The following is a 144,179-nucleotide window of genomic DNA, read 5'->3' as shown; positions in this document are numbered from 1 at the left end:
GCACACCTCAAAATCACTTGAAACCCAGACTTGGCAAACCCCAAGCAAAGACCCAGCACCCCAGGCAAGACCCAGGGGACACACACAGGCAGTGTCACGTCCCTGGTCAGGGACGCAGGCAGACAAGTTCACCTCAGCACAGGGTGGGGACGCTGCAGGCCTGCTCACAACCCCCCACTGCGGGCCTGTGTGTGCCCCCGCTGGTGGCCACTGCTGCTGGGGGCCGCTCCCAGGACAGGCAGCGTGACATGCTTGCCTGCGACCCCTGGCTGGGCAGTGCCATGGGCCACATGCACCCTGCTGGTGGCCATTTCCACCAGGGGGCGCTCTCAGGCCAGGTGGTGCAGCGTGCTTGCTCAGAACCACTGGCTGGGTGGCACCACAGGCCCATGCGCCGGTGGCCACTCCAGCCACAGGCCACTACTGGGCTATACCTGACTGGTCTTGACTATTAAGTGCCAGACTGGCCGTGACTAATTTAGCATATCTGGGCTAATTAGCATATTCCCTGTTTATATATATACTAGAGGCAGCAGTGCATGAAATTCGTGCACTGGGGGGAGGGGGTCCCTCAGCCTGGCCTGCACCCTTTCCAATCTGGGACTCCTTGGGGGATGTCAGACTGCCAGTTTAGGCCCAATCCTGCACCAGCAGTCGGATATCCCTCTTGCAATTTGGGACCGCTGGCTCCTAACTACTCACCTGCCTGCCTGATCGCCCCCAACTGCCCCCCTTGCCAGCCTGTTTGCCCCCAACTACCCCCTGTCACTGGTCTGATTGCTCCCAACTGCCCCCCCTTGCCAGCCTGATTGGGGTTGGGGGGCCAATTGGGAGTGGGGCTGGCCATGGGGAGGGGCTGTGGTTGGTGGGCTGGGCGGCCACCCCCCAAATGGGGTGAGGGGTGGTGATTGGGGCCAGTGGCCTGGGGGAGGAGCCATGGGTGGTTGGCCAGCCAGTCCTGCCCCTGATTGGGGTCGGGGGGGGGGGGGGCAATCTGGGGTGGAGCTGGGCAAGGGGAGGGGCTGCAGGATATTGGCTGGCCAGCGCTGCCCCCTATTGGGGTGGGGGTATCAGGGGTGGGGCCAGCCTGGGGAGGGGCTGCAGGAGGTTGGCCGCCCAGCCTTGCCCCCTCTTGGGGGGGGGGGTGTGCAATCAGGGGCAGACAGCCACGGGGAGGGGCTATGGGTCTATTGTGGTGGGGCAGGTTGAACAAGGGCAGGGCGGGGGGCGGGGGGGGGGGGGGCGGGGGGAGGGTGGTGGGAAGAGAGGGGGTGTTTGGCCGGCCAGCCTGCTCCTTTTATTTTTATTTATTTATTTTTTTTTGGCAACTTCACAACTTTTACTTGTGGTGCCTATGCTATGTCTGAAAAATACCTTCTCCCCCTGCCCGGGCCAGTGATGGGGAGGGGGGCAGCAAAAAATAGAAGACATCCCTCCCTATTGCACACGGACCCTATATACAGGCTCACCTGGCGCAGGCCAGCAGGATGCTTGGCACATTCTAGGATCCCTGTTAGAATGGGCTGGAGGGGTGACTGGTGGTAGCACACGTGAGAGGGGACCTCTAGGTGACCACTCTGGTCCTGGCTACTGGTCCTGGCACTTCCTGGTCCTCAGTTCCTTTCTGGTCCTGCCTGTAGCCCTGGTTCCCCTACCTGGCTCAGCCTCCTGTCTCCATCCTGGCCTCAGATGGCCCCCTTGGCTCCTGGGGGCTCTGTCCTCCCCTCCTAACCTGGAGATCTCAAGGGAGGTTATGGCTTCTCAGAGACTCCTCAACAGCCCTGTCACTCGTGTTCACACAGGAAAGGGGTGCATGTGGCAAAAGCAGCTGTATCAATGCGGGTACAGGGGCAAGTCCTCCGGGGTCACTTGGACAGTTTGCTGATGACACAGATCAGGGCCACATTCTCATCCTTGAGGCGCTGGTTGTCAGCTCGGAGGTTGGACAGGCCCTTCAGCTCCTCTTCCAGTTCAGCAGCCTTGCACTCCAGGGCCCTGCACTCAAATCTCGCCAGCTCCAGGATGGCGGCCTCTCTGCAAAGCGCTCTTGCCTCTGCATGGTGCACTCCAGCTCCACCTTGAGCTGCTTCAGCCGCAGCGTGGTCTGGGTCAGGGCCTCATGAAGTCTCTCGTTCTTAATGTGCAGCTTTGCGTAGAGCTTCCTGAAGCTCCCTCAGGCTCTTCCAATTTGGGCTTGGGTTCTGGCTTTAGGTCCTGCTGCCTCTGGAGGGGAAGGGCTGGATTCTGGGCTGATGTCCACTGGCTTCACCTTATCCCCCTTCACAAGCCTTTTCCTCTCATTGCCAACTCTGCAGTGCTCCCTGGAGGCCTGTGGTCTCGTCCCTGCCCCTCAAGCACCTCTACTCTCTGGGCAGGGCCATCAGAATTCTCAGCCCCAGGGACTCAGGGCTGCCAGGAAGGGTCTAGGCTCTGTGCGCCCTGCTCTTGATCTGGATGGGAGAGTCTGATCAGGGGAAGGCCTACAGTGGGGAGGGGCTGTGAGATTGGTTGCTGGCCCCAGCCCCTGATCAGGCGGTTTGCTGGCTACAGTGGGTGTCATAGTGACTGGCCCAATCAGGGCCATGTTCTGCCCTCTCGCTAGTCCCCAATCCCAACACCGCCTCCACTGCTGGGATATCAGGCTGTTGGGATCACCAGCTCACAGCACCTGCTTTACCCACAGGACCCCCAAGCAGCCAGGGGCTCAGGCCTGTGGGAAAGTAGGCGCCGGTGACTTCACCTGCATGCGTATGTGCCTGGTGGGCGGCTGATGGAACGCACTGCCTGCTTGGGGCTGCTCACACCTGAGTGGGTAGGTCACGGGCACTGCTGCCACCGCTACTGCCACTGCCGCTGCCACTGCTGCTGCTGCTGGGGCTTGAGGCACTGACAGAGGATGCCGGGCATGCCCGCGACCTACCCGCCCCAGGTCCGGTCGCACAGGGAATGCCAGGGCGGGCGGGCCGATCGCTGCTGTCCCGCCCAGTGGCCCTGGTCTGGTCACACAGGGGACACCAGGGCAGGCCGGCTGATTGCCAAAGTCCTGCCTGCTAGCCCCGGGCTGGGTTGCACACAGGACGCCCACTACCCCAGATCGCAGATAGCAGGGCCGGATGTCGGAGGTGTAGGCGGGATGCCGCTTGTCCCACCGTGCCTGCAGTATGCAAATTAGCTTCCATCTTTGTTGGCAGTTAATTTGCATATCATGCTGATTAGCCAATGGGAGGTGTAGTGAAGGTACAGTCAATTACCATGTTTGTCTAATATATATATATATATATATATATATATATATATATATATACACACACACACAGATATATATGGATGAGCACATTTTCCTTATAGAAAACATAAGCAAATATAAAGAAAAAAATAAGTTTTCCATAAAGTCTCCAGCCCAAGAAAACTGCTATTGCTATTTTGGCATAAATATATTTGGCATATATTTAATATAAATAAAACCATATGATACCATGGGGATCACATGAATATGTACATAAAATTAAGATAACACTATAGATTTCTCTACTAATTTCTCCATGTTAAATATTAAACATAATAATTTTAAAGGTTTATATGACATTACATTATAAGCATATAGCATGCTTTGTCCAGCCAACCTCTGAATATTACACATTTATATTTTTCTCAATTTTTGACATTAAAAATAACACAAAAATCTCCTTGTATATAAACTATTGCTCTTATTTCTGATGACTTCTTCAATTTAGAGTCCTATAAGTAAAGTTTACATCATAAGTACAAGTTATTTTAATCACATAGACATGTACCACTGAATTGCTCTCCAGCAGTATTTTATTAATGTACCTTTCCACTAGCAATGTATGAGAGGGGCCACATTACCTCCAGACTAGCAATGAGTGTCATCTTTAAAAAATTTTTTTCAAATTTGATAAATTAATAAGGCTTATTGTTTTATTTCAAAATTTATTTCTTTGATTACTAATAAAGTTGAATTTTTAAAATATATTTAATAAAGATAAGCACCAGAATTTTTTAATTATTTTAAGGTCCATCCAGTCACACATATCTCTATGACAATATGTGGAAGGTTGGTTTTTTGGTTTTTTTTTAATATTTTATTGATTTTTTACAGAGAGGAAGGGAGAGGGATAGAGAGTCAGAAACATCTATGAGAGAGAGAGAAACATCGATCAGCTGCCTCCTGCACACCCCCTACTGGGGATGTTGCCCGCAACCAAGGTACATGCCCTTGACCGGAATTGAACCCGGGACCCTTCAGTCTGCAGGCCGACGCTCTATCCACTGAGCCAAACCAGTTAGGGCGGAAGGTTGTTTTCATTTGGAACTTTATGAAAATAAAAATAACTTGTCAAGAACAAATTATTCCAAGCTATGTGATATGAATCACATTCATATTATTGTATAAGAATTAATGAAAACTACTAAAAAGAAAGCCTGAAATCTATGAAATGGGTGTGACTATAAAATTCCATTAAGGAAAAAGTTTGGCATGTTTGAGGAACTGAAATACTTACATCCAATAGGAAGTTTGGGCCCCACGTGTCTGTTCATCCCTTCCTTGCTCCACTACTTATCTGATGTTCTCATTCTTTCATTATGTACTAGGAGCCCGGTGCACGAAATTCGTGCACTGGGTGTGTGTGTGGGGGGGGGGGGAGTGTCCCTCAGCCCAGCCTGCCCCCTCTCACATACTGGGAGCCCTCAGGCGTTGACCCCCATCACCCTCCAATCGCAGGATCAGCCCCTTGCCCAGGCCTGACGCCTCTGACAGAGGCGTCAGGCCTGGGCAGGGGACCCTCATTTCCCCCCATCACTGGTTCTGCCCCCAGCCCAGGCCTGATGCCTCTGGCCCAGGCGTCAGGCCTGGGCAGGGGACCCCCAAACCCCTCCGATTGCTGGCTCTGACCCTTGCCCTGGCCTGATGCCTCGGCCAGAGGCGTAGACCCCCATCACCCTCCGATCGCCTGATCGGCCCCTTGCCCAGGCCTGACGCCTCCGCCAGAGGTGTCAGGCTTGGACAGGGGACCCCCATCTCCCCCCGATCACTGGCTCTGGCCCCCGCCCAGGCCTGAGGCCTCTGGCCCAGGAATCATGCCTGGGCAGGGGACCCCCATCTCCCTCTGACCGCTTGCTCCACCCCCCGCCCAAGCCTGACGCCTCTGACCCAGGCTTCAGGCCTGGGCAAGGGGACCATCATATCCCCCCAATCCCCGGCTCCGCCCCCCGCCCAGGCCTGAGGCCTCGGCCAGAGGAGTTGACCCTCATCACCCTCCGATCACCAATCACTGGATCGGCCCCTTGCCCAGGCCTGAGGCCTCCGGCAGAGGTGTCAGGCCTGGGCAGGGGACCCCCAGGTCCCCGCGGTTGCAGGCTCCGCCCCTGCCCAGGCCTAATGCCTCTGGCCTAGGCGTCCAGCCCGGGAAGCGGGGACCTGCAGTGACAGCGGCCCCGCGATCGTGGGCTTCTCTTTAGGCCCAGGCAAGGGACCCCTAGCTCCTGGGACTGCCAACTTTGACCGTGCCCATTCCCATTGCTGGCTCCACCCCTATTTCCTGCTATCACTGGCCAGGGCAACAAAGGCGCCTGATTCTCTGATCATGGCTCGGGGGCAGGGCCCCAGGGCCGCCTTTGCCCTGCCCCCCAGCTCTTAGCTACCCCCAGGGTTTCCGATCACTGTCAGTGGCAGGGGGCTTCTTCCTGCTTTCCGTTTCGCCTCCCTGCATTGTGCCTACATATGCAAATTAGCCGCCATCTTGTTGGCAGTTAACTGCCAATCTTAGTTGGCAGTTAATTTGCATATAGCCCTGATTAGCCAATGAAAAGGGTATCGCCGTATGCCAATTACCATTTTTCTCTTTTATTAGTGTAGATTACTTCATTTTTTCACCTAATTATGATGTTGAAAATTGGTTTCTGTAGAGTGTTACTCTTCCAACTTTGGCCCTCTGCTTTTTCTGGTAGTTTTAATGAACGTCCACTCTCTCTCTCTAACCTGACAAAGCTTTCTGATCTATACTCCTGAATCTTATAAAAGTTCTATAGTATTTGATGATGGGAGGGTAGTTTTAAGCTCCTGAATGCCACTTCTTGACCATACTGGAACCCTAAATGAAAATGCCTCTCATCTTGATCATTATACGCACCAGGATACTCTCATTATCACATTCTGAAAGTAATCACTCAAGAGTGTTCCTCCTTCTTGCCTCTATGCCTTGTGTGGCTGGCTACCTAGGTTCTGCTTGTGAAACATATATGAAATGTGTAGATGAAAATATTTTACATAGTCAAGGCCCAAAGTTGCAAATTTGAATACCACTAAGATAATACAGTGTGTGGCACAAGTAGGTTTACAGTTGTTCATATGGAAAATAATACAATAACTAATAAATATTAATACAAGAATAAACTCTGCATTTCATGTACTCACAGCTGTAAACATACTTTTGACCCATCCTGTACTTATGGATATTCCTAGAATTGACTACTCAAATATGACTGGACAAAGAGAAAAAGAGAAGAAGCAAAAGATATATATATATAGAGAGAGAGAGAGAGCTTACTTTACTTAGTTTTTTATAAAGTAAAACATAAATAAATGTAATAGGTTTGACGGGGAGAATGGAAGAGAAGTAAAATTTTTCAAGTACCTACTAAGTGCTAGGCACTGTATATTATCTATTGGACAATAAGCAAGTAAGGAAAATAGGTTTATTTTTTAAACCAGCATTGTGCTCAGTATTTTTAAAATGCTATCATGTTTTAATATCCACTTACAAGTGAGAAAACTTAGATTTATAAGTGTCTAAGATCAAATTGCTAAGTAAATGATAGACCTAAGATGGACACAGATATGTATATCTGACACTAATATACATATTCTTAATTACTATGCTTCACTATCTCTTTGTGAGGTATGTTTATTGCCAGTTATAGAGCTCAGAAACTGAGGGTCCAATTCATTAAGTAACATAAGGAACAACATTCAAACCCAGATCTGTTTTGTGCCAAAGCTCTAAATTACTCTATATCAAGGGAAATGAATAAACAAACATTCAGTTGTTAAGAACAAATCTATTGGGTCTGAAAATATGGATGGCTAAAAAAAGCTATTAAGCAATGTTAATTAATTGAATAGAAAAAGAGCCTCTGATTACTGCTCCAGGTAAGAAATGCAAAGGTTTTCACACATTTTAAATTGTAAAAATATTTTTTTCTGCATTCAAAAAGACCAGTTCTGAGAAAACACCTAATCTTTAGGTCAGGATGTTAAATGTAATTGATTATCTCTGCTTTGGTGTGAATAATTAGAATATACATTCATCAACAGAGCAAGCCACTTGAAACAAATCATTTGGAAATGCCAACAAAACATGAAGGAAGTTCTACTCAGAAATATCAATCCCTATAACAAGTGATGGCTCCACCATGAAAATTCTGATTTACGGACTTTAGGACAACTCAGTGTAAATATTTGCTAAACTCTCTCTTTCCAGTCAGGAAAAATACCCTGTCAAAAAAACTTTATAAAGATCTAAAATACTCACAGAGTCAGAGGTTTTGTCAAAGCATAGAATTTACAGGTTAAAACTATTTTTCTTTCTTTCTTTTTTTTTAATTTACAATAGTTCCCCTCATCCATGGGGATACATTCCAAGATGCCCTGTGGATGCCTGAAACCACGGATAGTACTGAACCCTATATGGACTATGCTTTTTGCTATGCATTCCTACCTTTTCACTTAAAGAAAGTACTTTACTCCTTCTCATTGGCCTATCTGAATCGCTAGTATCACTATTCTTGTGATGTGGGGCCATGATTAAGTCAAATAGGGTTACCTGAACGCAAGCACTGTGATGCCTCAGGTAGTCCAAGATGACTACTAAGTGACTAAGGGGCAGGCAGCATATATAGCATGGATAGGCTACACAAAAGGAACTGTTCATTTAATATTCTTGAAGTGTGGATAACTGAAACCACTGATAAGGGGGGCTCCTGCACTTCCCTCTTCTAGGGTTTATCAAGTCAAGTGGGTGAAACCAGCCTCACTCCAGAACTTGCTCCTCTGAATGTAAAAAGGCTGTCTTCTTTGGGAAACCCTACACTAAAAGTGAATGAAATCTAAGCAAAGGAGTATGTGGTTTTCCTCCAGAGTTAAAATATTATTAAAAATAGAGACATTATTAAGACTGAAATGGTTTGGGGGACACAGCTCACTCCCCACCTAGAGCAGACACATTACCAATCTTGATCCATAATTAATAAGAAGCATATAGAAATGGGTTTCATCTTAAGTGCAACTTACGTTGTTAATAGCTGGTCTCTAGTGTTTCCAGTAGAACTTTCTACAGTGATAAAAATGTTCTATATTTGTGCTGTCCCGTACAGCACCAGTTAGCCATATGTACTTATTAAGGATTTGTCCTTAATGTTCACTGTTGTGATTGATAAACTACATTTTAATTGTATTAAAGTTTAATTACTTTACAATAAATTGAATGAACAAGTTTACACCACCAAATTTAACAACTTAAATAAAATGGACTATTAAAATATCCAACCTATCAAAGCTGACTCAAAAAGAAATATATAACCAGAAAAGCTCTCTATATATATTAAAGAAATTGAATTTAGAGTTAAAACTCTCCCACAAAGGAAACTCCAAGCTCAGGTGGGTGCTTTGGTATCAAACACTTAAAAAAGAAACAATACAAAATCTTCCAGAAGATTATAAAGGAGGGAATACTTTCAACTCATTTTATGAAATCAGCATTGCCCTGATACCAAAACCAGACAAAAGTATTATAATAAAGCAAAACACCAACCAATATACCTCATGAGCACAGATACAAAAATTTATGACAAATTTTTAGCAAACTGAACAGTCTATAAAGTGGATGCTACATGATAACGAAGTGGGATTTATCCCAGGAATGTAAGGTTAGTTTAATATTTTTTTTAAATCAACCTATTTAATTCACCATATTAGCAAATGAATTCAATAAAAGGTACAATTCTATAAATAAGTACAGAAAAGTATTTATTGAAACTCAAAATCTAGTCCTGATAAACTCTCATCAAAATAAGAATCGAAAGGATCTTCCTCAATTTGATAAAGGGCATCTGTGAAAAACCTATAGCTAACTTCATTATTCATAGTGAAGTACAAAAGCTTTCCCACTAAGATCAGAAACAAAGAATATCTACTCTTAAAGTTTTTACTCTACATGTTATGACAAGATCTAGCCAGTGCAATACAGCAACAACAACAACAACAACAACAACAACAACAACAAAAAAAAAACTAAGGAAATAAAAGACAATTTGGAAAGGAAGAATTTAACTCATATCTATTTTAGACATCCCTAATGTAGACATTATAATTTTTTACATAGCAATAACTGTGCTGAGTGTAAAATAGTGCATGCTGTTTGGTTTAATTTATATAAAATTCTTTAAAATCAATTAATCTATGGAGCTATAAAGCAGATAAGTGGTTGCCTGGGGGATGGGAGTAGGGCAGGGAAGGGCAGGGGAGAGGGAGAAATGACAAAGGGGCACAAAGAAATATTTGGATGATGAATATGTTCTTGATTATGCTGATTTTTTATAGATGTATACACTACACATGTCAAAATTTATCAAGCTGTAAACTTTAAGTATGTTCAGTTTATTGACTGTCAATTAACCTTCAAAATACTTGCTAACATTTTAAATTTAAGTAGTGACATGTGAGCACAGAGCAGATCTAGACTATTAAATCATTCAAAGTTATTTACAAAGTTGATGAAGTGCCCTGATCAAATATGATATCTGTTCTAGATATGGCAGAGGAAACAGAAGTCCTGTGTTGTACTTGTCAGTATTCATCACTTTGTGACTTCTCCTAGGATGTCAACTCCCTAGTCATCAAGGATTGGTTAATGCATCTTATTGGGGTAAAAAAGGAACTATAGAGAAGTAAATAATTATCAAAAATATTGTTATCTAGCTTTGATGCCTTTCACAGAGTTTTTATGTAGTTATTTTGCAATGGATCTTTCTTAATTCATGATTGTCATAATGTTATTGAAATATAATTGGTGCTAACTTAATTTAAATGTTTTAATTTTTAAAGAATAATCTTACCCAGGAATAAGGTAATGGACCACATTTTTTTAAAAATGGACTTTATTCTTATTACTTAGAACAATAGCCCACTCAAAAAGAGAAGTGTTACGGCTATAAGATTGAGAAACACTAACATAAGGTTATCTAGCAGAATTTATATCTTGTTTTTCAGGATTCATAAGAACTAAAGTGTTCGTGCTTGGGGAAGGAAAGACAATCATGAAATATCCTCTTTAAATAAATTAAATGTAATATCGCTTTCTGAGAGTTACATCTATAAAATATATGGTCTCTCCCCCGCTTCTTTTCTTTATCTTACCCTTTTATCTCTATTTCCTTCCTTCCTTCTTTTTTCTTTCCTTCTTTCTTTCTTTTATTTGAATCAGGAAAATCATGAGTCTGAATAAAATAATTATAAGAATTAGCTTTGGTAAAGTTGAGATTATTACAATTCATGTATTAACTCAAAGAAGTTGGAGTGACAAGGCTACTTATCAACTGACTGTTGAATAGAATGACAATAAATGAATTACTGCACCTGCTCATCTTCCTCAGAAGTATTGCCAAGAATGAATCATGTATGCTGATTCTGAAACTCCTGGTGAGATATAATAAAATATTCTGCTCAGAAAATTACTGAGTCACTCCAACCAAAGCCAGAGTAGAGGCAACATACTAGAAGAAGAAATCACAGACAAGTGTCATTGCTCAGGGAGTCACCTAGGAGTGATTTTATTCTTCCTTACTCCCAGCTGATATGAGGTCACAGTCCTTTCATAATGTAGACAATGGCCTTTATTTTACTGTATGTTTGTGAAAAAAGAATATATGAAATTATGATGAGATTGAGCTTTACCTTGAAATGCATTAGCTTGAAGTGAGTTTAAAGATGTGTACTAAAATGTCTGTGTTACAGTGAGAGAAGTAACTTTCCCAAGAAGCCTTCTATGGTAGATATAGTGCAGATATTACCAGTAACTAGAGATTGTCAGGATCAAGCTTCACTTCAATTTAACATAATTAAAAGTGTTTCTACAAAATTCAGAGTTCTTTTTGCAGCAATAATAACTTAATATCTTCTTCCTGTAGTTATAAAATTATAAGACCAATGGAACATTTCTGAATTTAAATGCCATGTTTGTCAAAGATATATGAAAATTCAATGCCAAGACTTTCATTAGCTATGTTATGACAATTAAATAACAGCTCTGCAATTTAGGAGGCAAGTAAATACCCCATTTTGAATGAAATTTCTTAATAACTGAAATCTTAAAAGACATATGTAGCTTTTCATATACTGTGTATAATTATACCACCTGAAAGATTTTATCACCCAAAGAAATTTCAGTTCAACTCTACATCAGTTCCAGTAAGTGATTATGAAAGCAGGGTTCAAAAATTTATTGCAAAGTATTTCATTCCATTTCCTGAAAACGCTGATGTAATTTGTTCCTCCCTTTGCCTCCCCTTTCTTTCTTTTTTTCTTTCTTTCTTCCCACAATGCTTATTAAATGCTAACATGAGACAAGTTCTATGTTAGGTCTATGGATATAATAATGAAAAAGATATAGTCCTTAACTTCAAGTAGCTTATCCTGAAATACAAAGTAAGAGGATAATACAGTATAAAAGTGCCAAGACAGAGATAAACTCAGGTACATTGAGAGAAGAAATCAGCAAATCTTACTGTGCAACTAGTGTGTCCTATGTGCTGTACTTACAGCTACAGAGTTCACAAAATAATTGTTACTTATAGTAAAGCAAAACCTGCCTCTCTGTAACATTAACTCACTTGGTCTGGTTCTGCCCTCTAAACACATACATAGAAATGCTAATCCTTTGCCATGTTCAATAAATCGTCTTGTCAAAGAATAGTTTTTCTTCTCCTTCCCTTGGCAAACTCAGATTGTCTATGATTATTACCAAAACGAGTCTTCAAAACTTTCCTACTACGGAAAAATACAGAGGAAAGCTTGCTTGGAAATTTCCGCCTCTGTTCATTTCAGTTGTGAAAACAAAGCACTCAAGGCTGTGGTCCTTCCCAGGTTCACTTTCCCAAAATACGTTCTACAAACAGTGGCATTGATTAGCCATCCTCACCACTGACACAAAAGCAAGTGCTCAGATTAGTATTCCAGTCTGCACTTGCATTTCAGATGGTAAAAAATTCCCGGTCCTGGAGGACCAATGTTATTAAAGTTGCATTTTCTAGATGGTGTATAATAGACTTTAGTTTACCATCATTTCCTTTCCTTTGGTAAAACGTTCTTAAAACATGGCAGGGAATTTAGGGTTTGTTATATAAATTAATAAGAATTGTGAATTTTACTGAATAAGCCATGGCTTGTAAATCAGGAGCCGTGGATTCTATTCCCAGTTCTGCTACTAATTAGCCATCTGGCTGACTATAGATCAGATGATCCTAATACTCCCAAACACTGCTTTCTATGGTTTTGAACTTTTTAGATTCTGAAAGGACTTTATCAAGGAAGTCTGAGAATCAAATGAGAGATGATCTGGCATCTGTCATGTAAGAGTTGTGGATCTTAGTTTCTGAGAATCAATCTTCATATCTGAAATAATAATGATAGCTAACATTTACTGAATAGTTATATTTCAAGCACTCTTCTAAATACTTTACATTATTAACTCAATAATCATCACCATAACCTCAAGCTGGATATTCTTATCCCAACAGAAAACTGAGGAATGATGAATAAGATTAAGTAACTTTCCAAGATCACACTGCTATGGATTAGAGTCAGAATTTGAACCCAGGTAATTTTTGTCCAGAGTTCATACTCCCATAATTACAATGTTATGAGAATAATATAGTACCTATCACTGAGGGTTGGTACCAAGTGGTGGTGATAGTGGTTAGAGAAGTTGTATGTGTTTCCATTTTTGGAAAATAACTTGAGTTCTCTGATGTTCAATTTTCTTACCCTACCCATTTCATTGGAGCTACTGGGATATAAGTGAGATAATTCATAAAACGTTAAGTGCACTATATAAATTATTGTTGTTTTATTAATATAGATATACTATGAAAGACTTCTCAATCTCTCCAACCCTAATAAATCCTTGCATTGTCAATTTCTTCATGAATCATAGCAATCAATGCCAACAGTAACTGATCAGTGTTTTGAACCTGCCACAGATAACAGATATTGCAAATAACTCAGCAGATAGAATCCCAGGCCAAAATAATAATAATAAAGAAACTTAAGTTTGTTTAGTTTTTATTTTTACGTTACAGGGTATCATTATGAAAAAATGTGCAATTTCTACTAGGTTTTAAAAAATTTAAGGAGAGTAGACAAAACCCGCATTATTGCCTTATGGATCCCAAGTTGGGAAACATTATGTAGTTTGGTATAGAGGCTGAGTTGAGATGCACTTACCTCCCAGCCATCCTCCCCACAAACTTGAAGATATAATGGCCTTCAACTCACCCAGGAAAGGTTTTATTGACTGTGTTCTAATTTATCTCCAATTGATTCTTATATTTGTTTTCAATCACTCCTATGATAGCTGCTTTCTCCTTTGATACAGGAGTTATAAAATCTTGCTGTGGATTTGTTCTCACTGATGATTCAAGAAATGTGAGGGATACTCTTCAAGTGAAAAGGCCACTGGCATGAATAGTCCAAGGGAGATAATTAAATAGAGTAAGAGCTTTCTCATGGAATGAAAATATTGTTCTGATGTTGGTTTAGGGGCCACTGGGAGAGATTTTACTCAAATAAAATTTAAAATAGACTGAAGAAAAGTGCTCAGGAGTTTCTTTTTTACAACAATGAAGATGTATTAGCCTGGTAGCTATGAACTCTAGAGTCTTGGAGGTATTCTAAAGACTGGCAGCCACCATTGGCTTGAAAGAATATAGGAAATTTATATTGGTCTTATAGCATTCACTGCACTTTAGGTGTGAAGCAGTATTTTCTTGGATCCAGCCTAACTCAGACTGAATGCATTATTTAAAAATGTGATCATTTTAAAATTACAACAAATTTTCAAGTCTTTCTGGTTAATACAATCCCCTTCTCAACAGAAGAGCATAATCCCAGATGTAGTTGGGGAGGGGGAGTGAGAGCAAGAAGATAATGAAGAAAAACTAGTTACTATAACCTTGCCCTTGTCTTAAGAGGCTTTTTCTCACCCTTTTAAATTCCAACTAAGCTATTATCAAAACTCTTGGCAGCTTGTGCTAAACATCAAAAATCCAAAATTCTACATTTTTGTTTTCCAACTTGTAGGGGAGAGTTTTCACCTTTCTACCTCTCATTTTGTTTATTGAGGGTTGTTTCAAAGCATGAAAGCTTATTTATTTAATAGGTGTAATTTATCTTGATTAGATTGACAGAGAGGAACAAAGGAAAGCCACTATACAACAATGTGGTCACTCAGTACTGTGCAGCATGAAGATAAAAGTTTCAGATCACTAATAACTATCATTAGACTTCAATATGCTTGAATATAACAACATTATTCTATTCCAAAATAGTAGCAACCCATTTCCCTATAAACATAGAGGTTGATGGCTTTACATTAGACTTTCATTTAGAAATAATAATAACATCAACAATGGCTGTATTATCTCTCTCTTTTTTCCCCTGCTTGCTGACCTCTCTCTTCCTCCAAAACAGTAGTACAACAAAAAGTGAATGTGCCAAACAAAGCTAACCAGCTTTTGCAATAGGATAAATACATACTTGGAGAAAATGTCATCTTTTCTAGATATAAGATGCATCATTAGAACTTTGGAAAGGATAGAAAATTTATGAAAAAACTAAATCTTTAATTTTATCCTGTATTTTCAAAGTGAAGAAAATGACAAATGCCTATAACCAAACCAACATTAGGAAAAACTGAAAAGGGAAAGGGTATTCAGTCCTAAAGTTGCCTCTATTTTTAAAAAAATATTTTATTGATTTTAGAGAGGAAGGGAGAGGGAAAGAGAGATAGAACCATCAATGATGAGAGAGAATGACTGATCGGCTGACCTAAACTGGGGATTGGGCCCCACACTGAGAATGGAACCATGACCTACTGGCTCTTAGGTCGATGCTCAACCACTGAGCCACACTGGCTGGGCTAAAGTTGCCTCTATTTTCATCTCCCCTTTCTTTACATTCCAAAAGCGAAGCCTCCCAAACCAGTGTCCCATACATTCTGCAAAGCCACAGTGGGCTGAAGGTCTGCCCGGATACTGATCCTCACAGCCTTCTTCATGGCCATATAATACCTGGGCCAGTCAGAGCTATTCATCTTTTATACCATCATATTCATTGATTTTTCCCAATGTTCCTACAAACATCATTTTTTTTTACATATGTCATTGCAAAATAAAAATTTTACAGTACTTGCCTATGGGAATCTCCACAGGACAGACCATACTAATCTAGCTATTTCTCTCTCTCTCTCTCTCTCTCTCTCTCTCTCTCTCTCTCTCTCTCTCTCTCTTAGCTTTCAGAATTAGTCTAAATATTCCTAATATTTCTTAAGAAAGCAAATCAATATTATAAAATTTTGCAAGTTCATGGTACATAGTATTACATTGCCCCACTCATAGTAAGATTTAAATAATACAATTCTGATTGATGTAAGTCCATTTTGTGTCCATAGCAGGCCACATCACCCACTCACACTCAGACAAACCCAGATGAGGGAATGATTCTTACGTTCAGCATTTAAGCCATATTCTATATGCTGACCTAAATTCCAGAAAAGACTTTACACTCAACATTTCCAATTGTATAAATGATGATTGCCATAATATTTTATTAGACAAGTAAAAGCAAGGGTCGGTATTTAAGGTAAACTCAAATTGCTGGTCAGACAGCTGGGAGCTGGTTGCTGTTCCTCAAAACTGCTTTGAATTATTTTCCATGGATAGATTAAAAATCTAGTCCTTTAGTTTTAAGTCACACAGTCTGTGGGTTCCCCCTGCTGGCTATTGAACTGTAAGAATCAGAACATAAAAGCACCTATGATACCTGTACGCTGGAATCCACCTTCAGATAGAGGAAAAGTATCAGAATGATGCCTAACGCTGGAAGATTCTCCTTTAGAAAAACAGAGAGATATAAAGATAGGACTCAGTCTCTTTAAGCCAAGAGCCAGAGAGGCTCGGCCCATTCTGTCTGACATGTTCATTTCCTTAAGATTTTTATGAAGGGGTTGCCTATATTTAAAATCTAGATTTATAGTTTCCCTTGGAAGGATGACAACAGTGAGCCAGTATTGCCTCATGGGTGTGGTACACAGTGTTTGATCTTCTTAAATGGAGCATACCCACTAAGTTCTGCCATCGTTACTGGTATTCCCTCTGCTCTCATCCACACTGACCTAATATCAGTTGCCCGTTATCATCAGACATGAGCAGTTATTTTATTTTTTTGTGTACTTGGCACATGTCACCCATTATTATTTTGTGCCCTAATTCCATCAGGTTAATTGAGTCTTAGAATTCTGCTTTGACATATAATTCAAGAACCACTTTCTCTAAAATCTACTATTTAGTCCTGCACATCCTCAATCCCTTTCAGGCTCAGATTTCGTTGTTGTTAGTTTGACATAAAAAGGGCTAGTATACCTGGGGGAAAGTATTCTATGAAAACTGTAATTCAGGACTTAACTGCTAATGAGGTAGTTATCACTTGGAGTTTAAACATGAGAAAAGTACATATAGAGAATGCTCTTTAATGAAGAAAAACTATCAAAAGAATATAGTTTAGCCCAGCTTGTGTTGCTCAGTGGTTGAGCATCGACCTATGCACTGGAAAGTTGCTGGTTTGATTCCCAGTCAGGGCACATGCCTGCATTGCCAGCTAGATCTCTAGTGGGAGGCGTGTAGGAGGTAGCCAATCAATGTTGATGTTTCTTTCTCATCGATGTTTCCATCTCTCTTTCCCTCTCCTTTCCTCTCTCTCTCTCTAAAAATCAATAAAAACATATTTTTTTAAAAAGAATATAGTTTAGAATATAAGAATATAAGTTACTGCTTCATTTCTGAATTTGTTTCTACATTTATAGCAAGGGAAATAAGAGTGAGCAATATCCAGAAAGCTTTATCAGTTAAATAGCAGAAAAAAAGTACACTGTGACCAAGAAAGGGATGAAAGGAATGAGTACCAGGACTTTCAAGAAAAGACCACATGACTATATCAAGACCTGCCTAAGACAGGCTGGAATGTAATAAACCCAACCTCCTTTTACACTGCATTTGGATAAAAAGCAAAGCCTTATTTGGTCTGTTATTATGTGCCCCCAAGAAACTTGAACCTGCCATCTAGGCTCACTGCTCCTTGGTTCTGGTTCACCAGAGCAGTTGCTAAGTTTACTCGGCTTATATATTTGGCATGAAATAGTTTTGTGGGGCTTTTTTGGTGGGGGGAGGCACTGGAACAGTTAATAATGGTTTTCTGGGACTTTCTGTTATGAGGCCCTTCCATCAAGTTCCGTCTCTTTCTTTAATCTACTTCTCACTGCAAAGACCTCATTTCCCACATCTCAGTTCTTTTGTTAAGAATAACAAAATGTAGCAATATAAAGAGTCCTGCCTGGGCCCAGAATATCTGGGCCCAAATTACATCTCTGTCACTCACCAGCTTCTGGGCAGGTCTCTCCCATTGGCCAAAGACAGAAGTTAGAAAAGAAGAAAATGCATTTGTTTTTCTTGGTGACTACTATACAAATAGATAGTTATGCACATGTGCTTACCTAGTTTAAGATTTTTAATTGAGAAGAGAGGTAGGTCGAAGGGTCCACAGTTAGTGTACAAGAACTATACATGACCCAAACACGAGTAAAATGCATATGAAAGCCTTACGTCTATTTTCCTTTTGGCAGGAATCTTTCATAAGGATCCCCTGTTGCTTTATGATGAGATGTTAGTAAAATGAAAACTGAACAGCTCAAACTGTATAATGAATTACTATCAGCATCAAATAAAATGATGCCCTTATCCAAGCTACTTAGCCTGATACCCGGCGGTCAGACTCACAGAGAAACAGATGGTTAGTTCCAATGGCTCCAAAGATCATGAGTGGTGATCATATTTAAAACAAAAATTCTAAAAATTCCCAGAGCCAACGAGGCCATATCTGGTCTGGGCGTGAATAGTGGGTTTCAGGTATAGGATGATCATTAGTATCTCTTCATATGCTAATATTCCCTTCCTGGTCCTTTCTGCTAAAGCAATATTTTTCAAAAGGTATCCCACAGGGATTTCACTTGGTGTTCTAAGGAAAACAAGCTGGGCAGGGGGAGACTGGGGGGGCGGGGGGGGGGGGGCGCAAGAGTGGGGAGAATGAGGAGGTTCTATATCTATTTAAGATATGCTGGATAGAATAAAAATATTTTGAAAAGAATTCTTCTCAGTCTTTACCAATATACCAATATATAATATGCATTTCCATTTAAAGCCCAGGTATCATGAATGCTGAACATCCTGCAATATTTGGGATAACCCACACAAAATGAAGAATTTAGGCCTAAAAGCTAGTAACCTCTCATTGACATTGGCAGAGAATTCCCCAAAGGAATTTGACTACAGAGCCTTTAATTTAGAGAGCAATTTGTGAGACTAGTATTTTCTGGGACCTATTTTGGGAAAGTTAGCCTAAGTGTATACTTAGATTTAGATTATAGCATTAACCAGACCTCCCATTCCCTCACTCCACCTATGAATTCTGCCGCTTTTTTAAAAAATTGAGATATAATTAACATCTAACATTACATTTCAGGCATACAACATAATGATAGGATATTTGTATATATTGCAAAATCATCACCACAGTAAGTCTAATTAACATCTGTCATCACACATAGTTATAATATTTTTTCTTGTGATGAGAACTTTTTAAGAATTACTCCCTTAGAAACTTTCAAATATGCAATTCTGAATTTCTAACTGGGACTTGGTGAACTGTAAAATTATTTCAACCCCTTTTAACAAGGGGAAATGGAGACAGTGGATGGGAGATAGATATTTGTGGGTAAAAATCCTACCTTGAATCCACTGAGTCAGAAAGCCAACAATACTCCTTAGAGTATTTATGGCCCATTCTTCTTTTCTCAACTATTAGCATGACCTCATAATCAAAGCTTTCCACACTGTAGGACAGATTACTGAAGTGGCTGAAAACCTTCTTCCACACACTGGGGCTGAGGTCAGGACTTTGACCAAGGAAGAGAAGATACAAGATTAACATATATTTAGAAAAACAAAACAAAATAATCAATCAAAAACAAGTCTTATATGCTCAAAAAAACAAAAACAAAAAAACAAACAAACACACAAACAACAACAACAAAATGAATCTTATATGCTTCTAAACAATCAGCTGTGGCATTTCCCTATCCCCTACCCCTACGATAAGAAATCTTTTCACACAAACCTTCTCAAATTTGTACCCTTTGGAGACTTTGCCCCCACCTTAATTGCTGCCTGGAAACAGTTTTTCATTTAATTTCCTTTTAAATTGAAAGGATTTTCAGGAGAGTAAAAGTGGGGATAAACTAGAGATGTGATACCCATTTTCTTTATACTCTCTTCCAAAATAATGGCCATGAACTTCTTCACCCATTACAAAAGCACTTAGCTGGAATCATCTTGGGCAAATCATTAATACTTTCGGAGTCTCGGTTGCCCTGTTTCTAAAATAGAGTGACTAAAAATACCCACTTCGCAGGGTTGCCATACAAATGAACTGAGCTCATGTAGCAAAAGTTCTTGGCCCTGGCATTTAGTTAAGTGTTCAATAGATGGTAAAACTGTTACTTTCATTATTCATAGTAACTAAGCAGGTCTCCGGACTCTTGGTCCACAGGTACTGGTACTGTACTGCCCATGAGAACCCTTCTGCTTCTAGGTAGAGCTGAAAAGGCAGCTTCATAGAGCTGGTACCATCCTGGTGTAGGCAGACAGCAGGTGTAACCACTAGACCAGCGGTGGCCAAACTACGCCTGCGGGCCATGTCAGGCCCATTTGAAATGAATAAAACTAAAAAAAAAAAAAAAGACCGTACCCTTTTGTGTAATGATGTTTACTTTGAATTTATATTAGTTCACACAAACACTCCATCCATACTTTTGTTCCGGCCCTCCAGTCCAGTTTAAGAACCCATTGTGGCCCTTGAGTCAAAAAGTTTGCCCACCCCTGCACTAGCCTGATTCCTCACTCACCTCCCCAGGCTTCCTTTTCTCATTCCCTTCCCATCCTTTAAAAATTCAGCCAGGAAGGCACAGAAGCAGAAGTCCCCTAATTAACAACTTCAATATTCAGTTCTGTGGGATAGACTACTCCCTTTCAATCTGAACTGACCCCCAGGGCAATCTCTAAATGTCACTTTATTTTTAAATCTTGGTTAACTGCCCCATTTGGCAGCTTGTGGTTAATATTTACATAACGTGACTATGGGAGAACAAAGGGCTCCACAATCATCAGAATTGACCGGCACAGCATCACCCTCCACATTTTCACAAAGGGAAATCCAAGGCCAGGAGGAAGCAGTTGCTTGTACCCACTCCTCACGGTGGGTACACTGAAGAACACCAACTGGAAGTTGGTTCTCTTGGTTCCATTAATTTCAGGTATACAACATAATGATAGGATATTTGAATATATTGCAAAGTCATCACTACAATAAGTCTACTTAACAACTGTCATCACACACAGTTATAATATTTTTTTCTTGTGATGAGAACTTTTGCTGAGTGCTTTAGCTCAGTGCTTCCCACAGCCATAAACCAAAGGAGAAGAACACTTCCGTTGTAAGGCTCTGAATAAACAACAATGTACTTAGCTTAAATTATGAATGTAGGTGTGTCATGTCAGGGATCCTCAGAGGACTGCGCTAAATAACATTACCGCCACAGAACAAAATTTAGGCCCACCAATAGCGGTCATCAGAAGGAACATCTGCAAGAGGAATTTGCCCAAGAGGTCCTGAGCTTCATCTTCCCCTTGAGGTGGGGTGGGGAGAATGGTTCTTAATCAGGTCCTCACAGGGATCCTGCCCTCAGGCTCTGCCTCCTACATCACCTCCTGTTAAACACTTTGGCTTGAAAAAGACAAAAACTATCTCTTGCTCTACTTAACACAAGGGAGACATGGGGAGGGATTTTTACAGTCCTTACCTACATAGTTAGAGGGAGGGAAAGAACAGTGAATCTCCTCTCACTGACTGGTCACCCAGCCCTTCTCCTTAGGAATTTGTGGCTTCCTGGGAACTTCCTGGACAGATCACCACAGCCCCAGGACCCATACTCCTCCCTGTTTTGTTTTGTTTTTGCTTTAGGTGGCAAAATTAAGCACAGAGACTGTTTTTATCTTTCCCAGCCACTTATTTAACACAGGTTCGCTAAGAGAATTGTAATAATTTTATAAGCCAATTGCATATAGGATGATATCTCTTAATAAGCCAATTAAAGAAAAAGCATACTCCAACCAGGGGTTCTCAAACTACGGCCCGCAGGCCACATGCAAATACAAATATTGTAGTTGTTCCCGTTTTGTTTTTTTACTTCACAATAAAATATGTGCAGTGTGCATAAGAATTTGTTCATAGTTTTTTTTAAAACTATTGTTCGGCCCTCCAACGGTCTGAGGGACAGTGAACTGGCCCCCTGTTTAAAAAGTTTGAGGACCCCTGCTCCAAACAAATGACAGATCAATCACATTATTATTCCAGGCAAGGGGAAATGAGAGAAATAAAGTCTAAATTTAACAGAGGTGTAACTTTTTATATTAATTTGATTTCTCAGGGGAGAGAAGGCTTGACCTACTGCAAGTGAACTTCCAGCTGCCATCGCAAACACACACACACACACATCCCTTGTTGCTAGAGCAGGTTGCTAAGGAATGAAGGAGCAGTGTTGACAGACAGACCAAGGCTGCTCTGATGGTCATCATTCCAAAGACTGTTGCAAGGTTTAGCATCACTACCAACCAAAGAATCATCTTGGCCACCGTGAGAGCAAATATCTCAAGATCTTGGGAGAGCTGTTTAGGTCAATGTTATGCCCAGATTTCAAGATCCCCCAAAGGACATCACTAGGGAGCACCGAGTCCGAAGCAAAAGCATAGAGTCTTTATTCAAGCCCGGGGCTTGGTCCCTCTGTCTCCCCTACCGAGGCAGAGATAGGGTGTGAGAGGGAGAGCCCGGAGTTCCAAGAGAACAAAGAATTTATAGGGCTTGGGGGGGGGGGGGGGAAACCACTGATTTGGCCGATTCCAGTTGGTTGAGTGAGGGCCGGGGGCTAGTGACGCAAGGGCAGGGTGCAACTAGGGTCCGGTTACACAAAGACAGGGGGGTGGCTAGCATACTTTTGGCCTTGGGCTAGTTTCCCCCACTTTCCCATTGGCTGAGATAAGGGCAGGCTGAGTAACTGATACATTCTGTGGCTTTTTCTTGGAAGAGGGGTTAAGGACACAGCTATCAGTCCTGTTCTGTCCTTTCACTCAGCAAAGTGCGCCTTGCCCAGAGCAAAACTCTTCAGTAGTTCTCACAAACTCTCGGTATTTATAGTCTAAATGTCCTCTGGCCATAATTGCTTCTCCCCAGATTCTTATAGAAAAGCCCACAGCAGGGCCTCTCAGCAGCTAAGCTACTGTTTATCAATGAGGACAGATGAGATGGTGACATCCTGACACAACTTACTGCAATCTTATATCAAAACAACTTTGCTTCTAAAAGCACCTTTTTTCTTTGTTATATAAAATGGATTAAAACAATGTCACTTAAGTCATAAACAAATGAATTTTTTAAATCATATTACTTCAATATAAAGCACTCTTTCTTTTAGCCCTGGACTGAAGAACTCCCATGTCTGCCTTCCATTTTTCCTGTTCTCTTAGCCTCTTTCATTAAAACCCTAGCCTTTCTATTAATTTTCCTCAATTGACTTTGGTGGCTCATTAAAGTGAGATCCTGATTTATTCCCCTTTCTTTGTGAAAAAAGATGATTTAATCTTCAAACTATCCAGGGGGTAAAAAGAGAAATTTACGTTCAATTCTTGGAGGTGAAAAAAGAAAGGAAAGAAAAGCAAACCAATTAAATTTCTATTTTAAGATTATCTGAATATTTATAGTCTGTTCTTGTGTTAGGAGAGGGAGGTAGGGGGACACAAAATCCTAATTCAAATTTCTCACCCTACCAAAGCTAACTAGCTCTCTGCTCTCAATTTCTGGCATCTTTGATAGGGTTTCGAACAGGTAAAACTTTTCACACTGTTTAATATTTAGTCTCTTCTTTCTTGTATTCCTTCTTAGACTTATCAATTCCAACTCTTTGGAAATTCCAATGGGAAAAAATGGGGAAAATGATTCCTGATATAATCAGGGATGAGATAATAACCAGAGAATTCTCTTCTGTAATAATAGGTTAAATGTATAGTTCAGTTCATGAAGATTAAAAGGAGACACTTCATATGAAGTATTTAGCACAGCCCTTGGCACATAAAAGTGTCCAATAAATGTTTACTATATTTTTTATAACAAACTTCCCCAGAAAGTAACTGAATGGTTCCTCCCAGTGAAAAACTGAACCTCCATAGTACCCTCCCCTCTTGGTGACACTATGTATTTGGCACCATTAGAAGAAAAATGTATCAATGAATCCCACCAACTATGAATTTAAAATGAAATTAAAACAGAGACTCTCTTCCACTCACTTAATAAGAACCTATTGTTAACCAAGCTTTGCTCTATGGTGGAGACACGAAAGGAAAAGGTAAGCAAAATTCTTGAGATCAAGAATTTACAATGTCACTAGAAAATTAATAACACTTAAGCTGGGTTTTGTTTTTGGGAGTTTTTTTTTGGGGGGGGGGAGTTAATGGAAGTTTACTTTTCCCTTTTATTTATATTTGCATTCAGTAAAATTCCAGAAAAAGTATTATTTATAAACTTTATTTTCCCTAGTGTCTTTTGCCAAGAATGTGGCTTCCTGTCACTTCACTAATTCAGGAAGTAATCACCAAATAGTGATTCATATTATTCCTGTTTCTCAAATGCTCTTATCTGAATGGAATGACCCTAAAGGTTCCTGAGCCATTAGACACTCCCAAAATAGTTTTTACTAAAATTTGAATCAGACAACTGTGCCCCTTCCCCCCAATATCAATATACTAAGCAGGGCATTCAGACAAAACCTTTTGAATTTCATTGAGCACATGTGTGCTTTTCAGGAGAATTATATATAAAAGCATTATATAAAGTACCATGTAAAAGAGCTATGTAAAATTGAAATAAGGTAAATAATAATGTAAATCATTATTTGTAAATAATGATGATGGAATATATCTCCAAACACTCAGCTATAGCTATGGTGATCTGGCAGGAAACTCCAAAAGTAAAGAAAAATTAAATTCAAAGAGAACTTTCTAGAAAGAAAATCCTAAATATATATCATTCCATATTATGAGGAAGAAGCAAGGGAGGTGTCCAGAAAACCCAATTGGGGTCTGTCTACACAGAGCATTCCAATGAGTTCTGATTTTGAAAACAAATATAGAAAAAGGGAATCTTAAAGAAAAAAATCACAGCGGACAAGATGAGCAGAGAGAAGTTGATATTACTCCAATACCACTATCAGCAATAGGAGAGACACCACAGACCAAATCTGGATGTCAATGTCTATTAAAAAAAAAAAAAAAAAAAGCTGGAGAGTTTTTAAGAGCTGGGGTGGGGAATAGGCCATCTGTCTTTGTTAACTGGCCTTACTCAAAGGAAAAGTAAACTGTCCTGTACCTTCATGGCAGAAGACAGTTTTACAATTTGGAGCAAGAGGCCAGCTGAAGTTAGGCTCCAATCCTCTTAGAGAATCAGAGACAGTCATGTCTTCCTTTGGAAGAGAGGATTCTCAAGTCCTTGAGAAAATCATTGTTGGGTTGTAAAACTGGCAATAAGCTTTTAAAGATTTACATCCCAAAGGTGCCAGGAGGTGGGATTACAAATTTTCTAAAGTAAATATGCCAAGAAAATGGAGGTCAGGGACCTAGAGTCAGGAAGAAGCCCTTGTCAAGCTGAGGAATTAAGGTTCCCTTGGTCAGGGGCCATTCTTTCGCGTTCAGGCAAGCACGTGTGAGAAAACTGAGAAGAGTGCCAAAAAAGGCCAAATCCCAGGCAGAAAAGCATATGTCCACTGCAGAAAGATCGAAAATGGAAATGCTTTTGACAGGTTGCAATAGGAACAAGGAGTTAAACTTGCCTCCTAAAAGAACTAAATCCTCACTAGGCAAATGGAGGTATAAAGTGAAAACTACTCAGAACTGCAGAGGAATTATGTGGCCACACCTAAAGTGGCAACAAATCATAGGGAAGCAGGATTGCTGAAATTCCATCAAGTGGAATGAGCAGAAACACACAAAGTAAAGACTATGTTTGGGATTCCAAAAATAACATTTTAGGTAATTAGTGCTTATATCTGACTCCTCTGTTTCTCCCACAGTCCAACTTGTAGCATTCATCCAATAAGTGATCTTAGCAGCTAGAATGTCCAGACTCTCTTCTTGCTTATCTAATTTTATTGTCTCAAAGTGCTTATAGTTAGTGGGTGGGTACAAACAAAAAAAAAAACCACATGTATATGAATATATATGAAATGGTTATAAGTGCTAAATTAAGAACGGTTGTGGTGGAGGACAGAAGGAGAAATGATGGGGCAGGGGTAGAACTCCACTAGGCCCTTTTCCACAGTTCCCCCAAGCTGGACTTCCCATGCCCCCTTCATCACAATAAACATGTCCCATATTCTGTTTACTCTCTCTGAAAGATGAAATTTTGCCATAATAATAGACATTGTACTAAGTCTAACAGATTAATTGAGAAGATAATTTAAAATGATCATTGATCTGCCCTTTAGCAATAAAAGTAACAAAGCCTCAGGCAAATTTCAAAACAGACGGTGACTTTTCACACCTGCAATGCTATTCCTATCAATTTTTATCATATACTTTGTGGATTTGCCTTAAATGCTGCCTGTTTTCTTTAGAAGTCAGGTCTTTATTTAAAAAACTGAGTTGCTCTGCTTGAAAATAGATGCTCTACTCAGTGCTTAGAATTATCTGGGTTTTCCTTTGAAATAATATAAACAACAATACTCATATTTATTTTATAGGTTAGTATATACTATACTCATTTTATTTAGATAAATATGTAGTATTCCATATTTTGAAACTACTTTTCTAGCTATTAATTCATTTCATTCTTACAAAAATCCTATAAAGAATTATTACCCTAATTTTACAAAGGAGATAAATAAAAGTCACTGAAGATCATGCCTGAAGTCCTATACCTAGCAACTGGCAGAGCTACAAACAGAAAAACAGGAGAAATCATTTCAGGTCTTGCCTTGGAGAGGCCTCCATCTTAATAGTACCCTCTTTCCCAATTTAGAAATGAGGAGTGAAGTGAAATTTAGGTCTAAATTTGTAGTTTTGCTTTAGTGTTTTTGTAATTACAAATTCAACTCTGTGTCCATACCATACATTATGTTGTGGTATATTTGCCCGATTAAAAGGCCTTCTAAAGGCAAAGTTGTCTATCAGAGGAAAAACTCAATTCTGACATTCCCCTTTTGTGAAATTAAGACGCTGAATGAGAATATATCTACTAGTAAGATATTTTCCAATTATATTATTCTACGAAGTGTTTTGTAGAACTGTAGTTTTTGTAGTTTTTATTGTATAGTGTTTTTGTTTCATCTCTTTCTACTCTAAGTATGCTTACTAATAATATTTGTGCTTTTTTTCTGTAAATTCACAAGAAAATCTATTTGCATCCCCTGAGTACCCATGCACAGATCAGTTCAAAGGCTCAGAAACACCTAATCTGAGTCCATTAACTGACAATGAACTGCAGGTCTACCTTTACTGGACAGGCTGATTTAAATATAGCTGATTCAAGAAAATTAAAGTGCTGTTTTCCCAACCTCAAGTGACATTTCATTCATCTCACTGAAAAGTCATTTTCTGACCAAGAACACAAATAAAACCACATTTAGTTGTTGTGTTCTATGATGAGGGTTGTACCTCTACTCTATGTACCCCGAGGAGCTTGGCAACATTTCCAGACCCTTCACCACTGATAATGCGATTTGTGGTGGCATTATAACACCAGAGTAATTGCTCAAAATACACACCCTACCTTTACTTGAATGATATGAACCACTTCCTAATATAAAATTCATAATACACAGCTAAAGAAGCAAGGCAAAAGGAGAGAAGAAACTTTATAACTCCGCTGAATTTATATCCTGTGAGGCCCGGAAGCAGAGGAGAAGAATGCATTTAACACAGTCCCTCCATGGTGTGGGGCAAACCACAACTGCTCTCTGGGACCTCAGTTCCTTGTATGTAAAATTAGGGGGCTGTTCTAGCTCAGTGGTTACAAAACCAGCTGGGAAGGGTGAGATCAACACACACAGACACACACACTCACATATTCCCACACCTTACCACAACTCATGGGAAAAGACCCACGTGAAGGGAGCAAGCAGGAAGCTGTATTTTTAACCAGCTGTGGAAGAGGCATTAGTCATCTGCAAAGGCCACCTGCTTCCTGCAGTCCTACCCTGATCCCAGCTGCCCAGTGCCCTTCAGCTTCTGCCCAGCTGCCAAGCGGTGTTCTCTCAACTGACACTGGTCTACAACCCCCCATCACTCACACCCATAGGCAAGTAAGCACCCCACCCAGACTGGTGTACTTTCTTGGCTCTAATTCATAAGGCATTTGATTCAACTAGCATAATGGTTTAAGAGCCAGGTTTTAGAATCAGAGAAACTACTCTGCCACTTACTGTCTGGCATTAAGTAAATCTCTTAATCTCCACAAGTCTTACTTTCTTCAACTATAAAATGAGAATAATATTTCATTTTTCTCTGGGTTGTTGTAAGGATATAGCTTCTACCCTGTAAATATCACCACTGTTTTTCTTGCTAGAACTTCAAAGAGAGAAAATTCTCCCAGAAGAAAATAATTTGGAGGGGAAAAATACCCAACAATTTTCAGTTGGATAAACTCATGGTAAAAATATGAGTTCATCCAACTGCAAATCTATATATATAAAAGGCTAAGCTGCCAGTAGGTATGATGAGGTATGATGCGCACTGACCACCAGGGGGCAGATGCTCAACACAGGAGCTGCTGAGTGACAACAACTTTGCAGAGTGCCTTCTTGTACACTAAAACCCTTGGGGGATGTCGGACTGCTGGTTTCGGCCCTATCCCCGCAGGCCAGGCTGAGGGATCCCACCTGCTGGAGGGACCCTGCTCACTGTGCAGATGCCCTTCAAGCCCTGGCGCTGCCCCAGGTGCCGCCGGCCAGCTGGGGAGGGACCATAGGGGGTTGGCTCCAGGGCATGTCCAGCCCATCTTGCCCAGTCCCGCCCTGCCAGCCACCTTCTAATTAATTTCCTTTCAATGTGCACAAATTCATAAATTCATGCACCGGGCCACTAGTGTGTGTGTATATGTATATATATATATATATGTATATATATATATACACACACACACACACACACACACACACATACATATACTGGATCGAGTATTGAAAGACCTGGCACCTGGTCTCATATCATTGTGTAACCTTGGGCAACTCCCTCAACCTTCCAGAGAGTAAAATAACCTATCATATAGTTTTAAGCTTTTGCTAGTTATCAACCTATTTCTTCTCAAATCTAAATGCATAATTTATTGCTTGCTATGGGAAAATGGAACTGGGCTCTTTAAACATCTCTTCTTTGCCAGCTGGCACAATATTAAGATATATCAGTAGAGGGTGCTAGAGAAATACTGCTGAGAGAAAAGATTTCCCCTCCTGGTCACGCTCTGCTTTCTTAGCAGAATTCTGCAGCACCGCGGCCTTCACTGGCACCCAGCTCCTGCAGGAAGCGTGGCTTCCCCAGATCCTGGCTCCTGCAGTGACCAGTGAGTAGTAGCACCCCATGGACAGCAGCTTCCACCAGAATCCTCTCACCCAGGCAGCTTTGCACTTTAGTGCCTCAGGTAAAATACTTCCTGTGAATAACATTCCCCAGCCACTAGAGGGTGAATTTCCAGCAAGTTCCACTAGTGAGACACCACAGCCACTTCTCTACCATCCAGTGAGCCATAGCAGGGCCTTCAACAAGGTCTGGATCTCAGCCCCAGGCTTGAAGGGACGGTCAACCTTAGTGCTCTGTTTTAGCTCTAGGAGTGCTGCCTACTCCTTTAATCTGCTTTTCCTGTCCTCTTAGACCCCTCTTTACTCTCCAAACATTGTTATAGCTGATCATTCTTTAAATCAAATGTTTCCTATTTAATACTGTGTAGTTTTTATCTTCTGTTTGGGCATTGACTGATACACAGCTTAAGATTCTGACACCCGGAATTACTGATTTCAGAGGTGATGTTATTTGGAATGGGATCAACTAGACTCACTGCTAAGCCTCCCAGAGGGGTATTGTTTCTGAAGTGGGATGTTGTAGAGAGAAACACGGTTTTTAATAAGAGGATAACTATATTTGAAGGTCAGATAAGCCTTCATTTAGGATGCAAAGGAAATGTGCCTTTTAGAGTCCAAAAGCATCTGAATAACCAAGAGGGGGCATTCAAAAGCTTTGATTTGATTCTGCACAGCCAGGAGTTAGCCAAACTGGGAGGTTACGGGCACAGTCCTCCAGATTGCCAAGTCTGACCAAGACTTCTCACCAACTGAAAGTTTGGGTGTTCCCCAAACCATCATGGGATTTGATAATTCTCTAGAAATACTCACAGAACTCACTATTATTCTTAAGGTCATATTTATTATAGAGAAAAGATAGAAAGTAGAACCAGTCAAAGGAATGAAAGCATAGGGTAAAGTCTAGGAGCATCAAATATAGCTTCCAGCCATTCTCTCCCAATCAACTTATGGACAGCCAGTGTTACCTCTCCTGGCCATGATGTATGATGATACGCGTAAGTATTGCCAACCAGGGCAGTTTACATCAGCTTTGGCATCCAGAGATTTTATTAGGATTCATTACATAAGCCTGATTGATTGAACCATTCCATTGCTCATGTGGTTGAACTCAATTCCAATACCCACTTCCTCCTTGGAGATTGGGCTAACATTACATGGGACAGAGGGGCCCACCCTGAGCCACCTGGATAGCAGGTATCATAAAACTACCAGGTGAAGGCCAAGGAGCCCATCATGAATAACAAAGATACTCTTGTCACTCAGGAAATTACAAGGGTTTAGAGGTTACCTCCAGGGAATCTGGAACAAAGACCAGACCTCTCTTCGGGAAGGTTAAATTCCTTACTGCACATGCACCAAATCCACTGGAGAGTTGAAATTAAAAAAAGCTATAGTAATTATTATACTAAAACCATATTTTATGCTTACATAAGGTCAGTCTCATTAAAAGGATAATCGCTTGCATATTAAAAAAAAAAAGACAGGTGTGGCTCAGTTGGTTGAGAATCATCCCATGCACCAGGCCTTGGTGGTGGGCTCCATCCCCTTCTTTTGGAAATCAAACTCTATCATAAAAACTCCGTGGTCATGACACCATCACAGCCTAACAACCAAAGACTGGTCACCAGGAGGCTGCGTGCCTGGCGAGGCACACGTGGGTGGGCGGGGACTTGACTCTGAGTCTCACTGCATGGCGGGAGTCAGTCTGGGTCCCACCAGCGTGGCAGGTCTGGGTCTTGTGTGATATCACACGCTGGGCCTCTAGTAAAAACATATTTTTTTAAAAAGAAGAGGCAGCAGAAAAATGCTATAAGATTTGTTGCCTCATCATGTTTTACCTGTTCTTTTAGCTTTAGGACCCAAGGTTTCATGCAATGGCATAAAAAATTGATTGAAAAGTGAAATTAGTCACATTAAATCCCCATTTCCTCCCTTTTATATAACAACATTTTCATTTATATACACTAGCATGCTTCATCTCGTAGGTTTGTTTCTGAAAGCATGAAGAAACCATTCTACGCCTCTTTCATCCCTCCCTAATGCCAGGAAAGGTTAGCATGCATATCAAAATGTCCCTGCCGCATTAGATTCTGTGGTGCTGTGGTCTCCGCAGACCTCTTTTTTCTGTTCTAAGTGATTTTATATTTTAAATGATTTAGTTCACTGTTTTACAATTGTACTTATTCAATTACATCAGGGGTGGCTCCAGGGAATTTCAAAAAGGTTATTATTATAGTGAATGGGAAGAGCACCATGCAGGCTGTTTGAAATAGACATAAAATTTTATTTCCACGGTTGCCTTCTTATTTTATTTCTTCCAGCTAAACTGTGCATGGCAAAGGGCAAAACAAAATATAAGTGTAAAGGTGAATCAGTCAAGGAAAGCAGAATGGCACCCATAAATTCATGGTAACCAATCTTGGCATAGACTCAACACTCTCAGGCCAACCTTCTAGATTTGTCTGGTCAACTCATTCTTCTATTATTTTGACCTACTAATCTAATCTCAAAACTTAACTGACCCCTTCTCATCTAAAAAATTAAGCAGAAAATATCACCACTTATTTTACAAAGTATAAGAATGATCTATATACATGCACATACACACACAAATGCCTTCTCCACTTGCCACCAAATATTCAAATTTGCTCTATATAACGAAATAAACTAACAATGCTTCTCCTTGGTTAAAATGGACATAAAGCCCATTTGCCTATTAGGGGAAGTACCTTCCAAAATTAAAAATCTTTCCCTCAATGCTATATCCTACACCAATTAGCAGCCAGTCTCTCTCCTCTATTTTAATGACAAACTTATATAAAAAAAATGAGTCAACTCACCTTGAATTCACTCCTCTAACTACATTAATCTAGAGTGTGTCCTCTATCATTTTACTAAAATAGGGCTCTCAAAACCTATGGTTGCTAAATCCAGTGGCTATTTATAGGCCTTATCTGACTTAACTTCTCAGCATTGAGTCTGCTGACTGCTTCCTTTTTGAAATACTTCTTTCCCCATCATCCTAGGACATAGTCATAATACTCTCTTGATTTGGTCACAACTATGGTTGCTCACTTTAAACTCTTTTGCGTTCTTTACTTAGCCATTTAATGTTGAAGCTCCTAAATGTTCTATCAAAGCCCTATTATATTGTCACTTTTCCCTCTCTTTCTTAGAACCATTATTTATGCTCATGTCTCCATTGCCCCTAAACGTAGATGACTCGCAAATATATACCCCATGCTTAGATAGCTCCTTTGTACTTCAACTAAGAATTTGTAATAGGCAACTGGACAAATTGTCTCAGAAACGCTTCAGATAGAACACATCCAAATCACACTCATGATTCCCCTTCTTTCACCCAAAATTTTATCCTGTGATGGACCGTGTCTCATCTACTCAAATAAGACAGACATCTGGGGGTTATTCCTGATACCATCCTCCCATATACCTTTTATCCAATTGATCACCAAGTTGAGTCAATTTTATCCCATAAGAATTTCTTAAATATACCCCCCTTTTTAAATCTCCATTGACACATCCAAGTTCATGGCATTATAATCTCTCTACCAGACATTAACAAATCTCACATGTATCCTTGCCCAAGTTTGTACTTCTCACCATCTACCCCAATACATTCACCATGCTATCCACAGGGTGATCTGATGATATCATCTCTCCTTAAAACACTTTAATAGCTTTCTATTTCTCTTAAGATATAGATCAACATTTTGGAGTAGTTCACAGGCTCTTTGTCCTGACCCCTACTAATTCCATTCCTCCCCTGCCCCTTGCTTCCTTTGTTTTACAATATTGACCATTTCAATGAATTGAACTGCCATGCTGCTTCTCACCCTGTGTTCTGCATGAAATGCTTCTTAGCGTTGCCCAGGTAACTCCCAACTTATCTTTAGATCTGGTTTCTCCCATCACTTTCCTTAGAAAGCCTTCTTGATAATACCATCTGGATCAAATCTTCCTATCACATGATCTCATGCTAACATCTGCATCTCCCTCATTAAATGTATCACCACCACAATGTTATATTTACATATGCAATCTTTTCCTTTTTCTCCCTTATAGGATTTACTAGAGGCCCAGTGCACGAATTGGTGTATGGGTGGGGTCCCTCGGGGTAGCCTGTGGAGATTGAGCCCCAACTCACACCCCCAGGCTTGCAGCCCCACAGCCCTGCCTGGCACCCTGCTGTGGCCTGGTGCCACCCCCTCATTTGCTCCACCATCCTGCCTGTGGGGCAATAAATAGGGGCCAGGCCCTCTGCCAGGCTCCCTCAGTGCCTGGGAGCCGGGTGGCGGTCCCACCCCCTGCCGCTACCACTGGTCACTGTCTACTGGACGATCAGAGGGGTGATTGGGCCCCAGCTCGCATCAACCTTGGCCTGACGCCGCCCGCTCACCTGCTCCACCATCCCACCATGGTCACTGATGCTGGCCAATGTTCCACACCAGCCCCTGGTGGTCAGCACATGTCATAGCGAGAGGTCAAACTCCCTGTCTCCTGGTCAAACGACCACCCAAGGGGACAATTTGCATATTAGCCTTTTATTATATAGGATGGAGGACCGGGCATGTATCAATGTTTTGTACCCCCAGAACCTAGCATACTATCTAGTTAACATGTATTTGTTAAGAACATTAATACATGAAAGAGATTTTACTAGTTTTTGAAATACAAAAAGACAGAGAGCAGATTTTCTGCATTTCAGGGTAACATTTAACCAGTTAAGAGGAGGAGGCAATTTGTAAATTTTGTTTTTGCTGCCCTATTCATCAAAATATCTTCTTCAAGAACTGGGAAAGCCTCAGAGGTGACCCAGATGTGAACTGGGAGGTCAACAAAAAGAAGGTTAAATAGCAGGTACCTAACCCCTCCCCAGCTCTGCGCTCCATTCAAGCCAGATTAACTTTGCTTTTCGCTGTGCTTACATTAGACTTCAATACATTAGACTTCCATGGAATATTTTCTTTGAATAAGTGCCTACTCTACCTCTTCCCTCACAACGATTTGAAAATTACTGAACTAGGTAAATATCAATGCACAGTTAAGAAAATTGAAGCCCACATTAAATGACTGAAATAACTTCAAGCTGCAGACATGTCTAAGGCACTATCTCTATATTATAATAAAAAAAATTAAAAATTCCCAAGAGGAGGAAAATCCCCTGGAAAAAAATATAGTAGTCATCTAATAACAAAAAGGAATTGCTCCTTTCTTTCTCCTCTTTTCTCCTCCTTGGAGAATTGTTCCCTTTCCCTCTGACTGCTGCTGTTATTCTTATAGTATTTGCTACATCATCAAGAAATGAACTTCGTAGTTTGAATGTGAACATTTCTTTTTGTGACTTTGTAAAGGAGAGCCACTGGTAACTACATTTCTCAGGCAATTTTAAAAATATATTTTTTTTGATTGATTTCAGGGAAGAAAGGAGAGGGAGAGAGAGATAAAAACATCAGTGATGAGAGAAAATCATTGATCAGCTGGCTGCCCCCTGCACACCCCACACTGGGGATAGAGCCCACAACCCGGGCATGTGCCCTGACAAGGAATCAAACCATGACCTCCTGGTTCATAGATCAAATTCAACCACTGAGCCACTGAAACTTTTATTCTAATTTGCCAAATGGAAATACTAGATATTTTTAAATGCCAGGAATCTTCCAAAACAACTATTGACTGTCATTTATTTTTTATTTCTGAAGTCAATTTGAATATATTCAATTATTATCTCAATCTGTATAGATATAACTCATCAGTGCCAAGGAATTCTGATAAACAGAAAACAAATTGAAGGCAAAATATACTGCTATTCCTTCTTTGCAACACCAGAGGGAACTACCTACTGAAAAAGAAGTCAAATTTACAATGTGTACATAAATAGATTTCTCACTAGGGGGAGCAAAGAAAAAATCAAATTCAAATAATATACTCTATACATTCTTGAAAGAGTCTCTTTAAATAGAATATATACGCTTCTTTAAGAGAGGAGGACATAATTATTTTAACCTAAAGAAGCATATTACTATCAGGATAATTATAATAAAAAGCAACCAGTAAAGATCATCTCTTCCTCGGTAATCTTAAAGTGATAGAAAAACCTACATTTTATCACATATATCACTCCTATCCTCTCTCCCTCTCTGTCTCTATCCTCACTTCTTTCTTTTCTCCCTTTATACTTATCCCTCTATTTTTATCTCCGTCTCCAGCTTTATACCTTTAACCCTAGTTTTATACATATATCAATCTAAATATAGATATATATTACACAAAGCAAAAAATAAAAGCTTTAACATTTAAATAGAAAAGTCAGCAAAGTATAAAAACAGAATTTACAGAAGTAGCATGGCAAAATATTACAAGGAAAAAATGTTCATCTATAATAATAATTCAGCAATGCAAAATGAAACAAAAACAGCCCATCTGGTGTGGCTTGGTGGTTGAGCATAGATCTATGAACCAGGGGGTCTGGTTGGATTCCTGGTAGGGGCATGTGCTGGTTTGCAGGGCTCCATCCCCAGTGAGGGGCATGCAGGAGGCAGCCAAATGATGGTTCTCTCTCCTCATTGATGTTTCTATCTCTCCCTCTCTCTTCCTCTCTGAGATCAATAAAAATATATATATTTTTAATTATAATGTTAAATGCTAGTGAGCATGTAGCAAATAGACATTCTCATACACCACTGCGGGAGTAATAATTGGTTTTAAAAAAATCTTCCAGAAAGCAATGTGGAAATGCATGTTTGTAGGTTTTAAACCTGAAAAAGTTCACCTCTTTTAATTTAGCTTAAGAAAATCATAAGAGATATGTAAAATATAAATGTATAAAGACATTTTCCAGAGCAATATGATAGTAAAAAGTGTAAGTAAACTTAATATAATGGGAATAGTAAAGTATAACTTTCATTTCAAAAATATCATACTCTCATTGAAATTTCAGTCTTCAAAAAGTATTAAATAACATTTAATTACATTATGCTATCTTAGTAAATTAAAAAGAACAGAAAATAAAATTATATAAACAGTATAAATTTTCTTTTTAAATTTTTGATACTTTCTAAATTTTCTACAATGGGCAACATACCAACCTTATGGTTACAGGGGGGGAAACATTTTTACCTTTTTTTAAAAAAAAAAAAAAAACCAACAACGTTTCCAAAAAGATTCAAGAATAGTAAAACAACAACAAAAACCAACATCTCTTATTAGAGTAAGTTCAAAGAGCTGACATCTTCCAGGTTAAAATATATATTGCGCCCTAACCTGTTTGGCTCAGTGGATAGAGCATCGAGCATCAGCCTGCGGACTCAAGGGTCCCAAGTTCGATTCTGGTCAAGGGCATGAACCTTGGTTGCAGGCACATCCCCAGTGGGGAGAGTGAAGGAGGTAGCTGATCGATGTTTCTCTGTCATCGATGTTTCTAACTCTCTATCCCTCTCCCTTCCTCTCTGTAAAAAATCAAAATATATTTTAAAAAAAATAGTTTTATATATAACTATTGATTATCTGTCTATCCATCAAGACACACACATATGAATGAGGTATGAGAGTACCTATTTACTAACTATAGACCAGCATTTTATTTTTAAGATTATATGCCAGTTATTTTGTAGAATGTCTCTCAACAATTTGTGGGTTTTTTCCTCATAATATAATCCTGGTTATATATTTTTGCTTGGGATATTAATTAAGTAGTATGTTTTGCCTCAGTAAATCACATCATTTGTCCCATTTGTGATGATTAATAAGTTATTTCTGGGAAGATGCTTTGAGATAATGTACATGCCCTGAATCTCATAAAAATGTATACTAGAGTGCTTTCATCCTTTTATTATTTATGCCTGAGTCACAAGATGATGGCTTTCTGACCATCATTTCTTTTACTTTTAATAGTTGCCTTTTCTTTTGTAAAGTTTTCTTTTCTCTCCCATTTATTTAGCAGTATAGGCACATGGACTTTTCTTTTAATCAATGGGTTATAATCCATTACTGTTATTTTTTATTTTGATATTCCAATGCTTCCAGATTTGGTCATGGTAAGCCACTAGAGGCTAGCCCCTTTGTCCCTTTTATTTTTTTAATCCTCACTTGAGGATATATTTTTATTGGTTTTAAGAGAGGAAGGAGAGAGAGAGAGAGAGAGAGAGAGAGAGAGAGAGAGAGAGAGAGAGAGAGAGAGAGAGATTGGTGGGAGAGAGAAACATCCATTGGTTGCCTCCCTATTGCTCCCCAACCAGGGATTCAATCTTGCAACCTTTTGGTTTAGGGACAACACTTTAACCAACTGAGCCACCCTGCCAGGGCCCTTTGTCCTTTGACATGCCCCCATCATTTTTCCTTTATTAATTGTTTTTGAGCACTTACTTGGTGGCATCACAAAATATTCTAAGATTATTTGTACTTTTCCTTCCTGCCTCAGCTCTAGAAAATTCCAGTCTAACACTACAGAGTTCTTTCTAGCCTCCCTCTATTCCATATTTGCATCTCCCTTCTCTCAAAGTAAAAACCCTGGCTCTGAACATGATCACTGTCTTTCCTCGTTCACTCCAGCCTCTGCAATACACAGAAAGTAGTTTCAGAATTGTTAAATTCATGCTACTGTGAAATGCAAACCTACAAGAAGAGTTTAGGATTAGTTCATAGTTCATTTTGTCTTTAGAGTAAAGGTGTAGTTCAAATTATTTGGTTTAAAAATATTTTAAAAAGATATTTGGTTAGATCTTTTAACCCCTTTACTGTGGTTATGTTACTTAAAATTAATTTCAGAAAGATAATTATATTTTATTAAATTTAACTTATGTGAATAAGCTATTTGAAGGTTCTTCTGGTCTTATTAATGTGTTTTTCAATTCAATGCCAAGTAAAAGTATTTTCATTTACTTAATGTTTTTACAATGTTTCTTTTTTTCTGAAGATGAAAAGTATCATATAACCAAAAGTAGGAAATAAATATCACTGATACAAGTAAATGAGTGAGTAAATAAATGTGGACAAGAGACCAATCTCACGTGCAGAAGAATTTCAAATACTGTAATTTATATAGTTTATATCCTCAAGATGGTGGAACATAACTCCTTTCTCCTTAAGTGTGGGCTGTGCATTGTGACTTCCTTCCAAATAGTACAGCATGAAAAGGAGGCAAAAAGAGTAACTTTACAGTAAAGCAACCTACCAGACACTGTCATCCAGGTTATCAAGGTTAACATCAACAGTGATATCATATTAATAGTACCTACTCTTGAAATGATTAAATGGCATTTTACCTCTGTGGTCATCCCACCCTCCACCCCCCAATTACATTACCCCAGTCTAATCATAAGAAAAACATCAGAAAAATCCCAATTGACTGACATTCTAATAAATGCTAGACCAGTACGCCTCAAAACTTTTGAGGTCATTCATCAGAAGTAAGGAAAGAATAAGAAACTACCACAGCCCAAAGGAGGGGGGTTAGGGCTGATACAGCCTGAGGGTGGACATCCCCCACCTCTGCTTAGCTAGAGAAACAAAGATATGTTTTTCCTTTTTTTTTTTTTTTTTTTTTTTTTAGAAAGAGGCATCAAGACAATGTCAGGGATGGAAGAATAGAGGCAATGGAATGAGGTTTGCTTTCCAATAGACCCCTTAGGTCATAAGAGAGCTTCTAGGCAAGAGAGGAGTGAAGACCTGAGCCAGAGGAAGCCCAGTCATGAGGGACCTAGGAACTGGCAGTGCCACTAGAAGTCTCTTCCTAAAAATACCTTGCTTTGACCTCCTGAAACACCAGCTGCTTCATCTCCACTGGGCATGTGTATTGCCACAGGCATGCAGAAGTTCCTTCAAGCAGCTGTGGAATAATGGATTTTGACAAAACAGCAGAGCAAGATGCCAACTACAGAAATCAACAGTAGAGATCACAGTCCTTTGTACATCTCAATCAACAAAGTTTTTTTCAAATAAAGCACAATATAGGAGAAAACAAGTTGACATGAATTCATAATAAAATAATAGAAATAAAAAGTCTAGGAGCAGGGCAACCTTATAAAATTAGAAAGAGGATTATATTTCTCCATCCTCCTATTTCCCCTTTCAGGACCCTGGATACACATTTCCCCCCTTTTTCTCCCCTTCCCTAAAAGATACCCAGGTTAATAGAGGAAATAGCACTTAAATTTGGGGTCATTTAGACACAATTTTGAATCCATGCTCTGCTGCTTACCAGCTATGTGACCAAGGGCAAGTCCTTAACCTCTGAGGTTCAGTTTCCTCGTGGGACTCATGGTAACAAGCTCACTGTTAAGACCTTTTTACCAAACAGGGCAGCTCCTTTCTTTCCCCTCCACCTTCCTCTTACTGAGGCACCAAATCCTGGCCTGGCCTCCCAGCAGTTCTCCAAGGCTCCAGGATTCATTTCTTTCCTTTCCCCCCGTCCATGCCCAGCTTCAGGTTCTCACCCGCCATAAGCATCTTAAAGAAGGTAAATTGTGACGCAAGTAAATGAAACTTTAATGGTGCAATTGGAGACAGTTAAAGAGTTATAGATGTCAGGACATCCCTCAGGGACATCCCCTAACAATCAGTGGTCATCGCTTTTGCCTACAATACATCTGCTAGGCAGTAGGTTTTCAGCTCTAATGTATAAAATTAATAAACCGTTAGGATTTAGAGTAGTACAGAGAGGAAGAGCATGATCTTGGGAATTTATTTGTCTCCTTAAAAATCCTGGCTCTGCCACTGACCTGCTGTGTGGCCTTGGGAAAGTTACGAAAACCCGGCTGCACTCTGCACTCAGTTTCCTTATCTGGAAAAAAAGGGGGGAGCATAGTGTATATTGTATGAGGTTGCTATAAAAATTAAGTGAACTGATACATGTAAAGTCCTTAGAACAGTGCCAATGTTGAAATTGAAATCAGTTTATTAAAATGATTAAAAGGAAGATCCTAAATATGAAGAAAATGATGCATATTCTTGTACCATAAATGTTCTTTTATTTAAACAGCAGACTTGCAAACTCTGACTCAGAGATAAATACCTCATGCTTCTACCAAATGAAGGTTAGGCACACAGAGATTTATGAAGTGTGACGCTTACTAGTCACTCATTCATGCATTAAGAGGAAAAATAGATAAGCCAAGCCAGACACAGACATTAGCCACCCCCATTACACACACACACACACACACACACACACACACACACAATGCATGTGTGCACACACACATGCACACAGACATTCTTTTTTCATGTTTCCTACACTAACTCCATAGCTTGGTGCATGAAGGACTATTTTTTATGCAGTTTGAATTTGAAGCCTAAATTTTAAAAACAAACAAACAGTATAGTGTAGTAGTAATGAGCATGGGCTCTGAGCCACATTTAATTTATCTGTTTTGCAGATAAGGATATCGAGACAAGGAGATGTTAATATACTTGCACAAGATGAGTGGGAGCTGCTTTTATTGAGCGTCTGTAATGGACTGGAGACTTAAATTCTCAGCTCGCCTAATTACTCCACAACAACCCTCCATAAAGGGCATGATGCCCATGTCACAATTGAGAAAGCAGAGATCCAACAATAATTGGAAGCTTGCTGGTTTGGCTCAGTGGGTAGGGCATTGGCCTGTGGACTGCAAGGTCTCGGGTTCGATTTCGGTCAAGGGCATATGCCCGGGTTGTGGACTTGATCCCCAGTGGGGGGCATGCAGGAGGCAGCTGATCAATGATTCTCATCATTAATGTTTCCATCTCTCTCTCCCTCTTCCTTCCTCTCTGAAATCAATAAAAATATTTTTACAAAAAAGAATTGGGAGCTTGCGCAAGATTACTAAATTAATAGAGAGCTCTGATTTAAATTTGTTTCTCCACCCAAAATGTCATGGATTTTTCTTGATTTCTCAACTTTTATTACTCTCCAATAGTTAGATGGAACTGTATAAAATTAATATGAAATTTATCAGTCAAATATGGTCAAATTTGGAAATGTCATATAATTCAATGTGTACTTAGAGATGCGCTGTGCAGAAATCATCACAACGCCTTACTAACACTGTTGCTCCCCTGTATTTTCCTCACTTTCTCAAATTCATACCTTACTATCCTATAGCTATTGATACTGATTCGAATGGAACATCACTGGGAAGGATTTTGGAGGAATATTAGACATGGTCTCTGCTATCAAATGACTACAGTCTAGTTGGCAAGATAAGACAATCTCAGTAGAAGCTATCAGAGAGCAAAACAATAAAAACGAGATTAAACTGGCCATCAATGAATGAATATTCATATGTCAGGCTCCATGCTTGCTGATACAGTGATGAGTAAAAGAAACATGATCAAGACATGGTTCATGTCCTCATGGAGCAACAGAGGGGAGAATACTGAACAAATAATTAAATAATCATAGATGTAAAATATTCTCAGAGTGGCCATCAGTTATTTTCTCTTCTGACTAAACACCCCTACTTAGATTAAGTCCTGGTTCGCAGACCCTGCCCTGGCTCTACCTGCAGGGCCTTCTCTGACCTCAGTGGAGTGGATGTAGATCAGCTCATTTTGAAGCAGCCTCTTTTTATTTTACAGACTCCCACGTCTTTGTCTTTGAAGACAACTTTTCTGGCGATTCAAGAATGGATCCACCCCTGAATGTAAAATAACTATGTAATTAAACAGGGTGGATTCTTTTTCTCTGTGAGTGACTGCTTGCAACTACAAATAAGTTTCTGGTTTAGGGGATCTAAATAAAGAACGTGATCAACAATTTTCTCCTTAAAACATACAATTACAAACCACAGCAGGCTCAGATGCAAGTATGCCCATGATTTTGGGGGAGTCAAATATATTCTTGGTGCTTCTTATGCTACTGGTGAAAACCATGGAGCCACTGGGTGGAGCACAGGAAAGAGGATTAATTAAGAGGATAAAACCCTGGATGTAACTACTAGGGCACTGGAACTCTTTAACTGCATTTTGTACTCATGGTTGAAATTATAAGCAAATTGAATACTTTGAAAATAGACTACATTTTCATAAACATGTTTTATTAAAGGCCTGACCAATTTTAGTGTACATAATTGTGTGCTTTCACTAACTTGAAGCTTCTGTAATTCAATCATTTGGTTTTGTATTGAACTCAATTTTGAAGGTCTCCTTTAGAATTTCAGTAGTGGGTATATTCTAGAGGACACAAATTGGCTGACAGCATATTTGAATACAAACATTAAATCATCTTTTAAGAGGAACCTGCTATTTCTCAGAAGCTTGTATGGCATCGCCACAGACCTAAAGATCATCTGAATGCTACATAATGGAGCACTTCAATCATATGTGAGCCCATTGGGCCTTAAGAGTCCTTCCCATTGATTTAAGCAATATTTGTATTGACATTTTTATGCATCATGCACTTGATTTCAAAGCCAGAAAACAGTGGGATTGCTTCATAGGTTACTAGAAGGGTTAGAGACTAATAAAAATAAATTCTGTCATGAAAATGAAAAGAATGAATATATATTTTACAATTAAAGGCTCCAGCTTCTCCAAAACTCTATCACTTAATATCAACTCAACAATAATAACAAATGCGATAAAATTAAAATGGCATCTCGTGGTTTAATATTTAAACAAGTGAAAACATAGGAGTTCTTACATTTATTGTACTAAATAACCCTGTGAGGTAAGAATTATTTTCTTTGTTTTATAAGTAAGAAAACTGGGGCTCAGAAAGGGGTAAGAGTCTTATCAAATACCACATGGATTAAGAAGAGAGCTTAAACTTGAAATCAGTTCCATCAAACCCCAAACCAACATATTTATCCATAAACAATATTGCCTGATGGGAAGGAAGAAAACAAACTACCAGGCTATCATAGGAAACAAAGAGGAAGGTGATGAAGTGCAACTGTAGGAAATTATGCATTGTGGCTTCCAGCTATATGAAATCATTTTCAATAACTGAGTGAGACATTTCCAAAGAAGAACTGACAGAAAACTGGAAATTTAGAGCAATTACTAAAAATATTGAGCAAAATCAAAGCTGATTTTAGTTTGCATTTTGCAAAGCTCTATGGTGATTAAGAACATGAATGAACCAAGGAGTCAGGCTCTTCTGGCTCCAAGCTCTTGCTCTGTCTTTTCATAGCTATGCAGTTCTGGGCAGTTAACCAGTTTAGCCTCAGTTTCCTAAATGATTTAACATACACAACTATGATAAAGTTTAATGTATTAATTAGTTACAGTAAGAGATTAATAGCCCTAGCTGGTTTGGCTCAGTGGGTAGAGCCTCGGCCTGCAGACTGAAGGGTCCTGGGTTGGACTCCAGTCAAGGGCACATGTCCAGGTTGCAGGCTCGATCCCCAGTAGTGGGTGTGCAGGAGGCGGCCAATGAATGATTCTCTCTAATTACTGATGTTTCTATCTCTCTCTCCCTCTCTCTTCCTTTCTGAAATCAATATATATATATATATATATATATATATATATATAGAGAGAGAGAGAGAGAGAGAGAGAGAGATGAACAACTAATAATAAAATTGAATAATTTTAATAATATACTATAATAAAGTTGTGTGGTCTCCTGTCTCAAAATATCTTACTTTAACCATCCTTTACATGTCACTTGCTGAAGTCTTTATAGCAGGGGGTGGGAACTACTGGCCCACAGGCTGTAGAAGGCCCGAGAAATCATTTGGTCGAGGCATTAGGGGTGAGTGACTTAAATGTTCGACCGAATATAGCAGGCTATTTTTCGAGTTGATCATTTTGTATGGCCCTCGAATGATGTTACAAATATCCCAATGGCCCTTGGCAGAGAAAACGGTGTCCTACCTCTCCCTTGTAGGCTCACTGCTTTCTGCCACAACACATACCATCAATCAGAACACGCTTTCTGTTCATGTCTTCCCCTCACACATGCAATGCCTTTTCCATTTGAACTAAGGCACTTACCACGCACTGTGGCCATAGCTTTTGCAGACTGAGGTGCGACAGTAAAGCTAGCATTAATGCATTAATTTCTTTTTCCTTCTCCACAATTTCATGGATAGATTTTTTTTTCTTACCACCCATAGTAACCTCAGCATACATTTTTCCTTTCTTTCATTGTTATGTCCAGAACTTATACCTTTTCACTTAAAGGAACCACTTTCAGGCTTCTCTTTAGCATAATCAATTGCCAGCATCACTCATCTTGAGCTTTGAGGACATTATTAAGTAAAATAAGGTGGCTAACGTAAGCACTGCCATACCATGAGCGTCCACCTGATAACTAAGAGAGCTGCTGAGTGACAGGCAGGCTCCCGTGGGGTAATTCACGTGGCCACAATTTATGTGGCTGCAATTCACGTGGCTGCAATTCACACTGAGTGAGAGTGAGTGCAGAGGGTGCGAGATTTCATCATGCTACTCAGAACAGCCTGCAATTTAAAACTTAGTAACTGTTTATTTCTGAAAATTTCCATTTCATATTTTTGGACCTTGGTTGACAGAGGATAATTGAAACTGGGGGAAGCAAAACTGCAGACAAACAGGGGCCTGCTGTACTTAACCCTGTGTTCAATTACATTAAGAGAACATGTATTCATTATTTAGAGCACATTCTCAAAATGTATAGCTGAAGATTGGGTCTAAAGAGGTGGGGTATAGAGTGCCCTCGGCGGCGGTCCCAGATCTGTCTCTTGCTTCAACAATGTTTGGACGGAACAGACCCAGGGACACCCCTTCTTCCAGCCTCCGACCACCCTCCTGTGTCTTATCCAGTCACCACCTTCAGAACCACCTCCGGGACCAGCCAATACACTGGTGTGTGTTTTGTTTTGTTTGTTGTTTTCCTACCTTAACTCCTTATTGGTGAACAACCATGAGCTCCCAAATTCGTTAGAGTTACTCCACTGAGGTGGAAGCTGTGGTCAACCACCTGGCCAACTTGCATCTGCGGGCCTCCTACGCCTACCTCTCTCTGGGCTTCTATTTCGACCATGATGATGTGGCTCCCGAGGGCGAGGGCCACTTCTTCTGCGAGTTGGCAGAGAAGAAGCTTGAGGGCATGAGCATCCCTTAAAGTTGCAAAACACGTGAGGTGGCCTCCTTCTCTTCCAGGACTTGCTGAGCCTTCCCAAGATGAGTGCGCAAAACTCAGGCCGCCACAGAAGCCACCCTGGCCTTGGCGAGGAACCTGAACCAGGCCCTTTTGGAGCTGCAGGCCCTGGGTTCTACCCCCGCAGACCCTCAGCCCTGTGACTTCCTGGAGAACCACTTCCTGGATGAGGAGGTGAAACTCATCAAGAAGATGGGCAACTACCTGACTAACCAACCACAGGCTGGCTGGGCCGGGCTGGGCGAGTATCTCTTCCAAAGGCTCACTCTCAAGCACAACAGGGAGCCCTTGGAGCCCAGAGGTCTTTGAAGGCCCCTCTGTACTCCCCTGGTGTCTGGCTTTTACCTGAGCCTCTCCCCAAAACTACTATCCATTCTTTTAACCACCCTGAAGCCCTCTCCCATGCAATGGACCAAATGAAACAATAAAGCTTTTTGCAGGAAAAAAAAAAAAAAGAGGCAGGGGTGTAGTGATGGGGCACATAAAAATATCCTAAAATTATAAATGGATGAGCAATATAAAATATTACAGTGATAAGGCTATAGAGAAAATTTATCAACTAAGATACAGAGCTTTATCTGAAGAACACAGGAAGCCTTCAATATTTTGTTAACAATGTTTACAGAAAGTTGATAAAATTTCAGCCAATTCAGCATCAAAATATTCCATTTAATTTTGTGCAAAACCAAGAGCATTAAATGTCTTCTCATATGTCACTTCAAATATGGTGCAGAATCAAGAAATATAAAACTTATAATTATAAAACAATAGAAAAACAATTAAATAAATATTTTTATTTAATCTATATAAAGCAAAGATTGCACTCATTTGTTGAATCACAATATGCACAGTGCCTAGTGGAAGAACATGAAACATACAGGAAGAACATAAAACAAATACAGGAAGACCGTGAAACAAATCATGTTGTAAACGTGTTATTAGAATTAAACAATGATTAGTAATCAAGAGGTAAAACCAAACACTTCGCATCCTAACTAGGAATTTATTGTAATTACATGTAAGTCTATTGGCTGACTCACATTTCAAACACAATTCCAGAATGTATCAAGTAAGGAATTGCTTGTCTCAAATTACGTGACTGATATATTCCTAGAGGTTTAAGAGTATAGATAGAAAGATATAGAAAAAAAAACAAAAGATGATTTCCAGTTCTACAGTTAACCATGACCTTCACCAAAACACTTTTCTCTAGGCTTTTTTCCTCATCTGTAAATGGTAATTCTTAGTTCTAAAAAGTCATAGAAAGGGGAGGGAGGAATAGAATAGCATAAAAGGAAGGAAGGAAGGAAGGAAGGAAGGAAGGAAGGAAGGAAGGAAGGAAGGGAGGGAAGGAAGGAGGGAGGGAGGGAGGGAGGGAGGGATGAAGGGCGGGCAAGTCTTCTTTGGTTATCTCCTTGTTCTTAAATCATTCCATCCCTGCCCCAAACTCAAAGTCAAGCAATCCTGCATACTCTCAAAGCCCGCCATCTCATATCTCCACTTCATCCTGAGTTCATCATCGCTCATGCATTTTTCACCCAGTAGAGTCTAAGTAGAGTCTGAGTAGACAGTCATTCTTCATATCTCCTAATTATTGGGGAGCTGGCAGCTGTTATGATCTCAACAACATAGAAGGAATTCAGAGGAGCCTGTGCAGAGTGGGAAGCTGAAGTGCTCAAGGCACTGAGACCCTTTGAGGCGGGGCAGGGCTCAAAGTGATATGGCCTAGTTTTGATAGCGGCTAAACTTTTAACACATGATGCCCGTGCACTCCACACTGTACTCACAACATCCCTAGGAAGTGGGTACTGCTACCCATCTCCTTTTAAGATAGGGAAGCTTATAGAAACTTGGCCAATGCCACCCAATTTTTAGGAGCAGAGGTTGAATTCGAACTCAGGACCAAAAAAAAATGTATGACATGCCCCCAACCTTATTGGACAAGAGAGTTGGTTGCAGGTGCAGGAAACTGGCCCTGCTGAGAAGCAAAGTTCATACCCGAGCGCGGGGCAGGCTGGAGGGGGCTGCTAGAATCCTGGCCTTAAGGGGAGGGTCCCCTTAAGAAAGGGGGGCTTTTTCTCACCCGACAAAAAATAAGTCCCCAACTGGGAGGGGGCTCCCCGCGAGTGCCGCCGCTGAGGGCGAGGGCTGGGCAGATGGCAGAGGAGAAGGACAAAAGGCAGAGGGAGCAGCCGGCGGGCCGGTCGGGAACCGAGCAGGAGGGTTGGGAGCGAGTGCTGTTTGCGACGCCCGGGGAGTCCTGGTCGTGGACCCGCCCGTCGGAATGGGACGAGCCGAGCCTGTCGAGCGCGGAGCTGTGGGCCCAGGGAAGCCAAGAGGCGGCGGGCCCCGGGGAGGGAGGGGCAGAGACTGACCCCGGGGAGGCGGCGGGGCAGACGCGGAGAGCCTCGGACGGTCGGGGCGGAGAGGAGGGGGCGGGCGCCCCGCCTGCGCGGCCGGGGGGCGGGGAGATGGCGGAGGCTGGGCTGGAGGCCGCGGGAAGCAGCGAGGGTTCCGCACCGCAGCGGGGGAGCGGGAGTGGGGAGGACCCGGGGGAGCCCGAGAGCGAGGCGGCGGAGCAGGGCGGCCGGGAGGACGGCTCGTTCTGGGAGCAGTACTGGGAGGGGGCCCGGCAGCGCTACCGGGAGCGGGCGGCGAGGCACAAGTCCGGCAGCGTCCGGGAGGGCGAGTGGCGGCACCCCGTGGAGAAGAAGGCCAAGCTCTCGGAGATCGTGGGGCCTGAGGAGTCCCTGGCGGGGTCGCTCTGGGACAGCCAGACCCTCCGCGAGCGGAAGAGGGAGACCGTGGCGGGTGAGTCCGCGGAGCAGCAGTTCCGGCGGCCCAAGTTCAAATTCAGTATCCATTCCTCGAAGGCCGGCCATCTCCCTTCGGACACCTCGTTCAGCATCATTAACGAGCTGGCGAAGATGGGCGACCCCGAGGTCCTGGAAATGGTAAAGGAGGAAGGTAGGAGCCGGCCGAGGGGCGCGGGAGGAGGGTTGGGGGGCTGCAAAGACCCTGCCCTGGGTGGGTGGGCGCCCCATGATTTTCTCCGGCTCCTACAAGCCTAGACCTAGTTCCCGTGACCCCCTGTGGTTCCAAGATCACCTTCCCTTTGCACCTCTGTGCGCCCAGGAGCCCGGGGGAAATGCTGGGAGGCGAGGTGAGCGCGCCAGGCGTGTGAGCTTAGGTGCCCAGGCACCCAGAACAGAGCCATTGCTTAGGGTGCATGACCTCGGATGCTTCTATGGGTGCTTTTTTAAAAAATATATCTTTATTGATTTCAGAGAGGAAGGGAGAGGAAAGAGGGATAGAAACAGCAGTGGTGAGAGAGAATCATTGATTGGCTGCCTCCTGCACATTCCCCCACCGGGGATAAAGTCTGCGTGATGTGCCCTTGGTTGGAATCGAACCTGAGACCCTTCAGTCCGCAGGCTGACGCTCTATCCACTGAGCCAAACCAGCCAGGGCTGTGTGGGTGCTTTTGTCTCTATTCACCGATGGCTGCTGGAGCTGTGAGATCCTGGTTAATTGTGGGAGAGGCAGGCCCTGAGGGTGGAGATTCTTAAGCATGCACTTAGAGCACCGCTGTACCACCAGCTCTCATTGAATCTTCAGTGGAGAAATTATTTGCTCATTGTTTGCTAAGGCCTTTGCGCAGACCCATACTCTGTGGGTCTGTTTTACCTTGGTACACACCTTTTTCTAAAAAGTCACCTATTTTCTGGGACTATCTCCAATGATGCTAAGTTCCCTTGATAACAGTCTGTTTTCTTGTCTTGTTTAGTGTTAGATCTAGACATGGACACAATCCTTTTAAGTAATAAGAGATCTATGTGGTCTTACTAGGTAGTCTTCAAAGGCACCAAGAAATGGAACATGTTATTGCATCTTCCTCCTCCACTTTCTTAACAGTTTTATTGGTACAATGTATACACTATAAAAGTCATCCATTTAAAGTATGCAATTCAATGGTGTTTGGCATATTTACAGAGTTGTGCAATCATCACCATAATCTAAGTTTAGAACATTTTCATCACCTCAAATAGAATCCTCTTAGTAGTCACTCCCCATCACTCGCCTTCCTCTTATTCTGTACTCCCAGCCTATCGGCAGCCACACATTTATTTACTATAAATGTATATAGCAAACATAATCTATAATAACAAAAGTGTAAAGTGCTAATTAGACAGGATGTCCTTTCGGACGAACCTTCTAGATGAAGAGGGGGCTGCGAGGGAAGCTGGGGTCCCGGGTGCCAGAAGGAAGCCGGTGCTGGCAGCCAGGGGAAGGAAGACCTACTCTTGCATGAATTGCAACTGTGATCATGTAAACAGACTCATATGATATGTGGTTGTTTATAACTGGCTTCTTTTTCTTATCTTAATGATGTTGAAGTTCACCCATGTTGTAACCTATATCAGTGCATTATTCCTTTTTATTACCCAAATAATATTCCACATTTTATTCATTCATCAGTTGGTGAACATTTAAGTGGTTTTCACTTTTTTTTTTTTTTTGCTATCATGAATAATGCTCTTATGAATGTTTATGTACAATGTTTTGTGTGACATTCTTTTTATTTTTTCGGTTATATACCTAGGAGTGGAATTGCTGGGTCATGTAGTAGCTCTATAGTGTAAATTTTGAGAAACTACCCAACTATTCCAAGTGTCTGCATCATTTTATAATCCCACTAGCAATCTAATTGTTCCACACACTGGTACTCACTAACATTTTTGTTATCTGTCTTAGCTATCACCAGTCTAGTGTGTGTCGAGTGGTATCTTAATGTGGTTTTGATTTGCATTATTTTCAGTGATTAATGTGTCAAATATCTTTTCCAGTGCTTACTAGCCACTCATATATCTTCTTTGGAGAAATGTCTATTCAAATTCTTTGCCATTTAAACATTTAGTTATTTGTCATTTTATTATTGCATTGTAAAAGTTCTTTACATATTCTGTATATATGATTTTCAAATATTTTCTCTAATTCTGTGTGAAGCAACTACTCCCTTTTTAAGTCAAAAATAATTTAAGGATAGAGGGAAATAAAACAATTGAAAACTTTTAGCTTTGACTAATGGCTTTGCTAAATGATGCAATATATTTATTTGTTAGGGAAAATGATTGGTGTTTAGCAATGCAAAAGAAATCAAATGACTTTCGAATGTATAAAATTGGGGGTTCCTACCTACCAGTATATTTATTTTTTAAATGTATAAAATAATAAATAAATTAGAGATCCCTATATTTATTGAATGATTTTCTCCTTTGCAGAGAATTACTTTTTGTTGTAATTCCAGTAATTCGAAGGTCTTAATAGATATTTTTTAGCTTGAAGCATTCAGTAATTCCTTATAATCAGTCCTTCTGAAGTAAAGCTATGAGAAAGTACAACAATATGTCCTTCATTGAAGGAGTGGAGGAAAAATGTGAAGTATATAACTATATGTAATTTAAAAAATCAATATGGCATTGCAGAGATTGACCATTATTATCTTTCCGATATTAGAAGTGTGATCTACTTTAGCCTCAGGATAACTTTGCTACTAGAATGTCATGGTGCAGCTTGACTCTGCCCCAGGAAGGTTTTAGAACTTTTCCAAAAAGAATTTCAGTTTTCCTTTTCTTTCTTTTTTTTTTGGGGGGGGGGGGCAAAGGCCGTTGTAATATATTTATATTTCCTCTCATTGTGATTGAAGCTTTGCCTCCAATTTGGGTGGAGATAGAAGAGGATATTGATATGAAATACCATATACAGTTGATGGTTGATTCTGATGACTGCGCCTGCCCAAATTCCTGTTGGCTGTTTTGTTTATAAATCCAGAATCCAAGTACAGGAGTGTAGTGTGAATTGGTGAGGTCCAGGCCACTCGAATGACACTTATTTTTCTAAATGTTTTTCAATATGCCAATTATCTTGCTGCGTTGACTTTACTTCCCATTCTTAAAGACCGCTGTTATTACTAGGGTTGTATGAAAAGTGCATTTCAGTGAGGATGTATTTTAAAATTTTTAAATTACAGTTTACATTCAATATTATTTTGTATTAGTTTTAGGTTTACAGCATAGTGGTTAGACAGTCATATATTTTACAAAGTGTTCCCCCTGATATTTCCAATACTTGGCACCATACATAGTTATTACAATATTATTGACTATATTTTCTTTATATCCCCATGACCATTTTGTAACCACCAATCTATATTTCTCAATCCCTTCACCTTTTTCACTCAGTCCCCTAACCTCCCTTGCTTCTGGCAACCATAAGTTTGTCCTCTGTAGCGATGAGTCTTCTGTTTGGTTTGTTCATTTAGTTTGTTCTTTAGATTCCACATATAAGTGAATCATACGATAGTTGTCTTTGTCTGATTTATTCACTTAGCAAAATACCCTCTAAGTCCATCCATGTTTTCGCAAATGGCAAGATGTCATTCTTTATTGTGGCTCAGTAATATTCCATTGTATATATGTACCCACATTTTTATCTACTCGTCTCTTGATGGGCACTTTGGTTGCTTCTGTAATGTGGCTATCATAGATAGTGCTACAATGAACATAAGGGTGCATGCGTTCTTTCAAATCAGTGTGTGTTTTTTTGATATATACCCAGAAGGGGAAACCTGGGTCATAAGGCAGTTCCATTTTTAAATGTTTGAGGAACCTCCATATTGTTTTCCATAGTGGCTGCACCAATCTACATTTCTTCCAACAATGCATGAGGATTCCCTTTTTTTCCACATCCTTGCCAACACTTGTTGGTTTATTTTTTAAAATATATTTGTATTGCTTTCAGAGAAGAGGGAAGTGGGGGAGAGAGAGTGATATCAATGATGGGAGTGAATCATAGATTGGCTGTCTCCTGCACACCCCATACTGGGGATCAAGCCTGTAAACTGGGCATGTGCCTGACCTGGAATGGAACCATGACTTCCTGGTTCAGAGGTGAATGCTCAACCACTGAGCCACACGGACGGGGTGGAAAAGACAGTTTTAAAGTTGAATGTATAGTTGCTTGCATCTTTACAACCATATTAAACATTGTATTTAACCAAACCATCTATCATTTGATAATATGAATATTTGATTGCATATACAGTTGATCCTTGAACAACATGGGTTTGAACTGTGTAGGTTCACTTATGAGTGAATATATTTCAATAAATATTGCCAATGTATTTTCCTTATGATTTTCCTAATATTTTCTTTTTGTTATCTTAATCCTCCTATATACTAAAAGGCTAATATGCAAATTGACCGACGGCAGAATGACTGGTTGCTATGACACACACTGACCACTAGGGGGCAGATGATCAATGGAGGAGCTGTTCCCTGGTGGTCAGTGTGCTTCCACAGGGGGAGTGGAGCGCAGCTCAGCCAGAAGCCAGGCTGACGCTGGCAAGTGCAGTGGCGGTGGTGAGAGCCTCTCCCGCCTCCACGGCAGCACTAAGGATGTCCAACTGACGGCTTAGGCCCGATCCCCTCAGGAATCGGGCCTAAGCCGTCAGTTGGACATCCATTGAGGGCTCCCAGACTGCAAGAGGACGCAGGCCTGGCTGAGGAACACCCCCCCTCATGCACCGGGCCTCTAGTACAAAATATGTGTTAATCAACTGTGACAGGCTTTCTGTCAGCAGTAGGTTATTAGTAGTTAAATTTTTGAAGAGTCAAAAGTTATACAAAGACTTTTGGCTATGGGGGGTGGGTGTCAGTGCCTTTAATCCCTGCGTGGATCAAGTGTATTTTTATTTAACGCAGCTGGAAGGAGTGTAAACTGAGAAGATCATTTGGTAAATGCAGGTGCTATTTTTGGACTCTGGGTTTGGTGGAGTGTGTATTCTTAGTAATGTGCTTTCAGCAAAAACTTAGAGCTCAGTCTTTGGACTGACTTTACTTTTAACTCATATTTTATGATGCTTCACAATGATATAAGCCCTTTATGTCTCTGGTTTCTAGCACATTAGAAAGAACATAGTCATTTCCATTCATTTTAGAGGCAGTTGGAAGAATAACAAAAAGCTGATTGAGAGTTGTTGGGTTCAAATCCTGACTCTTCAGATAGGCCTCCGTTTTGTCAGGGGTTTGGTGATCATGCATAGTTATTACATTCTATACTTTGTGAGTTGGTGTGGAAGTGTGTCTGGGTCTATGGCATGTGCGAATACCTGACTGTGTGTGTGTGTGTGAGCACTATGTGTAAGAAGGAGCATATAGGCTGAGGTAATACACCTTTCCTCTTTAATCTTTGTGTTCCATCTGGCTCTCAGGTAGCTTTCAGTCAGTGGAGGGAAGAGTAATTGGGATAGGTGCCAGAGAGGACTACATTCAGGTGCTATGGGAGAGGTAGGAGGCTAATCCAGGGGACAGATGAGGAAGTTTCTGGCAAGGCCTGAAAGGAACATATCAAAACTGTTATAATGTGGAAAATTAGCAAGAGTTAGCCTAGTCCAGTGGTCGGCAAACTGCAGCTCTCAAGCCACATGTGGCTCTTTGGCCCCTTGAGTGTGGCTCTTCCATAAATACCACGTGCGGGCGTGCATGTACAGTGCGATTGACACATCGTGGCCCATGTGTAGAAGTTGGTATTTTGTGGAAGAGCCACACTCAAGGGGCCAAAGAGCCGCATGTGGCTCGCGAGTCGCAGTTTGCTGACCACTGGCCTAGTTGAAAGTAGTTGTTAGTTCTAGGGAAAGAAAGCAGCAAGCTAAAAGGTGAAAGCAAAGCATAAGGTAGAACTACTAGGGATAGGAGATAGCCTGGAGGAAAAATATCATCTCTTTTCTACATTCTCAACTAAACAAATTGCATCAAGTTCCAATAGCAGTTTGAAAATATTTTTATTTATTTTAAATACAGCAAAAATAACTAGAGAAAGGAGGTGCTTGAAAAACTTTCTCTTTTAAAAAATAGAATTTTAAAATACTTTGTGTCAACTGATGGTCTTTAGTACCATCAACAGGAATCCTCAGTTTGGGTGCAGTGAAGAAGGAAACTTTATTCAGTGTAAACAGTTTGTGATACACCAGTGATAACAGAGAATCCTTGACCGGCTGTCTACTGAACCCCCCACACTGGGGTCCAAGCCTGCAACCCAGGCATGTGCCCTGACCATGAACTGAAACATGACCTCTTTCATAGGTCAATGCTCAACCAGTGAGCCACACTGGCCGGGCTTATGTTGTATTCTTAAGTTGCTTATTTGCAACCAACTTGGGTCCACTCCAGGAAAATATGCTGATAGAATATTAAATCTCACATAGTGAGAACTAAGAGATAGCAATGGACATCCCTATAGGATATTTTCCTCTCAGCAGTTTTGTGCCTATGTATTTAATAACTGCATTTGTCAGAGTTAAGTTTATTTCTTGGTAGGTGCCATTATATCCTACATATCAGTATTTGGTGTTTTTCTCCTAGATTATACACAGTTTGGGGCACTGATTTGTTTTGGAGGCTGTTTTGAACAACTTAGCTCCAGGAATATTTGGGGCATTTTTCTTTCAGTATTTTTTTCTTTGAACTTTTTGTTTGATTTTTGAATTCTTGTTTTCTCTATATGCAAACTCTTAACATATTCTGATCAATTGGCCATTTCACATGTGTTTTTTTTTCCCCTTTCTTATTTAATTTAGGAAGAAGACTCAATAGGCAAGCAGACTTTGATTTAGGAATGAGTGAGGTAAGTTAAATATATACTAGCTGCCTATAAGTCAGAATGAAAAACTAAGACTAGGTTAGAAACGTACTTTATATGAATACCTTGGGTCTTTGTCCTTCAGCTCTTTACTCATACTACATTCTTTCTATTTTGTCCTCTAACCTAGTCATTTTTTTTATTAAGTAAAGCAAATACCATGTTTCATGAAGATTTATTATTGGGTCTTTCTAGATGTTGTAAGGGAGTAAACACAAGCTTGGATGTGTTTTCAGGATCCCTATGAAATAAACTCAGAATGCTAAGACTTGCTATGCTATATAATAGTACTTGGCTTAACACTTTGATAGAGTATAATGCAGTTATAATATGTGACAGCTTTTTGTGTTACAATTATTAGTATGTGAATAGTGCTTATTGATGACTATGCCAAGGTTCCAGTAATTCAACCTGAGTTAAGTAATCATATTAAATAAAATAATAAATAATAAAATTGAGAACCAAGATGGCGACATAGGTTAACGCCGGAGTTTGCTGCTTTGAACAACTACTTCAAAAGTGAAACTAAAAGACGGAACGGACATCACCCAAAACCACTGGAAAGCTGGCTGAGTGGAAGTCCTACAACTAGGAGGAAAGAGAAACTCATACGGACACTCAGAGGAGGCGCAGTGCTGAAGTCAAATTCTGAGGTGCGGAGTGCGCGGAGCGGGCTGGCGGCGGAGGGCGCGGTTGGCGTTTTCAATCGGGAGGGAGTCGCAGACTCTGAGCTCCAGATCCGGGCGAGTCTTTAGGGACCCAGACTCAAACGGGAGAAGCGCGACTGTCTGGTTTCAGTCAGAGCGAGTGCAGCTTTCTCTCCGAGCTTTGCAGTGGGTGCTGGGACTCAGAGAGGCAGAGCCCCTGGGGACAGGACTGAGAGCCACCATAACTGCTCTCTCAGGACCACCCTGTTGATCCTGTGTGACCCGCCCCGCCCAAGCCCTGCACACAGGCATTTGCCGGATAGCCTCAGGCAAACGCCAGATTAGCACCTCCCTAGAGGACAGAAGTTCTCTCACTGCTGACACAGCTGATTCTCATAGCCACTTGGCCTGGAGGTCAAACCCTCCCTGGAATTAGCTACAACAATCAAGATTTATAAGACTGCGAACAAAGACCACTAGGGGGTGCACCAAGGAAGAATAACAAAATGCGGAGACAAAGAAACAGGACAAAATTGTCAATGGAAGATCTAGAGTTCAGAACCACACTTTTAAGGTCTCTCAAGAACTGTTTAGAAGCCGCCGATAAACTTAATGAGATCTACAAGAAAACTAATGAGACCCTCGATGTTATATTGGGGAACCAACTAGAAATTAAGCATACACTGACTGAAATAAAGAATATTATACAGACTCCTGACAGCAGAACAGAGGAGCGCAAGAATCAAGTCAATGATTTGAAATGCGAGGAAGCAAAAAACACCCAACCGGAAAAGCAAAATGAAAAAAGAATCCAAATATGCGAGGATAGTGTAAGGAGCCTCTGGGACAGCTTCAGGCGTACCAACATCAGAATTATAGGGGTGCCAGAAGATGAGAGAGAGCAAGATATTGAAAACCTATTTGAAGAAATAATGACAGAAAACTTCCCTCACCTGGTGAAAGAAATGGACTTACAGGTCCAAGAAGCGCGGAGAACCCCAAACAAAAGGAATCCAAAGAGGACCACACCAAGACACATCATAATTAAAATGCCAAGAGCAAAAGATAAAGAGAGAATCTTAAAAACAGCAAGAGAAAGAAACTCAGTTACCTACAAGGGAATACCCATACGACTGTCAGCTGATTTCTCAACAGAAACTTTGCAGGCCAGAAGGGAGTGGCAAGAAATATTCAAAGTGATGAATACCAAGAACCTACAACCAAGATTACTTTATCCAGCAAAGCTATCATTCAGAATTGAAGGTCAGATAAAGAGCTTCACAGATAAGGAAAAGCTAAAGGAGTTCATCACCACCAAACCAGGATTATATGAAATGCTGAAAGGTATCCTTTAAGAAGAGGAAGAGGAAGAAAAAGGTAAAGATACAAATTATGAACAACAAATATGCATCTATCAACAAGTGAATCTAAGAATCAAGTGAATAAATAATCCGATGAACAGAATGAACTGTTGATTATAATAGAATCAGGGACATAGAAAGGGAATGGACTGACTATTCTTGGGGGGGAAAGGGGTGTGGGAGATGCGGGAAGAGACTGGACAAAAATCGTGCACCTATGGATGAGGACAGTGGGTGGGGAGTGAGGGCGGATGGTGGGGCGGGAACTGGGAGGAGGGGAGTTATGGGGGGGGGGAAGAGGAACAAATGTAATAATCTGAACAATAAAGATTTAATTTAAAAAAAAAATAAAATAAATAATAAAATTAAATGCTACTTGTAAAAATACAGAATTTTCTCAAACAAAAGCCTTATTTTATTTATATAAACTGATCATTAGGATTTCTCATATACAGAATATAAGATACTAACAATTAGGATTTCTCATATACAGAATGTAAGCATTCTGAAGTTACTTCAGACAAAGTAATCTTTCTGGTACATGTCCTTGAATTGAATTAAGGGTGACCAACAAGATAACCAAAAATATATTTCTTTAAAAATAGCTATTTAGGAATGACTGAAATTCTCACCCTGGGAAAGAACGTCTATCAGAGTAGGTTGGCTGTGTGCTAGTTATTAGCAGGATAAACTGGTTGACTAAAGATTCCCAGAAGTTCTGCAATTCCTTTAAAAGTTCAATGACCAAAATGCTGACAGAAACAGAATATGAAAAGTGAAGAGACTATGGAAATCATATAGCCCAGTAATTTTTACAGTGTAATTTGTAGACCACCTGAATAAGAATTATATGAAAAACTCCCTCAAAATGAAAACATTTGGGCCCAACCTCAGATTACTAATCAGGACTCTTCAGGGTCAGGTAAAGAAATCATGATTTTTAAAAAGCACCCAAGTGATTCTTATTGCCATTAAAGTTTGAAAACCACTATCATGAAATAGTCTCCACAACTAAAGGCATATAATGTGACACTAGGACATACTTATTAAGTGAATCAAGACAAGTATCTAGAAAATAAAGGACATGAAAAAATCAGGTCTTCATTTCTTTAGAGCATTCTGAGGAAAGATTTATTTTATAAGATTGAACCAGTTTACGTGATAACAAATATATTGTCATTTTGTTCATATTGGCATAATAACATACTCACAGATTTTTATGTATTTCTCAAGTTAACTGCAGTTACAGTTTACATTCTTGGCTTCTGTGTTTATCTTTCATATTCATATATACTCTAGACTTAAATTTCTATAACAGAAAAATAATTTCTTGTCATATTTATGCTGTTCCTTATCCCTTTGCAAATTTCAAGAGCAATGGATATAGCTTCCTTGCCTTTAATCTCAGATAGGACTTTATTTCAAAAAATTTTGCTCACATTTTTAAGGCTCTACAATTGTTTTGTCAAACTCAGAAAAATTCAACTATAGCATTTTAGTAATATCATATGCCATAGTTGATGGGGTTTTTGTTTTTAGTGTCGCTGAAATTGAACTATTGACTTGTTGACATAGTAAGGATAGTCTGATTTGAAACATTCATACGTTAGCTGATTTACAATATATCCAGCATCACAAAAGACTGTTTTAGGGTTTAACAGTGAAAGGCAGGTACTCTAAAAATGTGTCCCTCCCGCATACTCATCTGCATAGAATCAGTGGAGAACATGTGGGCAGCCTGGACTTTCACTCTTATCCGTAGTAACAAGATGCACAATTCATTTGTGCTGGGTTGTTGTCAGAGATAGCCTGGTGGAAAGCCATGAGTTTCACACAGCGGTTCTCAACCTGTGGGTCGCGAACAATGAAAATACATCCTGCATACCAGATATTTATGTTACGATTCATAACAGTAGCAAAATTATAGTTATGAAGTAGCAACAAAAATAATTTTATGGTTGGGGGTCACCACACATGAGGAACTGTATTAAAGGGTCGTGGCATTAGGAAGGTTGAGAGCCACTGGAGAAGCCATCCCTATACTACTCCCTGCCATGGTGACAGTGGAAGCCATGTAGGGAGCAGTAAGGAGGCATCTTTCCAGACAGGTTGGCATCAGTGAAGGCCTAATGGTAAGACTGAACTTCCACCCTACCCAGTAGTAATGAGAAACCCTTCCACCATTCCACCAGCCCTTCATATCCACAGAGGCTGAGAAAGAAACCTGGAATTCTACCCCCACCAGGTTGTAAGGCATCACTCCACTTACCCCATCCGAGTGGTGTCAGAGAAGACTTAGTAGTAAGTCTTCAGCTTTAGTAAAACAGGAGATTTAAATAAAATCTATAATCTTATAACAACATACCCTAAAAGTTTAGATTTCTATAGAAAAATCCCATAGGATACCAAGAACCAGAAGGACATCAACTTGAATGAGATGAGACAAGCAATAGCTGCCAATGTTGAGGTGACACAGATGTTAGAATTTATCTGATTAATATTTTAAAGCAACTATCATCCAAGTGCTTCAGTGAGCAATTGTGTACATACTTCATACATAAAAAAGTAGAAAGTCTCAGCAAAAATATAACAGAAGTTTTGAAGAAAAACCTATGGTAAATTTGAGAATTGAAAAATAGATAACTGGAATTAGAAAAAGCTCAACAGAAGGTGGAATGGATAGAAGACAGAATCACTGAATTTGGAGATAGAATAGAAATTACCTACTCTAAACAGAAGAGAGGAAAAAATTAAATAAAATGAACAGAGCCTCAGGCACCTATGGGACTATAACAAAAGATCTTGTATTTGTGTTACTGAAAACCCAGGACAGCTGGAAATATCTCAGTTTGTCAAAATACATAAACCTACAGATTCAAGAAGCTGAAGGAACTATAAACAGGATAAACTAAAAGAAATTCACATCAATTGAACTAAAACTGGTTTGGAAAACTAAATATAAAAAAAAATTCTTCAAAGTAAGAAAAAAACACCTTAACTGTAGGGGGAAAGTAATTAAAACTATAGTAGCTTTCTCATCAGAAACCCAAGGAAGTGCTACAATTGTTTTAAGTGGTCAAAAAAGTGCCAATCCAGAATTATATAGCCAATGAATGTACCCTTTGGTATCAACAGAAAATCAAGACATTCTCAAATGAAGGAAGACTAATGAAAACTTTTACCAGCACATCTACCCTAAAAGATTGGCCAAAATAAGTTCTTTAACAGGAATAAATGATAAAATGAATATTGAGACATGGGAAAGGAGGGAAAAAAGCAGGAAGAGTAAAAATATGACTAAATGCAATAGACTTTCTACTCTGAGTTTTCAAAATTATGCTGGACAATTGAAGTAAAAATTTTTAACAATTTCTGATGTTCTCAATGTATACAGAGAAATATCTACACTCTATTGACCGTACCTTCGCTATGCCCAAGCCATGCCCACCAGCCTATCAGAGCGACTATATGTAAATTAACCCAACCAAGATGGCAGCTGGCAGCCACGGAGCTGGAGCAAGCCGGAGGCTTGGTTGCCCCGGCGATGGAGGAAGCCAAGCTTCCCGCCTGGCCTGGCCAGCTGTAGCCTCCACAAAAGGCAACAAAGTTTCAATTATAGAAGCTAAATAAATCCCAGATACCTGCTTCCAGCCAGCCTTCTCTGGGAGCTTGGGTAGCTGGGGGCTGTGGCCAGCCTGCAAACAGGCATCAGCCCCTCACCCAGGATGGCCACACCATCATGGGTGAGGGTCCCTGCTGGGGGGGGGGGGTTGGCCAGCCTGCAAACAGCCATCAACCCTTCACCCAAGCTGGCCAGGCACCCCAGCAGGACCCTCCACCCTGAAGGGGGTGTGGCCAACCTGAAAATGGCCCTCAGCTCCTCACCCAGGCTGGCCAGGCACCCCAGGGGGGACCCCTACCCTGAAGGGGCTGTGGCCAGCCTGCAACCAGCCATCAGCCCCTCACCCAGGCTGGCCAGGCACCCAGCAGGACCCCCACCATGATCCAGGACACCCTTCAAGGCAAACCAGCCGGCCCCCACCCATGCACCAGGCCTCTTTCCTATATAATCCTATATAATAAAAGTGTAATATGCAAATTGACCCTAACAGCAGAGCAACTGGGAATCACTGGTTACTATGACACACACTGACCACCAGGATGCAGATGCTCAATGCTGGAGCTGCCCCCTAATTGTCAGTGTGCTCCAACAGGGGGAGCTCTGCTCAGCCACAAGCCAGGCTGACGGCTGCCAATACAGCGGTGGTGGTGGGAGCCTCTCCTGCCTCCTCAGCAGCGCTAAGGATATCTGACTGCAGCCAGGCCTGCTCCCTGCTGGCAAGTGGATATCCCCCGAGGGCTCCCAGGCTGCCAGAGTGATGTCTGACTGCCAGCTTTAGGCCCAATCCCCCGGAGAACAGGCCTAAGCCAACAGGTGGTCATCCCCCGAGGGGTCCCAGACTGCGAAAGGGCACAGGCCGGACTGAGGGACCCTCTCAAGTGCACAAATTTTTGTGCATCGGGCCTCTAGTTTAAGATAATAAATAAAGAGGTTCAGGGAAATAAATGGACATGAGGGTTATATACTTCACTTGATAGATAAAACATACACATTGCGGGTTGTGATAAGTAATGTGTATGTAATGTAATGTGAAAACCCACCACTTAAAAAACTATACATAAAGTGATACACTCAAAAACTGCTTAAATCAAAATGGAACTATTAAGAAAGTTCCAATAACTGATATTAAGTCATGCAAAATAAAATAAAGATATATAACACAGAGAACAAACAGGAAACAAAACAAAAAATAAAATGGCAGATTAATTGATTAATTCCTAATCAATTATATTAAATGTAAATAGTCTAAACACACTAATTGAAAAACAGATTTGCAAAGTGGATTAAAAACATGAAAGTTTTAGGATTAAAAACATATTATGACTGAAAATATATACAAACATTAATAGAAAGTAGGAGTGCTAAATTAATATATAAAGTACACTTTGTAGCAAAGAAAATCATCATGGATAGAGCAGTACATTAATAGGATCATTAGAAGTGTCCATCCAACATTAAGATATAGGTAAGATATATGTGTCAAGAAATAGCATCATAATATGTGAAGCAAAATAATAGAATGGAAAGCAGTAGTACACAAGTCTGTTATTACAACTGGAGACTTCACTCCTTTCTCAACAATAGATGACACAGCTAAAGAGGAAACCAGCAAAGATGTAGATTAACTTAATACATCAACCAACAGGATATTACTGCCATTTATAGACTATTCCATTTGACAGCAAGAGAATACACATTCATTTCAAGTACTTATGGAACATATGCCCAGATAAAACAAACCTCAACAAATTTAAAATATTTTAAATCATAGAGTGTGTTTTTCGACCACAATAGAATCAAATTAATCAGAATGATAACAGGAACATCTCCAACAATTAGAAACTAGACAACATACTTCTAAAGAATTCATGGGTCAAAGAAAAGTCTCAAGGAAAACACAAAACAAAACATTGAACCGAATAAAAGTGAAAATGCAACATAGTAACATTTGAGGGTTGTAGCCAAAGCAATGCTGCTATCTGAGTTAATGGAATCATTCAAGGTCCACAGGCAGATAGATCGAATATCAGTGGAATAGGATTTTGAGTATTTATTTACTTAGGCTCAGTCTTCCCACTGTTTCAGTAATGTCATCAAATGTTTGAAAGGCCTAAAATAATCCATTGATTCTGCCCTTTGTCTTGGTCCTGTTGAGAATTCTGCATCATTAAAAGAATGGAGATCCTTGCTATTTCTCTGTACTATAGTGGTTCTTAACCATTTCTTGTGTCTCAGGTGGTGGTGGTGTTTTTATTATTTGATGAAGGTACCTCCGACATTCTCATTCCCTCTCAAGCTCTCTCTCATCACACACACATACACATATATACACCCACACTTGCATGAATACACATGCATATGTATACACATTTATAAACACAGTTTTGCATTTAGTTTCAGGTGTTTCAGAGCTCCCCTGAATTGCAGGGTTAGTATTTCTGCAGAAAGGAGCTAGAGCTTTTGTTGTTAAACATAATATGCTCCCCACTTGTATCATTATTAACAGCATTGTATCTTCCTTATGGTGCTAATTGCAGAGCCTGAGCAGCAGAGAGACCAGCTATCTCCTCAATGAAGCAGGATTGGTAAGCAATGATCAGTACTATACTTTATCTTTTTAAATTAAATTTATTGGGGTGACATTGGTTATAAGATTATATAGGTTTCAAGTGTTGATTTATTTTTCTTAATAAAGGAATTTTTTAATTGGTTTTAGAAAGAGGGAAGGAGGGAAGGAGGGAGGGAGGGAGGGAGGGAGGGAGAGAGAGAGAGAGAGAGAGAGAGAGAGAGAGAGAGAACGCGCGAGAGAGCCCTCCTAGCCTCTTCCCCTCTGACAGCTAGCTGTCAGTCTGGTCTCTGTATCTATTAGTCTGTTTCAATTTTGTTTGTTTATTTTGTTCATTAGATTCCATATATAAGTGAAATCATGTGGTACTTGGCTTTCTCTGACTAGCTTATTTCACTTAACCTAATACTCTCCAGGTCCCTCCATGATATTTGAAATCTTTTCTTTAATCCTGTGCAGGATTTGTTAACTCTCTGTCGATTGCTTCACAGCCTGCAAAGAGATACAATTTGTTCCTGAGGCGACGTCTTATGGTAAAAGCTGTGCTGAATGCTGCTGCTTATGCTTGGATAGCTGCAGTGATAGTCTAATTCATTTTTATCCCAAAGAATAGTATTGATTTTGGAGTGGCGGGGGGGGGGGGGGGGGGGGGGGTCTTTGTTACTGATTCCTCTTCCCCGGGCAATTGAAGTTTTAAAATAGTGACTATTAATTTTTTTTATCTGATTAAAGCCATGGGACCTCTTCCTAAAAATGTGTATGTGTAATATGTATATATAACATACATATAATTTACATACTATTTCAGAATCCCCGTCAGGAATCCAAGCCTCTGAAGTTCAGAATAATTACCTAATTCAAAGAAAAGGCCCTAGATTTATAAAAGCCTCATTATATATAGGCATTTCTAAGAGCAAATCAAATATAAACACAAACTTGTACACACACTGCAAAATATCTTAATGTCATGTCTTGGGCAAAACAAAACAATGATGGGTTTTAATAGTATCTGGTTATATATTAAAATTATCAGGTTTTTCTGCCCCAGTGGCTTCAACTAGTTTTTGTTAACAGTGCTGACACATACCTCATGGTGATTTATAAGGTTACAAGTGATTTTTCCTTAATTTAAAAATGTTTACAGTTTAGTAAGGGCACAACATAATGACAGAAGTTTGGGTTTTCCCATGTAGCCTTTGGCTTTCAGAGAAGGGAAGTGTATATACCCATTTTGCCTGAACCCTCAGGAAAATAATTGGAGTCACTATTCTTGTAGCTACTTGTTTATTTCTTAATAGTCAAATACTCTGTGATTTTTATTGATTTCTATGTGCACATTTTCTGTTACCAGAACTGTCCATGGACCTAAATTTAGCTTGTCCAAACAGAAAGAGCACTTTTAAATATATGTTGTTTCCTTTTATAAAATACCATGCAAAATAGCTGTCACAGATTTATAGCAAAAGGATTATTGTTTTTCCCCTCTATTTTCTGTTTTGATTATATTTATCCTAATCAATTATTTTGGCCCCAGTTAGCTTTCATGAGTTCCAGTGAATTTCATGTTAATACTATAATGATTTACAAAAGAGCTCAAATGGTTTATTTTGTTTACTTTTACTGTTTTAGTGATTTATTATCAGTATATAAGATAACAGTTTGAGTTTTCTCAGGTTTTTTTATTTTCTTTTAGGAAAAGGGAGATGATTATGTAATTCTTTTGGAGCATAGAGAACTCAGACATAACATTTGAGTTACTATATTTTGATATTTAATCTTTAGACTCCCTAAATATTTTTGTTTCTTAATCTATTTTTCCACTCATTTCCTTCTCTACATTGGAAACTACTTATTTTGCAGATGCATCAACTATGTGTTCATATAGATAAAATGCAATTACTCTGTTCGTGAAACACAGATCATACATGAGATGTTTGTCTTATTTATACATGACTGATCTACACTCATTCTTTTATATGGGAGGATTGCCTGGCCTGACTTGACTGAAAAACAGCATAGTGTACCATAAAAGAAACTCACAAACTGATATAAACACCAATTATGAAAATTTTAAAAATCTAGTTCTTCATTCACAGGTTAGATACAACAAAGTTGTCTATATTATAACTTTTCATCACAGAGTTAGAGAGATCACTGACATCCACTGCCTATCTGGTTGTATCATTCTAAGTATTATATGGGACTATTCCAAGAAATACATATAAACCAAGAAGAGAATCAGTCAGATATGAAGTTCCTTCTTTCTAAATCTCTCTAGTGTCCTTGTGGTTTTGAAAGGTAAGGCACTAATGAACTATACAACATATGAAAGTTGAACTTGAAAGTTTGATTATTATACCGTGAGAATCAATAACACAAATTTAAACAAAGGATTGATTTTGGCTCATCTAAGAAATTGATGTTGAAAGATTTGCATGAGACTTTACTTGTAGTGAAGCCAGATGCAAGCTACCAGCTTCCTAATTATTTACTGCACTTTGATTTTATTTGAACCCTTTTATGAAATCATAGGATAGGCAATTTTATGAAATCATAATATAGTGAGATTCATTAACTAACCCTAAAGTAGTGTGTGACCATTCATTATTTGTTGAACTAATTGGCATGTTGTTTAATGAAGATAGCAAGTCTCTCTCTGAATATGCATTTTGGGATCAGTGTATACATATATTCGTTCTATTTTGGATATAATTTCATCATTTTTGTTGTGTATGCTTGTTAATATACTCAGTTTCATCTGGAATCCTATTGTTTAATAAACATCTCCTTTATGAAACTTCATTTTCTAAAATAAGCATAATTTTATGTTGATGAAAACTGGCTACTTGTCTTCAACTGTCATTTTAGGACTGAAAAAAATTAGATGGTGACCCAATTTTAGCTGATTAAGGATATCATGTTTTTGCCATTTGAAAATAAAACTGTTCTGTCATTCATGTCTCTTCCAGTTTGATAAAGATAAACAAAGCAAAGACTCCATCTTCTTCCGAGATGGGATTAGGCGAATCGATTTTGTGCTTTCCTATGTTGATGAAGTAAAGAAAGAAGCCGAAATAAAGATGGTAAGTACTTATGTGAAAGAAATGGTAATAAGAGAAAGAAGCACATTCTGTAATTGCACAGGTATGTTCCCAATGAATTATATTGCAAAACTCAGAGGCCTCTGAAGTGTTACCGAAAGCTGAACCTGGTTTAGAGGACTACAAAATAGGCAGCCTAAGAATGAATGAATGTGTAAGATCAGTTCAATTTTGTGGACATTTTATAGACTAACTTCTTTTTGCTCTTCAAAGTTACTTCTATTTTTATATAGTTTAGCTTAAATGTTAATTGTTACCTCTAAAATTTGAGTTATATGTCTAAACATAATGTATATTTTTGTATGCAACTTTTGTTTCAATTTTCATTAATCCACTCTATCTGAAATCTCCTTTAGATTATGCTCTGTTCCTTATCTTATTTTTCTTTCCATTATAACATGTCCCTTTCTGAACTTACTTATTTTTTTTTTACTTAATTGCTGTGTCAAACACCATAAATTAAGTTCATAAGACCAAGGACTTTGTCTTGTTCGTTGCTATATGCCCAAATGCCTAGGACAGTGGTTGGAGCATAATGGATGCTCAATAAATATTAGGTCCTTAATACTGTCTGGCAGTCATACTTTACTTGTTTATTCTATTTTTCTCTCTACTTTCCTTGATGACTGTTTTTCAACTTTTTCTCTCTCCTCTCACCTCCAATTCCTCATCCCCATTTTCAAGCTTAGCTGACCATACTTTTCTATTTCACTGGAAAAACTAAAGTAAGTAGAAGAGAAATTCTAAATTTCCGTTCACATCTGTCCATTCACCAGCATCTTCGCCTGCATAATCTACTATTCTTCCTGTTATCATAGAAAAATTATTATTCTGCCTACAGCCAACACCTCCACTTGCACCCTGGATCCCATTTCTTTTGGCCTACTATTCCGGAGTCACCAATACCACCCCCCAGGTTTGGTCATTCATTAGAAGGATACTAACGCACTGTATATAGTCATATGCAATGGCCATGTTTTATTGCACTGAAATAATAGAAATAATGCATGAGGCAAAGTCCAGAGGAAAACAGGTGCAAGCTCACAAGATTTTTCTTTCATTGGAGTGGTACAGAATGCACTTAATTCCTCTGGTAACAGGTGAATTGTTGTCTACTAGGGATTTTCATTAAAAACTAAGTGCCCTAGGATATTATTGGGGGCTGGTCACCTTCTCACCTTCTGCCTAGCACACACTAATATGTCATAGTCCCAGATGGAAAGCAAATGATTAGCATAAATGGTATTGTTTATATAAACAGTTAAGGTAAATTGAGCAACTTTTATCACTTCTGGGAGTTGTGGGAATCCTCAAGTTCCCAGACCTGAGCGCCACTCTTGCAGGCAGGCCTTTCTAAGAATAGCACTTTCAAGCCTGTAATACTAACTTCTCCATATGCCTGCTTAGAGATATTGCTCTTACAAGTCTTTCTTCTCTCTTTTAAATTTTATTTTGTGTTGTTCTTTACTGGGCTATTTTTTTTTTTTGAACAAACAAATGTGCTGTTAATTATTCCATATTAAAAAAAAGCAAGAACAAATACTATCACTTGATCTCAATAAAAATAAATAAATAAAATATCACCACTTGGTCTAAATAAAAAAAAAAATGTTATTTTAAAAAAGTAAACTCATGATAAATGCATCAGTTAAGAAGATGGGCATCAGGGCTTTAAAAAATATTTTCTTGTTCATAGATGAATGAGAATTATTCCTAGAATGAGATGGTTCAGCTTTGAATATAGTCCTCTTTTGTTTTTATATATTTTTAGTGTAAATTAAGCTTGTCTAGATAAATAAATAGATGGGAATAAAAGATGATTGCTCTAGCAACTTTAATCTTTTTTGAAATCCTGAATTATACATACAAATTACAAAGTGATTCATCATAAAAGTAGGGTTTAATGGTGTATGAACTAACAATCCTGTTTCCTCGAACTCAGAGAAGCGGTGGCTATATCACTTACAAAAGCAATTGTTATTACAATGAGAAGGATTATTCACTTTTTCAATACTGATACAATATTTTTAAGACTTTTTAAAAATATTTTTCTATTTATTTAGAGAGGAAACGAACGGGGAGGGAGAGAGAGAGAGAGAGAGAGAGAGAGAGAGAGAGAGAGAGATGATGAATCAGCTGCTTCCCACAAACACGCTGACCAGGACTCGAGCCCACAACCTGGGCATGTGCCTTGACCAGGAATCCAACTGGCAACATTTCAGTGTGGGACATTGCTCAGGCAATTGAGCCACACTGTCCATGGCATGATACAATACATTTAATGTCTCTCTCCTTTTTTTGTTTCCTGTTTGTCTTTTTCTGATAACATAGGAGAAGGGCAACCATGAAAGGGTAGCTGAGAAAGGAACCTTGCATCATTACCACAGGCCTGTTCTGAGATGTAGTGAACATATAGTAAACATTGGAAGAGAAGGGAAAGGACATATTAAAATAACTTTTCCTGGTCCAGTATGGCTCAGTAATTGAGTGTTGACCTAGGAACCAAAAGGTCAGGGATCAATTCCCGGTCAGGGCTCATGCCCAGGTTGTGGGCTTGATCCCCAATGTGGGGCCTGAAGGAGGAAGGTGATCAATGATTCTCCCTCATCATTGATGTTTTTATCTCTCTCTTCCTCTTCCTTCCTCTCTCTGAAATCAATAAAAATACTTTTTAAAAATCCTATATAATAAAGAGGTAATGTGCAAATTGACCCTCATGCCATAACGCCATCACAAGATGGGTGCCCTGCCCAGCCCCTCCCCAGGTCCCACCCCTGATCAGCCTCTCCCACCCCAATTGAGGGTGGGGTGGCTAGCCAACCCCCTCACCCCCCATGGCCCCTCACCCAGGCCAGCCACGCCACCACGCTTTCCCAGGGCTTGGGGTACCCCAGGCAGGCTGCAGGCACAGCGTTGGTCAGAGGCAAAGGTCCTGGCTGTCCCTGGCCTAGAGAGTTCAGAAAACCTCAGCAGTGACCAAAGACCAAGACCGAGTGGAAAGGTCCCTGCTGGCGCTTATGGCTCAAAGTGCCAGGAGGAGGCAGAGCATCTTGAACCTGCAACCCTGGCATCTGCACACCAAGCCTTGGGGCACGCCATGCTGGTGAAGCCTGTGGGTGAAAGGGGGAGAGCAGGGAGCTGGGATGTGGAGCTGGGAGAGGCCTAGAGTCTTCAGGAGCAACCCACCTGCCAAGGTTGCTGTGACCTGCTCTTGGGCTTGGTCAAAGTCCCTGGTCAGCTCTGTCACTTGCCTTCCAGGTGTGGCTAGCCCTGAGCCAGCTGGCTGGCATTGCACTCAGAGAAGCAGCTTTCACTGGGCTCCATTAAATAAGAGAAATCAAAGAGCTGGGAGTAAATATCTTCCCAGCCCCTTCCTATGCCTCTGGGCGAGGAGAGCTGGGGATGGGGGTAATGGAAAATGGCTGCTGCTTTGCATTTTATAATGAAAAGACTCCTGCTATGTAGAGAGGTGAGCTCATTCATTTCCAGCAACACCGGGCATGTTCCCTGCCCCAGCCCTGAAGTCTGACAGCACCTAGCAAAGGTGTGTCCACATAGCCATGTTGGCCTGCCTCCTGGGACGTTGGGAGCAAGTTTGAACTGCATTGATTAAAAAAAAAAATGCAAAGATTGAAAAACACCTCTTTGTACTCAAATGGCACTATGAAATGCAGATTAGAGCATCTGATTTTGTCTTCTGTGTTGATTTTGAGGCAGAGCACAAACAGGTTCATTGGAAAAGCAGAAAAAAATCAAAGGGAAAGGGAGAGGATTCTGATTCTGCCGTCCACAGCACTGAACTTTGTTTTATGTGTTTTTTTGTTATTTTTCCTTCTGTTCTTCAAGTCAGTATATGCCATTTAAACCACTTTATGGCATTAGGTAATGAGCTAATGCTTCCTCTATTAAGAGCAAGCAGCAGTGCCTTTCATATGAGTCACATACATTTAATCCATTCAAATAGAGCATACTGAGTGGAGAGAATGGTATGTGTCATTATATAAAGAACTTGGCAGTAGGATGCTATCTGGCTGAAGATCTTACTTATTTTGCAATTTGGAGAATGCAGACAAATCAGGCATTGAAAATGAATGTGCATGCTTAAATTCATGACTTCATTTTCATCTGTAATGACCACGACTGGTCACCAGAAGGTGCATTGATGGGTCTTGCAGCGCAGCGGGTCTGGATGAGGCTGCATGGCGTGGGTCAGGGCCAGGGGACCTGAGACTGCAACCCCCGCCCAGCAGGGCTTGACAGGGGTGGGGCTGGCCAGGTCTTGATGTTGCCCAATGGGGGTGGGGCCAGCTGGACACTTCTATTGTAGAGAAAGGGCAAATAGCAATATGAAAATATTTCCTCTAATTAATTCCCTTTTAATGTGTATGAATTTTGTGCACCAGGGCACTAGTAAAGATATAAAAGAATCTTTTATTCCTTGTAAAAGATTACATCTCAAGGTATCCATTTGAAGATGAGTGTCCTCTAACATCCTAGCAAAGCCTTTTAAAATTTCCATTATTATGAAATTTTTCACAATGAAATCATAATTAAAACCAAAAGTTTTTTCAGCAATTAGTGCGTAGTTTTGAAGCCCACAAGTAGTGATTATTTGCATTTAATTTAATTTTACTTTTTCTAAGTGAACCTGTTCTATTCTTTAAGATTAAAACATCGTGATGATATTTTGGTTTAAAATTGTCTTATGTATCTCATTTATTTGAAGGGTACTGATAGCTTTGTAATACTGTGTCTTCCTAACTAGGAGCATGATCTGTTTCTCTATTTTTTGTTCTTATTTAGTAAAGTTTTGCGCATTTTTTTTTTTCAGATAGAGATCCTGCACACTTCCTGGAGATTATCCTTAGATATATTGGAATTTTCTAGTTATTTATGAGTTAAAGTCCTGGTGAAAATCAGCACATGACATTGAGATGGGGATTCTACATAGAGTACTTTTAAATGAAACCATAGGAAGGGCAATGGACCCTCAGAGGCATCTTCATTATGTAATAAGTCTATCATGGTGTAATTTGAAATGTTCTGCATAATTCTGTTGATTCATTTTTCCATAGGAAAGAAGAAAAACGTTTGAAGAAAACCTCAGAAAAACAGGTCTTGAGTTGGAAATTGAAGACAAAAGGGTAAAGTAGTTAATTTATACCAGAACCTTGGTGTTAAAATGTTCTTTTCTTCTACTCTGGCCTTTGACTAGATAAACCTTGTCTTGGGAGCAATACATTAGTTTTTCTTTTTTGGCTACAAATGTGTACACTGGGAATGGTAATACCTGTGGTTGTTCAGGTAAGTTGGTGTTTGCTCTGTGAGATGATGAGTGGAACACTTGACAAATAGATGTAAATAATTCTGTTCAGGATATGAAGAAAGTGAAGACATGGTTTTTGTTTTATATCTTTCTCATTTTGAAAGCTGCCTATAATCTGGCATCCGATCTAGTTAGCCTGGCTAATTTTTAGCTGATATTTAAGACAAGGAACGTTTCTGCTCATGAATATGACACAATTTTTTTCTAACCCACTACTATTTTTCTAGAATTTCCTTCAAAATTATTTTTAAGCCATATTTAAGTTTCTATTCTGTCTATGAAACTCTAATACTCTTTAGTTCTAAGTTAGCACTCGTTAGTTCTTATCTATCCCTGTTTTTACTGAACTAATAAGTATGTATTAAACCACACACTCTATAACTAAAACATAACCATTCTTCTGTTTAATGAACCCTTATTTTCTAAAGTACTTCCTCTAGGTCAGGGTTTGGGATTTGGTTGGCCCTGCCAAGGCATTAGGGGTGAGTTAATTAAATGTTTGATCAAATATAGCAGGTTAATTTTAAGTTGATTATTTTGTATGGCCCTTGAGTAATGTTATAAATATCCAAGTGTACTTTTGCAGGAAAAAATAGTGTAGGCTATACATGCTCTAAGTTTGGGCTATACATAGAAGTTAGGGAAAAAGAGTGACTGCATCTTATACTTCCTAAGTGTTCCACATATACCCTAAGCACATAGCTAGTTGCTAAATCAATACTTAAGAGATTGCCCAGAACACAGATGTATCTGTGGATTTCAGGCCAGTATACATTGACACTGAAATATGTATTTTAAAATATTCTTTCTTTATATATATATCTCTCTCTTTCTCTTTCTCTCTCTCTCTCTACATACACACACACACACACACACACAGTCCCCAAAAAATGTATACATATTTTACAGCTGGTAACACAATTGATGTTTCTTTTCAGATTTAACCCATTGGAATTAATTACTCAAAATGTGTATACATTTTTGGGACACCCTGTATGTAAAACCTATATATACAGTATACAACTATCTTGAGCATTTGCTCTTCTAAAAGTTTGGCTGAATTTCAGTAGATTGAAAAATGCTGTGATATCTTTAATTTGTGTTTTTATATAATTCCATTTATTTTCCTTAATTAGCTCAGTAATAAACATATTAGTCAGCTTTCTTTTATTTTGCCTCTTTTTGTATAGAACTCTGAAGATGGAAGAACTTACTTTGTCAAGATCCATGCCCCTTGGGAGGTATTAGTTACTTATGCTGAAGTGTTGGGCGTCAAAAGGCCAATTAAGGAGAGCGATATTCTGCGACCGGAGAAAAGCTCCTTAGTTCTTGGGCCTCTGAAGCTCCCAAAGAATGTGAAGCATCCTGATCCGGATTATTTCACTGTCCAATTTACCAGACATCGCCAGGAACTCTTCCTCATTGAAGACAAGTCAAGCTTCTTTCCATCCTCATCAAGAAACAGAATTGTAGGTAGAGAAGCCATCTGGGCATATCCCTTCCAGTAAGGGATGAGTACCTTTGTTTTCCTTTATATGTGCGCATGGGCAATACGGTGTCAGCAGGTGTTTCTGTGGGAATTTTGATAATTTATTTAGTGGTATTGGGCATGTTTGAAATTTCACTTGGCCCACTTAAGTGTGTTAACCTCCCTACTTCTCAAACTATTGTTTAAAATTGAATGGTGGCCATTGTGGACATAGTAAAGAAGGAGACATCATGCAATGCTGGGAAAGGCATTTAATTGAGAATAGGACTTATTTAAGATATTTTCAAAATGGTTTTATGATCTTAGAGTTTGGTTTTGTAAAATTAGTGCATAGTTGGAGGAATACTGGTTGTTCCAAATGGAAATGGAATGCTTTATATATAGACTAGAGGCCCAGTGCACAAAAATTTGTGCACTCGGGTCGGGGGGGTATCTCAGCCCGGCCTGTGCCCTCTTGCAGTCTGGGACCCCTCAGGGGATGACCACCTGCTGACTTAGGCCTGCTCCCCAGGGGATTGGGCCTAAGCTGGAAATCAGACATCCCTCTGGCAGCCCGGCAACCCTCGGGGGATGTCCGCTTGCCAGCGGGGAGAAGACCTAAGCTGCAGTCGGACATTCTTAGGGCTGCTGAGGAGGCAGGAGAGGCTCCCACCACCACCGCTATACTGGCAGCCATCAGCCTGGCTTGTGGCTGAGCAGAGCTCCCCCATGTGGGAGCACACTGACCACCAGAGAGCAGCTCCTGCATTGAGCATCTGGCCCCTCGTGGTCAGTGTGTGTCATAGTGACCAGTCATTCTCAGTCTTTCTTTTGTTAGGGTCAGTTTGCATATTACCCTTTTACTATATAGGATAGAGGCCTGGTGCATTGGTGGGGGCCGGCTGCTTTGCCCTGAAGGGTGTCCCGGATCAGGGTGGGGGGTCCCACTGGGGTGCTTGGCCAGTCTGGGTGAGGGGCTGAGGACCGTTTTCAGGCTGGACTGTGACTGAAGCTCCCAGCCTCACCTTTCTTTCTTTTATTTTTATTCTGGGATTTATTTACCTTCTATAATTGAAACTCTGTTGCAGTCCTGCTCGCTCCAGCTCTGAGGCCACAGCTGGCTGAAAGCAGGTATCTGGGGTTTGTTTAGCTTCTATAATTGAAACTATGTTGCTGACACTGGAGCTAAGAGCCTGCTCCAGCTCCATGGCCACAGCCAGCTGAAAGCAGCTATCTGGGGTTTGTTTAGCTTCTATAATTGAAACTTAGTTGCTTTCAGAGATCAGAGCCAGGCCGCGGCAGGCGGGGAACCTTCGCTTCCTCCATCACTGGAGCAAGCAAACCTCCTGCTCGCTTCAGCTGTGTGGCTGCCGGCTGCCATCTTGGTTGGCAGTTAATTTGCATATCTCACTGATTAGCCTATGGGAAGCGTAGCGGAGGTACGGTTAATTACCTTTTTTGTCTTTTATTAGATAGGATAGCATTTGAGAAACCACAGAACTTTTTCTTTTCATTAAGACTATTTTAGTCTTTTCAATAATAATATTTCCTCTCCATTTGTAGTTCTAGGATCTTTAAGTTCACCATTCAAAACCTCTCTTCTAAAGAATCACATTTCTGTGCCATAGTTTCTTTGTGTTAAGATAGGAATAATATCTACCTCTCATTACCCTGAGAATTGAGTTTAGGTATGAAAGGCTTTAACAGTTTCTGGAACATAGTAAGTGCTTAGTAAGTGTTAGATATTATTTTTACTGGTGTGATTTTAGAGGGGAAAAATGCAGGTTCTTTGTTGCTCTTACACCTTCTCTCTATTGCATATTAATGTAGTCACCAAGGTTCTAACAATCAAAAGACCCTTCCCTTGATTTTACTTTCTCTGTTTCCCTGAGCAATTGAAGACTTCATTCCCTTTAGGTTCAGTACTTTTAAGTGTCTTAGAAGGATTTTAAAATAACAATTTTTCTAGTTCCTACCTCTATTTTTTAATAATTCGTGGAAAAAAATATTAAATAAAATGTAATGCCTAGAATTAATGTATAATGGTATGAATCTACAAACTAAAAATTGTGTCCCCTTTTCTAACAGGATTAAATAACAACAACAAACCTAGGAGGCAGCCTATAGGTAAATAAATAAAGAGCACATGGCATGGAATCAGAAAATCTGGTTTCAGGTCATGTGTCTGCTTCTTTCTAAATATATAACCTCTTTTAAAATAGAGAGAATGATAATACTGGAAATATTGGGAAAATGAAGTAAAAGAATGTCTGTGAGACACTTCGTAAACTGTGAAGTACTTCAGATATCCCTGTGACACTGAAAAGTTGCTAACAAAAGACCAGTGACTCTGTAGGGACAAATTAGGAACTTGATCAGGAACAGAAATGTCAGTATTCATTCATCTGTAGTTGTTGTTTGTAAAGAGTGTCAGTACCTTAGGTTAATTTAGTTTTAAAATTCAATAATTTCCTCTCATAAAGCAATACTATTCTTGCTCTGTTGAGGAAGTTATTTGGGAGGGTAATGTAGAAAAGTCCTTTCCTTACTAACTTCATCCCAACCACTATAGTGTATGTATGTACAGATTGAACAGTACTGCAAGAGCATTTACATTGGTATGGAATTTCATACTTTTTAAAATATATTCACAACCATGTGACATATGCCCCTCACAATCTGCATTTTGTAACATCTTATATAAATGTAACATAATTCTATTAAACATTTACACTTCTGACAGACATTGAGTTTGTTTCCAACTCTTCTGATATTACAAACAATTCTGCCCTTTATAGCGTAGTATTTACATATTTCAACATATATGTAAATTTTTCTGCAAAATGGATACCACATTAAATTTCTGAATCTAAATGCACACACATTTAAAATTTATACAGACTGCACTTTCCTGCTTTATAAAAAGATGTACTAATTTAGAATCCTAGTAACATAAATAGAGAAGGACCCACAAGTCATAAATGTACATCTCACTGAGTTATCACAAAATGCACAGCCATGTAATCCCCACCCACATCAAAAGAGAAAATATTTCTAACACCCCGGAAACCCTAGTGCCTTCTCCCAATCACTATTCCATTCTCCGGAGCAGAGATCAACTGTAATTTCTCACAGCAGGGATCAGTTTAAATTAAAACAAATAAGCAAAAAAAAAAAAAAAAAAAGAATCATACAGCATTTGGCTCAGCATTTATTTGGATGGTTAACTTAGCTTTGTATAAGCTTCTTCCCATTTATTTGTGTTGTTTTGTATGGAAATTGTGTATGTGTTTTATTATGGTTTTAATTTGCATTTCTCTGATAGAAAGGAGATTGATCTGCATGTATATGTTTATTGGTCATTTAGATAAAGCATTTCTATGAAATCCCTGCTAAAGTCTCTTGTCTGTTTTTAAATTAAGTCTTCACTTGTTGATTTGTAACAACTGTTTTTATTTCCATTTATTATATATTTTATTGATCTTTTCCTAGTTTGTGCTTCTCTCTCTCTTTTTTTAATTAATTTATTTTTTAAATGTATTTTATTGATTTTTTACAGAGAAGAAGGGAGAGGGATAGAGAGTTAGAAACATTGATGAGGGAGAAACATCGATCAGCTGCCTCCTGCACACTCCCCACTGGGGATGTGACCGCAGCCAAGGTACATGCCCTTGACTAGAATCGAATCCGGGACCCTGGAGTCCACAGGCCGATGCTCTATCCACTGAGCCAAACCGGTTAGGGCCTCTCTTTTTTTTTTTAATGGTTGCTTTTGATGAACAGGTGTTTTCTTTGTTTTGGTTTTTTTAATATATTTTTATTGATTTCAAAGAGGAAGGGAGAGGGAGAGATAGAAACATCAATGATGAGAGAGAATCATTGATCAGTTGCCTCCTGCTTGCCCCCTACTGGGGATCAAGCCTACAACTTCGGGCATGAGCCCTTGACTGAAATTGAACCAGGGACCCTTCAGTCCGCAGGCTGATGCTCTATCCATTGAGCCAAACCAGCTAGGGCTGAACAGATGTTTTTAATTTCAATGTAGTCCACTGTCTCAAGCCTTTGCTTTATAAATAATGCTCTTAAACTTTACCAACAAGATCATGCAGTTAATTTCCGACATTATCTTCTATGAGTTATATTATTTTGATTTTCACAATGAGAACCACTATCCACCTGGAAAAAATTGTTGTGTGTGGTGTGAGATGGAGTCCATTTCCCCTGTATATTTAGTCATTTAACTTGCTCCAATTACTGAAAACACTCAGACTTTTTTAATACTATCTTACAATTCTACTTTTATTATAACCCACATATCTATAGTATAGGCATGGGTCTTCTGAGGGGCTTGATTCTATGCCTTTGACCTCTTTGTCTATTTTTGTATCAATGCTGACAATGTTGAACTTTACCTGTGTTCTGTAGTCTTAGAAAACAGGGACAGTTAAAGAAAACCCCCACTGTTCTCATTCTGGGAAACTGCTCACATAGAGAACCACCCTTCCTCATATGACTTAAAGAATATTCATAACCCCCACCTCCTACTCTGATTTGACAGAACCATTTGCCACGTTGTTCATCACAAATTCAACTGGTAATTGAAGTGTTTATCTGGGTTAGTTGTCTTTATCCAAAAATATAAAACTTCTTTTATTTTTATTTTTATTGATTTCAGAGAAGAAGGGACAGGGAGAGAGATAGAAACATCAAGGATGAGAGAGAATCATTGATTGGCTGCCTCCTGCATGCCCCATGCTGGGGATTGAGCCCACAACCTGGGCATGTGCCCTGACCAGGAATCAAACCATGAGCTCCTGGTTCATAGGTTGATGGTCAACCACTGAGGCACACTAAGTGGGCTCATTGTATTAGTTTTTGGTGTACTAGATTAACTTTAAATATCTGAAGTCCCACCGGATTTTTAAATTTTGTATTTGGCTGGCTTTTTTCCTATTTGTCCTAAATACAACCTATTTTAATTGAACTCACCCCTACTAAATACTCAGTTTAAGAACCTGATATAAATAATAATGATGTAAATACAATCAGAAAGGCAGAAATTCTGAAAAGTTGCTGGAACACAAAAAGCAGGTAAGATTGAATTGATAGACATATAAGAGCAGAAGACACCGACGTCTACAGTATATAGAGGAGAAAACTGATTAAAGATATGAGTGATTACACATTAACTATAGAGAAAGGATAATCTGAGTTAATAAATTCAGATAACAGGGAAAATAGATCATCAGTGTAATTAAATGAAGTATTTGAGACAGCTTGTCCAAATATCATTTCTACTCTATATTCCCCTCATTGAATTGGTGGTGGTGACCTTAGACTCCAACTTGGAGCCCTAAGTATGGCAGGAATTCTGGCACAATAGACTTCCAGAGGATTGTGGGAAATAAGAAGCAAAATAAGGTATGATTCACTCTCCACTCTCCCTAAGGCAGTGGTTCTCAACCTTCTGGCCCTTTAAATACAGTTCCTCAAGTTGTGACCCAACCATAAAATTATTTTCACTGCTACTTCATAACTGTGATGTTGCTACTGTTATGAATCGTAATGTAAATATCTGATATGCAGGATGGTCTTAGGCGACCCCTGTGAAAGGGTCGTTCAACCGCCAAAGGGGTCACAACCCACAGGTTGAGAACCGCTGCCTATGGGAATAGGCTCTCATACCCAGGAGCTGAAATATCTGCAAACTCCACATAGTCCCACCCTCCACCTCTTCCCCCAAACAACAAAGGGAAGGTTCTTTCTGTAATCAGAGCCCCTATCTACATTCAAAGTAGACATTTTTAAATTGTGCTTGACAAAAATGTGGAAAGCATAGTTATGAAATGTGTGCCTCTTTATGCTTATCTTACAGGTTTATTATATTCTTACCCGATGTCCTTTTGGCATTGAAGATGGGAAGAAAAAGTTTGGGATTGAAAGACTGCTGACTTCTAACACTTATTCAGCTGCCTATCCACTCCATGATGTAAGTCTTAGTTTGGTTTTGAAATACTGAGCCCATTTTCCCTCTCACACATTCAGAGGTTGCCCTATTGGGAGAGAGAATCTTCCCTTTGCTTTCTCTTTTTTGACAGGTTGCTTAATTCTCTCATGTGTTGGGAAAATCCCCCAAAAGTACCCTAGTTCCAAGCTGAGAGGAGGCAGAGAGAGAATGTATAATTGCAAGTACTCTGAAATAGAGTTAACATTTCTTCACACTGAAGTTTTAATGGAAATAAATTCATTTGGGGAAAATTATTACATTGGCACATGACTTTTTTAGGACCCATATTGAAAATGCAGTTATAGTAAAACATTTTAGAGCATAATATTTGGAATTTCTATCTGAATTTATCAGATCTTCTATCATAAAGTTTTAAAGCTGTAAAGAAGTTAAATTACATGAATGCACTTAATGCATGCACATATTTAGTCATCAAAGGAGTAATTTGTTTTAATTGTATATAAAGCATTCTGTTAGGTATCATTGGAAGACATCAATGAGTCACTCGTAGACTAGGAATTTCTGGGAAATAAAGCATGTACACAACTTCAAAACAAGCTAAAGACATCTACACTAATAAAAGACAAACATGCAAATTGACCGTACCTTCGCTATGCCTTAAGCCATGCCCATCAGCCAATCAGAGCGACTATATGCAAGGTAAATAAACCCCAGATACCTGCTTAGAGCCGGCCGTGGCCACGGATCTGGAGCGAGCAGGAGGCGTGGGTTGCCCCTGGCGATGGAGGAAGCCAAGCGTCCCTCCTGCCCACCCTGGCCAACTCTGAGCTCCTCTCAAGGCTACAAAGTTTCAATTATAGAAGATAAATAAATCCCAGAATAAAAAAAGAAAAAAAGAAAAAATGGAGAGGCTGGGAGCTTCTGTTGCTGGGCGAACTTGGCCAGCCTGAAAACGGCCCTCAGCCCCTCACCCAGACTGGCCAGGCACCCAGTGGGGACTTCCAACCCTAAATGGGGTGTGGCCAGCCTGAAAACAGCCATCAGCCCCTCACCCAGGTTGGCCAAACCTCCACTCCATGGGGTGAGGGTCCCCACTAGGGGTGGGGGGGCTTGACCATCCTGCAAACAGCAATCAGCCCCTCACCTAGGCTGGCCAGGAACCCCAGTGGGAACCACCACCCTGAAGGGGCTGTGGGCATCCTGCAAACAGCCATCAGCCCCTCACCCAGGCTGGCCAGGCACCCCAGTGGGGACCCCCACCCTGAAGGGGGTGTGACCAGCTGCAAACAGCCATCAGCTCCTCACCCAGGCTGGCCAGGCACCCCAGTGGGGACCCCCACCCTGAAGGGGGTGTGACCAGCCTGCAAACACCCATCAGCCCCTCAACCTGGCTGGCCAGGCACCCCAGCGGGACCCCCACCCTGGTCCGGGACACCCTTCAGGGCAAACCAGCTGGCTCCAACCTGTGCAGCAGGCCTCTATCCTATATAATAAAAGGGTAATATGCAAATTGACCCTAACAGCAGAATGACTGGGAATGACTGGTCACTATGACACACACTGACCACGAGGGGCCAGACGCTCAATGCAGGAGCTGCCCCCTGGTGGTCAGTGCGCTCCCACATGGGGGAGCTCTGCTCAGTCACAAGCCAGGTTGACGGCTCCCAGTACAGTGGTGGTGGTGGGAGCCTCTCCCACCTCCTCAGCAGCGCTAAGGATATACGACTGCAGCTAGGCCTGCTCCCCGCTTGCAAGTGGACATCCTTCAAGGACTCCCAGACTGCCAGATGGATGTCTGACTGCCAGCTTAGGCCCAATCCCCTGGGGAGCGGGCCTAAGCCAGCAGGTGGTCATCCCCTGAGGGGTCCCAGACTGCGAGAGGGTACAGGCCGGGCTGAAGGACGCCCCCCCCCACACACAAGTGCCCAAATTTTTGTACACCAGGCCTCTAGTCAGTCCATAAGAAAGATTCAGACAAATAACTGAAATTCACAAGAATGATTCTTTGAGGCCGTCAGATCATTGTACAAAATTATTGAGCTTTATAAGATCAACGAGGAAGTGACATTTTTTATGATGCCCCGTTCAACCAAACCTGAAATCTTGACAGCCTAGTTTCTGGGGGCTTCTGAGGGAAAACTTTCCTGTTAGATATTACATGTCTAAATATCACCACCCATTGGAAGTAGAAATCACATGGCTAAACATATGTAAACTATTTTGACATCATCTCTTGGAACTTTTATTTATTTTATTCCTGTTTTATTCTTCCATACTTATAGATGATTTTTAATGACATGCTCTCTGTTGGAGAAACACATTCCTTAGGAATATAGAAGAACCAAGTGTTTCCATTTAAACAGGTGGCATCTGGACTTGTATGCATGCATATAAGCATAACCAATGGACATAAGACACTGGGGGGTAGGGGAGGCCAGGGGATTGTCAAGGGCGAGGGAAAAAAAAGGACACATATGTAATACTCTTTGTAATACTTTAAGCAATAAAATAAATAAATAAATAAATAAATAAATAAATAAATAAATTGAAAAAAATGAAAAAAATAAAATAAAATAAACAGGTGGCACCTAAGTCATTGCTCATGTTTTTGAAGGCAGTGTTGTTGTTGTAGTTTTGAAAAACCCAAAGTCAAGCTCTCTCTGTTCTGGGACTTACACTGTTGTGCCAACTGTCATCTGTCAGTATTCATTCAGCAACATGCTAATTGACTCTCGTCAGTTCAATGCTGGTTAGTCGATTATCTGTGGTACGGTTCTATAAGGGTGCAGCGGAATTTTCCCTGAATGAATACTCTTTTCAACAGGAGTATTAATCAGGCGAAACCATCTTCCCCACCCTTCCAAGCCTTCCCCCTTCCCTTCTCCCATATTTTTTCCCTGGAGCAAAATAAATTCTAGAAGATTATGGATTCTAAAAAATGCCATGGACATAAATAGAGAGATCTATAATAGGTTAATGAACATTGGCAATGCATTTTTTTTTTTTTTTGTCAATCTTTTTCACACAAGGGCTCATTCAGTTCTTTGAAGATTTTGAGGATTGTTTGTTTTTAGAGCATTAATTTTCTTCCTAATCCCAGTTCATAAAGCCAAACTAAAATGATCAAATATCCTCAATCACCAAAAAATGTTAATCCATACATCTAGCCTTCCAGTATGCTTATTAGAAAACCAGTATTACTGCAGCATTGTTAGTGAGAGCTTTAATTTACTGTTAATCTCTTTTTTTAAAAAGAAAATATGTTTTATTGATTTTTTTTTTTTTACACAGAGGAAGGGAGAGGGATAGAGAGTTAGAAACATCAATGAGAGAGAAACATCAATCAGCTGCCTCCTGCACAGATCATACTGGGGATGTGCCCACAACCACGGTACATGCCCTTGATGGAATCGGACCTGGGACCCTCAGTCCACAGGTTAATGCTCTATCCACTGAGCCAAACTGGTTAGGGCTAATTTTACTTTTTATTTCTTGCCTTTCCCCTGAATTCCCTTCCCCCTGAAAGTTTATATGCTGGATTTTCCTTTCTGTACTTTAGAGAATCATTTTTCCAGATACACAGGTAAATAGGCTGCTTCTTTTTCTATTTCAGTCCTCAAGATTCAGTAGGATTAACTACAGAAGAAGAAAACTGTTGGAATCTGGATAATATAAAATGTTACACATTATCACATAGAGATATTCACATGTGCTTAATTGGGTATTTATTTATTGCTGTCTTGAGCAGTTCACTTGTCTAGGCGAGCAGTTACAAAGAACATATTGAATAGCTGGGTAGGCCGTGTTCTGCTGAGGGGTGTTAATAACCCTGCACAATACCTAACAGTGGAGAGAGAACTTAGGCATGAAGCAGTACTGAGGCTCTTAAGTGCTAAAGTTTGTTGTATAGATTTTAAGTTCTTTGGGAAATGGATATCAGTGCAGATAAGACAGGTTCCCTAGAGGGGATTCCTGTCATAGCAGTATGACTTTGGATCACCCAATTAACTGCTCTTGTGGTTTATCTTTCAATACTATCTACAATGAAAGTATTAGCTTATTTCTAAAGTCCCAGCCAGGTATATAATTCATATGCATCCTGAGCTGTGCATATTATGTTGAATTTGAGTAGAGCAGAAAGGTACTCCTGGTGAAAAGAATAGCTTGAGTAAAGCCAGAGCCTTGAAACTTGCATTTTTAAATAATTGGGTGTGAGAATTTAATAAATAAATCACTATTATTAGAGTTTACTAGAGGCCTGGTGCATGACATTCATGCACTCAAGGGTGGAGAGTAGGGGTCTCTCAGCCTGACCTGCACTCTTTAGCAGTCTGGGAGCCCTTGGGGGATGTCCGAGGGGGTGGGGCTAAGCCGCAGTTGGACATCCTTAGCATTGCCACAGAGGCATGAGAGACTCCCGCCACTGCCACTGCACTCTCCAGCCGTCAGCTCAGCTTGTGGCTGAGCGGTGCTCCCCCTGTGGGAGCACACTGACCACCAGGGGGCAGTTCCTGCATTGAGCATCTGGCCCTGGTGGTCAGTGCACATCATAGCGACCAGTCGTTCTGCTGTTTGGTCAATTTGCATATTACCCTTTTATTATATAGGATTATAGATTTTAGTAAATAATTTCGCATTCATTCACTTTACATGAAAATCCCAGTCTAAAAACAAGGTCAAAAACACTTTTATATTTCACTAACCTCATAAAAGCTGTGTTGGTTTACTTTTCACCCTCATTTTTTGCTTGGTCGTTAATGTACTTTCTTCTTGAATATTTGTAGGGTCAATATTGGAAGCCATCAGAACCTCCTAATCCTACCAACCAAAGGTACATACTTTTCCAGAATTGGGCTCGGTTTTCCTATTTTTACAAGGAGCAGCCTTTCGACTTGATTAGGTAAGTTTCTTACATAAGATCACACTGATGATTAAAACTTGATCATGTGATTTTTATTTACAGTGGCATCATATTCCATTCTTTTTACTACTATTACCCACTATATTTTACACCTTCCCAATTTTGTATCTACACAATCATTTAGTCATTCCTTTGTGAACACAGTGCTGTTACCAGAATGCTATTAACCACCCTGCAGAGATAGCTCAGTGGCTCAGAGGCTGGGCCTTGGTATTTAGGTAGGCTGGGTTCAAGTCTAAGTTCTCCCTCCTAGAAGCTATCTAAACTTGTTCAAGTTCTTAACATCTATGATGCTCATTTGTAAAATGGGAATGACTAGTACTTTCCTTTTGGAGTTATTTCATTCTTAAATGAGATATACGTTTTTAGCACAGGAGCTAGCACTTACTGCTTAATACATAATATTTTTGTTTTGTTTTCCTCTCATTCCAGGAATTTAGATGATAGCAGAAAGGTTGTGTATAGCTGTGTGTGTGTGTGTGTGTGTGTGTGTGTGTGTGTGTGTGTGAAGACAATTGCTCTATAACCTCTTTTTGTTTTGTTTTGTTTTTCTTCTTTCATTTTTGGGTTTAGGCAATTGACAAGCTTAGTGTCTGAGCCTGTCTGAGTTCCATGCTCTCAGGCAATTTCTCAGGCAGTTTTATTAGTTAAGTAAGAAGACTATGGCTGCAGGCTGCTGCTTCAAACCATTACAATACTACATACATACAGGATATTAGGGGCCTCTTGCTATGATTTCAGTAAAGGAATAATCAGATTAGAACAATTCTTTTGGTGATTAATGTTTCTACTGCAGTGCTTGTATGGCATCCTTTTTAGGAGACTGATTTTGATGCAAGCATCCAAATCAATTGAAATGTTATCACAACAGTTTTCTCTAAGCTAAATAAGGGGAAACTTTTAAGGATAAAAGATAGCTGGAGCATATAAACTAATGTTTCTGTAAATCATTATATGAACTTTATTTGTTGAGGACTTTTTTATTTTCAAGGAATAAGATTCTGCTATTTGAAAGGGAGGAAAATGTAATTCTTTAAAAATAAGTTATTTAAATACTCAGCTTTCTCTATGAGTTCTTGAAGAATTTTTACAGTAATAGTTATGTCTTCAAAAATGATTGATTCTGTGTTTTTTAAAACATCAAATGGAAATAGACATGATAAATAGTAAATACCACACAAAATCAATTTTTTTCTCTTTTTAAAAATGTTTGATGGTATGCAGTATTACAATAATTGCTTTTTTTAGCAAAAAGAAAACAGGAGAAAAAAGCAAGTTTTTATTCATCCTAAGTGTGAGTGGAACCTCAGGAAATTAGGGTGGCAAATTAATAAGAGAATATGATATAATTACACTTTTAAGTTTATAGTCATTTGAAGAGCAGAAAAAGAAAAAAACAACATTGCAAAAATATCACTGAAAAGAGTGAAAGATGGTGCAAGCAGTAAGATGCCTGTTTAATTTGAAATGATTAGACATTTTGAAAACTGAAGAATGGGAAGTTAAATAAAATTAATATTGACTATGAGAAAATTTTTTAATCTTCTCATTGTGAAATTAAGGTTATGCCTTTATGTTCAGATCTGCCTTCTTTTTGAAATTACTACAATTTTATATTATGTGCTGTAATAGGTTTATAAATAGCATGCTATTAGGAAACTGGAAAGAATTTATGGATTTGGTGAGCTGATCTATGTTCTCAGGTTTCTTGAAGGATTCTTTAAGGGGTACTGGGTTTTAAAAAAACAACCACAACAAAAAGCTTGGTGTAAGACTTTAACATTTATGCCAAGTAATGCTGTCACTCTTCACCTCTTTGTAAGCAAGAGCTGAACTGTATATTTTATGGAACTTTTACTGAGCACTTTTAATCCTGTGGTGTGCTGCCTGCCTCACAATTCTATAGTACTGTATCCATCAGAGATCCAAACCTGGGGGAAATGGAGCTTTGTAAATACAACCACTCTTCCTTAATAGATGGTCAGAGTAACTTCCTCAATTTCAGAAAGAGAGATAAAGCACAAATCTGTGCAGATTGTGCATGTCATTTTGAGTTGTTAAATTAAGTGCTAGAAATTACATTGCAGAATATTCTCCGTTTCATTTCAAACATGCAAAGTTCCTTAAATTTAAAAACTTTTCAAATTCCTGTATTATTTCAAAATTAAAACTTAACTTTCAGTTGGCTTTCTACTTAGATATGTTATCTCTTTTAATCCTTAAACCAATTCTTCGGATAAACATCCTCCTGCATTTTATGGCGTGGAAGCTAAAGTTCAGAGAGTTTAGTAACTTTTCCAAAATTATACGTCCAGAAAATTGTGGAGCCAAAATTAGAATAAAGGTTTGTCTGAATGCAAAGCAAAGGCTGTCTGGTCTATGTAATTCTTTCAACCTCTGATTCTATTTTTATCCTCTTTTACAGGAATTATTTTGGAGAAAAAATTGGCATGTATTTTGTCTTTCTCGGATTTTACACAGAAATGCTGGTCCTTGCAGCTGTAGTTGGTTTAGCTTGTTTTATTTATGGCTTATTTTCCATTCATTCTAGCACAACGAGGTAAGTGCAGCTGAGTTGCCAAAGTAGAGAGAATGTCTTGATCTTATGCTAATTGAAACATGTTATTATTTTTCCTGGCATTTGTTTTGAAATGTTTCTTTATGGCAGCAGATCAGGGATGTTTCTGAAAAAGACCCAAGCAGTCCCCCTCACTAGATATTTTATGAAGAATCTGTTTTTAAGGACTAGTTCTAAACATTTTGCTCTTCAAAGCATAACTTGAAGAAATTGCTGCTTCACTCCCCCTTCTGCCATATGAGAAGCTCTATGAAAAGTTGTTCTGATCAGAATAGCTTTGGACTCTCACCCAAACACACATTACTTTTAAGATAACTTTGCTGTTCCCTCTGCAGCATTGAAGTCTGTGACCCTGAGATTGGAGGTCAGATTATCATGTGCCCACTCTGTGACCTATTGTGTGATTTTTGGAGACTAAATACTACATGTTTGTCTTCAAAGGTATGTATGTATTTTGGTAAAATGTAATTTTCCTCCTTTTGCATTGTAAACTAAATTGTCTTTGTGATGTTATTTTTGTTTTTACAGGTCTCTCATTTATTTGATAATGAGTCCACAGTGTTCTTTGCAATATTCATGGGAATTTGGGGTGAGTATACAGTCACATAAAAAATAGCTTTCTCCATGTTTTGTGGTATATGGCCCATATGTATAACATACCAAAGGTGATTTTAGATGCAGGTATTTGTATCTAGCATCAATACACTAATGGCTTCCAAACAGTGGTCTTTAATCCTTGGTCCTTGGTCAAAAAAGAAGAAAAAAGCCTCTATAATCACCTGCTCCTTTCTCTGAGAGACATTATTTTTTTAATATATTTTTATTGATTTCAGAGGGGAAGGGAAAATGAGAGAGAGATAGAAACATCAATAAATGAGAGAGAATTATTGATCAGCTGCCTCCTGCCCACCTCACAGTGGGGATTGAGCCTGCAACCCAGGCATGTTCACTGACAGGGAATCCAACCTGGTCCATAGGTTGACGCTCAAGCACTGAGTCATGCTGGTCAGGCAGAGACAACATAATTTTTTAAACTTCATATGTATTCAGCTTACAGTGTTTCCCAGAACTATGATAAAAATCAGGGTCAATAAGTAGTTAATTCAGGAGAGAATAAACAAATATTTGGTAGCTAGAGGATATTGAATCATGGAAACAAACTAGAATAAGAATTTTTAAAAGGTATAGAGGGTTAATAGGTTGGTGTTTGAATCTAAGTTCCCTGTGGCAAATTCTAGGGCCAGCTTTCAGATCTATTTGATAAAATCTTTCAAATAGATCTGGAAGTACATCTAAAGTGAAATAGCCCTTAATTTTAGAAATATTCCAGGATATCACATGGGAAGTAGAAGTGTGAAGTTGTTTCTACCATCAGATAGGAAATCCTGCAGACTTCTAACACATGCCTCAAAATTCAGAGGACTTGGAAAAAATATACTTTTTTCCTGAATAATAAAGAAAACATTTAGCAAACACAAATATGTGCACTTAAAAACTGGGCAAAGGACAAGGGTAGCTTGATCCAGGCAAAAAGACAACAAAATATGTTGATGTGTTTGAGAAGCAGAGGGATTGAAGTTTTTCTGTCACTTCCGCCTGGCTGCTGTGGTCTAGAGAGACCACCCAGGTTCAACAAGCAGAGAGGACAGAGAAATCTTATAATTCTTCAGCAGCCCCAAGTTTGGTAAGTTGTGAGATGTACTCCATTATATGGCTGCCAAATCCTGCCTCTGTTGTTAATTGGAATCAGAAGTGAAGGATAGGTGCACAAATTTAAACATATTTAGTAATTTTCAGTTGTTTCCATTAAGAGAGATTGTGTACCTCCACCAGCTCTATATTTCATCACAAATAGAAGAGCAACCATATGCGGAGCTCCCAGCAACACTGTATTTTGAGGAGGTGCTATCTTCAGTTCTTGCAGAAAAGTTTATTGTAGCAGTGAATTGATTTAGCTTTTGTTTTTGAGGATCTTGTCCAAATTTCATGAAAACAGAACTTTCAGGATGTTTGTTTTAGTACAAATACTAGTTAACAATTAAGCTGAATCAAAGGATGAGTTAGCAGAGTAGATGTGAGAAAACAACACTCGTTTTAGGGATTGAGACCTGAAAGTAATGCATACTAAGCTCTGTACTGAAGGGTAGGAATGCTTTTTTTAAAAAAATGGCATGTTTATAATGAAAATAAATAATCATCTTAGGAAATTCAAGTAGTTTATTAAAACAGAAAGACAATTATGTTAAAATCACCAGAAATAGAATTATTATTTTGGCCATGATTTTTCAGAATCTTTTATCCTATCTGTGTGGGTGTGTGTTCATATAACTTTACATAAATGATATAATCCTATCTAATAATAGACAAACATGGTAATTGACCATACCTCCGCTACCCTTCCCATTGGCTAATCAGCAGGATATGCAAATTAACCCAACCAAGATGGCGGCTGGCAGCCACGCAGCTGAAGTGAGCAGGAGGCTTGCTTGCTCCAGTGATGGAGGAAGCCAAGGTTCCCCGTCTGCCGCGGCCCAGCTCTGAGCTCCACTCTAAGCAACAAAGTTGCAATTATAGAAGCTAAACAAACCCCAGATATCTGCTTTCAGCAGGCCCTGGCCTCAGAGCTGGAGTGGCAACAAAGTTTCAATTATAGAAGGTAAATAAATCCCAGAATTAAAAAAAAAGAAAGAAAAAAAGAGGCTGGGAGCTTCCGTCGCCGGCTTGGCCAGCCTGAAAACAGCCCTCAGCCCCTCGTCCAGACTCGCCAGGCATCCCAGTGCGGACCCCTACCCTAAAGGTGGTGTGGCCAGCCTGAAAACAGCTATCAGTCCCTCATCCAGGCTGGCCAGGCACCCCATTGGGGACCCCCACCCTGATCCGGGACACCCTTCAGGGCAAATCATCCAGCCCCCACCTGTGCACCAGGCCTCTATCCTTTATTGTAAAAGGGTAATATGCAAACTGACCCTAACAGCAGAAAGACTAGGAATGACTGGTCACTATGACACAAACTGACCACCAAGGGGTAGACGCTCAATGCAGGAGCTGCCCTCTGGTGGTCAGTGCGCTCCCACATGGAGGAGCTCTGCTCGGCCACAAGCCAGGCTGATGGCTGTCAGCACAGCGGTGGTGGTGGGAGCCTCTCCTGCCTCCTCAGCAGCACTAAGGATGTCCGACTGCAGCTTAGGCCTGCTCCCCGCTGGCAAATGGACATCCCCCGAGGGCTGCCGGGCTGCCAGAGAAATGTCTGATTGCCAGCTTAGGCCCAATCCCCCGGGGAGAAGGCCTAAGCCAGCAGTTGGTAATCCCCCAAGGGGTCCCAGGCTGCAAGAGGACACAGGCCGGACTGAGGGACCCCTTCCCCCTGAGTGCACAAATTTTTGTGCACTGGGCCTCTAGTATTATATGTAATTTTTAAGCCTACTTTTTTATAGAACAAACATGAATTATGGGACTCCTTTTGTAGAATGAATATGTACATTTGTTGTGTGTGTGTGTGTATGTGTATTTATGCCTGAATAGATGAACTTATTATACTTTTATGAACTTTTTACACTTTATTTAACTAGTTGTTTATTGTTGGGTATTTAGGTCTCTCTCACTTTTTTCTCCTACTTTTATTGAGATATAATTGACATATAATATTTTATTAGTTTAAAGTTTACAATATATTGAGTTTATATATATATATATATATATATATATGAAATGATTAATACAGTAAGTTTAGTTAACATCACTTCACATAGTTACAAATATTTTTGTGATGAGAACATTTAAGATCAACTCTTAGTAACTTTCAAATATATAACGCATTATTTTTAACTATAGTAACCATGCTATATAGTTTTAACTCTATATCCCCCAAAATTGCTAATCTTATAAGTGGATATTTATATCTTTTGACCATTTTCACCGATTTCCCCCACCATCACCAACCACCAAACTGTACTGTTTCTATGAGTTTGCCTTTTTTTTTTTATTATTCCACATGTGAGACTATACAGTATTTCTCTTTCTCTGTATGACTTATCTTACTTAGCATAATATCCTCAAGGCCTATTCATGTTGTTGCAGAATGGCAGGATTTTCTTTCTTAATGACAAAATATTATCCCATTCTTTATATAAACCATATTTTCTTTATCCATTCATCCATGCATGGACACTTAGGTTGTTTCATGACTTGACCATTGAAAATAATGCTGCAATGAACATGAAATACATATTTTAGAGAGAGGGGAGAGAATGTATTATAAAATGGCTTTTACATTTTTCTTAAATTTCACTAAGGTATAATGCTTGAATTATTTCACTAAAAGACTAAATAATTTCAGTAAAAGACTGATTTTGCAAACAAAATCTAGCTGTTAATAAAAAGTTAAGTTTATTCCTTCAATTTATCTTAATGAAGAGAGAGAACTTAACTTGAATTTTTTCTTGCATGGACTATTGTCTAAGGAATTAACTCAAAATTTTGTATATGAGTCATTTCAATGTTATCACATAATTATGTTAATACTAGGGGCCCGGTGCACGAAATTCGTGCACTGGGTGTGAAGGGGGGGGGAGAGTGTCCCTCAACCCAGCCTGCCCCCTCTCACATACTGAGAGCCCTCAGGCGTTGACCCCCATCACCCTCCGATCGCCTGATCGGCCCCTTGCCCAGGCCTGACGCCTCCGCCAGAGGTGTCAGGCTTGGACAGGGGACCCCCATCTCCCCCCGATCACTGGCTCTGGCCCCCGCCCAGGCCTGAGGCCTCTGGCCCAGGAATCATGCCTGGGCAGGGGACCCCCATCTCCCTCTGACCGCTTGCTCCACCCCCCGCCCAAGCCTGACGCCTCTGACCCAGGCTTCAGGCCTGGGCAAGGGGACCATCATATCCCCCCAATCCCCGGCTCCACCCCCCACCCAGGCCTGATGCCTCAGCCAGAGGAGTTGACCCTCATCACCCTCCGATCGCCTGATCGGCCCCTTGCCCAGGCCTGACGCCTCCGCCAGAGGTGTCAGGCTTGGACAGGGGACCCCCATCTCCCCCCGATCACTGGCTCTGGCCCCCGCCCAGGCCTGAGGCCTCTGGCCCAGGAATCATGCCTGGGCAGGGGACCCCCATCTCCCTCTGACCGCTTGCTCCACCCCCCGCCCAAGCCTGACGCCTCTGACCCAGGCTTCAGGCCTGGGCAAGGGGACCATCATATCCCCCCAATCCCCGGCTCCGCCCCCCACCCAGGCCTGATGCCTCAGCCAGAGGAGTTGACCCTCATCACCCTCCGATCACCAATCGGCCCCTTGACCAGGCCTGAGGCCTCCGGCAGAGGTGTTAGGCCTGGGCAGGGGACCCCCATCTCCCCGCAGTTGCAGGCTCCGCCTCTGCCCAGGCCTAACGCCTCTGGCCTAGGCGTCCGGCCCAGGCAGCGGGGACCTGCAGTGGCAGCGGGGGGTGCCGCGATCGTGGGCTTCGCTTTAGGCCCAGGCAAGGGACCCCTAGCTCCTGGGACTGCCAGCTTCGACCGTGCCCAGCTCCCATTGCTGGCTCCACCCCTACTTCCTGCTATCACTGGCCAGGGCGGCAAAGGCGCCTGATTCTCTGATCATGGCGGGGGGCAGGGCAAAGGCGGCCCCAGGGCCACCTTTGCCCTGCCCCCCCAGCTCTTAGCTACCCGCTGGGTTTCCGATCACTGTCAGTGGCAGGGGGCTTCTTCCTGCTTTCCCTTTCACCTCCCTGCATTGTGCCTACATATGCAAATTAGCCGCCATCTTGTTGGCAGTTAACTGCCAATCTTAGTTGGCAGTTAATTTGCATATAGCCCTGATTAGCCAATGAAAACGGTATTGCCGTACGCCAATTACCATTTTTCTCTTTTATTAGTGTAGATTAAGAATTTTATAAATCTATCATCAAATAATAGTGACAGAATTGCTATCATGCAACCAAATTGATATTAAAAAATAGAGACCATGACCAGGTGGCTCAATTAGTTGGAGCATCACCCTGTACATCAAAAGGTTGTGGATTTGATTCCCAGTTAGGGCATATACCTAGCTTTCAATTTGATCCCCGGACGAGTTTGGAGGCAACTGATGAATATTTCTCTCTCACATTTATGTTTGTCTTTCTGTCATTTTGTCTGTCTCTCCCTTTTTCTTCCTTCCTTTCTCTCTGTAAAATTAATAAAAACATACCAAAAAATAGAGGAAAACTATGTACCTCACTTAGGGTGGTGAACACACATATATTTATAGATGATGTATCATGTAATTACACAGCTGAAATCTATATAGTTTTATTAACCAATGTTAATAAACTCTATTAAAAATACAATAAATCAAAATAAAGGAAAACTCAGTTATTTTCTTATTCACTGTATTTCTCCATCTCTTAATTGTATTTGTCTTTACACTTTGTTTTCCTATAGTCACATTGTTTTTGGAGTTTTGGAAACAGCGTCAAGCCAGACTGGAGTGTGATTGGGACCTGGTAGACTTCGAGGAGGAGCAGCAGCAGCTTCAGCTGAGGCCAGAATTTGAAGCCATGTGTAAAAAGAGGAAAATTAATCCTGTGACTCAGGTAGATTAGGAAACTGAAATGAGCATCCTATCTCAATGAGCTCATTGCTGTAGGTTGTCTCTCAAATAATGGTGTCTATTTTAATTTGCCTTTAAGTATTCTCCAACATATAAATCATATAAACTATTTATTCTTATATTTCAAACACATAGAAAAGTAGATAGACAAGCAAAATGAACTCCAGGATGAACCCATCACACAGCTTCAATTAATATTAATTCATGGACAATCTTGTTTTATTTATACACCTACTCCTTGTGGCCATTGGATTATTTTGAAGTAAATCCAAGGAATCATATTATGAAAGACATTATTTTAATACCAGGTGCAATTTAAAAAAAATGGAAAACAGTGTGTATGCTCTGGGCTTTAAATATGTGTATAAATATGTATACATGGAACTAAAGATAATATGGAAAAATTAGTATTGTATTAAGATAGTGGGCTTATGAGTGATTGTTTTATTCAACTAGTCTCTCTTAATTGATTATAATAGGAAAATCATTGCACTGCTATTTGGGGTGAAAGTCTGTATTTTGGGATCCTTGACTGGCAAACCAGCTATGTGGCTGACTGAGTAATTTGACTTCTTGGCACCTATTTTCATGTGAAAATAGAAGGTACTTTGCCATCAAACACTAGACTCTTGGCTGCATATTCTTAGAGTCCCTACATTTCCATAATCTGTAACCACTTTGTTACCAGATGCTATTAAAGGCAGAAAATAATATGTTTCTAACACAGTCTTTTTAGTAGCATTCCTTACTTTGTTCAGCACACTATTCTTGCAGCATAATACTCAAAATTCTTTACATAATTTAGGCATGCATTTAACATTTATTAAATTGCATTGAAACATTACAAAATTCAATAAATGAATAAAGGGGGAAGAACACCTGAGGAAATACATTAACAACTTGGGTGAAATTAACAGTTTGAAATTATAAAATTATATCACAAGTGATATTGTCATACTAATGATATTGTAGCAGAAGACCAAAGAAATACCAGCACGCTTCCTAGAGAAAGGGAGGGACCCCGTTTATTAACACTAGTGGACTCCGGGAATAATTTCCAAACCAGAGTGAAGAAACACGCAGGGGCTTCGCTTTTTATAACCTTCTGGGGTCTTTGTCTTGCAGATATGGTTCCGCCCCCTTTCATGGGCTTGCAGGAAGGCCCCAGGTGTTGGGGGTCCCCAGGCCATATCCGATGACCTGTCCTGGGGCCAGCGATAACAAACTTCCCCCGCCCGCCCGAGGGCAGTGCACTGTTCACAGTTTTTATTGCCTGACACTCCTTGCAAGACCAGTTTCCTCCTCAATATTATGTATATCTGTTGGGGAGCACAGGAGACTTGGTTGGAAAATTGTAAGGAGGACAATCTGAGAAAAGGGAAGTGTGTGGAAGGCCGCCTGCCCTGTTTATCTGAATTCTGACTTAGGGGAGTGCCCAAGGCAGTGCTCCTAATTATTCCTTAATCTTTCCAAACAATTCTGTGCAGGAGCAGATCCCCGGGGTGTTTACTGGAATCCTTATGCTTAATCCCTGGATGCCCTTGCATAGAGGACAATGTAAATACATGTGTCCTCTCAAGAGTACTCACCCTACTGATTGTATCTTAAAGATAAATTTATCTCAGACTGCTGTTACAATAAAAGGCTAACAAGGCAGGCAATCTAGGCTGCCTGGTCCCTTTGGCCAGGCCATCCCTTAGCCCTCTCTTTCACAGTGAAACTGTGTCAAAGTAATCTGTTCATCCATCATTCACAGGCTGTTCATCATCCCCAGCATATATCTATTCATATTTCATGGGATAAAATAGAAAATTAAGGCAGGCTTATTGGCTTTGCCAAAAATTTTTGACATGAAAGCCACATGTACTGAATGATTACCTTTCAAACCAATTGAAAAAAACAACAACAGTATGTATTGGTTCACTGTGAATTATCCACTTAGCTGTAATGATTTCCATGAAATGGTTTATTACTTAGCTGTAATTATCCACTTAGCTGTAATCGGAATTTTTTTTTACTTGCTGTGCTTTATTAGTGGTTAAGTACAACCAGAATTCTCACATTTGAGTCCATATTGGCAACACTCATTCATATGTTGACATCCACATACATGCACACATCCTGAGGTACAGTAGAACTCTCAGAGAGCCTACTCTACTGTTGATTTCTATTTCCGCTCAGAAAAATATACCAAAAAATGCAAAATCTTCTATTTTAAATAGAATTATATAATTTAGGTTTCTGCTTTTTTTTTTCTATATGGCAGTATTATTTGGGGTAAAATCTAACTCTTTATGTAGCTAAGAATGTTAGCTGATTTAATTAATATCTTCCATTAATGACTTAACAAGCTTAAAAATGGAAAAGTTTGGGCCCCTGAACTTTGTGAAATCCTATAAATATAAAGAAGGCATCCTATTTAATATCATGCAGAGCAATTACAGAGCAATGAAATTCAACTTAATTCATTTGAGTTAGAGTCCTATCAATAAAACCTATATATAATATGCAAATCGATTGATTGGCCTAATGACTGGTTGATATGATGCAACCACCAGGGGGAAGACGCTCAATGCAGGAGCTGCCCCCTGGTGGTCAGAGTGCTCCCACAGGGGGAGGGCCGCTCCTTAGCCCAGGGGTGGTGACTGGAGCCTTTCCTGCCCCCGCTGCAGGCAGGCGATAAGGAGCGAGGGGTCTCAGACTGTGAGAGGGATATCCAGCCTTGCCCCGCCCCGCACAGGGATTGGGCCTAAGCCGGCAGTCAGACATCGCACCAAGGGGTTCCGGGCTGCAAGAGGGTGCAGGCCAGGCTGAGGGATGCCACCCCACCGCCCTGCCCCACCGCCACCAGTGCATGAATGTCATGCATCAGGCCTCTAATGGAATTTTAACGTCATTAAAGTGTCTACTTAAGCAACTGCCCTCAGATTTTGACTTTATTTCCTATCTACTTGAATACCACTCTAATTCAACATTCAGGAAATAGTGTTTATTTCCTATCTACTTGAATACCATTCTAATTCAACACTCAGGAAATAGTGTGTACTCATTATGTCTCATATCACATGTAAAATATCTCAGCTAAGAGTGCTGAAGTATTCTACCTAAAGGGAAGGGACCATTGCTAAAATGCAGCTTCCCATGAGCTATACTGGACCCTTTTGGGAGGTTTCTTATTTAACTGGTCTTTGTGATTTTGACTACTACTTGGAATCCCAAAATCGTGGGTAGATTCTGAATTTTGCTGTGGTTTCTTCAAAATTATAGGAGATGGAGCCTCACATGCCTCTGAAGAGTCGGATCCCATGGTACTTCTTATCAGGAGCCACAGTAACGTTATGGGTAAGCATTTTAAAAAACATTAGGATTATCTCAACAGTTTAATCTGAAACAGCCCTCAAGTCCCTTCCTTACTTTTCTCTCCACAGTCTTTATATTAAATAGAGCTCTTATATAAAATAAACTGTAATTTACATGGATGCACCATAGTTGAATCTTGGAAAAATAGTTAGGGTGAGAGAGAGAGGTGCTTTATCTTAGAGCCTGTCCCTCCCTCTTTCCCAAATTTATTGCAAATTATTTGGCTAGTTTATTATGGGTTTTTTAAAATCATTAGTTTATCTTTTTCTCCACTTAAAATATTTGCACAAAGAGAAGAAAACACAAAAGGAAAATGTTACTTCATCTACGTGAAAAATTTAATTATTATATCCCATTTTGAGGGAATCAGGTTTTCTCCATGCCTTTCAGCTAATGAGTCCTCAATCACTATAATCTATTTCCTGCCCTCCCTTTTCCAAAAGTGTTCCTTCTTACAATTGGACTTTAATTTTAGAAAAAGAAGTATGTTACCCTCTGAGAGTTTAGCATGTTGAAGTATAAAAAATTAGCAATTATAGACTACAGCTTAACTTCACCAGTTCATAATTTCTTACCTTTAACATTTCTTATGGAAAGTATTGACTTTTCTATTTTAAATTTGCATTTTCTTAGATAATATAAAAATCATTAAAGAAAGACCATAGAATAAAGGAGGTGACAATCAATTTGGGACACTCCTAGAGAAATATCCTGAAGTGGTGTCCAGAAAGATTATTCTGTCTTTTATTTCTATTATTTATTCAGTTTGGTTCAGTTCCTCAACTTTCAGAGTAAAATTCTCCAATCATTGATATAAAGCCATCCCCACATCTTTGTGGGGGTTTTTTGCAATATGGGAAGTATACAAAATTTATACCAAACAGATGCGAATATCTGAACTGTCTGGTTTACCAGGCCACTAATGGCAACATTCTGAGGGGAAATGAAATACAATCTTTAAATGTACTTTTCTTGGGAAAGTAAGTCATCTTCATGCTACATGTTTAACTACAATCTAGATCAGAAGTTGGCAAACATTTTTAGTAAAGAGGCCAGATATATTTTAGGCTTTGTGGGCCAGTCACTGGCACATAATTCTCTTTATCTTTCTTTACAACCTAAAAAATGCAAAACACATTCTTTTAAAAAATGTCTTTATTGATTTCAGAGAGAGGAACGGAGAGGGAGAGAGAGAGAGAGAGAGAGAGAGAGAGAGAGAGAGAGAGAGAGAGAGAAAGATCAATGATTAGAGAGAATCATCCATTGGTTGCCTCCTGCACGCCCCCTATTGAGGATTGAGCCTGAAACCTGGGCATGCCCTGATTGGTAATCAAACCATGTCCTCCTGGTTCATGGACCTACACTTCACCACTGAGCTACACCAGTCAGGCAAAACACATTCTTAACTCGAGAGCCATGCCAGACTGGTAAGACAACAGGCAGAATTTGGCCTTCTGGCTAGTTTTCCTATATCTTGCTAGAGTATGGACCATGAATACTTTTCCATTTCAGACTTACCTCACTACCGTATGCTTTATCTCTAACCCTTTTACCTTACCAGTGTTCATTTCCTGCCATTGGTGTTGAGAGAGACGTGGTTTCATTTCCATGTCAGAGCTGCTAAGCCTAACAGAATGAGATGAAGAGAAGAGTATGTTACAGACACAATACGAGGACCAGAGTGACCGATTCTGTTTTCCTTCTGCAGATGTCTCTTGTCATTGCCTGTTTGGTGGCTGTGATCGTGTACCGCCTGTCAGTCTTTGCTACATTTTCCAGATTCATGGAAACTGAAGCATCCTTAAAGCATGTCAAAAGTTTTCTCACTCCTCAGATAGCTACAGCACTCTCTGGGTCATGCTTAAACTTTATTGTCATCTTGATCTTGAATTTCTTTTATGAAAAGATATCCGCCTGGATTACAAAGATGGGTAAGCTGACTCTTTACTTTGGCTCTGAAAAAGGGCCACTAGCAACACTACACATTCATTCTGGGTCATCCCCCAGGGAGCTAATATTTTAAAAGCACATGTTAAGGCAATTTGGTTCCATAGGTAGACCCATAGCTTGGTACTTCAGAATGCCCTAACCGCTATATCCAGGCCATCATAATGGAAGCAAGACGACGAACTAAAAAGAAGAATTAGGACTTTGTAGATCTTTTTATGTATTCTTAATTGTCCTTTCATGGGGCTAGTTCAGTGATGGTGAACCTATGACACATATGTCAGAGGTGACATGCGAACTCATTTTTTTTTGTTGATTTTTCTTTGTTAAATGGCATTTAAATATATAAAATAAATATCAAAAATATAAATCTTTGTTTTACTATGGTTGCAAATATCAAAAAAATTCTATATGTGACACGGCACCAGAGTTAAGTTAGGGTTTTTTCAAAATGCTGACACGTCGAGCTCAAAAGGTTTGCCATCACTGGGCTAGTTGAATCCTAAGTAAAATCCTCACTTTTCTCAAGGCAAAGAGAGTTTTTATTTCATGTATATGACTTTTAGAAGGTATTTGGTTTTTAAAAACATCATGAGAACAATCAGCTTCTCCTTAATAAATCTGAAATGTAGTGCCTCTCTTTTCAGGTGCAATATCTTAGAATCTAGATTATTTTCTATTTAATATATTGAATGTCCCCCTAAAGCAGTGGTTCTCAACCTTGGCTGCACATTCGAATCACCTGGGAATCTTTTTAAAATCCTGATTTCTGGGCCTCATCCTCCGGAAATTCCGTTTCTTTGTTATGGGGTGGGGCCACAACATTAGTAACAAAGAAACAGAATTTCCGGAGGATGAGCCCCAGAAATCAGGATTTTAAAAAGATTCCCAGGTGATTCGAATGTGCAGCCAAGGTTGAGAACCACTGCCCTAAAGCCATGAGGAAAGGTGAAGGCATCACAGGTGAAAGAGTCTCAAGTGAAGTGGTCACAGGTGAGGTGGGAGACTGAGCCAGGGAGATTTGCACAGAGCAAATTGCTCCTGATCTTGCCCCAGCAAGTTGGAAATAGATCAGAGACTCGGCTCAAGGCCTCAGCTTCTTCTCTGAGTGCTCTGTGTTCGGGAGCTCCTCCTCTAAACTGCCCCCTGAAAGGCCCAATGGGACCCAATAGAGCACCTCTTCCACCCAGCACTGGAGCGAGCACTGGGCAGCCACTTTCTTTAACTATGACCCCCCCAATTTGGAGTTCTTCCCTCAATTATATTTGTATTTTTCTGGTAGCAACAACAAAAATATCACAGCAGATAACACCCAAAAGTAAAATACTTAAAAATAGCAGCTTTCTTCTATGAGAAAAAGCACTTGTGTTCACTTTTGAGATTTTGTAAGAATGCACCTAAAATGGAGGTGTTATCTGTGTCTTTAGAATAATATGTGTATTTCAGCATCACTGAAAAAGTCATGGATTTGGTTGAATTGGGAGATCACCAGCTCAGAAAAACATGCTCTTTTATGCCTAGTGATGCTTTACTGTGGCATGAAGAGAATCTAATATTTTCTTATTTTGGAATTCATTAAATGATAGATCGTAATAAGGAGAAGGAATATATATTCTATTACTGCCACCATTTGTGTGACATGGCTTTAAAATTTTATGTAGCTACTAGTGACCCAGGGCATGGATTCAGGCATATTAAAAGGAAATTAATTAGAAGGTGGCCGGTGGGGCAAGACTGGGCGAGATGGGCCAGACAATCCTTGGAGCCAACCTCCCGCGGTCCCTCCCTGGCCGGCCACACCTGGGGTGGCATCATCGCTTGAAAGGTGTCTATGGAGTGAGTGAGGTCCCTTTGGCAGGTGGGGTCCCTTGGCCTGGCCTGTGGGGATCGGGCCGAAACCCGCTCTCCAACATCCCCCGAGGAGTCCTGGAGTGTGAGAGGGCACTCTGCAAAGTTGCTGTCATACAGGGTGTGGAATGCAAATGCAAGTGGGCAGTAATCCAGATTCAGGGCCAACAGTGCCCCAGCAAAAACATAACTCATGGCTGAAGGTGGAATCGCTCAGCCCCGTGAGGAATCGGGCTCCCTCCTCTCTGATTTCTGGGTGTGTTACCCGAGAACCGCTGCTGCCAAGTCACTGCAGCTCGACAGCTCCTGCATTAAGCATCTGCCCCCTGGTTGTCAGTGTGCATCATAGAAGCTGGAGGGACACTTAGCATATTAGTCTTTTATATATATAAATTTAATTCATGAAATGAAAACACAAATTGGTTTGCAAATTATCCTCTGCCCTTGGTATGAGCTTACTTTGCTTAAACCTGATTGAAAACAGAGATAGAGGGAGGAGGAGAGAGAGAAAAAAAAAAAGAGAGTGAAATCTCCCAAGTTTACAGGATATATAGTTGTGGGGATGAGCACAGGCTCTTCTGTCTGATATGGATGGGAATTCCATATTCTGATTGTGCGACTCCAGGCCAAGTATCTCACCCCTCTAAATGTAACACTGACCACTTCCTAGGCTCTTCTGGTGATTAGATCAACACAAAGTCTCTAGTCGGCAGCCCAGCACAAGTCTATAATTAAGTATTGGTGTATTATGACCAGAGTGGGAAACATTTCAAGAGGCTCACAGAAAAATGTGACTAGACATCCACTTATCCCAGGGACTAAAAACTTTCATTAGAAACAGGAAAGTGCACTGTTAAACATTGGTGTTTTTTCCTTACCAGAAATCCCTCGAACTTACCAGGAGTATGAAAGCAGCCTGACCTTGAAAATGTTCCTGTTTCAGTTTGTAAATTTTTACTCATCATGCTTCTACTTAGCTTTCTTTAAAGGGAAGTTTGTGGGCTATCCCGGAAAGTACACATATTTGTTTAATGTGTGGAGAAGTGAAGAGGTAAGAACTCTCTTGAGAAGCGAGGTTTGTTTTTTCAATAACTCAGTGTTAACCAAATACCTTTTTTTGTGCCCAGCACAGACTCAAATTTACTCAAATTGGAAGAAAAGTATAAGATACTAACTCTGTCTGCAGAGAACATTGGTTTTAGAATTCTGTCATCTAATAGATCTCCCTGTTCCTTTAGGGCAAGAAGTTATTTTTTCTTATTGTTGGAATCAAAAAATGAGCTGCAAAATGGAATAAGTGAGTTCTATGTTCACGAAGGCTTCCTGCAAAGGAAGAATGATAACTCTCTCAAAGTACAGCAGAGAGGACTCCACCATGGGTGTGAGCTAGGTCAGATCAGTGGTCCACAAATCTGGCTGTGCATCCAAATCACATGGAGAAAAATAACTTCTGCCCTAACCCAGACATAAAGATGCAGAATTTTCTGAGAATGAGATCCACAAATGTTTTATTAACACAGCTGAATCTAATGCAGCTATCCCAGCACTAGTCTGTGATCATGCTTGGATTATTGAGCTAAATATCACTTTATATTCCATTAGTATCCATTTCAACCCAAATCTTCCAATTCTTATCCTCTGGATTTATTTCACTGCAAACGTTTTGTCTTTCATCATTCACTTCTCTTTGCACCCTTCGCTTCTAACTAGTGTGACCCTGGAGGCTGCCTAATAGAACTGACCACCCAGCTGACCATCATAATGACTGGGAAACAGATCTTCGGAAACATTCAAGAAGCCATTTATCCGTATGTATGACTTGGAAGTTTTTGCTTGATTTAAGTAATCATGAGAGATTTCCTCTGGGAGAAGATGAAATTCTTCTATTATCATAGTGCCTTTGTTAGCAATGTTTAAGTCAATGAAAAAAGAAACTTCACATTTAATCAACAGTCGAATGCATTAAGGTATTACAGGCTTTTAAATATGCATCACTGTTGCTTGAGTTGAAGTTGAGGGAAAGGTAATTATGCCCCTTTTTAGGAAGATTTATGTATCATATCCTCAATAGATTATTCTGCATGTTATATAGTCACAGACTGAACTCTGTAATAGTATCTATTTTTCATGGACACATTTAGGCAAAAATTGGTCATGAATGAAATACAGATACATGAAAGGTTTGCTTTCTGTTCCAAAAGCATAGCAATAACAAATACTTTTTAAAAAGTGAAAACCAACATAACAGTTGATATCAAATATAAGATGAAAATTCCCATGGATAAAAAGAGGAAGAATCATAAGCCTGTAATCTTGCAAGGCTCCTAGTTAGGAAATGACAGTGTCAGGTTTGTTTAGCACCTGTAATATAAAGTGCTCTATTTATTTGTCTATTTTATGTGATCATACACACTCTTTATTTTGTTCTTGGTTTTAAAGGGAATGTTTTTAACTTTTCCCTATTAAGAATGATGTTCGCCCAAAATTTTGGTAGATGCTTATGATCAGATAGAGGTAATTTCCTTCTTTTCTACCTTTTTGTCATAAATAGTTGCTTGAAATATATCAAATGTATTTTTCTGCAGCAGTTGACATGATTTTATATTCTTAAATCTGTTGGTGTGGTTTATTACATTGATTGATAAATGATTGATTAATAAAATAAAAAAATCGTCTTGTTTCTTAAAGTAATCCAACATTATCATTATACTAGGAGCCCAGTGCACAAATTCTTGTATATTAAAAGGAAATTAATTAGAAGAAATATTTTAATATCGCTATTCACCCTTTCTCTATAATAGAAGTGTCAACCAAATTCATGATCGATAATGATAGATTGAAATACACGTGTGTGTTTGACGCCAGCAAGAGTTTTATATGTATCGCGCATGTGCGAGTCAACTTAGCCTTTTATAGATATAGAATAAACTTGATTAATTAGACCTGCTTTCTGATTTAGCTAAACTTTTTCCAGCCCAGTGAAGCACCCTACTTCTCTTTCAAGTAATTGTCAGCAACACAGCAGTAAATATCAACACAAAGCAGATTATTATTGTAGATCACACAGGGAGAACAAAGGGTAAAATATTTAACTGCAGCAGTGTTTGACTATATGCTGCACAGTGAGAAAACCTGAAGTCATTTTCAAAGTCCACCATTTCTTACTTCTTTTCAATCGGGTCAAGTTTCTAAGCTTTCTAAATCTCCATTTTCCGGCTAATGAAAAGAAAATGGGATTCCGCTGAGTCTCCTATCTACTTACTCCAGGACTTCTGTGAGGATCAAATGAGATGAGGCACGGGAAAACACTTCACAGACATTTGGTTAGAGTGTAAATGTTTCCACCTGGGTATAAAGCAAGTTGTGTTTGTGGGCTGAAGAAACTGCAAGGAGGCTAGTCGCTAGGGAGAGGAAGCCAGGCATTGGTACATGAAGTCATTACGCAGTGCCCACAGCAACCATTTACAGGAAGTCCATGGGGTTTCAGCTGCATTGGCTGTGATTTGGTAGGCTGTCACACTGGGGTGGAGGTGGGTCTGTGTCCCACTTGGGGAAGCTGAATGTTGTTTTGTTGGCCAGGTCCACACTGCTGTTTCTCTGTAAATGGCAAGTGTGCATCATAGCAGTTCCTGCGTTGAGCATCTGCCCCCTGGTGGTCAGTGTGCATCATAGAGACCAGTTGGACAGTGGGAAGGACACTTAGCATATTAGCCTTTTATATATATACATTTATTTTTTATATAATATGGAATTTAGTTAGGCCATATTTTGCTTAGGATTATTGCATTTATTTTCATGGATTAGATAAGCCTCTGTGTTTTTGTTGCCATGCATTTTCTATTTTAAGCAGTTTCTTACTTTCTTGAGTGTTCTTTTTTTTTTTTTTTTTTAAATATATTTTATTGATTTTTTACAGAGAGGAAGGGAGAGAGACAGAGAGCTAGAAACATCGATGAGAGAGAAGCATCGATCAGCTGCCTCCTACACATCTCCTGCTGGGGATGTGCCCACAACCCAGGCACATGCCCTTGACCGGAATCGAACCTGGGACCCTTCAGTCCGCAGGCCGACGCTCTATCCACTGAGCCAAACCGGTTTTGGCGAGTGTTCTTCTTAATATCATTACAACATAAAGAACAGACTGATGAATCTCAGAGGGAAGGTGGGGGTGGGGAGAGTGGGGAGAGATTAACCTGGGAATTCATATGCATACATGCATAACCCTTATAGAATTGACAATCCAGTTGACTATCATAATGAATGGGAAACAGATCTTCGGAAACATTCAAGAAGCCATTTATCCATATGTGTGACTTAGAAGTTTTTGCTTGATTTAAGTAATCATGAGAAATTTTCTCTGGGAGAAGATGAAATTCTTCTATTATCATGGTGCTTTTTTAAGCAAATGTTTAAATTAATAGTGTGGTGAAGGCCTGGGAGGGGTGGGTGCAGGGTGGAAGGAGTAAATGGAGGGAAAAAGGAGGCTAACTGAAGTACTTTCAACAATAAAGATAAATTCAAAAAATAACAATATTCAAGCAAAGAAAAATGTTAGTAAATTAAATAGAAAAAAACAGCCCTATGGTGATCCTCTTCTCCACGTGCTCTTTAACAGAACTGTCTCTGGGTAAATGTATTTCCATGGGAAGATTCAAGGTTATTACGTTTTCTTAATCACTCCAATAAAGAACTTTTGACTCTGCCACATGTTATGAAAAGAACACTAGATTTTGATTTGGACTTTAGCTCTACTTGCTCTGTGATCTTAAATTACTTAACCTTTCTTACTTCCAATTTCTAGATCTGATTCTATAACCCTTTTAAAACACTATTCCATGTATTTACTTCTCTCACTTCCAACAGGTTGGCTCTGAATTGGTGGAGACGCCGAAAAGCTCGGACCAACTCTGAAAAGTTATACAGTCGATGGGAGCAGGATCATGACCTTGAGACTTTTGGAAGTCTTGGACTATTCTATGAATACTTAGAAACAGGTAATTTTCAACAACTTGTTTTGAAACATAGAATATGGCTGAGTAAAATAAGTGTTTTTTCATCTCTTAGTATTTCTTCCTGCTTTGGACATAGTAGGTGTTCAATAAATCATTGGACAATGGATGAGAAGATAGGTGGATGAGTATAGAAAAGATTGGCTCAACATTGACTTTACCCACCAAACAGAATGGAGAGTGAAGTTTAGTTTTAAAACACCAATCTTAGATATATTTTTTCTATTAATGGAATGTTAATATTGAACAAAATAAAATAAAGATTACTTTTTAATGCCTGTCTCAAATTAGCTTACCTAGCTGTTTCTCCCTTTGTTTGCCTCTGTGGCAGCTGAGAGAGAATAAGTTGAAAAACATTTCCAGTGAATGACATACATTTAGTTTTCCCCTTAATCATGCTGAAAAGAAGAAAGTTAAAAGCAGTTATTCCAGGGAAACCCAAATTGAACACAATAAATTCGTAAAATATTCTAAGGATTGAACAGAGAAGAGAGCTTGAGGTAGCATTTTAGGAGAGAGAATGATGGAGAGACTGCCTACATAGCTTCTTAGAGGGCTTCCTGTCAGTGACATTTCTTTGCTTCTCTGGTGAAATTAAGTTAGACAATTTTTAACTTATTCTTAAAACCCATAAAATCACAGTGGAATGAATGAGATGGCCTGAATTTGTTGCTGATTCCCCACTATAGTACATATCTATGCTACCTGGATTGAAATAGGTAACTTGAGGGCAAATAAAAAGAAGTCTCTATGTAGCTGGCTCCAGAGTTAGGTAATGTTTGCTTTGTGGGTGATAAGGCTATAGTTTTTAATTGTATAAGTTTCAAATGAATTTGTATGTAAATGCATCAGAGATTACCACTGATTAAAATATAAAATCAAGGTCTCATAAGATTGACTCCCATTTATTGTGCTATAAGTAATTTATTTGGATGTTTTACATACATTATCTCTAATCTTGAAACACCTTACAGAGTAGTCATTATTTACTGCATTTTATTTCAGAGGATACTGAAACGTCGATAGTTTAATTTTCTACTGTCACAAAGAGTTTAAGTAAAGATCTAGAGTTTGAACATGGAAAATGTAAGCTATTTCTACATACTACTTCCTCTTAATTTCGTAATTCTTGGATCAGAGGAGGCAGGAATGAGGCAATTTATTCACTTGGGTTAGTAGATGACAAGGCTGATTTTCATGAGAAAATTTTAAAAGAAAAGCTGAAATCCAGAAGCACTCAAGATTCATGTAAAAATAGAGGACTAGTGGAAGATTATTTCCTCCTTCAATTCAGAGCCATTCCTGCATATCTTTATTATTATTATTATTATTATTCATGTGGGAAGCCCAGACTGCCAACTGCATTTTTTTTTATTCCAAGCATTGTTGGAAACAAAATAACAAAAATGGGGAGATAAGCCAGCTTACCAAGTGAGGAGAGTAAAACTTATTTAGAAAGATGTCAAGATATCACCAAGAATCAGGACTTTAATTAATACTTTTTTCCAGAAAATGTATATTTCCTCTGCCCACTTATAATTCGTATATACTTCCAATGCTTTAGAAAATTCACTTTATGGTTTATTCTCAAATAGCTTGTTTTGCACTGACTTTTTTTTTTTTTAAATATATTTTATTGATTTTTTACAGAGAGGAAGAGAGAGAGATAGAGAGTTAGAAACATCGATGAGAGAGAAACATTGATCAGCTGCCTCCTGCACATCCCCCACTGGGGAAGTGCCCACAACCCAGGTACATGCCCTTGACCGGAATCGAACCCGGGACCCTTCAGTCCGCAGGCTGACGCTCTATCCACTGAGCCAAACCAGTTTCGGCTGCACTGACTTTTTATCCATTAGCTTCTTCAAAGCTTAAATAAAGCATCCTCTATAATAAAAGCCTAATATGCAGATCAACCAAATGGCAGAACAACTTGTGGAACGACTGGTCGCTTTGACACGCACTGACCATCAGGGGGCAGACACTCAACACAGGAGCTACCCCCAGCCCAGAGGCCCCAGGCCAGCCAAGGCAGGTGCCAGTGGGGGTCCCCCCAATTGCCCCGCTGGTTGCCCTGCAGAGGTAAGCGACCAGCGGCTGTGGCAGCAGGGGGTGGGGCCAGCGAGCGGGTGGTGCCAGGCCAGCCAAGGCAGGTGCCAGTGGGGGCCTCCCGATCATCCCACTTGTCACCCTACAGATCGGCCTTCATCACTGGCCACACCTAGGGACCCTATCTGTGCACGAATTTTGTGCGCCAGGTCTCTAGTTAATTTATAAGGCTTATAGTTGTGTACTATTATATACCCAGCATATGCTGGCTATTGGAAGCATACAAATGAATCGCTCATATCCCTGATCTGAAAAAGTACTCAGATTAGCAAGACAGAAAAACTTGATTACCCCACTAGTATGGCTGTACCAATGTAAAGTCTAGACCAGCATAAGGCCTAACTATAGACTGCTAGAGGCCCGTTGCATGAATTTGTGCACTGGTGGGGTCCAGCCAGCCTGCCTGATGGGGGCCACTGGGGGTGGGCCAGCCAGGGCAAGGGGCTGTAGGCATTCTGGTCATTCTGCTGTTTGGTCAATTTGCATATTATCCTTTTATTATATAGAATAATAAAAGACTGTGTTTTAAGAAGAATATCTTATCTAAGAAGAATAGATACTTTCTTTAGATAAGCAGATCTCAAAAGAAACAGCAAGGACAGAACTGAGCTGTTCATGCCCTATTTCTCCTTTCTTTTTCTTTTTTTAAATTGTTTTATTGCTTAAAGTATTACGAAGAGTATTACATATGTCTCCTTTTTTTCCCACCCTTAACAATCCCCCGGCCTCCCCTACCCCCCAGTGTCTTATGTCCATTGGTTATGCTTATATGCATGCATACAAGTCCTTCGGTTGATCTCTTACCCGCCCCTCCCACCCCCCCCTCCCGCCTCTCAACCCTCCCCTGCTTTCCTGCTGTAGTTTGACAGTCTGAGGCAGCTCTGCCTCTGTATCTATTTTTGTTCATAAGTTTATAATGGTCTTTATTATCCATGAGTGAGTGAGATCATGTGGTGTTTTTCCTTCATTGACTGGCTTATTTCACTTAGCATAATGCTCTCCTTTCTATTTTAGCAAGCAAATACATCACTATGCTTCTTGTAAGGAGGAGGAAGTGGGCAGATGGAAAGAGACCTGGAGTACTTTGCTGGTATAGATCCTTCCAAAATGCCAGAAGTGGCAGGTGTTGGGCAGAGTGTTCCCTCTTTTCTCCTCCATAATAATGAGTTTACAAATTTTTCTTTTTTCCCTACAGTTATCCAATTTGGATTTGTTACCTTATTTGTGGCCTCTTTTCCTTTGGCTCCTCTTCTTGCTCTCATGAATAATATTTTAGAGATTCGAGTGGATGCCTGGAAACTCACTACTCAGTACAGGAGACCTGTAGCAGCTAAAGCTCATAGCATAGGTGTTTGGCAAGACATTCTTCATGCAATGGCTGTTCTTTCTGTTGCAAGTAATGTAAGTGGACCTATTTTGGTGGGGTACATTGTATTTTGTTTTCTTGGGAATGGGGAAATGTGAATGATGCTTAGCTCAATCTTTATTTGCATTGATTTCATTTTAGGGTAAAATATCCCTAAACTTTCATACAGTAAATAGCATAGAGAAATCTGTAACATGGAAACTCTTAGAAATACAAGGAAAATTATAAAATCACTCTCATTAAAATAACCCAATACAGTTTCATAATGTGACTAATTAACAGGAAACAAGTAAAGGTATAGAGAATTTGAATAATACAATTAAATATTCTTTTATATAAAGACTAGAGGCCCAGTACACAAAAATTTGTGCACTCGGGGGGAGGCGGGGGGGACAGGTGTTCCTCAGCCCGGCCTATGCCCTCTTGCAGTCTGGGAACCCTTGGAGGATGTCCACCAGCTGGCTTCGGCCCGCTCCCTGGGGGATTGGGCCCAAGCTGCCAGTCAGACATCCCTCTGTCAGCCCGGCAGCCCTCGGGGGATGTCCACTTGCCAGTGGGGAGCAGGCCTAAGCTGCAGTCAGACATCCTTAGCTCTGCTGAGGAGGTGGGAGAGGCTCCCACCACCACCGCTGTACTGGCAGCCGTCAGCCTGGCTTGAGGCTGAGCAGAGCTCCCCCTGTGGGAGAGCACTGACCACCAGGGGACAGCTCCAGCATTGAGCATCTGGCTCCTCGTGGTCAGTGTGTGTCATAGTGACCAGTCATTCCCAGTCGTTCTGCTGTTAGGGTCAGTTTGCATATTACCTTTTACTATATAGGATAGAGGCCTGGTGCATGGGTGGGGGCTGGCTGGTTTGCCCTGAAGGGTGTCCTGGATCAGGGTAGGGGTCCTACTGGGTGCCTGGCCAGCCTGGGTGAGGGGCTGATGGCTGTTTGCAGGCTTGTCACACCCCCTTCAGGGTGGGGGTCTCCACTGGGGTGCCTGGCAAGCCTGGGTGAGGGGCTGATGGCTGTTTGCAGTTGGTCACACTCCCTTCAGTGTGGGGGTCCCCACTGGGGTGCCTGGCCAGTCTGGGTGAGGGGATGATGGCTGTTTGCAGGCTGGCCACACCCCTTTTAGGGTGGGGGATCCCCACTGGGTTGCCTGGCCAGTCTGGGTGAGGGGATGAGGGCCGTTTTCAAGCTGGCCAAGCCCCCCTGGCAACGGAAGCTCCCAGCCTCTCCTTTTTTTCTTTTTTTATTCTGGGGTTTATTTACCTTCTATAATTGAAACTTTGTTGCTTTGAGTGGAGGCCATGCCATGATAGGCCATGACAAATGGGAAGCTTGGCTTCCTCCATCATTGGGGCAACCAAGCCTCCTGCTTGCTCCAGCTCCGTGGCTGCCGGCCGCCATCTTGGTTAGGTTAATTTGCATATAGTCACTCTGATTTGCTGGTGGGCATGGCTCAAGGTGTAGCAAATGTACGGTCAATTTGCATGTTTGTCTTTTATTAGTGTAGATCATTAAAAAAAAAATCTACCACTAGAAATGTAGATATAGAGCCAGGTGGTTTAAAGTGACTTATCAACCCTAAAAGAAACATGTTATTTATACCATTTAGAGCTTAGGAAAAGATGGAAAAATAGCTTCCCTATGAAATAAAATATTGAAATTAATTGCATTTAACTGTGGGAAATTTACTAGCTCAGTGATGGCGAACCTCTGACGTGTGTCAGAGGTGACACGTGAACTCATTTTTTTGGTTGATTTTTCTTTGTTAAATGGCATTTAAATATATAAAATAAATATCAAAAATATAAGTCTTTGTTTTACTATGGCTGCAAATATCAAAAAATTTCTATATGTGACACGGCACCAGAGTTAAGTTAGGGTTTTTCAAAATGTTGACACGCTGAGCTCAAAAGGTTCACCATCACTGTACTAGCTCATGGTTGTCTATCTCTCCATTCCCTCCCCTCCAAACTCCTCCACATGCACACGCACACGCACACATACATACACACATACCCAAACACTGTCCTAGCTTTGGGAGTTGGGAGTTGATCCAGGCAAGTGATTTTGTTTAAGGACACTGGAACTACACTGTGCAACAATGAGAAATGTAAGAAATAGAAAAGCAGGGTGGAAAGAGCATGTTTTTGGAGACAGGTACACTTAGGTTCGATTTTAACTTAGTCACTTTCTAGCTATGTCATCTTGGACAACTAATTATCTTACCTAATAATAGACAAACATGCAAATTGACCATACCTTTGCTACACCTAAGCCACGCCCACAAACTGATCCAGAGATAAGCACATTAACCCAACAATGATAGTGGAGGCTAGGAGCTCCAGTGGCGCAATCGGTTAGCGCGCGGTACTTATAAGATAGTGGAGGCCAGAGCCAGGATACTTGCGTTGCAGCTGCAGCTACCATGCAAGCATCCCGGCTCTGGCCGCTCCAGGCCTATTGGAGATGCAGAAGTCAGGGGAGACAGAGAAGTCTGGCTCCAGCGCCTGAGGCTGGCTGCAGCCTGGGAGATGAAGAAGCTACCTACCCCGTGATCCCAGTCTGCAGCCAGCCAGAGAAGCCGCCTGCCCATGATCCCAGGCTGCAGCCGGCCAGAGAAGCCGCCTGCCCGTGATCCCAGTCTGCAGCCAGCCAGAGAAGCGGCCTGCCCATGATCCCAGGCTGCAGCCAACTGGAAAAGCTACCTGCCCATGATCTCAGGCCGCAGACAGCCGGAGAAGCTGCCTGCCCCATGATCCTAGGTCTCAGCAGGCTGGAGAAGCCGCCTGCCCCGTGATCCCAGGTCTCAGCCAGCCAGAGAAGCCGCCTGCCCATGCTCTCAGCCGCAGCCGGCCGGAGAAGCCTCCTGCCCATAATCTCAGGCCGCAGCTGGCCAAAAAAGCTGCCTACCCCACATCTGCTCGCCCCATGTCCTCAGGAAGACTGAGAAGCCGGGCCCCAGCGCCTGAGGCTGGCTACAGACTAAGAGACAAAGAAGCAGCCTGCCCCATTATCCCAGGCTACAGCCAGCTGGAGAAGCTGCCCACACTACATCACAGGGGACACAGAGAAGCCGCCCACCTGTGGTCCAAGCGCCAGCGCCTGCGGCTGGCTGCGGCCCAGGAGATGGACAAGCCACCCGCCCCAAGGTCCCAGGCTGTAGCCACCTGGAGAAGCTGCCAGCCCTGTGGTCCAGGGTGCCAGCGCCTGTGGCCCGGGAAATAGGTTCCCTCTTCTTCTACTGCAGTCATTACTTCAATATTCCCCTTCTGAATTTCTATCCTGTGCCGCAACCCAACTCCACTTTTCATCGGAAGGATACGGAACAGAGCAGTGTTAGAAGCTTACACGTTTAAGTTTGTAAGGTTGCTACTTAAACATATAAATGGAAAACTAGAGTTCTTAAGGTAACAAAGGCTACAGAGGCGGGCAGGGATAGTGCATGACCTATTATATCCAGCAATCCATATGGGGACAGAAAAGTTTGCAATGATGACAATTAGTTACAGTATGAATCAACTGCCGAAACCGGTTTGGCTCAGTGGATAGAGCGTCAGCCTACGGACTGAAAGGTCCCAGGTTCGATTCCAGTCAAGGGCATGTACCTGGGTTGCGGGCACATCCCCAGTAGGAGATATGCAGGAGGCAGCTGATTGATGTTTCTCTCTCATTGATGTTTCTTTTTTTTTTTTTTATTGATTAAGATATTACATATGTGTACCCTCTACCCCCCCCCCGCTCATCCCCTCACCCCCCCCCCCGTTGTCCGTGTCCATTGGTTAGGCCTATATGCTTGCATATAAGTCCTTTGGTTGATCCTTCCCCCTTGCCCCCACCCTCCCCTACCTTCCCTCCAAGGCCCGACAGTCCAATCAAAGCCTCTCCGTCTCTGGATCAGTCCTTGTTCATCAGTTTATGTTGTTCATTATATTCCACAAATAAGTGAGATCTTGTGGTATTTATCCGCTCTCCAGTTCCATCCATGCTGTGGCAAATGGTAAGAGTTCCCTTTTCTTCTTCCTCTTCTTAAAGAATACCTTTCAGCATTTCATATAATGCTGGTTTGGTGGTGATGAACTCCTTTAGCTTTTTCTTATCCGTGAAGCTTTTTATCTGACCTTCCATTCTGAATGATAGCTTTGCTGGATAAAGTAATCTTGGTTGCAGGTTCTTGCTATTCACCTCTTTGAATATTTCTTGCCACTCTCTTCTGGCCTGCATGGTTTCTGTTGAGAAATCAGCTGACAGTTGGATGGGTACTCCCTTGTAGGTAACTGACTGTCTTTCTCTTGCTGCTTTTAAGATTCTCTCTTTATCTTTTGCTCTTGGCATTTTAATTATGATGTGTCTTGGTGTGGTCCTCTTTGGATTCCTTTTGTTTGGGGTTCTCTGCGCTTCCTGGACTTGTAGGTCCATTTCTTTCACCAGGTGGGGGAAGTTTTCTGTCATTATTTCTTCAAAAAGGTTTTCAATATCTTGCCCTCTCTCTCCTTCTGGTACCCCTATAATTCTGATGTTGGTACGCTTGAAGTTGTCCCAGAGGTTCCTTACACTATCTTCATATTTTTTGAATCTCTTTTCTTTTTTCTTTTTCGGTTGGGTATTTTTTGTTTCTTTGTATTTCAAATCTTTGACTTGATTCTTGGGATCCTCTTGTCTGCTGTTGGATCTCTGTAAATTATTCTTTATTTCAGTCAGTGTATGCTTAATTTCTAGTTGGTCCTTTTTCATGTCCTCCATGGTCTCACTATACTCCTTGAGGGATTCATTAAATTTATCGGCGGTTTCCATAAAATTCTTGACAAACCTTATAAACGTGGCCTTGAACTCTATGTCCAGTCATCTGCCCTCCTCCGTTTCTGCCAATTGTGACCTGTTTCTTTGTCTCCGCATTTTGGCTGCTTCCCTGTGTTGATAGAGTGGCCCTGCGCGCCAGGTGTCCTATAGGGCCCAGTGGCTCAGCCTCCCCAGTTACCTGGGGTGGACACTCTTGGTGCACTCTTGGTACCTTGTTTGTTGTAGGATCACTGGGAGGAATTGACCTCCAGGCCAATTGGCTGTGGGAAGCAGCTGTGTCTGAAGTGGGAGAATGGTCCCCCTCTGACCACTGGGTACAGTGGCTCCTGGGTCTAAGGAGGTGCTAATTCAGCCCCTGCCTGAGGCCACACAGCCGGAGCCACGGAGAGGCTCAGCTGTGAAGCAATGCAAGCCGCTGCGGGGCCTTGGGCCTTCTCTTGGAAGTTCCGGGTCTGCCCGGCTGGGCTGTAGTTAGGTATATTCACATGCAAAAGCCTCTGCTGCAGCCTGGGTGGGGCGGGGTCTCAGGGAGTCAAAAGGGCGGAGAAAGAAGCTATGGCTGATTCTCTGCGCCCGGAGTCACTCGTCTCAGTGTCCCTGTAATGGCTGCAAGCACCTCTGAGGGAAATCCGCCCTCAAGTTCGCCCGCTGCCGCCTGACAGAGCAGCCTCTCCCCGTATGAGTCCTGGGTCCCCAGAGACTTCCCGGAACCGGAGTTCAGAGCAGTCGGGAGCTTGTGATTCAAAAAGACAGCCGTGTCCTCAGGTGCCACCCCCTTTCCGCGCGCGCGAGCCGCCGCCGTACCTCTGCACTTCACCTCCGCAGCTCCTCTGGCTCTCAGCTTGCCCCTCTTTTCTTCTAGTTGTAGAAATTACACTCAGCCAGCCTTCCTGTTGTTCTGGACGATGTTTGCTCCGTCCTTTGCGGTATTTTTCAATTGTTGTGTGAGGCGACAATTTCCCGGTGTTTATCTATGCCGCCATCTTAGTTTCTCCCCCTCAATTTCTTATAAACTGTTACTGCCTCAAATTTTGTTGTTGACAAAATTACTCATGCTGAAATAATGAAATTTTATTGATGAGAAAAATGCCTTATTTTATGATCTACATGGAGATAGTCAATTTTACTTCCTAGGCAGTAGTTGGTTATCTACTACTAGAAACTGCAAGGGGAAAAATGACCTCAATCAACATGATTGAGGCAATGTATTATTAGCTGGATCATAAAGCAGAGAGGATGCCATACATTCTGGGATACATCTGCAGTAAGAGGCTTCACCTCAGGTATTAATTCTGATCAACGAAGCATCAGACTTAAGATGAATGGTGAGAAGGATTCTGAGGCTGCTTCTAGACTTAGCAGGAATAGAACTTTAATACATAAGCAACAGTTACTCTGGTTAATGATGGCAAGAAAACACACACCATAATCTAATCTAATAAAAGAGAAACATGCAAATCCCCCAAAGGCTCCTGGGCTGCCAGAGGGATGTCTGATTGCCGGGAAGCAGGCCTATACCAGCAGGTGGTCATCCCCTGAGGGGTCCCAGACTGCTAGAGGGCACAGGCCGGGCTGAGAGAACCTCCCCGAGTGCACAAATTTTTGTGCACCAGGCCTCTAGTATACTATAAATGCGGTATTTCATATTTTAGGCCAAAGACTCATATTATCATGATTTATAATAGCATTTTAATCATTTGGATCCATATGGCACATGGAACTGAGAGAAATACAAATCAGACATTTTTAAAAAGATTTTTATTGATAGAGAGATAGGAAGAGGGGAAGAGAAACATCAATGTGAGAGAAACATCAACCAGCTGCCTCCTTCATGCCCCCCACCGGGATCAAGCTCATAAACCAGGTAGTGTCCTGACCAGGAATCCAACCAGCAACCCTTGGCACATCGGACTGAGCTACACCAGCCAGGGAACAAATCTGACTTGTTAAAAACTAGATTGCTTGCTCCTGATCTCCCTCTTGCTTTATCCTTTAGGCTTTTATTGTTGCATTTACATCGGACATCATTCCTCGTTTAGTTTACTACTATGCCTATTCAACAAATGACAATGAACCTTTGAAAGGATATGTCAATAACAGCCTGTCAGTCTTCCTGATAGCCGATTTACCAAACACCACTGCACCTTTGGACAAACGAGACTTCACCACTTGCAGGTTTCCTCTTGTTTTCTTAGACTTTAATTTTACCCTCTAAATGTATTTCTAAGTTCTATATTTCATTCATGCCTTAGAACATAAAGGATTTCCTTGGAGCAATAAAAATCCCGGCTAAATCAAGTGCATAATTTTAGAATTCACACATTCTATGATTCTGATTTGGAAATGTAGAATGTCCCAAAGTAAGAAAATATTATGGGTAAAGATAATGTCAATTTTAAATTGCTTTTTATTTTCTAAATTTATAGGAAAGATTTCTCATCAACAAATGTCCTTTGATTCCAAGATGCTATATATAGATATAGATATAGATATAGATATAGATATAGATATAGATATATAGATATAAAGATACATACACACACACACACACACACACACTGAGTGGCCAGATTATTATGACCACCTGACGTTTGTAGGCAAATTAGCTATAATTTCACGCTGAAGTTGCTACAGGGCCAGACCATTATAAATAGGGGAGCAGGTTGTTTGCCACAACAGTAGAAGTGATTTTTTTTTCTGTAGATATGGGTAAACAATGTGATTTAACAGCCTTTGAACGTGGGATCTATGCTATTATGAGTGGCCAGATTATTATGGCCATCCCATCAGTACTTCGTTGGGTCACATTTTGCCTTCAATACTGCGGCGATTCTTCTTGGCATTGACTCCACGAGATGTTGAAAGGTGACACGAGGAATCTGACACCATGCCTGATGAATAGCACTGTCCAGTTCTGTGAGATTTGATGGTTGTGGAACCAGCTGCCTGATGGCACTTTTAACTTCGTCCTATAAATGCTCAATTGGATTGAGATCTGGTGATTGTGGGGGCCACCTAAGCAAGGTAAAGACTCCCTCATGTTCTTGAAACCACTGCTTCATAATACGAGCACCGTGGCATGGCACATTATCTTATTGGAAGAAGCCATCTCCATTGGGATATGCCATCATGATAGGATGAACTTGATCAGCAAAGATACTTAGGTATGTTGTGCTAGTCACATGTTGTTCCGCACGAATTAAAGGGCCCAAATCATGCCAAGAAAACATGCCCTAAACCATAACACTGCCCCCACCAGCTTGAAGGGTTGTACACATGCATGTGGGGTGCATGCTTTCATGCCAAATTCTCACCCTGCCATCTGCATGATGCAACTGGAAATGTGATTCATTGGACCACATGACTTTTTTCCAATGCTCGACTGTCCAATCCTTGTGTTTCTGTGCAAATTGGAGGAGTTTTATCTTGGTAACTGCAGACAGCAAAGGTGTTCAAACAGGCCTTCAGCTTCCATATCCCATATGATGCAGTGTATGGCTAATTTACCTACAAACGTCGGGTGGTCATAATAATCTGGCTACTCATAATAATATATATCCCACATTTAAAGGCTGTTAAATCTCATTGTTTACCCATATCTTCAGAAAAAAAAATCACTTCTGCCCTGACCGGTTTGGCTCAGTGGATAGAGCATCGGCTTGCAGACTGAAAGGTTCCAGGTTCAATTCCAGTCAAGGGCATGTACCTTGGTTGCGGGCATATCCCCAGTAGGAGGTGTGCAGGAGGCAGCTGATGGATGTTTCTCTCTCGTCGTTGTTTCTAACTCTCTATCTCTCTCCCTTCCTCTCTGTAAAAAATCAATAAAATATATTTTTTAAAAAAGAAAAAATCACTTCTACTGTCGTGGTAAGCAACCTGCTTCCCTATTTATAATGGTCTGGCCCTGTAGCAACTTCAGCGTGAAATTATAGCTAATTTGCTGCAAATGTCAGGTGGTCATAATAATCTGGCCACTCAGTGTGTGTGTGTGTGTGTGTGTGTGTGTGTGTGTGTGTGTATGTATATATATAATTATATATATATATGTATGTATATATATATATATATATATATATATATATATATATAATTATATTATAGGTGAATCTAATCTACTTGACCTTAATTATATGTCCTCAAAATAAGATAAACTAAAAAAGAAGTAAAAATATGATTGCTTCACCATCCATCCTATGTAAAGGGTTCTTTTTTATGCAGTGAGTGAAATTGGATTTGTAAACCTACTCTTTCTACACTTATCCTGTGTAGTATCTTTTTACTCTAGAATTTAAAGATTTACATATAATATGTTTATAATATATTGATTATATTATATTATATTTATTATATTATATTATATTATATTATATTATATTATATTATACATTATACCATACCATACTAGGGGCCCAGTGCACGAATTCATGTACCTTGAAAGGAACTGTGGGCTGTGAGGCTGCGGTGGGCACAGGGGTGGGTCTCAGCCCATCCTCTGCACCCCTGACCAGCCCTTCCCACCACAGTCCTCGGTCCCCTGTCTGCTGGCAGTCCTGCTCCCACCACCGCTGCTCCCATGTGCTGATGGTGCCAGCCCTGCTCGCACCCGCTGATGGTGCAGAGCGATTGGGGCTGGCACCAGCAGCGGGTGCAAGCGGGGCCAGCACCATCAGTGTGTGGGAGCAGTGGCTGCTGCCCCAATCGCCCCTCAGATGCAGGGGGAGGTGGAGAAGTCCTCAGGGGCAATCAGGGTCGGCAGCCGCCACTCACACCCACTGATGGCACTGAGCGATCAGGACTGGCACTGGGCACCGGCAGCAGGTGCAAGCGGTGGCTCTGATGCTGGCAGTGGGTGCAAGAGGCGGCTCTGGCAGCAGATGCGAGTGCGGCCATCACCAAGAGTGGGTGTGAGAGGCAACTGTCGTCCCCTATCGCCCCTCAGGAGCAGGGGGAGGAGGAGAAGTCCTGATGGGCAATTGGGGCTGTCAGCCACAGCTCACACCCGCTGACAGTGCCGAGTGATCGGGACTGGAGCTGGGCACCAGCAGCAGGTGCAAGCAGCGGCTCCAGCGCTGGCAGCTGGTGTGAGTGCCTGGCAGGACCGCAGCACATGGAGCAAAGAATTTTCAGTAACCACCAGAGGCTCGCCCCAATGACAGCAACTGGCACCCTGCCTTGGTCTGGCGCCCCCACTCACCTGCTCCACCATCTCACCATGGCCGATGCCCGCCATGTTCCACAGTCTTCTGCCTGCTGCCAATGCCTGCCATGTTCCACACGCACCTCCTGGTGCACGTAATAGCAACCAGTTATTTGATTGTTCGGTTGTTCCGCCGTTCGGTCTATTTGCGTATTAGGGTTTTATTTATATTATATTATATTATATTATATTATACTATACTATAATATATTGATAGAATAAACATTAAGGCCCCTTAATTCTTAAGCCAATTACTTCATTTTGGATTCCAGCAAAGAAACTGCAAAATATTGCATCACAGGTAGACAGAAGCATTGTTATGCTTCATATTTGCATCTAGAGGAATCATAGCATTGCCTTTAAAAGCATGGACACTTGTGTTGTATTTCATGATGTCATCACTGGACTAAAACCTTGAAGCACATCAATCTCTAGTAACTTTGTAGAAAACAATGAGCTCACAAAGTTGAGCACAAACACTCCAGAAGGATAGTAAAGAATAAATCCCAAACTACACAATGCAGTGTCAGATAAGCCAAAAGAAAACAGAGTTTCAAGAAAATAGAAATCGTTAATAATGTCAAGTTCTATTCTTGAAAGATAAAATAAGATGAGGATTAAAATGTTCCTTGAGTATAATGACAGGAGACAATTGGTTTCTCTGGGGTGATGGGTAGAACTACCTGTGTTAAGGGGTAGGAAAGGGAGGTAATGCAGATGGCAATATCTGTCTTTGAAGGACAGGAGAGAAGTTTCACTTATGTCTCCTGCTACATCTATACTATATGTGAGCAACATTTATAACTTTTATCTGTACAAGAAAGATAAATGTTTCATGGTAGCAGTTATCTTACTGTGACTTGACTTTTGAAGTCAATTAAAAGAGTCTCTTAAGAAGTCTCTCTATTTGATTCTGTAGCTAATTTTTTGTATATATATTTTTCAGGTATAGAGATCACAGATATCCCCCTAATCACGCAGAGAAATACTCTCATAATATGCAATTCTGGCACGTCCTTGCTGCCAAAATGACCTTCATCATAGTCATGGAGGTAAGCCCTTCTTAGCATTCATTCCAGTTAGTCTTTCTGCTCCCTTTAGCCATATATGTCTAAAGATATCTGCTTAGAAAAGAATTAGCATTATCTCAATAAATTGTTTTGATATGTTTGTTGTCATAGAAAGCAATGTAGGGATATTTTCAGTATAATGAGTGCCTGTTATTCACTTACTAGCTATCAAGGTGGCAGAAAAGAAAAAATATGGCTACATCCCTTGAGGGACAGGATAAAGGCAGAGGACCCACTGATTTTACTGAATACCTTTACATATTGGTTGCATAGGCTATAATAATAACCTTATAAGTTAGACTTTATTATTTGCCCTTGTAAAATGACTCTGAGACTTATCAAAATAAGATATTTGGTTGAAAGGTAATCAGCTAATATTAAACCTGGGTTTTGATGCCAGATGTCTCACTCCCAAGCCTCTGCTCTGTCCATTATATTATGTTTCTCCCTTGTGGAATTTCCAGTATAATTTTAGATATAAGACATGCAGTAAAAAAGAACAAATACAGAGGTGGTATTTGACTAAGACACAAATTGAGAGCTACAAATCCTTAGACATGAAAGCCAATAAGGGAGAGACAAGTCAATGTAAGGCACTTTTTTTACTCTACAGTGAATCTCAATAATGGAAAAGTCTAATGCAAGCACACACAAAGTCTAATCAGTTTTCCTTTTTATATATGTAAGTAATTTTTAAAAATCAAATAATTTTGCACATTAAAGAAAAGAGAGCAGTCTTATGTAGCATTCCTCCACATGTTACCCCTCCCCCTTTCTCTCTTTCTCTATCTTTTCTTTATCACTCTTTCATTCCTACATTTTTCATCACCTTTCAGTCTGGTAAATTGCATTAAGAATCTTTTGATATTTTTGTTTTTGTTTATTCATTATTCTTACTATTTTTTGCAACTATCACAGGCTCTGACTCATTGTCTTTTTGGGATTTCTCTTTACCTTCTCTTATATTAATTACTGTATTTTCTGCAATCCATGTTTCTCCCTTTTTTGGATTGATAGCTTATTTTAATGAAGTACATCTTTCAGTAATTTGCTGAGGAAAATTATGGGCCATCAATTTTTGAAAACTTGCATATTAAAAATATATTTTCTTTCATTATCGATGATTAATTGGTATGCAATTCAAGGTTGAAAGTCATTTTCCCTGAAAAATGCTTAACTATCTTTATTTAGGTATCCTGAATTTTTCTTAAAGACATTGCTTTATTTTCTGTTAGTTTTTCCCTGGGTTGGAGCTGGTGTTGTTATGAAATGCAAATGCAAAACCATTCTGATCCCCTAGTCTTTATAAATTTTTTTGTTTTTTGTTTTTTTTTGTGTGTGTTTTTTTGTTAATCCTCAAGTCGAGGATATTTTTCCATTGATTTTTTTTTAGAGAGAGTGGAAGGGAGAGGGAGAGACAGAGAGAAACATTGATGTGAGAGAGACACATCGATTGGTTGCCTCCTGCCCACACCCCTACCCGGGCCAGGGGACCATTGCAAGTTTAAGTACAAGCTTTCTCTACTCTGGAGTCTGTTATTACTATTCCCTTCCTTCTTTTTGTCTTTGTTGGTTATATCTTTTAAATTTTATTTTCAAGTATTTTATTAGGTTTTTAGGAGGGAGCACAGAAAAAAAAAGAGTATATTCAATGACATGTTCAACCTCAATTTCTGTATTACATATTTTAGAATGTATTTATTTGTTTACTATTGGTCTTTGTAGGAAAGTTCCAGACAGGGGCCATATCTTCTTTATTTTCCTGGTACTTCCTACATTGAGCACAGTTTATTGAATGAATGAAATTATTTGTAAGAGCTTCCTGCTGAACATTTGACAATTCTAACTGTTGGTTTTTTTTTGTTTGTTTGTTTGTTTTTGTTTTGTTTTTAATGTTTTCTCCAGCATGTTGTGTTTTTAGTTAAATTTTTGTTGGCTTGGATGATCCCTGATGTTCCAAAAGATGTTCTGGAGAAAATTAAGCGAGAAAGGCTAATGACAGTCAAGATTCTCCATGACTTTGAGCTTAAGAAATTAAAAGAGAACTTGACATATGATTCTAGTGAATTTGCCAAGGAATTCATGATTCAGGAAAACAAAGTATAGCTGGCTAAATCAACAATCTAGTCAACAAAATGAGTAAGCAGTTGGCAGCCTGACTGGCTTCACATTTTCCCTAGATTAGGGCCAGAGGCCAGAAGCCATGTGTCAATTTTATCCCTTCTTTTTTAACTCAAAGTTTTTGTACACTTTTATAGAGGCCAACTTTGTGAGGTCAGAAGATTATCTTCTCTGCTCCATTGGCTGGGCCCTCCCTAGATATTGTTTTCTGGGATTCTATAAATGATTGTTAAAAGTGCATGTGGAATCAGAATATGGAAAATCATGGAATGTTGCAGTTTATAATCCAACACTGGACTAGGGCTGTCCCGTCACCTTCCAGTGCATCTGCACATTTTCATGGTCTTCTACTGGGTTGTTTCATATCACTTTCCCATCAAGAAAAATGTTGAGACAAAGAAAAAAGAAGTGAAGGGGCTTAAAAAGCCATATTTAACCTGCCATTTTAGACAATGCAAATGAAAAACCAAACTCAGATGACATAAGAAGACCCACATATTAAGCATATTGGGTAAATATCATGGCGAGAGTATGTTTCTGAAGTTGTCCTGAATAAGTGAAACTTTCATAAGAATCCCAGGTGGTCCTTCAGGTAAATGCAAAATTGCTTTTTCAAGAGACTGAACATTTGGGTTTCAACAAAAGACTAACAATTCAGTTGTTTAAAGATAACGTTTTGATAAAAATAGTTTGAAGACTGGATTGTTTTATCTGGAAAAGAGTATTAAGAAGTTATTAGGTTGTTTCAGGTCTTTGAATGAATGAAAGACATTTTAAAGCAGTAATGTCTTTTCTTTGTAGTTAAGAAATTCAAGACAATGTATATTGATTAATTTATTGACCTTAATATAAAAATGTTGAATTATTTAAAAAAAATTATTTGTCTTCTACAATGCCTTTTTTCATCATGAAGCTTGTTTGAGCATTAGCTATTTGTATGTTAGGCACAGGTTGTTTATGAAATTTGATTTTTTTGTTTAAAGTAATCTCAAATCTTTTAATGCATTTACAATCTTTTATATTGATTCATCCCTTTATACAATGTTCAGTGCCTTACCCCTATGCCTTTGACACACAGTGGTATTGTTGGCTATTGATTTGATGTGATTTGACATCAATCACAGAGTTTAACACCAAAAATGGGTCAACAAAATAAGAATGAGGTGGTAATTTGATAGCTAAATTTTTTTTTAAAAAAATTGAATTATTACTCTCATACTTAGGTCTGTGGCACATATACACTCATTCTTATTTCCCTTCAAAATAAATGCCATATATATATATGTATATATATATGGCATATATATTTTTTAACCTTATAAGTTGAGAGATACCAGTCAACTTGAATCTCTAGTTTTAAATTACACTTAAGTTCCAAAGGAATAGTGTTTTTTAATTGCACACAAAAGAAGAAATGTTATTGCAAAAAATTTCTAAGTGGTGTTTCATTATTTGATGCTAATACATTTTGTGGAATTGTCACTATTAAGTATATGTCAGGTAGTATTAACCAATGATCAATATTAAGCATTTAGATCTGAGGATTATGAATTTTATAAAACTATGAGACAGTTATCCCAATATTGGCAGTAATAATTTGTCACCCACTAGGTAGATTTTTATGAATATTTTTGTGTAATTTGAAATTATCTCATTGTTGAAGCATGATTTCACATGTGGAGGAGATATATTTCTTGCGTGAGAAATCCAGTCATTGTTACTATGAAGTAAGCCACAGATGCAGTATGTTTGACCTGTTAAATAAAACTGCATTACTACGGTGTTGTACATTGTGCACAGCTCATATTGTTCCTTCCTAGGTGTTAATAAAAATTAAAATATGGAAACTGGTTTCTTATGGTTTCAATTTTTGTGGCCTAACAATATTTATAGAGCTGGATTGTAAGAAAATAAAGACATATTTATCTCATAAGGTTGTCTGTACATTGCCATCCTAAACCAACTCAAGTGTTAGATTCCTAGGCTGTATGGAAGACAAGAGAGGAAATAGTAAATTTTAGTCTTTATGATTGGTTGGTATTTTTCTTTTAAAATATCTATAATAATAAAAGCTTAATATGCTAATTAGACCAGATGTCCCTCCTAACGACTTTCTGGATGAAGCCAGGGCTGTGAGGGAAGCCCAGGTCCCAGGTGCCTGCTGGCAGCCAGAGGGAAACCCGGGTCCCGGGTGCCAGAGGGAAGCCGGTGCCGGCAGCCAGGGGGAAGGAAGGCCTACTCTTGCACGAATTTTGTGCATCAGGCCTCTAGTTGATAAAACTTTGTTTCATGTTTCAGTCTTCTACAAAGAGTTTCTCCTAGTTTTACAGATTTTAAAATGAAATGTAAGTATATCCATCACTTCCACAAAAGTTCTCTAGTCCAAGTCCAAAGCCAAATCCATTCAGATAGATTTGTCTTATCTAATTAAACCAACTGATTATTATGGGAGGGATGAATTAATAGCACATGGCTGTCAAATGTAAGTTGATTTTGATCAGCATGACCAATGTGTTTATCATCCAATCAAACCGACAGTTACTTTTTTAGAAATGTTACAGGAAACATTTGAGATTTTATTTGAAATAATTTTAAATGCAAATGCTGAAAAATACATAGCTCTTTTCAAATGTCATCTCTAATCCTTGCCTTCATCTGGTTTTCTTTGAACATAAGAAGCAGAATCCACTTCAAAACATTTACTTTAGAGTAATCCATCAAGAATGGAGTATCTTAATTAAATGGAATACTCTCTTATTTTTGCTGTATCTCATGACTCCTCCTGGATTTAATATTCTTCTTTTATCTAAGCCATTAAGCAAGTTATCAAGGAGAAGAAGGAAAGAAGATGATAAAGAGGAGAGGGACCTAGGAAGAAGAAGATAAAGGAGTTCTCTCCTTATGAAACTGCATGTTCCCATGGGGAGAGAGTTGTTTGTGTAAGGTATCATGGTGCAGCTGTTGGGGTGGGGCGCTAAAAGGAAGGTCTCTTTCCTTAGCCATCTAATGAGGATGAGAGAAAAACCAAAGAAATTTCAAGTTGGAAACTATTATGTGTCAAAAGTAAAACTGATTCCAAGTGATTTTGTGGTGTCATGTTATGTGTAGCCCTGGATCTCTGTTGATGGACTCGTTGAAGGTGAGGAATTTGTATTGCTCATTCAAAAGGTGAATTTACTGTTTTGAAAGAACCTCTCTACTACTTGTTTTAAATTAGTAATAGTTTTTATCAATTACTGTTTTAAGAAAAATAATGTTGCAAGAAGTACCATTGGCCAGGCTTATAAGTCTGCTACCATGATTCACTGTAATTATTCTGTTACTTTTTTCTAAATAACTTATTACTCTTTACCTTTATGTGTAACAATTTAAGTATGTCATTTATTCCAGCATTATGTAAAAATTCATGATAATATATATATTTTTAAAAGATAGCATCTTTCAGTGTGTGTGAGATACCTGCTTTCATCACCCCAAAATATTTGACTAGGTATGTCTTTTCTGTGAGTGAATATATGCCATGAAGTTGACAAAAAAAAATAAAATAAAATAGTTCTGTTTTTTTCTTTATTCCAATTTGTACGTGTGTGCATACCATGGGAAGAAGTGGGTATGCAGGGAAAATTGCTATTAAGTAACAAATCCTAAGAGATTCATATTCACTCAGTGAATAAAGTAATTCTTATTTTTAAACTACATTTTGACATGAACTCAATTTGTTCTTATAGAAAATCTAGAGGCCTGGTGCATGAAATTCATGCAGGGGGTGGGGGGAAGGGGGCCCCTCAGTCTGGCCTGCACCCTCTCCAATCTGGGACCCCTCGGGGAATGTCCGACTGCGGGTTTGTGCCTGCACTTTTAACAGATAACAGCTCCATTGTTGTTTCTTTCTTTTCATGCTTAAACCCATTGGAATTAGTAGGTATTCAAAGTGTGTATACATTTTGGGGGGAAACCCTGTATATCTCTAGTCAGTGGTGAAAGGAACCAATAGCAGATTTGGAACCCCCAGACAGGGAACCTTGCTCACTCCCTGCATGTCTCCCCACTCCACTTTCCACCTTTGTGGGCAGCAGGAGAATCAATGTTTTCTCTCATTAACTCGGAAAAGCACGTCCTGTCACCGGCTGCCCGGCAGGAGTGCGCTAGGCCCCAAGCAAGCAAGGCTCAGTCAGGGCAGCCTTCGCTCATGGGTGCCAGCACCCAAAGTGCACATTCCTCCTCTGCAGTCACCCTGACTATCCCACCATTTCACTGAGAGGAACTTCTTGCCTCCTCTGGGTTCCTGATCTTGAACGCTGACCGAAGGCACCTCAGCGAGGGCTGCCCGCGCCCACCAGCTGTGTCTGTCTGCACCTGCTCCTGCCTCAGCACCTTCATTACCCCCATGGAGGTGATCTCTTCACTGCACTGGCCTCTGCAGGAATAGGGCATCACCACTTGGCCCTCATTGTCATCTCACAGGCGCCCACCCTCAGCACCTAGAACACCCAGACACTCTCCAAAGGATGTGAGCATGCCGGAGGGGACGTGCTGGGGTTGATGGAAGTGCGGCGGAGGAGTGGGGGGAACTTGCACATGCCTTTGTCCAGGACTTTTGCAGGCACGCAAGGGTGACAGCGCGCTGAGGGATGTTCTCATGCCAGGGGGCGAGAAGAGGATGTGCGCACCGGAGGCCTGTGGCTTTGCAGATCTGCAAACCCCCATGGCGTGGCTAGGAGGATGTCAATCTGGCTCGCCACGGTGACTGTCCCTGTGATCATGCACCTTCTGGGCCAGGAGGTGGGACTGGCACAGCCACTCCTCGGCACTGATGGCCTGCAGGCGCTACTTCAGCTCAGCCAGCAGGCTCTGCTTGGCATGCTCACGGCTGCCACCGCCACCATGTGGGGAGTACAGGCCGCCCTCTGCCGGTCCGCCTCCCCTGTCCAGAGGCTCTCTGTGTGTGCTGCCCATAGGCCCAGAGTGGCTTGGGCGGGGTGGGACGCCAGCACGTGCTGCTCACCAGCCCAAAGTGACTGGGGCAGGGTGGAAGCCAGGCATCCTGCCCTGCCCCACCCCAGCTGGGCCATGTCTGCACACACTGCCTACTGGCTCAGAGCAGCCAGGACAAGGTGGGATGCCTGCAACCAGCCACTTGGCACCTGTGCACGTGGCACTAACCACAGGCTGGCCATCTTTGGTTAATTTGCATACTAACTCCTAGTTGGCTGGTGAGCATAGCAGAGGGATGGTCAATTTGCATGTCTCTCTTTTATTATATAGGATGTTGATATAATTTTTCTGAATTGGAATGTTTTAAGAGGGTTTTAAGTCATTAGAAACATTAAATGCATTACATGCAACATGTTTAATTCACAGAATTACGTTTGTTACATTTAGAATTGCAAATTCTTGAAATAGAGGTTGGAAGGCACAAAAAATTGGAGATGGTAGTAGTTTTGTTTTGCCTCTTTATTTTTTCTGTTTTGTGGGGTGATATATAGGTGACTAGAAAGGTCCAAGGACATAAATAGCAAGCTAATATATTTTCTGAATTTTCTTCCATTCCTGTCTTTCCCCAGAAGAAATCCATAATAACCTTCATTGAACTTCTCTGGGCTACTTGTGAGAAATGCATATCCCTTGGTCCTACCCTAGGTCTTTAAAAGCAGAAGAAGCCTCTGGGAGAGGAGCCTTAAAACAGTCTTCAAGGTTACAGAATATCTGAAGAATGTTATGCTGACATAGTGTTATAGTTTGCTAGTATCTTTTAGAAAACAAAGTTTTTATTGATTTTTTAGAGAGAGAAGAAGTAAGAGTGAGAGAAAGATAGAAATATCAATGAGAGAAAAATCATTGATGGCCTGGTTCCTGCATGCCCCACACCAGGGATTGAGCCTGCAACCCGGCATGTGCCCTGGCTGGGAATTGAACCAGTGACCTCTTGGTACACAGGTTGATGCTCAACCACTGAGTCACACCAGCTGGGAAACTAGTATTTATTTATTTATTTATTTATTTTAAATATATATTTTTAATTTCAGAGCAGAAGGGAGAGAGAGATAGGAACATCAGTGATGAGAAAGCATCATTGATCGATTGCCTCCTGCATGCCCCACATGGGGATGGAGTCTGCAACCTGGGCCCGTACCCTGACTGGGAATCGAACCATGACTTCCTGGTTCATAGGTCAAAACTCAACCATTGAGCCATGACAGGTGGGCTAGTATCTTTTTTAAAAATTGAATGTATTATGATGATATTGGTTCACAAAACCATATTCTTTAATACATAGGGTAAGTGTGTGAGCCATTTGTCATAAAAATATACCTTTAGAACCTTAAAAAAATGTGCAGGGTTACCTTTTGGGGGGTATAAGACTGATGAGAATTTCATAAAAATACCAAATTCTATAGCCTCAAGCACTTTTTAATAACATCAAACATTCATTTACCACTCTAACCATGAGGGAAGTATGCCAAGTCATGTAGACTCAGGATTTTCAAATTTGTAGAAGTCCTCTAATCCTGTGCAGAAGTAATTGAAATCTTACACCTTAAGAGCCCTAGACCTGTAGTCTCTACTTATTTTTTTTTTTTAAAAAAAGAGGGAGAATAAGATAAAATGTACTTGCTTTCATGAATATATTCAAGAAAAGAAAAAGTGAATACCAACCAGAAATTAAGGTGAATACATCACATTCTAAGTATTTGAAAGAACAAATAGATTCCTAGACAGGATTTAATCAGGACAGCAAAGCTACTATGAAAATTGTAGAATAAAGAATTTGTTGTATAAAAGAGATCTTTTGAAATTGTGGGAGGAACTGGGAAGTGATGGCAGGAAGGGAGACTTGGAGGATCAGAGAAAAGGCACCCCTCAGTTCTCCTGAAACTCTGCCAGACGTGGACAAGTGGCAGCAGACGTGGACACTCAGGTGCTGACTTGAGTCTGAGAAGGAAGCTATTGAAGAAGTCTATGGAAAGCTGCTGCTTCTATAGAGCTACTCCTGTGAGTTTGCAGCCACACTTCACTTACTGGCTTGGAGCCACTGCGGGTCCAGAAGACCTGGACATGGACTGGAAAAGAGTGAGAATGAGCTAGAGTCCACTAGATGGTTCCTTTTCTGTGTGTCCTTCACCATATCTGGTCCCAAAGACCTTCAGAGAGAAATAGCTGCTGCTTCACTTCTGTCTTCCTCTTGCAAATCCAACCTGACACCATATTTTAGACTACTGGTAAGTGCAGCTCCAGTTAACCAGGTTGACACCATGCAAACCGCCATCTAGACAGGCCAACAGAGCTGTTGACTAGTGGTCATCTGAACAATGTGATTTAAAAATAGACTTAATTTGTCCGGCCAGCATGGCTCAGTGGTTGAGCATCAATCTATGAACCAGGAAGTCACAAGTTCAATTCCTAGTCAGCAGGCATGCCAGGGGCAGCCAATCAAGGATTCTCTCTCATCATTGATGTTTCTATCTCTCACTCCCTCTCCCTTCCTCTCAGAAATCAATAAAAAATGCATTAAAAAAGACTTAATTTGCCTTCATAAAATGTTGTACTAAATAACTGAAAAATAAGATTTCTTTTCAAGCACATTCTAAATGTTTATGAAATCTAACCAAATACCCGGCTATTAAAAAAAGACTCAGCAAATTTCAAAAGACTAAAATCTATCAGGTCATTTTCTCTGACCACAATCAAATGAATCTAGAAAACAAGAAGAAGATACTAGGAAAAGTGCATGACATATTTTGAAATATCATCAAAGTAATCAAAATGGAATTTCAAAAATAATTTTAATTACTGTATAGGTCAAATTTTGTGGGTGCACCGACTACTTCTCATGGGTTGTTTTTAGGGAAAATGAATAGCCTTAAATTAAGCTATTAAAGAGGGCCAAAAAAGAACCACAAGCTAAGCACCAAAAGAAATTAGAGAACAGCAATGTAAATAGAAAAAAAAGAAAGGAAAATCAATTTTAGGAAGAGAAATTTATGGAAAGCATTGGAAAACATTATTTTTAGTAGAAAATGTTAGACTCATACCCTTTTTAATCAGAAACAAGAAATTAAACTTCCAGAAATAATACCTGAGCTTTATTCAGACCATTGAAACCCTGAAAACCACTAAAAGATTAGCTAAAATATTTTCTAAAAATTATGGAAAGTATCAGAAAATTGTAAGGTACAAGGAGACTTGTAACCAGATAGGGCCAATATCTAGGAAAGGAAAGAAAAACAGGGAGTAGCCTGTTCAAAAAGCCAATAAACATTTGAAAATGTATTCATAATCAGTAATCAGAGAAATACAAATTAAAAACACAATGAGATACCTTTGCCCACTCTCTAGAAACTTGTAGAAACTGTGGTTCTCATGAAGTAGCAATATGGTGATGACAATGCCACAAAATTGATGCTTCAAACACAAAGTCTGCTTTCTCTTTCACGTGTCTTACTTTAAGACTCTTGGTTCAGGAGAAAATTACATGACTATATCCAATACACCTTTATGCATCTAGATTTGTCAAATGAATGGAACATAATTATTTCTTGAGTGCTTACCATTAAACACATCTTCCATATATTATCCTGTGTTTGATGTATTATTATCCCATTGAACTAATGAGAAAATTTAGTCACAGAAGTATATTAACCTATCTAGGTATTGCTAATAAATGCCAAAAAGAGGATTGTTGCTTTTTATTTTTATGAAAATGCATTTTTTCAACCCCAAAATCAAAATATTAACAATGATAGTGACATCTCATGCCACTTATCATCATGCCATTCACTCCAATATCTGCATTATTTTAGTATCTTTAATAATGAACAATAGATTCACCATGTTTTCTTTGTTGACTTAACATATCACAAAAGTGCTTGGAAATAAATCTACAGTTGACTCATGAACAACACAGGTTTGAACTGTGTAGTTCTGCTTATACATAGATTTTTTTCAATAAATGTGCAGTTGGTACTTAGTATTCCTGGATCAGAAAGAAGATTTAGTTTCAGGGCTAAGTAGACTGGTTCTTAATTACTATGCTGTATTTTCCACTATGTGCCCACCTTCATGTATTTGCACAGGAGGAATTTCTGGGGGGAAAAATGTACTAATAATGGTCCAACATTATCTTCTGGTAGAGCAGGTCATTTTTGGATGGCATGTCCTATCCCTGGAAGCTTCCTTTGTCCCCATGCTGAGACCCTTTGAGTCTTTTATTGCTACTCTATTTGTCACAAAATTTTCTAAAAATACTTCCAACCCCACTCCTGTACTCTGGCAAAACCTAGCCTTTCTTAGAAACTTCAAAGTGCTAGGATAGTGGGGATCTGAAAGAAGAAATAGACAATTGATTATGTGCTGGGCACTATGCTAAATCATGCATTTTGCATATTATGCACTATTTTATTTGTCAAGACAATTTTATAAAATAGGGATTGCTATCTTTATATCATATGTAAAGAAACTGAGGCTCAGAGAGATAAAGTAATTTCTCAAGTCTGTAACAATGGGGCCAACGTTTTTTTCTTTGTTTGTTTGTTTTTAAACCTACTCAAAAGTGAGATGAATTAGCTATCTGCCTTTAAAAAGTAGTGTATGTAGTTGGAGATTTCATTTGCAACACAAAGGATTTGTGAAGGCTGCCCTGGAATATTTGTGATATAAGTTGACATACTGGGACAGAAATAATTAATTGTTTATTCTCATAAACAAGAAGCAGGATGCCAGTAACAGCCAGTAAATGAGAAGTAAGGATACTAACAGGGGCTGTGGTAAGGATGCTGTCAGGTTCCAGATACTAAGACAACTCCCGTGTGTCAGCAGCAAGTGGCTTTGGTGCATCTCTGATGGATCATGGATCCTGAGAGAGCAGGGCTGGAGGTGTGGGAATGAGATACCTGCATCATCTATGTCCTTGCAGCACGAAGATTCCAGGGAGAAGGGAGAAGTGGGCTGGCTCACAGTTTTTTATCTTGGCAAAATGTTCTTCTTTGGATTATAGAGGTCGCCTTGCTTCTTATGGAATCACCAACCTATTGAAGTGGGGAAATTACAAGGTAAATCTGAAAGAGTGTTTAGCCCTAACCGGTTTGGCTCAGTGGATAGAGCATCAGCCTGCGGACTGAAAGGTCCCAGGTTCAATTCTGATTAGGGGCATGTACCTTAGTTGTGGGCACATCCCCAGTAGGAGGTGTGCGGGAGGCAGCTGATTGATGTTTCTCTCTCATCCGTGTTTCTAACTCTCTATCCCTCTCCCTTCCTCTCTGTAAAAAAATCAATAAAATAATTTTTTTAAAAAAAGAAAGAGTGTTTAAATAAGATGACAAATGGGTTTCACATAAAAACAAGTCAGGCAATGTGTGTTCTTAATCACTTGGTTTTCATACTGGACCTTCAATTTCCATTCATCTTTTCTTTCTTATATCCTTCATTATTATTTTTTCCTCTTCTAATCATCTGATCAGAGCAACCCAATGAAACTTCTCACCATTGATAACTGTATCATTCCTTGTTTGCAAGAGACACAGAATGTTCTAACGTATCTCTTCTAGGACAAATCTGCAGAGTCAGGACCTAAAGTTTTGAAGGAACAAAAAAGAGGTGACATAATTCCTTAGTTGTACAGAAGTCTGTGCTGCAGCAGAAATTATCCACCAGCTTTTACATAGCAATTTTTAACCATTTAAAGCTATTTTATATCTGTAGTTTATCAATACTATATTCAAATATGACAATGTCCTTACTCATATATTATTAAAATTTTAAACAAATAGTATAACATAGAAGAACAAAAATCATATTAGAAAACAGTTCAAAACACAGATGAATAAGGCTAAATGGGATAAAAAGGACAGGACATCCAAGTCAAGTTAGGGTTTACCATCCTTAGACACTGTTAATCTACATTATTGGCAGAGAAATATGAAGTTGCACACGATTTAGTGAGAAAAAAGCAGGGTACATAAATAGCATGATTAACTTAAACCCATATCAGTTAAGATGCTACTTAACCAAGGAACAATGGCCTAAAACTAGACACAAGATGTCTTAGAGATAGGCAGTTCCAGGAATTTCTCGTTGTTTTAATTACACCAGCAATAACACCATCTCATTCTTTCTTTCCACTCTGCCATGCTTCACTGTTGGCTTTTACCCTCATTTTCATCATGTCATGTATGAGATGGCTTCTATATCTCTAATTGTCATGGTGGTATTTGAAGCAGGAAGAGGGTGTATCAGTCAGGAACCTTAGCTGAAGATAATAAATCCACTCACGCTAGTTTAAGCTTAAAAGTAACTTACAGTGGACTCAACAGCTTGTGAAGCTATTGGAAGGATGGAGGGAAAGACCCCCACCCAGTTTAGCTTCTACGAGAAAATTTCAAAATCTGACTGCAAAACACACCAAAAACTTCTGCCAGTGCCACTGCTAGCACAAAATTCCAGAAACTTAGTTTATTGAAACTTGGATTTCCTACAAAACCTGCATTGACAATGTGTCCCTAACCCATTTGATGGCCCATAGTCCAGGTCTTCCTGGTTCTGAGCAGGTTCCTGAGGACATGAGACCTTTAGTGGCAAACTGAAAGCCCTGGGCAAGTCACCACTAGGAAACAGCCACCATTGCCACAATGATACCAAAAACCAGGTACCTCAACCATCAACCATCTATCTACACTAATAAAAGATAAAGATGCAAATTGACCGTACTTTTGCGACGCCCACCAGCCAATCAGAAGTGAGCATGCAAATTAACCCAACAAAGATGGTGGGTTAATTTGCATACACAGGCATTGAATGGCTGGGGGCAGGGCAGGATGCAGGCGTTCCGCACAGCCCCAGCCGCTCCGGGCCTCTGGACAGCGTGGGAAGGTGGAAAGGCGGCTCCAGCCAGAGCAAAGGCAGTGCCTGCAGCCAGGGGAAGGAAGGCCCATTCTTGCACGAATCTTTGTACTTTGGGCCTCTAGTATATATATAAAAAGCCAGAAACTGGAATACTGCAATGACTGGAACAACTGGAATGACCAGTTGCTATGATGACACCCACTGTGGCCAGACAATCGGCCCGATTGGGAGTGGGGCCAGCTAGCCAACTTCCTGCATCCCCTTTCCCCCACTGGCCTGAGCCCAATCGGTCCCCATCGGGGTGGGCCAGTTGGACCCCACCTGTGCAAGATTTCGTGCACCGGGCCTCTAGTCTACAATAACAAATTGAAACTACACGGATCCTGTTTTCCATCAGTGCTCCCTCTCAGGTAGTCTCTATGTGGGTGGCATGGAGTTGGGGCTCAAATTACATGCCCAGTTACAAGATCCTTGCTCCTGCATTAGGCAATTCAAAAGATAATGAGCAGTCATGAACACAGTACTCAAATGTCTACTTCAAAGGGTGAGGGGCAGTGGCAATTTGCCACCAATGTCAGTGCAGGAATCCACTGGCCGTATCTGCCACAAGGACTCTCATATATCTCTATCGTTTTCTATGTTGACACCAAGTTGTGTCTGCAGCAGTCATTTTCTTGCTGTTGTCTGCTGGATTTTATTCGTTTTTATGTGGATTTTTTTTACACACACACACACACACACCATTGATGTTTTACATTTAGAATCCTTGACTTACTCTGGAAATATAAGTCACAGTCCCTGGGAGTTGAGGCCTGAGGGGAACCTATCAGCACCTCCCTCCCCCAAAACCTGTGTGATTCATGACTCACTTTAAAAAGGAAGTGACATTTCCACCTGAGTTTTAGACTGGGTCAGTCTGATGGCAAATCTGTGCCACTGAAATGTCACTATGCTGTAAAGACCATGCAGAAATAAAGATCGCATGCTCTTCAATGGACCTAGTTGGTCCAGAACACCCTTTATTCTTAGGATGGTGAATAATTTTCAATTTTAAAGCTGCCTTTTTATGTTCATGCAACATATTTTTTTCCCTAGACTGTAGAGAAGCACTTAAGAAGCTGCAAGGTCCTGAGGAGTCTCCAGCCCTCCTCACACTGAGGTGCTATTGCCCAAAGCCACACTTCACCAATAGGAATCAAACTTACATAACCTGCTCTATTCACTGCCCTCCCAGAAGCCTTTCTCCATCTCCAAGAGGCCCCCTAAGGCTAGAAACAAATTGAATTCTCTGAACCTTCTATTTACAAAATTCTGGTCCTAAATGGGATTGTAAAGGTTGATTTTTTTTATCATAGAAATGTACACTTGAAGCCTATATAATCCTATTAACCAGTGGTTCTCAACCTTCTGGCCCTTTAAATACAGTTCCTCATGTTGTGACCCAACCATAAAATTATTTTCGTTGCTACTTTATAACTATAATGTTGCTACTGTTATGAATCATAATGTAAATATCTGATATGCAGGATGGTCTTAGGCGACCCCTGTGAAAGGGTCATTCGACCGCCAAAGGGGTCACAACTCACAGGTTGAGAACCGCTGCTATTAACCAATGGCACCTCAATAATTGTAATTAAAATGGTCATGGGGATGTAAAATATAGCATAGGGAATACAGTCAGTAATATTGTAACTACTGGGAATGGTGGCAGGTGGGTACTAGAATTATTGGGGTGAACACTTCGTTAGGTATATAAATATCTAATCACTATGTTGTACACCTGAAAGTAATATAATAACAAATGCTAACCCTAACTGAAAAGGAAAGAAAAATATTTTATAAAAAGGTTGTAATAGAGGAAATTATTTGGGGGCAGTGGTGTTAGGCAGTGCTTTGGTTGGGCTGTCTAGCTCCTTTGGTTAGAGAAAATCTCTGGTGAGCACAAGGCCACTGGTACCTACTGAACTGCAACACTATTCTGGGGCCCAGATTGCATTCCTAGATTTGGTGGGTAACCTGGTTCATTCATTCACTTACCCAACTAGAAGCCAGAGACTGAAAAAAATATATTATTACTAATTAATAATTGTTAAACACTTGAATGTGCTGGGCAATGTGTGCTGTGTATTTTACATAAAAGATCTCATTTAACCCTCACAACATTTGCTTGAGATAATTAATGTTATTTTAGCCACTTCATATGAGAAAACTGAAACTTGAGCAGATTAAGACATTTACCCAAGAAGGATTCAATCCCAGGCAACCTGAATCCTTATCATACCAATGAGAATCCCTGTCCCTATGGAGTGTGTAGCTCCACGGGGAGCCAGATACTAAATGACAATTACCTAAAATGCATTCAATTATTATTTGATGGCAATAATTAATCAGTATACGATTGTGACAAGGGCTGAAACGAAGGATTGAGGACTTTTAGATTTTCCTGAGGATGTCAGAGAATGCCTCCCTGAGGAATACCTAAACTGAGATCCAAATGTTGAGGAGCTAGGTAAAAAGTGGGAGGATCCTGAGCTTCCCAGGCAGAGAGACCTGCCTATAAAAAGAAAAGAGGAAGCCAACATTGATTGATTGATTAATAACAATTGGCTATACTAAGACCTTTATAAAGATTGTCTCTTTTAACCCACACAGAAGCCCTTTAAGGTAAATATTATTATAATCCCCATTTCACTTATGCAGAAACTGAAATTGGGTATAATTAATAATGTAACAAAAGCCAGACATTCAATAAGAGTGAGCAGGGCCTGGACCTATGCAGTCTTGCTGTGAAATTTATATTCTTCATTAAATTTTTTTATAAGTGAGATGGAGCCTTATACATACTTGTAGTGGGTTGAGTAGTGTCTCCCCAAAATTCCTGTGAACCTAGAATTTCAGAATGTGACCTTATATGGGTCATGAGGTGAAATTTGGGCCTTGAGATAAAATCATTTCAGATTTAGAGTAGACCCCAAATCCTGGAACTGCTGGTCTTACAAGAAGAGAGGACAGAGAGACACCGAGAAGAAAGCAATGTGAAGACAAAGGCAGAGATCTGAGTGACACATCTGTAAACAACCACTAGAACCTAGGAGAAAAGTATGGGGTGATGTCTTCCTCCCAGATGACACCAATCCTGCTGACTTCTTGAGCTTGGACACCTAGCTTCCTAAACTGTAAAAGAATAAATTTCCATTATTTTAATGTGGTAATTTGTTATGGCAGCCCTAGGAAATTAATACAATTCCCTTTGCCACAATGGTGGGGGGGGGGCTGGAAATAAAGATTAGAGGATTGATTTATTCATCCCTGTTCACAGTTTATAATGTTGTCAGATATTATGGCAAGAATTATGGAATATGCATGTAATGCACATATGGACTCCATTTGCAAAGACCAAACAGTAGGAAGTGACAAATGTCATATAAGAGGTTTAGATAAATAATAATAACCCCCACTACAATGGTTTCTCTCATCTATTATGTAATTATGTGCCAGATACTGTGAAAGGTGGATTGCATGCATTATTTAATTGATTCTGTTAAAGGTAGCTATACCTTATTCCAACTAACAGATAAGAGACTAAGGCAGCCCTGCTGTATGGCTCGATGGTTGAGTGTTGACCTATGAACCAGAAGGTCATGATTCCATACCCAGTCAGGGCACACACCTGGGTTGCGGGCTCGGTCCCCAATGTGGAGCGTACAAGAGGCAGCCAATTCATCCATGATTCTCTCTCATCACTGATGTTTCTATCTCTCTCTCCCTCTCCCTTCCTCTCTGAAATCAATAAAAATATTTTTTTAAAAAAATAAACTAAGGTGCCATTAATTGCAATTACATTATCTGAGGTACATTTCTTCTAATGACAGGGCTGGATCTCAATTTCTAGTGAGTGAATAAAAGAAAGAACTTCCTTAAAGAGAATGCATGTGACCTGGGTCTTGATTGATGAGTAATGTGGACACTGATGAGTGCAGGGAAAGGGAAGTGGTATTATCAGAAGAGTGAAGGTGAGCATAGGGCAGAAGAGCAGGGGATGGAGCTTTGGTAACACCATGCTCTGATTCATCAGAGTGTATAGAACACTAAACAGAAAAAGTGGGCAATTGACTTGGAATGGTAGTTTCAGAACAGTTGTTGACCAATGAGGGTGTCAGGAAAATCTGGGAAAATTCTTTATAATATTAAGTATTATAAGAAAATATTTTGGAGGCTTGAGGCTCATGATTTCAATCTTTTGAATATAATGTTCTATGATTATTCTTATATGACCCTACCCTCTTTCAAGTGTTTCTAAATTTGTAGTCTAAAACTTGACTCTCTTTATCCATTTTCATTTAATTCATTCATTTATCTATCCAAGTATATTTAAGGTGACATATCAGCATTTATTCAGTTGCAAGTAATTGAAAGTTCCAGCTCAAATTGGCTTAAATATTAATTAAAAGGGGTTCATTGACTCAAAAGTTTGGATAGTCCAGTTACTGAGCAGGTTTCAGGTGTGATTTGATAAATCTCTGACTTTGTTTCTCCACAATAAACCACTGAAGGTATTGGCACTGAATACCCAGTCTCAGTGAAGGACCACAGCCTCTCCATTTTACACATTAAGAACTACCCACTATGGTTCTTACCACAGTGTAATAGTCCCACAGGCAAGCACAAAAAATTATTCAAGTTGTGGCACAAGTTTTAAACACAAATTTATCTGCCATTTTATTTTTTATGTTAGTAAAGAAGCTACACAGTTAATATGAAACATGTTTACCTGTTTAATTTTCAACAATTTAAATCAACCTACTTTAGGTCAGCCTTTACAAGGCGAAGAAACCTTTTCTTTTTATGACCACTAGAGAGCAGCAATGAGTAAATATTTATCATCACTATTTCATTATATTTTTGTTGTTATTGTTTTTACTTCTTCAAAATTATGATTAAAGTATGTGCATAGCAGACAAATTTTGGGTACTTTAATTATCCTGTCCTATTACCCAACTATGTATTCAGATCTTTACTTTGGAAAATGTCACTCCAAATATTCTAGAAGTGAAATCCCCCCACCTTCTGTCTCTGACAGTTTAAGTAACTTGGAAAATAGTGTGAAGAAGTTAAACAGAAAATCCCTAGGTGCTTGCAGCCAAGTGGGAGATTTCAATAATATTAGTTGCTTTTCTTCAAGGAAGACAGTATTCCACAACCTGGCATGACAAGCATATGGTACCCAAGGAAGGGAATCAGTAACCCAAGATGATGAAAGTAAACTAGAATTTTATAAAACTTAGGATGAGAGAGACATTTAATCAGACATGAGTTCATCAGACCTCCCCCCCTCAAATATTATATCTTATTTGTCATTTAATCTATTTCTTTATCTGTAAAATACCTTTAGCCATGGTGATCTCTGCCTTTGGTCTTATTCATATTGAAGTATATAGTATTTCTTTTATTTTTTTCACAAGTTGCACCTCTTTTCTATTTGTAATTTCCCCCAACATTCTCTTATACAATCAAACCTTTTATTTTAGGAAAATATTTTTGAGACCTTAAAGACACTAATGCTTTCAAAGTCCTTCTCTGATTTTATTATATAACTCTATGTATATAGTGTGAGATGCAAAAATAAAAACAAAAGACTTTTCTAACAATAAAAAAAACAGTATTTAGTCTCCGTTCATTTAAAAGGTGGATTTTCCCAAGGCTCAATGGCGTGCTGTGAATAGGGTTTTTATTTCCTTGAATACAGAAATAAAGAACTAGAATTAAATGTATAAATCTTTCTAACAGTAAATTATACAGCATAAGATACACACAGATACAACACATTGCATATGTAATTATAAACATACATTTTTGGTAGTTAAATATATTTTTAAGATTACAATGTACATTTATTTAAAACTTTCTGCTTCCAGATTTTTAACCAGACAGATCACAGAGAAATCAGAAGTTATTTTATACTAGGTCACTAAATATAGCAGCGCAGAGTACTAGGCATTATGTGCACAGATGTGTGTAAGACAAACAATGATTGTTCTATCTCTGGCCCTGAAGGAATTTTATAATGATAATTTCTTGGAAATATCTCTGAGACTAACACTGAAAAGGAAAGTCAAATAAAGCTGATCTAAAAACTGTCTCCTTAAAAAATCCCTGATAAGAAAAAAATTAACAGATGAATCCTAGAGCTTATTTGTATAGTCTCAACATGTAGGATTGGTAGCATGCACATCTATTTAGAAATTCAAAGTTAAATAAAACCATATTGTAAAACTTTCAAAGCAGTGTTCTCTTTAGGAGTGTGCACTTTCTACATTTATTATAAAAAGCTATAAAACTCTGCTGAATTAATTGGTTTACTATAAAATACCACAAAGGACCAAACCTATAATAGATGCAAATATCTCTTGAGTGAATATTTGTTGAAATAATAAATGGAAAATGTAACCTCAGAATTAGACACCTTAAAATATTTTTGAAATAAATTTTCCTTAAAAATACCTCAGCAATATTTATAAATAGCATTAAATATGATGCCTTATACTAGTATATGTATATGTGTATATACATACACACACTCAGTGAAAACTTACCAAACATATTACAATTTTGAAATAATCATATAATTATCACAATTTATTCTACTGTGATTAGAAACCTTAACCCATTTTCCACATTATTTCTATGCCATTTGTAAATCTCCTTAATGGAGTGAAGTTTCATATAATAACTCTTTGGTTAACTGAGGGATTTTCATAAAAAAAGAAGTTATTTCTAAAAGACATTTAGTACTTGGTCAGGCAATAGCAAATATATTGCTCACAAAAAATATTTTACATTTTAGATATATTGTATATTTTAATTATTCAAGTCTCATAAATAAGGATGAGGGGATTATAAAAAAATAAAAAAAAGGATGAGGGGGAGAAGGATGAGGAGAAGAAAGAAAATAGTAGTTTTAATTACATAATTAAGTACTACAATTGCTCCTATAATAATAATGTAGCCTTCCACCAGAGGGCAACATTTACAAGATATTTAAATCATCTCTCCAAAGTATTTCTTCACACAAGGACATAAATGAAAGCCCATTACAGAGCTATTAGGTAATATCTTATGTGAAATTCAAAGAATACTAGGAAGCAATTATTTAAACAATTGCATATAAAACTTTACATCTACTCATGGTACAACAAACAATAAATTTACTTTCTTTAAATATATAAGAAGATTGAACTTTGAGAAAGGAGCACATTTCTCTTTATTATTGGCAATTTTCTCTGTTCATTATTAACCATTTAGAAAATGGTTATAACCATATACAATAATAAAATCTTGGGGTAAAAGGAACAAAGAAAACATGGTGTTATATCAATGAAGAAATTAATGAAAAAGTCATAGAATTTTACAAGTGGAAGTGATGCTAGAGATCACTTACTACCAGAATAAATTTGTATGAATTACGAAACTGAAGTTTATTCAAGTTCAGTGATTGATTCAAAGTCACAGGGATGATAATCAGCAAAGTCAGGACCCAAATCCAGGTCAGCTGGTTTCACATTTCATACTTTACACTGCTGATATTCAAAGTGCGATCCACGGGCAAGCGGCCCTGGAAACTTATTAGAATAGCTGAATCTTGGGCTCCACTGTGGATCTGATGAATCAGAATCTGTATTTTAACAAGATCTTAAATGGTGAGAAACTACTCAACACATGCTGCTTCTTCATCACTGGTTTCATGACTTCAGGCAATTCATTAAAATTCATTTTCTTCCTCAGTAAAATTAGAATAAAACTAGTTTATTCCGAAGAATACTTATAAGGAATAAGTGAAATCACGTAAGTGAAAGTCACTTGTAAACATTAATATGCTACACTTATTAGTTGCAGTCAGTGAAACTTCTCCTTTTATTTTTAAGAGTGCTTGGGAAAAGCCTTAGCTGGTTTGGCTCAGTGGATAGAGCGTCAGCCTGCAGACTGAAGGGTCATGAGTTTGATTCTGGTCAAGGGCACATATTTTGGTTTCAGGCTTGATCACCGGCCCTGGCCCAGGCACCTGCAGGAAGCAATCAATCAATGTGTCACTCTCATATTTCTGTTTCTCTCTGTCTCTCCCTCTCCCTTCCACTCTTCCTAAAATCAATGGAAAAATATCCTCGAGTGAGGATTAACAAAAACAATAAAAGAGCGCTTGGGAAGAGGGGATAATTCTCCTATAGGAAGAGGTGTCTACTAATCCAAATGAAAGCACTGTTAACATTGAATGGAAGATATTAGGGATAAGGGAGAGTGTCCAGAGAAGGAAAGGCTTTTTCAATATCACTATATCAATACCAAATGTATAACCACTAATATTTCCTTTCATAAAGATACATCTGATGAACTTAAAATCACAAAAGTGCATGTTCAGTGTTTGGATTTTGGAACCACAGTTGAAGAAAATTTGTTGAGTTGGTAAGCAGTGTCTGAATATATGTCTCTTATATCGGGAGTAGCTATTAATTTCAGAATAGCCTAAATGGCATTCTTTGGTCTCAGGTGGCCTAGTAACAATTCTTGTAATTTTCCGCACACAGCATTTTCCATTTGTTTGTGACTTTGCTCAAAATGTCCCCTCTGGTGGAGATGCTTTCCCCACCTCTCCCCCACTCAGTTCCACAAGGCTGCCTTCACCTTCCTAGGGCTAAGTTTCTCTTAAGACAGACAAGGAAACATCACCCCCTAAAATCTTTCCAGTGTACTTTTACTCCAAGGCTGGGTTTCTCGTCCAATTTTATCCATAACTATTTGTAATTTGTCTGTTTCCCCATCTAGCTTGTGAAATCTTTCAGGGGACATTCTCAGACTCTAGTGCAATGCTAGGCACTAAATGAATAGTTTCGGAATGAATACATCAATATCAGCAGTAATTCTTATTCAAGCACCCACCCAGTTATTGAGAGAATGGAGGAAAGATCCAGATGACATTTATTTCAATAAAGGTGAATGTAATTATTTTACTCTACAAAACAATGCTTTCATGCTGGATTTGTATTGTTTGGTGTCCTGTGAGCTATATATAGTGCAGACTTAGCAGTTGGGTGGTTTAGATCTCTAGACATTCTCAGTGCACTTAGGAGAATTATTTTTTATCACCATCTAAACTCCACATATATTTAACCTCTATTTATTGCATAACTTTCCAGAATTTCAAAATCATGGATGTCCCTAAATGATTTTAGGGATACATGTAATGAATTTGATCACTAATGATTTGGAAAACAGGCAATTTGAAAAGCACCTCGATGAGTCATGTCCTGACTAGCTTGAATCTTTTGTTTGGAAGGAGGTAGTTTAATGTTGGGTTAGGTTTTTTCCCCTCCTCATTCTTAATCACCATTGGGGATAGATACTTTTTTCAGGCATTCCATAGCTTTAGAAATATGATTTCTTATTTTATAGAAGATATATATTTAATACATATTTATATGATGACTATCAGATTTAATAATGGTAGATAGTATTAGCTATTTTTTACATTGTTTTTCAGCTATCCATTCTGTGTATTAATATCCGTTGTATTATTTGGCCTGTTCAGGGAAGATTCTTCCATGATTCTGTATTTAGATTCATACTTCTGAGATTTGGTCCCAGGATCCCTAAGAAAAATCTACTCCCCCTGTTGGTTTAAATAAAATCCAAATATCTCAACCTTGAGAATGTGGTTTAAGGACAAACTGTTTTGTAATCGTTTGCCTGAATTGCATCTAAGAGGATTGTGATTCATGTCAAATGCATTAATAATTAACATCAAGTTAGCATAGTTTTCTTGCTTTACTTAATGAAATAGATTCATTGATGTTCTACCTATATATGTGAAAACAAGTCTTACATGAATTTCTATAATTCTGCTTTAGGAGAAAATGAGACAAAAATCATATTTTAAAGGAATATATGTAACTTAAAATAAATCTTGAAAATATCATTAGTAATTATTTATTGACAAGCACAATGTATGGCCACAAATTTCATCAGTATATTGATATCTCAGTGGTGTGCTGTGAATTAAGTGAAGAATCATAAAATTCCAAGGAATATATATTAAACTACCTGTGTTTTATTTAACCAAGGTCATTGAGGTTGCAGGTATTCTTTTCTTTCTCTTTCTTTCTCTCCTTTACCTTTCTCTCTCCCTCCCACTTCTCCCTCTTCCTTCCTTCCTTCCTTCTTTCCTTCCTTCTTTCCTTCCTTCTTTCCTTCCTTCCTTCCTTCCTTCCTTCCTCCCTCCCTCCCTCCCTCCCTCCCTCCCTTCCTTCCTTCCTTCCTTCCTTCTTTCCTTCCTTCCTTCCTTCCTTCCTTCCTTCCTTCCTTCCTTCCTTCCTTCCTTCCTATCGGGGGTTAAAACAAAAAGCAGGAGCAATATAATTATGCATTTTCTGTACATATATTTTAAACCAACGGATCCCAGGTGCCCCCAGAATACCACAAACTTAAGTAAAATATATTGTTATCTTCCTTCCTTACAACAAACAGATTTGGTG

General features: G+C 40.0%; 1 protein-coding gene and 1 pseudogene across 2 annotated transcripts; both read left to right on the top strand.

Annotated features, from left to right (window-relative positions):
* Window positions 1–44,922: 44,922 nt before the first annotated feature.
* On the top strand, window positions 44,923–45,468 carry LOC308525398 (ferritin light chain-like; annotated as a pseudogene). The gene has a single exon. The product of its transcript is annotated as a ferritin light chain-like (transcript).
* A 2,162-nt stretch (window positions 45,469–47,630) lies between these two features.
* On the top strand, window positions 47,631–122,268 carry ANO5 (anoctamin 5; the record flags this gene model as incomplete). Its single annotated transcript, XM_081098631.1, has 22 exons — window positions 47,631–48,126; window positions 54,797–54,843; window positions 63,026–63,073; window positions 63,546–63,587; window positions 66,024–66,137; window positions 71,231–71,299; window positions 72,672–72,950; window positions 78,825–78,938; window positions 83,702–83,817; window positions 86,264–86,398; window positions 86,752–86,857; window positions 86,945–87,005; window positions 92,833–92,984; window positions 96,269–96,343; window positions 98,070–98,292; window positions 101,038–101,207; window positions 101,867–101,964; window positions 105,020–105,150; window positions 108,470–108,675; window positions 115,427–115,605; window positions 119,574–119,679; window positions 121,603–122,268. The coding sequence occupies 22 exons, from the start codon at window positions 47,631–47,633 to the stop codon at window positions 121,801–121,803; spliced, it is 3,168 nt and encodes a 1,055-aa protein (XP_080954757.1). The 3' UTR covers window positions 121,804–122,268.
* Window positions 122,269–144,179: the final 21,911 nt, after the last annotated feature.

The sequence above is a fragment of the Myotis nattereri genome (genome assembly GCF_964212035.1).
Source record: "Myotis nattereri genome assembly, chromosome: 9".
Lineage (NCBI taxonomy): Eukaryota > Metazoa > Chordata > Mammalia > Chiroptera > Vespertilionidae > Myotis > Myotis nattereri.
Note: the sequence above shows the minus strand (reverse complement) of the source record. Positions and strands in the feature narration are given on the sequence as shown.